Below are 144,179 nucleotides of genomic sequence, written 5' to 3'. Positions count from 1 at the left end.
ACCGATCGTCCGTGTCGTAAAAACGGGACAGTGCATCCGCCTTTACGTTCTGGGAGCCCGGTCTATACGATAACGTAAACCGGAATCGGGTGAAGAACATGGCCCACCTTGCCTGACGTGGGTTCAGTCTCCTAGCTGCCCGAATATACTCCAGATTCTGTGGTCGGTCCAGATGAGAAAGGGGTGCTTAGCCCCCTCAAGCCAGTGTCTCCACAGAGCACTCAGAGCACTGACCATCGCTAACAACTCCCGGTCCCCCACATCATAGTTATGCTCCGCTGGGCTGAGCTTCTTCGAGAAGAAAGCGCAGGGGTGGAGTTTTGGTGGCGTACCCGAGTGCTGTGATAGCACGGCACCTACCCCAGCCTCGGACGCGTCCACCTCCACTATGAATGCTAGAGAGGGGTCCGGATGTGCCAACACGGGCGCATCCGTGAACAGCGCCTTCAACCTGTTGAAAGCTCCGTCCGCTTTTGCTGACCACTGCAACCGCACCGAGTAGATCAGAATGTCATCGATATAAACAACCACTCCCTGCCCGTGCAGGTCCCTGAGAATGTCGTCTACAAAGGATTGGAAAACGGCTGGAGCATTCTTTAACCCATACGGCATGACGCAGTACTCATAATGGCCCGATGTGGTACTAAATGCGGTTTTCCACTCGTCTCCCTTCCGAATACACACCAGACTATACGCGCTCCTGAGATCCAGTTTTGTGAAGAACTGCGCTCCGTGAAATGATTCCACTGCCGTAGCAATGAGAGGTAGTGGGTAACTAAACCCCACTGTGATGGCATTTAGACCTCTATAATCAATACACGGACGCAAGCCTCCCTCCTTTTTCTTCACAAAAAAGAAACTCGAGGAGACGGGTGAGATGGAGGACCGAATGTACCCCTGTCCCAGAGACTCAGTGACATATGTCTCCATAGCCAACGTCTCCTCTTGGGACAATGGGTACACGTGACTCTTGGGAAGCGCAGCGTTTACCTGGAGATCTATCGCACAATCCCTTCCCGGTCGATGAGGTGGTAATTTAGTCGCTTTCTCTTTACTGAAAGCGATTGCCAAATCGGCATACTCGGGGGGAATGCACACCGTGGGACCCTGGTCTGGACTTTCCACCGACGTGGCACCGATGGAAACTCCCAAACACCTTCCAGAACACTCCTCTGACCACCCCTGGAGAACCCCCTGTCTCCACGAAATTTTAGGATTGTGCCGGGCCAGCCAGGGAATCCCTAGCACCACTGGAAACGCAGGCGAATCAATAATATAAAGACTGATACGCTCCTTATTTATTTGTCATGACAAATATTTTATTCCTATTGATGTCTACCTGATGTGTACCGGACAGAGACAATCGAATATTTTCAATGTTTTGGAAAATGAATGCTCACTATTTTTGGCAATTGAATTTCCATTAAAAAGGTCAAATCATTTTAATGTCATTATTTCATAATGCATTTAATGTGCTTTTTTGGGGAAACTGAAGAATATTAGTTATACATTATTCATAATCGAACCGAAACCCAGCAGATCAGACTTTACGATAAATCACGTCAGGAAGTAGTATGCAGAAGACAAAGGAAGTAGTTGAATTTGTATTTGGTTATCTGTATGAAAGTCCCTACTGCCACAGATCGCACAGCTGTGAACGTACTAAGGCAAACTTTCAAAGAGGAAACGGGCACCAATTCAGTTGGTTCCTTCATGAAACAGATGATTTTCGCTGTCAAGATCTGTGCTCGTCCAAGACATTACAACACCAACCAAGTTGATAATACAAATAGTTACTGTAATAAAGCTTGCAGACCAACCGAGAGCAGTGTTCATTTTGGCACTCTTTTTTAGATTTAGTCTGGTCTGTCATTTTGACTAATATATAACAAAGTCACATTTGTCATTTGAATACAAATTGTCTAGTTCTTGTCAAAAGGACAAAAAGTGGGCCATTTTAGTCAACTAAATTCCCTTTAGTCATATCACATTTTTATTTACTTATAAACCTATAGTTAATATAAATCTCTGACTTCCATGTGCACAAACATACATAGCCTTATGTCAGGTCTACTCCTGCTCCCCGACACTCGCCGTCGCCAGTTTACTAATCACTGGCTCTGACAACCGTCATTACGCACACCTGGCACTATCCTTACGTGCACCTGCACCTCATTATGAGACTCCCGGACTCCATCACTTCACTGATGACCTCCCCTATATCTGTCACTCCCTCAGGTTCATTCCCCAGACAGTATTGGTTGTGTTTCATGTCCAGACAATACACTTGTTTTGTATCGTTCGATGTTCATTGCCTTAAAGTCACCAACTGCCCCTGTTTCTCGACTCCCAACGTATCCGTTATACCTTGTCCTAAAACTTTTCTGTATAACATCCTATTGCATGACTTTCTTCCCCACAGCCAAGTTGGCAGAGGAACACATTACTCTGCAGCAGATAAAGATATAAAAAACACCTTGACAGGGCTCCGGAATAACTGTTTCTCCAGTGCCACCAACTTTCAGTGGCAACAGCCCAGGATTTAGTCGCACCATTTGTTTTCTGCAGCTTCACGCAATACTTTAAAAAAAAAATCATTAACTTTATACATTTACAGTGCTTTAGACTACTGAGATGGATGTGCTAGTCAAGAAACCAGTTTCATCTAACATGTCCAAGCAGGAATACATGATTCAAGATATTTTGATGTGCAACCAAATCCAGTGATTGTCGTGGATTGAGAATAGGGTATTGTTATATTTTATGTTTACATTTTTTGTTCAATAGATGAATTTGCCTACATCTTTATGTGCACTAATAACAGGCAAAATGTGGGGCTTATTCACCACGAGGAAGTGAAATCTCAAAACAGCTAGATCGCTAACACTAAAATACCCACTACTAGCAGTCATGTATTAATCTAACAGTAAATGTCCTAAAAAGAGAGCTGCTGTGATGAGCAAGCCACTTGATGTGCTCTCCAGCAGAGAGAAAAGACTTGATTGTATAACATTTCAAAATGTTTCTCTAGCAACTATTTTACAACCAAGATATTTGATATGGCTTTCAGATACGAAGTCTGAAAAGTTATTATTTTTTTAAAACTTTGCAGCCATATCAAATATCTTGGTTGTAAAATAGTTGCTATTGAGTCCAATATTAAGAGTTGACAAATCGAAAGTATACCCACAGAAAGCTGAGAACAGTTGCTTCCAAAGCAATGCATTTCCTGCTATTGGATTTTGAAATGTTATACAATCATAAGCCTTTTCTCTCTGCTGGTTAGCACATCAAGTGGCTTGCTCATCACAGCAGCAGGCCCAGGTGCTGGGCAGACACGTTCATTACAGGAATCATGAGGATAATGCACTTTACTGTTTGACCAAATCATGGTTTTGGGGGAAACTTGAGTGAGGCGACCTTGTAATGAATGATCTCCCACTGAAATGTTGCAAAAACTTTTGTTTTAACAGTATGGTCTGGCGTCAGGCTTCGACACACCATAACTTAATACAGATGTAGCAAACAAGGATCTTTATTAGACACAAATTCATAGGACAGCGTGGAGTACATGAGATAGACTTAGTAGGGAGCCTATGCAACTCAACCTGAACAGGCCTATAAGAACAAACAAACTGTGGTATAAGGAGCAGGCTATGATAAAATGTTATACTAACATGTGACTGCACTGCAAATAAGAGCTTAGCCCAATAAATAGCAGTTCTACAAAACGTGCAAATTCCCTGCAAACAGGAACCAAATACACACGGTCAAAAGACCCACACATGATAAAGTAATATAGATCCCAGCCCACTAAGCTACAAAGTCTGCAGTCACCTTTCTGCTTGCCCCTCACAACCCACGCTGTATTTTAAAAGGCTAAAGACCAAATGGGACAGACATTACATTGAACATTTGAACACTTCACTTCTCCAGCTGATGAGACCCCTCCATGAGGTCTGAGTATGTGCATCCCTATTGAGCCGGCCAGCATGGCAAACTGTAGACAGTGTATCCATGGTGCACTGAATTATCTACAATGGACTAAACGGGATCAACAGCTAGGCTACACTAGGATTCAGGTTAATCACTGAATGCAGAAAACGACAATAGGGTAGAGAAATGCCGTAACCTATGCTCGGGTTTAGCCTGATTAAATACATTGAATAGAAGGGTGCGCTGCAACTCACTAATGCAGGGGATAGGGCTATCCATCCAAGAAACCCCACTATCTTACCTGGTTCCCCAAATTCCCCCTCAATACCTCGCTTCGTCGGCAGCCACAATACACAGCAGCGAATGACAACCTCCCACCATTAGTGAGTGCAAAAAAATTGCGAGGGCTACGAAACCCCATGTCCATCAGAGAACCAGCTCCCCTACAACCCCTTGCGTGCTTTATCGGCTCTGACTTATAACGAGATTTCCAGAGTCTTCCTGCAGAGTTGGCAAGCACACACAGGCGCGAGCAATTAGTTCATGATTCGGTGACGTTGTTACTTGCAAGCTGTAATCACAGTTTCTTCAGATTAATATCGCTAAATACTGTGGTGTAGTGTTCATAATCTCCCTCCCCTCCTTTCTTTCCGTTGCTTTCCTGTTCTTCTTTCTTCTCCCTCCTCTTTCCATTCCTGTCCCCTTTCATTACCCTCTTTTCCTCTCCTTTTCCCCGTCTCCCTTAATCTTTCTCACTCCTTTATCCTCCTAACCTACTCTGTCCTGGATCGCCACCCTCACACTCCTCCATTCCTCTGCTCTCTCTCTACCCTGCTCTCCAGAACATGTCCCTGGAGCAGAACTTTGCGGAAGCCCAGTCCTAGTTCAACATGGGTGTGGCAGGGTACCATGCTCAGATCTCCAGCTTGACGTTGGCCATTGAGGCTTTCATTGAGTGATAGGTAGCTTTTTGGTAGCACAAAAAAAATGAGACCCAAATGGGTATTACACAACAGTAAAAAATATATACTATAATTTTTTTTGGTAATATATATATATATATATATATATAACACAAAGGGAATTACCCATCTTAGAAACACTTTCTAGTGCTCTCAAATCATATATCAACCTTTAAAATTGATGTGGACCCACTCGACTGGCTAATTTATTTATCAAGAAATGTTAACTAATCCATTGTGGAGATGGCCCAGTCAGACCAACTGACGGATGGTTTATCAGTAGCGCCGGGGGACTTTCCGGACCACATGAGCTGACCTGTTTTCACAAGTTGGCCCGTAGGGGGCAGGAGTCCTGGGAAGTGTAGGGTAGACATAGCCCTCACTCACATTCACATTTCCATCCTGCAGGCTGGGCCTCCCCCTTACCTTCTGCCCAGGCTAGATACAAAAGCACGTTTCCACACGTAGAGGGAGCATCAGGGTAGGAGAATGGTTGCCTTGCTGATTCGGAAAACTGTCTAGCCGTACTTTCTCTGAACTATTTAATAGCTATTTTGTCTTTTTTAACAAATATCTCATTGACAAATGTACATTTTGAACTGAAGAAACTGTCTGGCTTATATGATCATGTACTCTTAACTTCAACCTGGTACAGCCAGAGGAGGCTAGGCCTCCCCTTTTGAGTCTGGCTCCTCTCAAGGTTTCTTCCTTTTAAGGATTTTTTCTAGACAGGGTTACTGTTAAGCATTTTGTGTATTAAGTGCAGAAGCAAAAAGCTTTGTAAAATAACATTGATTCATTTCACATATTTTATGGGTGAAGAGGTCTGTGTATGCAGAACCGATGACATTGGTTACACATTTATCTTCAGTAAAAAGTTGTGAATATGGCTAAGCAAATTATCTCCCTTGCTATCTCTTCTGTGCTCTTTCTTTATCCCCACACCCCATTTTCCTTTCATATCTCTCTTTCTCTAGTAGGAGGAGGGGGTTTTCAAGTTAAAGATATCAGGTCAGTCAGTCATTTTGATATGGTATCTTGACTTCAATGTGTCATAACATGTTATGCAATGCTGACACCATTAAACATATACATTATACTTCTGCATGTTATCATGTCAGGCTATTAGTCAATATAAAATAAATGCATAGATATGCATGTATATAATGTGAACTGAATACACATGCAGCTCAAAGACCTACCAGCTCTCACAGTCTCATGTCAGAATTAGCTGTTCATCCATGTTTCTCAAACATCACATTTAGAAGTATTTAAGGTTACGTTTAGGCATTAACTCTTAATCTTTAAGGTTAGGGTTAAGTTCAGGCATTAACTCCAAATTTTTAAGATCAGGCATTAACTCCAAATGGTTAAGGTAAGGTAAGGCTGAAGGCTTAAAACAAAAACAACCAATCCAGCGATAGAAAGTTGTTTTTGAACTTGCAACCTTTGGAATCAGAGGCAGTTGCTTACACCCATCCGCCATCCCTGTCCACAACGCCCTAGCAAAACCGAAACCTACTTGAAGGTAACAGCTTTCACAGGTTCCACGTCATCTCCTGAGGTCCTCAGACATGGATGGACATCGCATACTGACTTGTATCACGGGTGACCTGGCTGTAAAAGACAGCATTCTAGAGCAGTGCTTCCCCATAATTTTCCATGCAGTCTTGTGCTAAATGTACTTATTAAACCCTACTTATTAACGCACTTCTTCCATTTAGAACACATAGAGCCCTCGCTGATTTCGGAACCCACATCCGCAGATGAATCTGAATCTACCTGATTCCACCAGGGTACCTCTGGACCGGTGGATGTTCAGATACTAAAGGGAGTGTTTTAACCAAACTCTCTAGCTTCTCTGTCAATGTATGCCCAATTTTTAGACTTGCATCTTAGATCTGGCCCTCTGTTCATTTATGTTTGCTTATGTGTTAATGCTGTTACATTATAAGGTTTTGCAGATGTTATTATTATTTTCAATACATTTTTTAAAACTCATCCTTTCATATGTGGATGTGTGAGTGAGTGTCAGTGCACTCCTCAATCTACTGTGTTTCGATTTGAAATTTGAGTTGCGTAATTGTTGTTTGTGAGTAGAAAAGGATAGGGGAGGAGCATGTGAGAATGTTAGTGTGTGCTTCTCTCTGTCACCTCTACCCTGTTCCTCAAATATCGTTGCTTTTGCGGTCTGCTCTTGGCATGCAAGGCCCCAGAGAAAGCACACCGCACAATGTTCTAGACAGTACAGCCACTGGTAAACAGGTTGAGAGAGAGAACGTCACAACCAAACCCACCTGCAACTGCTGTGAAACTTTGTCACGCTATGCAGGACTGACTGTTGCCATGACAACCCTGTTGTATGTGGGGTTTCCATTTATATGAGGTTTAGATATTTTTTGTTTGTTGTTGCACTGATTCAAATCATGCATATTTATTTATGAAGTATCAGTTGAGAACCTGTAGCTGTACTGGATGTTTTAGCAAACAATTAGCTAACAATAGTGGTAGCGTATTGTAGGTAAGTATTGGGTTTACAGTACATGATTTTCAGTATATACTTACATTTGTATCAAGTTATAGTAATAAGGACACTTAAGTTTTAGTAGTGTTACCAAAATTACAAACTTCAAAATATGTTTGAGTACTGCAAGGAAGCATTAGGAAAGCTAAACTAGCTATTGAAAAAGTGAGGAATTAAACAAATTGAGCTTTGGCTTGTAAAATCTAGGCAGCTACTGTATGTCCTCCGTAGGCTTAGAGCTGCCAATATAATTCTAAAGACACGTGTAGAGCCTGCAAGCACCACATTGCCCTACATGCTGCTAGGTGCTAACCACTTCTTATTTTAGGCTACTAGCTTTGGCCACGGTTTTTCCTCTTGTTCTTCACTTTCTGTGTGCAACTGCGTGGGTACAAGGTTGAAATAGCATTTTGTGACATTGGTTTCTGAGGTGGGCATTGAGTACATTGCATTCCTTTGATATGAAATCCAAATCCAAAATTAGACCTAATTGGTCAGATAAATAACAACTATAGTGCCTTCAGAAAGTCTACCCCTTGACTTATTCCACATTTTGTGGTGTTACTGGATTACATTTTTAAAAATGTCATTCATCTACACTCAATACCACATAATGAAAAAGTGAAAACATGTTTTTCGAAATGTTTGCAAATGTATAGAAAATAAAATACAGAAATATCTAATTTACATAAGTATTCACACCCCTGAGTCAATACAAGTTAGAATCACCTTTGGCAGCGATTACAGCTGTTAGTCTTTCTGGGTAAGTCTCAAAGTGCTTTCCACACCTGGATTGTACAATATTTGCCCATTCTTTTCAAAATTCTTCAAGCTCTGTCAAATTGGTTGTTGATCATTGCGAGACAAACATTTTCAGGTCTTGCCATAGATTTTCAAGCAGATTTAAGTCAATTATAACTCGGCCACTCAGGAACATTCAATGTCTTCTTGGCAAGTAACTCCGATGTATATTCAGCCTTGTGATTTAGGTTATTGTCCTGCTGAAAGGTGAATCAACCTCCCAGTGTCTGGTGGAAAGCAGACTGAACCAGGTTTTCCTCTAGGATTTTACCTACACTTAGCTCTGTTCCATTTATTTTTTATCCTGAAAATCTCCCCAGTCCTTAACGATTACAAGCATACCAATAACATGATGCAGCCACCACTATGCTTAAAAATATGGAGAGTGGTGCTCATTACTGTGTTGTATTGGAATTGCCACAAACTTAACACTTAGTATTCAGGACAAAATGTTAATTGCTTTGCCACATTCTTTGCATTATTACTTTAGTGCCTTGTTGCAAACAAGATTGATGTTTTGGAATAATTTTTTTCTGTACAGGTTTCCTTCTTTTTACTCTGTCAATTACATTAGTATTGTGGAGTAACTACAATGTTGTTGATCCATCCTCATGTTAAACACTATTATTGCACACACAGTTAGTCCATGCAAGTTATTATGTGACTTGTTAAGATCATTTTTACTGCTGAACTTATTTAGGCTTGCCATAACATAGGGGTTGAATACTTATTGACAAGACATTTCAGCTTTTTCTTTTTTATTAATTTGTAAACATTTATAAAAGCATAATTCCACTTTTACATTATGGGATATTGTTTGTAGGCCAGTGACAAAAATCTAAATTTAATACATTTTAAATTCAGGCTGTTACACAACAAAACGTGAAAAAAGTCAAGGGGTGTGAATACTTTCTGAAGGCACTGTATTAGTTTAAGCTAAATCAACAATATACTGTCAGATTGGTACACTCTCCTGCTATCTCTAACCACAACAGATGTGTGCACGTGTGTGCCAGGTCCTCTGCGAACGTAAACACTTCCTCTTTTGTGCTCTATTATTCTCTGAATGTAAACAGATGCCTAACTATAGCTATGGTTCACTGTTTTAAATATCCGATGAAGTCCACAAAGCATATTGCATGTAACAAATAGATCATTAAAAAAATGTATTTAACCTTTATTTAACTAGGCAAGTCAGTTAAGAACAAATACTTATTTACAAATGACGGCCTACCAAAAGGCAAAAGGCCTCCTGCGGGGACGGGGGCTGGGATTAAAAATATAGGACAAAACATGCAACACCACAACACTACATAAAGAGAGACCTAAGACAACAACATAGCATGACAACAACACAGCATGGTAGCGACACCACGTGACAACAACATGGCAGCAACACAGTACAAACATTATTGGGCACAGACAACGGCACAAAGGCAAGAAGGTAGAGACAACAATACATCATGCGAAGCAACCACAACTGTTAGTAAGTGTCCATGATTGAGTCTTTGAATGAAGAGATTGAGATAAAACTGTCCAGTTCGAGTGTATTGTTTTGCAGCTTGTTCCAGTCGCTAGCTGCAGCTAACTGAAAAGAGGAGCGACCCAGGGATGTGGGTGCTTTGGGGACCTTTAACAGAATGTGACTGGCAGAATGGGTGTTGTATGTGAAGGATGAGGGCTGCACTAGGTATCTTCGATAGGGGGGAGTGAGGCCTAAGAGGGTTTTATAAATAAGCATCAACCAGTGGGTCTTGCGATGGGTATACAGAGATGACCAGTTTACTGAGGAGTATAGAGTGCAGTGATGGTGTCCTATAAGTAGCATTGGTGGCAAATCTGATGGCCGAATGATAAAAAAACATCTAGCCACTCGAGAGCACCCTTACCTTCCGAACTATAAATTACGTCTCCATAATCTAGCATGGGTAGGATGGTCATCTGAATCAGGGTTAGTTTGGCAGCAGGGGTGAAAGAGGAGCGATTACGACAGAGGAAACCAAGTCTAGATTTAACCTTAGCCTGCAGCTTTGATATGTGCTGAGAGAAGGACAGTGTACCGTCTAGCCATACTCCCAAGTACTTGTATGAGGTGACTACCTCAAGCTCTAAACCCTCAGAGGTAGTAATCACACCTGTGGGGTGAGGGGTATTCTTCTTACCAAACCACATGACCTTTGTTTTGGAGGTGTTCAGAACAAGGTTAAGGGCAGAGAAAGCTTGTTGGACACAGCTTTGTTGTAGAGCGTTTAACACAACATCTGGGGAGGGGCCAGCTGAGTATACGTGACCTACGCGTGGTCAAGCAAAATCATGTTTCAGACATTCAGACTACTAAACAACTATTGATTTAGAACAACGGAGAGTTATGACAAGTCGGAAAGAAAACAGGCGCTGCCTCCACTATTCCAGAACCATTTCACCTTCAACATTTCAAGATCATCAAATCACCTACGATTAGTCTAATGCAGTGACAACTAAATTATACCAAAAACAATTTAGTCCAATCAACATAAGCGAAATATGATTTGGCTGTCCATGGTTCTGATTTTGTGTGCGCGTGCGTTTTATGCAAGTAGAAAAAACATGTTGACTCACCTTACTTGTAGAGAAACGCCAATGCCATCCTCCTCTCTTTCATGTTGACAAAATGGTCTATGACTCCTTCATACAGTACGCTTTTAGTTTTTGTTGTCCTAGACTACCTGGCTAAAATGCTTACTCGCTAATCTAACTTCCTTTCATGGGCAACGATGCGCCAGGCCAGCTAGTTAAGTTATTCTGAAAATAATAATGGGCAAATATTTCACAATCCAAGTTACAGGCACACAAACACCATACCCCCGAGACATGCTAACCTCTCACCATACAATTAACAGGGGAGGTTATCAAATGTATGCCTCTGTAACTTTCTCATTCGTCATTATTCATGATTAATTCAGGATTATCAGAAGTGTTTAGAAACATATTCTATTCTTATTTGCAACAAAAGTGACTCAATACATTATTTACTATTTTGATTGGGCACAAAATAATCTGAAACACAACCAAAACAAACATTTAAAAAATTCAACAAGTTTGTAGAGTCACAAGTTTGATGTCAGCATTACATGCTAGGAATATGGGACCAAATACACAACATTTGATTACTTTAATTACACACACGTGAATTTCCTAACTAATATTTTTGGTCACCTGAAATGGGGGGGGGGGACTACTATGTACAAAAAGTGCAGTAATTTCTAAACAGTTCACCCGACATGGATGAACATGCTGACAGTCTGCACTTTAATAACCTGTTTGGGCTCAAGTGGCAGTATTGAGTAGCCAGATAAAAGGTGCCCATTTCAAACAGCCTCGTACTCAATTCTTGCTCGTACAATATGCATATTATTATTACTATTGGATAGACAACACTCTCTAGTTTCTAAAACCGTTTGAATTATATCTGTGAGTCAAACAGAACTCATTTGGCACAAACTTCCTGACCAGGAAGTGGAAAGTCTGAAATCGAGGCTCGTTTCTAAGTCCTGCCTATAAATGGGCATGATATCTATTAGTATACATGCACGTCATACACCTTCCCCTGGATGTCAAGAGGCTGTGAGAGAAGAAATGAGGTGATTATCTTGGTCTGAGATGGAACACATCATCTTGGAATGACGTGTCCCCCATTTTCGGTACTCTGAAGAGCTCGAGGTGGACAGTGGGATTGCCTTCTGTTTAGCTGCCGTTATAGGCGGCTACTATCTCCGGCTTTGATTTTATTTGATACATGTCACCATATCATCGTAAAGTATGTTTTTTCAATATAGTTTCATCAGATTATAGAAAAATATTCGGGAGTTTTGCCGTGTTCCGTTCTCTTCCGTTTGTTGACATGGAGAGATTCGCGCCACTTGGCTAGTGTGCTTGCTAAATGAAGAGGGAAAGTTGCCGTTCTAAATCCAAACAACGATTGTTCTGGACAAAGGACACCTTGTCCAACATTCTGATAGAAGATCAGCAAAAGTAAGAAACATTTTATGATGCTATTTCATATATCTGTCGTAGATGTGAACTAGTCGTCGGCGCCCAAGTGTTTCTGGCTATTGTGCTAAGCTAATATAACGCTACATTTTGTTTTCGCTGTAAAACACTTAATAAATCGGAAATATTGGCTGGAATCACAAGATGCCTGTCTTTCATTTGCTGTACACTATGTATTTTTCAGAAATGTTTTATGATGAGTAATTAGGTATTTGACGTTGGTGTCTGTAAGTTTTATGGCTGCTTTCGGTGCAATTTCTGATTGTAGCTGCAATGTAAACTATGATTTATACCTGAAATATGCACATTTTTCTAACAAAACATATACTATACAATAAATATGTTATCAGACTGTCATCTGATGAAGTTGTTTCTTGGTTAGTGGCTATTTATATCTTTATTTGGTCGAATTTGTGATAGCTACTGATGGAGTAAAAAACTGGTGGAGTAAAAAAAGTGGTGTCTTTTGCTAACGTGGTTAGCTAATAGATTTACATATTGTGTCTTCCCTGTAAAACATTTTAAAAATCGGACATGTTGGCTGGATTCACAAGATGTGTACCTTTCATATGCTGTATTGGACTTGTTAATGTGTGAAAGTTAAATATTTAAAAAATATATATTTTGAATTTCGCGCCCTGCACTTGAGCTGGCTGTTGTCATAAGTGTACCGACGTCGGGCTTGCAGCCAGAAGAAGTTTCAGGGGGACTACTATGTACAAAAGGTGCAGTAATTTCTAAACAGTTCACCCGACATGGATGAACATGCTGACAGTCTGCACTTTAACCTCATAGTCTTTGTATACTTCCAAATACAAAGTTCTGGAGTGCAGAGCCAAAAACAAACAAACAAATTCACTGTCCCAATACTTTTTCTGTGCATTCAGGAAGCAAAACATTTTGTTAGGTTACAGCCTTATTCGAAAATGGATTACATAAAAACATTTACTCGTCAATCTACACACATTGCCGCATAATGAAAAAGTGAAAACAGGTTTTTAGAAATGTTTGCAAATGTATTAAACATAAAAAACTGAAATACCACTTTACCATAAGTATTCAGACCTTTTACTCAGTACTTTGTTGAAGCACCTTTGGCAGCAATTACAGCCTCGAGTCTCCTTGGGTATGATGCTATAAGCTTGGCACATCTGTATTTGGGGAGTTTCTCCCATTCCTCTCTGCAGATCCTCTCAAGCTCTGTCAGGTTGGATGGGGAGCGTTGCTGCACAGCTATTTTCAGGTCTCTCCAGAGATGTTTGATCGGGTTCAGGTCCAGCTCTGGCTGGGCCACTCAAGGACATTCAGAGAGTTGTCCCGAAGCCAATTCTGTGTTGTCTTGGCTGTGTGCTTAGGTTCGTTGTCCTGTTGGAAGGTGAACCTTTGCCCCAGTCTGAGGTCCTGAGCACTCTGGAGCAGGTTTCAATCAAGGATCTCTCTGTACTTTGCTCCATTCAGCTTTGCCTCGATCCTAACTAATCTCCCAGTCCCTGCCACTGAAAAACATCCCCACAGCATGATGCTGCCACCACCATGCTTCACCGTAGGGATGGTGCCAGGTTTCCACCAGACGTGAAGCTTGCCATTCTGCTGCAACTGCCTGCTGCTCTTCACAGACCTCATAGTCACCAGACCTGAGCCCTAGGACCATGCCTCAGGACTACCTGGCCTGATGACTCCTTGCTGTTCCCAGTCCACCTTTCCGTGCTGCTGCTCCAGTTTCAACTGTTCTGCCTCCCGGCTATGGAACCCTGACCTGTTCACCAGACGTGCTACCTGTCCCAGACCTGCTGTTTTCAACTCTCTAGAGACAGCAGAATGAATGATCGGCTATGAAAAGCCAACTGACATTTACTTGTGAGGTGCTGACCTGTTGCACCCTCGACAACCACTGTGATTATTATTATTTGACCCTGCTGGTCATCCTTGAACATTTGAACATCTTGGCCATGTTCTGTTATAATCTACACTCGGCACAGCCAGAAGAGGACTGGCCACCCCTCATAGCCTGCTTCCTCTCTAGGTTTCTTCCTAGGTTCTGGCCTTTCTAGGGAGTTTTTCCAAGCCACTGTGCTTCTACACCTGCATTGCTTGCTGTTTGGGGTTTTAGGCTGGGTTTCTGTACAGCATTTTGTGACATCAGCTGATGTAAGAATGGCTTCATAAATACATTTAATTGATTCAAGTCAAATATATACATTTTGGTTTCATCAGACCAGAGAATCTTGTTTCTCATGGTCTGAGAGTCTCTATGTGCTTTTTGGCAAACTCCAAGCGAGCTGTCGTGTCTTTTACTGAAGAGTGGCTTCAGTCTGGCCACTACCATAAAGGCCTGATTTGGTGGAGGGCTGCAGAGATGGTTGTCTTTCTGGAAGGTTCTCCCATCTCCACAGAGGAACTCTAGAGCTCTGTCAGAGTGACCACCGGGTTCTTGGTCACCTCCCTGACCAAGACCCTTCTCCCTCGATTGCTCAGTTTGGCCGGGCGGCCAGCTCTAGGTAGAGTCTTGGTGGTTCCAAACTTTTTCCATTTAAGAATGATGGAGGCCACTGTTCTTGGGACCCTCAATGCTGCAGACATTTTTTGGTAACCTTCCCCAGATCTGTGCCTCAACACAATCATGTCTCGGAGCTCTACGGACAATTCCTTCGACCTCATGGCTTGTATAGCCAAGTGTGTGCCTTTCCAAATCATGTCTAATCAATTGAATTGACCACAGGTGGACTTCAATCAAGTTGTAGAAACATCTCAAGGATGATCAATGGAAACAGGATGCACCAGAGCTAAATTTCAAGTCTCATAGCAAAGGGTCTGAAGACTTATGTAAATAAGGTATCACTGTTTTCTGTAATGGGTGTGATTTACTGTTTACCCATTTACTGTTCATAGACTACAGCTCAGCATTCAACACCATAGTACCCTCCAAGCTCATCATCAAGCTGGAGGCCCTGGATCTCAACCCCGCCCTGTGCAATTGGGTCCTGGACGGGCCGCTCCCAGGTGGTGAAGGTAGGAAACAACATCTTCGCTGACCCTCAACACTGGGGCCCCACAAGGGTGCGTGCTTAGCCCCCTCCTGTACTCCCTGTTCACCCACGACTGCGTGGCCATGCACGCCTCCAACTCCATCATTTAGTTTGTAGACGACACAACGGTAGTGGGCTTGATTACCAACGATGAGACGGCCTACAGGGAGGAGGTGAGGGCACTTGGAGTGTGGTGTCAGGAAAACAACCTCTCACTCAATGTCAACAAAACAAAGCACATGATCGTGGACTTCAGGAAACCGCAGAGGGAGCATCCCCATATCCACATCGACGGGACAGCAGTGGAGAAGGTGGAAAGTTTTAAGTTCCTCGGCATACACATCACAGACAAACTGAAATGGTCCACTCACACAGACAGTGTGGTGAAGAAGGCGCAATAGCGCCTCAACATCAGGAGGCTGAAGAAATGTGGCTTGTCACACAAAACCCTGACAAACTTTTACAGATGCACAATCGAGAGCATCCTGTCAGGCTGTATCACAGCCTGGTACGGCAACTGCACCGCCCTCAGAGGGTGGTGCGGTCTGCACAACGCATCACCGGGTGCAAACTACCTGCCCTCATGACACCTACACCACCCGATGTCACAGGAAGGCCAAAAAGATCATCAAGGACATCAACCACCCGAGCCATTGCCTGTTCACACCGCTACCATCCAGAAGGCGAGGTCAGTACAGTTGGGACCGAGAGACTGAAAAACAGCTTCTATCTCAAGGCCGTCAGACTGCTAAACAGCGATCACTAACTCAGAGAGGCTGCTGCCTACATTGAGACCCAATCCCTGGCCACTTTAATAAATGGATCACTAGTCACTTTATACAATGCACTCTAAATAATGCACACTTTAATAATGTTTACATATCTTACATTGCTCATATCACATGTATATACTGTATTTTATACCATCTATTGCACCTTGCCTATGCCGCTCGGCCATCGCTCATTCATATACTTGCATGTACATATTCTCATTCACCCATTTAGATTTGTATGTATTACATACAAATGTTGCGGAATTGTTCGATTACTTGTTAGATATTACTGCACTGTCGGAACTAGAAGCACAAGCATTTTTCTACACTCACATTAACATCTGCAAACCATGTGTATTTGACAAATAAAATGTTATTTTATTTGGTTAGGAGATCTTATACATTTTGATCTATGAAATATCTTCATCAGCTAACGTCACTATTTTGTGAATTTTGAAGCATTTATGTAATCAAAACAAGCACATAAAAGCTTCATTATTCAAAAGGTCATGTTAACTGACTGATATTATCGCATACAATATCATTTTTTAAATAATATCTCCCAAGCCTGTGTTAACCTCTGACCTTATTTTTGGCGTTTACCCTAAAACCCCATTCTTTCCCCACTCATTTCACCCATAGTAATGGCTGAACGAACTAGAGGTGACTCATTTCTGGTGAGCTCTATGGAGATCTGAGAGAAACTGAGAGAAACCCATTGCATGTGGAATAATTTTTTTTGTTAACAAATTCTGTAAACAAATTAAAACTAATCCACAGACATCATTTGACTTGCAAATGCAGATTTGACTGGTTCTAATGCGAAAGTGTTGTGTTGAAATGATTGGATACCTACACATCGCAATGCTTGTATTTATAACTTTGGAAAGATGTTTGTCAGTGCTTTTGTTTTTATCTACACATCGTGAAGTTTGTTTGAAAATGAGAGATCATTTACTCACAGATCTTTATCCATATTTACACATTTTGGATTTATCAAAATGTTTTACAAATACAAGTCAAGAGGTGTTTGTGTGTGGATAGTCAATTAAATTTGTTCTTTGTGTTTTTTGTTTACGGATCATGGTAAGCTATACTCTATCTATTTACATGCAGTCAGGCCTTAGACACAAAAATAGGGAAGTAGTAACCCACAATACTATCGTGCTTGACACAATCTGCAATTCTCATACCACACAGACGTCTGTCTCTCTATTTATGTTCCAAAATGTTGTTTATGATTGAGGTTGCTCTAAAGTTCAATGAGGTGAAGCCCTTGTAACGGAATAACCTGATGTTAACGCAATGGCGCGTAAGAGTGGTGGGTTTAAGAAAAACTAATAATGGGAGCAGCAATGGTAGCACCAGCAGATTTATTACAAATTAAACAGATTGAATTAACATAAACAAACATATACATTTTCAAACTTTATGAATTACAATCTGTGTGGGGTTTACAATCTTAATAGTTGCCAGAAATAAATGTCTGTTTTGCTGCATGTGTAGCAGCGTGGGAAAAGCTGCTGTGGAGTTTGTGTAAGAATTAGAATGGGTTCCAAGTTTGAAATGGAATTGGTCCTAATTGAGTTGATTGCTAACTGCCGTGTCTAATTAACAGTTGTGCTGCACCCTTTCAAAAAGCGTGTTCCCTCAGCACCACAGGGCCCGGTTTCCCAAAAGCATCTCAAGGCTAAGGTCCTCATTAGAACCATAGTAGGAACATCAGTAGATCTCTGAGCTGTTACCCAAAACCATTGTTAATAAAGTTGTAGTTGAAAATCAGAAAAGCTAAGTGCATTGTTAGCTGCTTTTTTTGCCCTTCCATGTCCCTTAATACACAGATATATGCTGAGCATAACATCCTGATTCTATCTGTCTCTCTGTGACCACCATTTAACTTCAGGACAAAGTTGACAAGAAACACAAAGTTGACTATCTTTGCAATTGCTAAAACAAGCAAATGATGAAAAAGATGCTTTAAATGAAAACCGAGAACTGTGTTAAAAGATACAGTATATATCATATTGATATTAAATATTAAATAAATTACTTATTTTTCTAATTGTAGGCTACTGTCTAATTTTTGCCTCTAACACATCATGAAATGTACTACAACATGTGCCAAATCTGTGATTTTAGTGCGTTATTATAGGGCAAGCATTCAAATATGCCACCTCAATATTTGCAGTCATATAGTCGATAATCTCTCGAGGAGCTGATCCGTCATCAGTATTGTACAATGATTATAGTGTTAAGGTAAGATTTGAATGGAGAAAGCTGATCTGAGAGCAGCGTTGCCTTCCTTACGATCGACACGTGCGCCAACGACACACATGGTGAACATTCTGTCTACGTGTTGTTTTGGGAAACGCATGTGGCGTCTTCGGACGTGATAGGAACAATGCATTGTTAAAACACTTGCTGAAGTTTAAAATGTTGAAGTTATCTCAAAGTTCTCTTTAATCTGCAGTTTCTGTGCTTTTCTAGTTATTGTCTGTTTGGATGGCGTGTGTGTGTGGTTGGAGTCCAGGTAACATTTGGATTGGCTTATTGTTCTTTTAAACTGTATTGTTCCTGTGTATTTCCCGAAGGGGTTAGCTACTGCGGTCTCTACTGTGTTGTGTGTTCCTTGGTACCAGGCTTGTTGGTTTGCTGTGATCACAGAGCTACTAATTATGATTCGTTTATTATAGTTTGGAGTGTGATGATGATTACGTCTAACTATATTAGAAGTGAAACTCATATTATTGAGTGTATCTGCATGTAACCTGCACTTGTTTACTACCGGGGATATGTGCAATAAAACTGTTGAGAACATTCTACTCCTGACTGTAATATCCATTACATGGGTTGGTCCCATCCCCTTGCCTTAAACTGTATTTTAATTGAGTCAAATAAAGATTAGTCTATTTTTTATAATCCTGTGTCGTGTATTTCCATAACAGTACTCAGTTCAGGTCTCTATTTACCCTGCCCTATACCAGATCCTGTGGGTGATCCACATGCTCCTCTGCCACATGTGTATCTGACTCTAAGCTTACATCATCCTGTGGTCAACTCGAAACAGCTTTCTGTAAAGAAATGTCACGTTTTCCCTCCACATCGTCTTTGAACACGATCAAGACTCAAAATATCTGCGACTGTATTGGGAGCTAATGGTTTATCAGTGGTGTGTATTCATGGAGGGCAAGGAAAGCCAGGCTTCCTCAACCTTAAAAAAAAATATATATTTTGTCTCTGTGTTTCATTATTTTCCTTCAATTCTCAAGAGGCTGAATGTATCTCACTGGAGAAAGCATATGAGCAAGCGAAACACCGACCCTCTGTCTCTGTATGGGTAGCCAACGTAGGCCTCTCTGATGCTGTCTGGTCAAAAAGAGTATGACATTGTTGCTACCCGAAGCATTGAATGCAAGGGAAGCCAGCGAGCATTTGGACTCCCTTGATTAAAAATAAATAAATAAAATGAATAGCCAATCAGCGTTGAGCTAAACTGAGTTAGCTCAACCGTGAATGGTTCTTGCACCAAAAATAAAATAAAAAACTGTCAAGGGAAGCAAGTTTGGATTTAGCTTCAAACCAATCACATCGAGAGGACAACGTCAAATGACAGAAAATACTTGAATTGTTGCATCTCGTAGTATTGTTGTCCTCCGGTGACTAACTAGCTAGCTAAGATTCCTAAATTAGCCATGGATGGAGATAGGGATTTGGACTTGTGGGTTTTACTTAATTCTCAGTACTGGCCAATGATAATAACGGCGATTCTGATCCAACCATAAATTCATACTTTGTGCCCCTGGCCTGAGAGGATGGAAGTTCAGTACATAGCTAGATGTAGTCGACTAAAGTTAAGCTATGTTAAGATGTTGGGGATCACGGCTAGAAAGCAATTTTCAAGTCTTGCCATAGATTTTCAAACAGATTTAAGTCAAAACTGTAACTTGGCCACTCAGGAACAACTCCAGTGTAGATTTGGCCTCGTGTTGTAGGTTATTGTCCTGCTAAAAGGTGAATTCCTCTCTCAGCCTCTGGTGTAAAGCAGACTGAAGCAGGTTTTCCTCTAGGATTTTGCCTGCACTTAGCTCCATCCTGTTTCTTTTTACCCTGAATAATTCTCCAGTATTTGCCGATGCCAAGCATACCCATACCATGATGCAGCCTCCACCATGCTTGAAAATAAGGAGGCAGTTAATCAGTTTCCACAAACATAAGGCTTTGCATTTAGGCCAAAAAGTGTATTCCTTTGCTGTGTTCTTTTTTCAGTATTACTTTAGTGCCTTGTTGCATACAATATATGGATATATGCACATTTGTGGCCTGCTGGAGGTCATTTTGCAGGGCTCTGGCAGTGCTCCTCCTTGCACAAAGGCGGAGGTAGCGGTCCTGCTGCTGGGTTGTTGCCCTCCTACGGCCTCCCCCACGTCTCCTGATGTACTGGCCTGTCTCCTGGTAGCGCCTCCATGCTCTGGACACTACGCTGACAGACACAGCAAACCTTCTTGCCACAGCTTGCATTGATGTGCCATCCTGGATGAGCTGCACTACCTGAGCCACTTGTGTGGGTTGTAGACTCCGTCTCATGCTACGACTAGAGTGAAAGCACCGCCAGCATTCAAAAGTGACCAAAACATCAGCCAGGAAGCAAGGAACTGAGAAGTGGTCTGTGGTCACCACCTGCAGAACCACTCCTTTATTGGGGGTGTCTTGCTAATTGCCTATAATTTCCACCTTTTGTCTATTCCATTTGCACAACAGCATGTGAAATTTATTGTCAATCAGTGTTGCTTCCTAAGTGGACAGTTTGATTTCACAGAAGTGTGATTGACTTGGAGTTACATTGTGTTGTTTAAGTGTTCCCTTTATTTTTTTGAGCAGTGTATATTGTATATATATATATTGTATTGTATTGATCTGTAGCTGTTTTAAAATCACCAATGGCCTCATGGTAACGTCCCTGAGCAATTGCATTCATGTCCTGCAGCTCAGTTCAGAAGGACGACTGTATCTTTAATGTGTCTGAGTGGTGTAATGTATAATCCACAGCATAATTATTAACTTCATCATGCTTAAAGAGATATTCACTGTCTGATTTGTTATTGTTACCCATCTACCAATCACTGCCCTTCTTTATGAGGTTTTCGAAAAGCACCCTGGTCTTTGTAGTTTAGTTGTCACGGTTTTCTAAAGTAGAACCCAGAAGCAGACCAGGACAAGGAGAGTAGGACGAAGGTGAGTATTTATTTACAAGTTTAACCGTAGAGGTAGAAAGATCCAGGTGGCTGAGCGGGCAGCGGAGGTGAGTTGATGGGAGTGAATAGGCAGATCCAAGGGAGTAACGGAAGCCACCGACGACCAGGCAGGGATGGGGTGAGTGCTCCGGGTGAATGATGTTCATGGCTAACGATCCGGCAGGGAATGGATGTCAGGTCAGAGCTTATGAAGTGGAGGGATGATGATCAGGACCAGGTGTGCAGATAGCTGATGGGATACAGGTGCGGGTAATCAGAGATCTCCCAACTAGCTACGTCGTCCGGCAACCAGACAGGGTGCGTTCCAGGACACCGGAAAAACACTCCAGGACAGAACACAGGCAAAAACAGACTCAGGAAGCGGGATTCGTGACATTAGTGTGTGCTTGAAATTCAATACTTGACTGAGGGACCCTACAGATGTTGTATGTATGTGGGACAGAGTCCATGTAACATATTATGTGATTTGTTAAGCCACATTTTACTCCTGAGCTAATTTAGGCTTGCCTGAACAAACTGGCTGAGTACTTATGCAACCACTATATTATAGTTATGAATTTTTTATCAATCAAAACATCTAAAATTAAATGAATTCCACTGACATTACCGAGTATTTTGTGTAGATTATTGACAAAAAATGACAAATCCATTTTAATCCTACTTTGTAACACAATAAAATGGGAAGAAATCCAGTGGGTCTAAATGCTATTTCCATCTCTGTATCGACCACAGTCTTCTTGTCCCTCAGCCCAGAGATGAGTCCCATTGCCAGGCCTTCCACAGCTGTACCATGCGTCCCTCAGCCCAGAGATGAGTCCCATTGCCAGGCCTTCCACAGCTGTACCATGCGTCCCTCAGCCCAGAGATGAGTCCCATTGCCAGGCCTTCCACAGCTCTACCATGCGTCCCTCAGCCCAGAGATGAGTCCCATTGCCAGGCCTTCCACAGCTGTACCATGCGCCCCCAAAAATTATACTGACAGACTCACTACTCCCAGGCCCATAATGCTTTGGGTGAGGGTGTGGAAGTGGAGACACAAAGTGGTGGTTTAATATATGTTCCAAGAAACCATCCTTTCAGCTCTTTTAGAGCCACAACAAAGTTATTAAACAGTTGGTCAAAGAGACAACGTGTTCAGTGACTCGAGACTGATGGCATTTGAACAGACTACTTGGTCTCATGTGCCCATACAATGCTGCTTTAACCAAATGTGCTGCCGCTCGACTCATGATAACAATTGCATTATAATTTTGTTTCATTCAAGTGTGAAAAATATGAGGAAACTCCTCTGGTGACTGACTACCCATTTAGCCCTTAGGCACACTAAACTCAGCAAAAAAAGAAACGTCCCTTTTTGAGGGCCCTGTCTTTCAAAGATAATTTGTCAAATCCAAATAACTTCACAGATCTTCATTGTAAAGGGTTTAAACACTGTTTCCCATGCATGTTCAATGAACCGTAAACAATTAATGAACATGCACCTGTGGAACGGTCATTAAGACACTAACAGCTTACAGAAGGTAGACAATTAAGGTCACAGTTATGAAAACATAGGACACTAAAAAGGCCTTTCTACTGACTCTGAAAAACACCAAAAGAAAGATGCCCAGGGTCCCCGCTCATCTGCGTGAACGTGCCTTAGGCATGCTGCAAGGAGGCATGACGACTGCAGATGTGGCCAGGGCAATAAATGGCAATGTCCGTACTTTGAGACGCCTAAGGCAGCGCTACAGGGACACAGGACGGACAGCTGATTATCCTCGCAGTGGCAGTCCACGTGTAACAACACCTCCACAGAATCGGTACATTTGAACATCACACCTGCGGGACAGGTACAAGATGGCAACAACAATTGCCCGAGTTACACCAGGAACACACAATCCTTTCATCAGTGCTCAGACTGTCTGCAATAGGCTGAGAGAGGCTGGACTGAGGGCTTGTAGGCCTGTTGTAAGGCAGGTCCTCACCAGACACCACTGGCAACAACATCGCCTATGGGCACAAACCCATTGTCGCTGGACCAGACAGAACAAAAAGTGTTCTTCACTGACGAGTCACGGTTTTGTCTCACCAGGGGTGATGGTCAGATTCGCGTTGATCGTCAAAGGAATGAAGACATTCTCCTCCCTCGTGGTACCCTTCCTGCAGGCTCATCTTGACATGACCCTCCAGCATGACAATGCCACCAGCCGTACTGCTCGTTCTGTGTGTGATTTCCTGCAAGACAGGGATGTCAGTGTTCTGCCATGGCCAGCGAAGAGCCCGGATCTCAATCCCATTGAGCACGTCTGAGACCTGTTGGATCGGAGGGTGAGGGCTAGGGCCATTTCCCCCCCAGAAATGTCCGGGAACTTGCAGGTGCCTTGGTGGAAGAGTGGGGTAACATCTCACAACAAGAACTGGCGAATCTGGTGCAGTCCATGAGGAGGAGATGCACTGCAGTACTTAGTATCTGGTGGGGCCACCAGCTGTATTGACTGTTACTTTAGATTTTGACCCCCCCCCCCCCCCCCCCCCCCCTTTGTTCAGGGACACATTATTAAATTCCTGTTCGTCACATGTCTGTGGAACTTGTTCAGTGTATGTCTCAGTTGTTGAATCTTGTTATGTTCATACAAATATTTACACATGTTAAGATTGCTGAAAATAAACTCAGTTGACAGTGAGAGGACGTTCAGTAGGTCTAAGGTCAGCTACAAAAAGGTCTGTCAAAGCTATTTAATTGGTGTCAGATTAAGGAAAAACCACTCACACTGTTAGACCTTGAAGAATCCTCACTAAGCCTACATCCTCACTGCTTCACACATTCCCTCGTCTCCTGGGGTGTTTTCAGGGAGGTGAAACGTTCAGGGGTGAGTTTCCCGGAAGATTTATAGCGTTAAACTATTCGTTTTACAAGTCCATTGTAGGCGATGGTTGTAAAATGATCTTAGTGTTATGAAGCTTTCGGGAAAACTTGCACAGAAACGTAATGAATAGAGGCAACACGATTCCCTATTCTACATGACAGATATTCCCATATCTGTTCTACACATATCTGTGTTACATTTATTGACGCTGCACCCCTCTGAACAGGCCCCAGTGCTCATACCACCAAGTATTGACGTATATCAACACAATGTCAGTCGGTTCAAACACATTTTCCATATCTGTCCAGTCGTCATAACTCATGAAGCGGCCATGGTCTACACACACCCATAACACCGGTTCAGTCATAGATAAAGAGGATTCCATAGAGACATCTCCCATACCAAATGTTTCATGAAGATACACCTGAATTCTCTTGATGTACAACAGAAAATAAAAAATATTAACCTGCATTTTCAAGATTCAAGTTTAACGTTATTGTGTATATATTTTTCTCTATTAGAAATATCACTATCTTCTGAAAGGAAGAACTTCCAACTAGTGTAATAATTATAATTTCACCCATAAATCTTTGAAGTACAGTTTTTACATACACTGAGTGTAAAAAACATTAAGGACATCTGCTCTTTCCATTTCCTGGAATGACCAGGTGAATCAAATCAAATCAAATGTTATTTGTCACATGCGCCGAATGCAACAGGTATTACCTAACTGTGAAATGCTTACTTACAGGCCCTTAACCAACAATGCAGTTAATTAAATAAATAGAGTCAAGAAATATATTTACTAAATCAACTAAAGTAAAAAATAAAATAAGTAACACAATAAAATAATAATAACAAGGCTATATACAGAGGGGTACTGGCATCGAGTCAACGTGCGAGTGTACAGGTTAGTCGAGGTAATTTGTACATGTAGGTAGGGGTAAAGTGAATACGCATAGATAATAAACAGCGAGTAACAGCAGTGTAAAAACAGGGGGGGGGGGGGGGGCAATGTAAATAGTCTGGGTGGCCATTTGATTAATTGTTAAGCACTTGTATGGCTTGGGGTAGAAGCTGTTAAGGAGCCTTTTGGACCTAGACTTGGCACTCCGGTACCACTTGTCGTGCGTACTGGGCCGCACTACCCTCTGGAACGCCTTATGGTCAGATGCCGAGGCAGTGATACAACCGGTCAGGATGCTCTCGATGGTGCAGCTGTATAACTTTTTGCGGATCTGTGGACCCATGCCAAGGGGGCTCCAGTGTTGAGGATCAGTGTGACAGATGTGTTGTTGCCTACCCTTACCACCTGGGGAAGTCCCATCAGGAAGTCTAGGATCCAGTTGCAATCCAGGTAAAAGCGATGATCCCTTATTGATGTCACTTGTTAAATCCACTTCAATCCGTGTAGATGAAGGGGAGGAGACAGGTTAAAGAAGGATTTTTAAACCTTGAGATATTGATTGTGTATGTGTGCCATTCAGATGGTGAATGGGCATGACAAAATATTTAAGTGCCTTTGAATAGGGTATTGTAGTAGGTGACAGCCGCACCGGTTTGTGTGTCAAGAACTGCAGCGCTGCAGGGTCATTCCACGCTCAACAGTTTCCCGTGTGAATCAAGAATGGTCCACCACCCAAAGGACATCCAGCCAACTTGACACAACTGTGAGAAGCATTGGAGTCAACATGTGCCAGCATCCATGTGGAATGCTTTCGACACCTTTTAGTCCATGCCCCAATGAATTGAGGCTCGGGGGTGGGATCCAACTCAATATTAGGAAGGTGTTCTACGTGCTTCTACACCTGCATTGCTTGCTGTTTGGGGTTTTAGGCTGGGTTTCTGTACAGCACTCTGAGATATCAGCTGATGTAAGAAGGGCTATATAAATACATTTGATTTGATTTGATTTGTATACTCAGTGTAAATAATGCAGACCCTTTTTTTAATTTGAAACAATGTTAAAATAAATGTTCAATAGATACAAAGGTTCTAATTCTATTTATATTTTTGACAACCTTACTTACTCAGTCTCATCTTACAAACTATTAATTGCAAACAATTTTCCTTTTTTGTTGTTGTCTGAAAAACAACCGATGATTGCAGCGTCCAGCCCAAAGGCTGTCTTCAAAACGTCTTGTTTTTCTCCCATCATAATTATATTTAAAAAATTAGAGAAAACAACAAAAACAAGAAAGAAAATCAGTGCAAAATACTCAAGCTGTGATATTCTGATTTAAATTAAAAAAATAACAAATAATTCTAGTTAAAGGAAGTAAACTGCTCTGATCTCCCTTTGCATTGAACGTGAGATTAAACTACACCAGGGTTAGAGTCAGGAACGAGAGACTAGGTAGAAGACATAGCACCTGTCCCAAAACAACACCTATCCCCTAACCCCTAGGCAAGATCTCAGAGGACTGGATTAGTGGAACAAATGTGGCTACTACCATACTGATTAAACCAATCAATATCTTTCAGATCTACATGAAGTGCGGTGGGGTTAGGGGTTGTTTTTGAACAAGGCCAAGCTATTAGAGACACACGCCCAGTCTGAAAACAAGCTCTAGTTCTTACAGGGTTGTTTTTGGACCTGCCTAGAGAGGTTTGAGAGAGGGAAGAAGAGGGGTGTAAACAGCCAGCCTCTGAACAGCAACAGTTTAAATACTCCCGGACAATTTTAAGCTTTCACATGATCCTTTTACACCCTTTTCAGACTGTGGGCCTCTCCATCTACTGTCACTGGCCCACTGTAGCTATATATCGTTCTATCTAAAGATGAACAGAACAAAAAGAGTGCTGGTTGTGTTGATGATGACGATGAAGGTGTAAGAGAGAGTGAAGAACAGCGCTGTGGGGAAGTGTGGCTAGGTCATCCTGTCCCATCCTGACTGTCTGGCTGTGTGTGGTCTACTGGAGCTTAGTTTAGCAGCACTAGCACCATGGCTATACTACAGTCCCACTAGGAGAGTTACTGTCATGTAGTAATACGTTGTTTATCTGTTAAAATAAACACATTTAATTGTTAGTAAATGTATTGCATTTGGGTAAATTGATGAATCATTGAACATCGTTGCCATTCGATGAAAATCCCGAAGCTGCATTTGTGCAAAGTTATCCAAACAATATCATTACATGTCGAGTGAGACAAGCGTGAGCCTCATTTAATTTAGCTTGATTCTTACAGATTTATGGGGTGATCACATCTGAGCTAAAGCAAAGTAGTAGTTGCTGAAATGATCACACTCTAGGATAAATAAAGCATGGAAAATGTAGAAGACATTAAATAATACATTTTCTTTCATTCACACCAACTAACATACAGTTGAAGTCGGAAGTTTACATACACTTAGGTTGGTGTCGTTAAAACTCATTTTTCAACCACTCCACTCTTGTTAACAAACTATAGTTTTGGCAAGTCGGTTAGGACATCTACTTTGTGCATGACACAGGTAATTTTTCCAACAATTGTTTACAGACATTATTTCACTTATAATTCACTGTATCACAATTCCAGTCGGCCAGAAGTTTACATACACTAAGTTGAGTGTGCCTTTAAACAGCTTGGAAAATTCCAGAAAATGATGTCATGGCTCTAGAAGCTTCTGATAGGCTAATTGACATAATTTGAGTCAATTAGAGATGTACCTGTGGATGTATTTCAAGGCCGACCTTCAATCTCAGTGCCTCTTTGCTTGACATCATGGGAAAATCAAAAGAAATACGCCAAGACCTCAGAAAAATAATTGTAGACCTCCACAAGTCTGGTTCATCCTTGGGAGCATTTTCCAAACTTCTGAAAGTACCACGTTCATCTGTACAAACAATAGAACGCAAGTATAAACACCATGGGACCACGCAGCCATCATACCGCTCAGGAAGGAGACGCGTTCTGTCTCCTAGAGATGAACGTACTTTGGTGCGAAAAGTGCAAATCAATCCCAGACCAACAGCAAAGGACCTTGTGAAGATGCTGGAGGAAACAGATACAAAAGTATCTATATCTATATAGCCAACTGACATTTACTCCTGAGGTGCTGACTTGCTACACCCTCGATAACTACTGTGATTATTATTATTTGATCATGCTGGTCATTTATGAACATTTGAACATCTTGGCCATGTTCTGTTATAATCTCCACCCGGCACAGCCAGAAGAGGACTGGCCACCCCTCATAGTCTGGTTCCTCTCTAGGTTTCGTCCTAGGTTTTGGCCTTTCTAGGGAGTTTTTCCTAGCCACCGTGCTTCTACACCTGCATTGCTTGCTGTTTGGAGTTTTAGGCTGGGTTTCTGTACAGCACTTCGAGATATTAGCTGATGTACGAAGGGCTATATAAATAAATTTGATTTGATTTGATGATTCTCAAACACTGACATATCATCCCACACAAACATGTACATAGGGGAACAATCCTAATAGTGTGTGTGTGTATCTGTGTTTGTTTGGGGCGTGAGCAGCAAGAGCCTCATGTTGATGGGAGAGCCCACCTACACTCGGCTGGCAAGGTGCCTAAACAGGAACAAGATATGACATCACACAGGGAGAAAGAGATGGCAGGAGTAGTGGTGCCCTGTATGTCCCTGGTTTCTCTGGTTACTGTAAAAGCATGTCGTGATAACTGCTGGTGTTAAAAAAGGGCTTAGTAATTTGATTGTATAAGTAGAAGTGATGTCCTCTTAACCATCAGGTAGGAAGTAGCAGTGGCTGGGATGTCCTCTGTCCTCTTCACCCTAAAAACCTCCACTCCCACCGTCTGCTGTCTGCACCCCAGCTCCTTCTGACTACAGATAGACCGCACATAAACCACACAGCACAGACTTAAACCACTGACATACACATGCAGCCACACACAGACACACTCACATTTGTGGAGGTTGAGATGTGTGTGTGTCCTGGTCAAAGGATCTAGAAGGTTGTTTCCAGGACGTTCTTCCTAAAAGGGACAGGTTAGAACCCTCACACACTAACCCCTTCAGAGAGGACAGAGGGTAAGACACAGTCTGCCTCAGTCTGGCTTCTCACCCCCCACACACGCACAGTCCCATTCACTTTATCTTCAGCCTTCGCCATAAGTTCTACATAACACTAAAGAAATAGCATGCTAGATGTTTTAAACAGTCATGTTTGTGTCAGCTTATGGCATCTGGCTTTACAGTGTCGGTGCAAAAGATGTTGCCTAGCTAAGCTATTGGTTAGCAATATGCCTCGTCAGTTTGCTGGTGTAAACACTGATTTGTGTCACTACAGTGGTTATAGGCTTTATTATCATTATAAGCAGTCCCTTATGATGAAGAGTTCAAGCAAAGTTTTAAAATATATCTTATTACAGTGTAGGGCACACACACACACACTTCTGTCTAATTTCCATGAAGTTATACTGCTTATCCCGCCCACGTCTGTGTTTCTCAATATGTCTTCTCTCAAATGATGTGCAGATGCACTTGATATGACAGCTGAAATATCACTAGTTGTTAATTAACACAGTACAGCGGCCTAAAAGGCGAGTCAAGGCAAGCATGAAAGTGTCGACTCTCCATATTCTGGCGGGGGCATCCAGGGATGGGATGTTATTACTAGACTAGACATTTTGAAATTACTATTCATACACTTTTAGAACTTAAAATAACCTGAACTCTTAGAACCTCCTCTATCTACAACCTAAATGGGTTATTCGGCTGTCCCCATAGGAGAATCCTTTGAAGAACCATTTTGGGTTCCATGTAGAATGGCACTGGAGGGGATAGCTGCTGTTTTACTGGCTCTTAACCAATTGTGCTATTTTGTGTGTTTTTTCACATTGTTTGTAACTTATTTTGTACATAATGTTGATGCTAATGTCTCTTATGACCAAAAATAACTTCTGGATATCAGAACAGCGATTAATCACCTCAAGCTGGATGAAGACAAGGCCCAAATCCCCATCATTCGCTTGAAGAAAAGAAAGAGATACAGAGGGCGCAGATCAGGTTGCCTTGTGAGAATTAGTCGGCGAGTGGGTAACCCGCCTCTACCATCCGTTCTACTGGCCAACGCGCAATCGCTGGAGAATAAACTGGATGAGCTCCGTTCGAGACTATCCTACCAACGGGACATTAAAAACTGTAATATCTTATGCTTCACCGAGTCGTGGCCGAACGACAACACGGATAATATACAGTTGGCTGGGTTTTCCGTGCATCGCAGGACAGAACAGCTATGTCTGGTAAGACGAGGGGTGGGGGTGTGTGTCTATTTGTCAATAACAGCTGGTGCTCAATGTCTAATATTAAGGTAGTCTTGAGGTATTTCTTGCCTGAGTAACTCATGATAAGCTGTAGACCACACTATCTACCAAGAGAGTTCCAACTATATTTTTCGTAGCCGTCTATTTACCACCACAAATTGACGCTGACACTAAGACCGCACTCAACAAGCTGTATAAGGTCATAAGCAAACAAGAAAATGCTCATCCAGAAGCAGCGCTCCTAGTGGCCTGGGACTTTAATGAAGGCAAACTAAAATCCGTTTGACCTAATTTCTACCATCATGTCATAGGCTTTATGTCACATGTGCAACCAGAGGGGAAAAAAACTCTAGACCAAACTCTACTCCACACAGAGATGCGTATCACCAAGCTCTTCCTCGCCCCCCATTTGGCAAATCTGACCATAAGGTCTACCTGGTCTACCTGTTGTATTCGGCGCATGTGACAAATACATTTAATGTAGAACCCGTTCCACAGAGGGTTCATACTTATGTAGAACCAAAAATAGTTCTGTGTGTACAGCTGAATAACCCTTTTGGAACCCTTTTTTCTAAGAGTGTAGATCCTATCTACATTACAAAATTTGAAACGTTTTCAAAACGTAATGCCAACACATGTCATAACGGTTTTGGACCATGCATACAACGCAAACGTTGCTAGGTTTTGGCCTTTCTAGGGAGTTTTTCCTAGCCACCGTGCTTCTACACCTGCATTGCTTGCTGTTTTAGGCTGGGTTTCTGTACAGCACTTTGAGATATCAGCTGATGTAAGAAGGGCTACATAAATACATTTGATTTGATCTTATCTTGTCTTCAATTCATCTGATTGCTTACGACTCAATCTTCATATGATAGCATGCCTGACACTGTGTCACTCTTGAACTGAGGGTGTTATGCAGAGTAAAAAAAGGTACAGTAACACTTTGAGCTGTTTTTAACTTGTCGGCATTTGTTTTGAGTGTATCACCTTACTTATCTGCCCCAGTGTCAACCCGGCGCCTCTACTTACCAAGCCAACGTTTGACAAGCAGAGACAGACTAAAATCTACATGAATATAATATACAATAACATACCGTATATAATTAGGATTTAAGCGATAGAACAATGGGTTTCTACCCCCACCCATGTTGCAGCCTTATGTTACAGTGTTGCTTTTCATCCTTCCCTCTAATCAGGGACTTGATTCAGCCCGCGACACCAGGGTAGTGGACTCGCTAGCCAAGGTGAGTGGACCATCTCCTCAATCAATTACAGTAATATTAGGAAATGGTAACCACAACATTATGCCATGGTGCCTGAAGTAACAAACCTAAGTAAATGTGTGCAGTATAGGCCTTCACTCCTAAGAGGAGGGAAGAGGATAATAATGTGTGTGGTGAGTGTGCGTATATGTGTGTGTGCCCTCAGCAAAAATCCTAATGCATAATGCATATGCTTAATCTACAGTCAAGAAGTCTAAAACGCATTGCAATAGCATTTTTGATTGTCACATGGGAGATTTCAAAGCGAAATCTCTGAACCAAAATCGAAATATAAGTACACCACTGAGCAATTTACTGTAAATCAGTATGTGAACAAAGGTGTCTTGATAGCTTTCATAGGGCAGAAGAGAATTCTGCTGAGAATAGAAAAAGTCATTTCCTATGACTCATCCATTGTATACAGGAGGGGTACATTCACAATTTCATAAATGACTAATATCCCTGAGAAGTTTAAATCAGTCTTTATGCATGCTGCAAGTTTGCACTGGCAAGAGGGGCAAAACACCCAAATTAATACTATAGAATATCACTCTGCTTTGCATACTGATTTCACGCACGTCACTTGTGGTTCAACTGAATTCTTCAAAAGCCTCTGCAGAACAGACTGTTGCCAGACAGTTCCCTAAAGCAATTAGCGAACAACAAGCATTTTAAATTCAAGCGCCTGAATGACATCTCACTCGCAATAGCAGAGAACGACAGTAAGTAAAATTGTCTGAAAAGCTGGTCTCATGCAGTGTTCTAAAATGTATCAATAACACCATGTATTACTATAAAGTAAGCACTTTATGGTTTGTAATATTTCTGTCTCACTTTGTTTCTTTACATCATGCTCAGAAATAGATTAGCCACAGACAGGAGTGTGTTTGATATTTAGATACTTCACTGTCCTTCACTTATTTCTGAATGATGTGCAATCAAAATGATCAAAATGCTAAGCGAGGACTTTTCTAAATGTCATGACACATTGTTTTGTGTTATTTCCGTCAGATTGACTGCAAGTGATAAGAAATGATAAAACAAGGAGGATGTGTTCTTGCCTAACAATGTGCAATGATATGCAAGTCTAGAGAAAATATAGAATTTGTGAAGCATTGACTATCTACAAGCAGGAGACTGTGAGAAACGGAGCATACATTTCTATATAGGCCTGCCAATATTACACAATGACATAGGTTGAATAGCTGTGTATTATTTCCCTGACTATGTTACTTTCCTCTTCCTTCTCCTTTCAGATGCCAATTATAGGTGACTTGGTGACTTCACCAATGGAGGTAAACAACTTATACATTTTTTACTACAATTTTTTAAACAATTTGTGTAAAAGATTGTGTGTGTGTTATATTTGTATGAAATAGCAATTTTTCACATCAAATTTGTATTATTTTAACTCTTAACTGTTTCAAGTGATAAATTACATACATATATATAATTTTTTTGTCGCTCTTATGAAATAAAATATTGGAGACCCCTGGTCTATATACTGTGTTTTCAGCTCGTATCATTTACTCGCACAATTGGTCCACATGTCCAACAAGCTACAGTATGCTGTCCTGTCTCATTCACAGGTGTATGACTATGACTCCAGCTTCACCCCAACGGCTGGTGAGGACAATCCGGAAGACTTTATGTGTGACAAATCTCCCGTCAGGGCATTCCGAGGCCAGTACGAACCGCCTCTCTACTGGACCATCATCATCCTGGGCGGCCTGGGCAACCTGACCGTGGTTTGGATCTACCTGCACTTCCGCCAGCGTCTCAAGACCATGACCGATGTCTACCTGTTGAACCTAGCTGTGGCCGACCTCTTCTTCCTGGGCACTCTGCCCCTCTGGGCCGTGGAGGCCACCCAGGGATGGAGCTTCGGCTCGGGCATCTGCAAGGTCACCTTGGCCCTCTACAAGATCAACTTCTTCAGCAGCATGCTGCTGCTCACCTGCATCAGCGTTGATCGCTACGTGGTCATCGTCCAGACCACCATGGCCCAGAACTCCAAGAGACAGCGCCTGAGCTGCAGCAAGTTGGTGTGCGCCTGCGTCTGGCTACTGGCCATGGCGTTGGCCCTGCCTGAGTTCATGTTCGCCAACGTCAAGGAGCTGGAGGGCCGGGGCTACTGCACCATGGTCTACTGGAGCAACCAGGACAACTGCACCAAGATCCTGGTCCTGGCGCTTCAGATCTGCATGGGCTTCTGCCTGCCCCTGCTGGTCATGGTGTTCTGCTATGCCGGCATCATCCGCACCCTTCTCAAAACCCGCAGCTTCCAGAAACACAAGGCGTTGCGCGTGATCCTGGTGGTGGTGGCTGTGTTTGTCCTCTCCCAGTTGCCGTACAACAGCGTGCTGGTGATGGAGGCCACCCAGGCGGCCAACAGCACTGAGACAGACTGCAGTGCGGCAAAGCGGTTCGACGTGGTCGGCCAGGTGCTGAAGAGCCTGTCTTACACGCACGCCTGCCTCAATCCCTTCCTGTATGTGTTTGTGGGGGTACGTTTCCGCAGAGATATCCTCAAGCTTCTCCGCATCTACCACTGCTGGCCGGCCAAGGGGAAACTCAGCAAGATCCAGGGAGGCCCCGGGCGCTCCTCAGTCATGTCCGACACGGACACCACACAAGCACTCTCGCTTTGAACGCACGGTCATAGAACAACCTTTCACTTGCGACCAGAAGTCCCTCATAATAATTGAGGTCTGTACAAACGTGTTTGCGTACATGCGCTCTATTCCATGATGCAGAGGTTGTAGTGTTTTTTTCCCCCGGTTGCCCACTCTTGCATTAGACTTTGACTTCTTTGGTTATCGGACCATTGCTGAGGCTGTGACATGGGGAAGGAAGAGGTCCCTTTCTGAGAGCTGGGGGAATGTCGACAAAGACCTCTTGGCTCTTGGGTACATTGCTAGAAGCATTGGTTATGATGAGACTTTTCTTTGGCTGGTCCAAAGACCTTCTCATTTTTCCTAGTGACTTCTCAATTTTGCTGGATGGACATTCACAGTCTGGTTGGGGGTTTATGTTTGACGATGCCAGGGATTGGAAAAGAGCTATCCATGACAACATTGGTCCGGTACTGGTCTATTGTATTTGCAGTGGTCTATAATGTTCTGCCAATTCAGCCATGTTGTTTTCGTGTCTTGTTTTGCATTTGTTTAGAAAGCAGAGAGATGGGAAAGAGAAGACACCTCTTTTCTTTGCAATTTGTGACAGCATGGGCAGCGCCATTGTGGACTATCTCTATTTTAAAGTTTATTAGCAGTTTGTAAACAAACGTAAAAGATGCATACCATCACCTACTGTGCTGGATTGTGTAGTCTGAAAACGTGCAAAGCGCTGCCGCTTTTTGGCAAGTGTACCCTCTACCAGTCTCTATGTTATGGATATTATTTGTATCAATTTCTTTGTCAGGAGCATATCAATGAACTGATCAATTCTTTGAAATAATTTCTAAGTAGGAAAGACCATATTTGTGATGAGTATGTTAAGCATTCACAGTGAGAGTGAAATTGTCATAAACAAAAAGTTGTATAAAATGCCTATGATTGAGACTGCCCTGTTCGCAATGACAATTCTCAACATAATCATTGTAAATGTTTATTTATGTCTTTAAAAAAAAAAGGTCACTGTTGTTGTGCCTCAAATGTGCATGAAGAAATAAACATATATTGTCACTCCCAAATGCACAAATACATGGACTCGTGCACAGACACACTTCCCACCAACAGATTGTTTTTGTTGCTGTCATTGACTCCATCTAGTGGCCAAATAGGGAAGCAGCAACCTGGTTTTCCAACAGACTTGTCTAATAGATGAATGCGCAATCTTTTCCCTCCCCACGATTTATTTCCTATGAGATGAAGAAAAACACATGTCGCTCAAAATGAGTCAACAAGTCATAGCTTGATTGAGCCAAATGTCTTTTGGCTAATTGATCAAATTATCAAAATGATTTCATACCCAAAACTGTGCTTGGTTTTCCATCTGAAGGAGTGACCTATCAACAATCAATCCCATTCTCTCAGCCTGCTGTACTTTTGTACACAAGGGGGCACTCCAAAGCTTCCAAGTACTAAGACGGACAAAGGATTAGAAGGTCAAGATTTCCATAGATACAATACCTCCAAATATGTCACCGCTTGAATTAAGTCATAAAGGAGGAGGATTCGGAGACTATAGTACAATATCTGCGCGTAAATCAGAAACATGCAGGTAAAATTCTCCAGACTATACAATCGCTTCTTAAAGTCCAAATCTGAATCTACACTATACATAAAGGACAAATGGGAACGGGAGGGTAATATGGTCATTTCTGTGGAGTGGGGGACCTTGTGCCAATCACAATGGAAATCAACAAGCTCATTGACTTTGAGGGAATTTGGAAGGAAACTCCTCTGCAGAAAAGACATCGGTGTTACAGAACAGAGTGTTGGAGCAACAATTACCACATATTTTGGGAATGCCTTAATCTTGTAACAACAACACCCTGTTCAAATATTAATAGTTACTGTAAAAGGGGGGACATTTTTTTAAATCGTCGGGATTTACCGAATTATTAAGACCTTTGATCTTTTTGACTCACTGAATGTTTTAACTTTTGTGTTTCAACTTTTACCGTGCTCTTTAACTTTATACTTTTCATTGTCGACCTCTTACATATTCGCACTTAATTATGGCGGCAACTATGTACATTCTACGAATGGACTTGTCGGTGTGGCGTGGCCTTGAGGGTTGAGTTGCATGACTAGACTTCTAGTCATCTTGCCCGAGAGAGATTTACATGGTTATCAAAACATCAAGCCAGGGTAAGCGCCTACACGAAACACAGCCCTTATTTTAAGTGTTTCTAAAATTAATGGAGGAAAAATGATTGGAACCATTTCCCTGTTTGAAAGCTACGTTTTATGGGTATTATGACACCTCCACTGTGGGGCTCTATTGGAATCTATTTCTTAATGCCATTTAGAACGTATTGGCATGTATTTACAATTACTTCAAATACATATTGTTGGAAGTATTTGAAAGATAGTATTTTCAAATAAATATTTTAAAAATTGGATGTATTTGAAAATAGTTGTGAATGTACTTAGTAGTTTCATTTGAAATAACAAACGACTTAACATGTAAAGGCCTCATTTCACTTTTTAATAAAAAAATATAGCTTATACTTTACATTGGTGTCTCATGAAAGAGAACAAGAAGCCATTTTCTTTTTAAAAAACTACATGGTTTCAAAAAGCTTGTCAGACATTGAGCAGTGATGTAGTCTGATCAAATAAAATTGTATTTGTCACATAATTCGTAAGCAACAGGCACGGCAAGTGGTACCGGAGCGCCAAGTCTAGGTCCAAGAGGCTTCTAAACAGCTTCTACCCCCAAGCCATGAGGCTGCTGAACATCTAATCAAATGAATACCCAGACTACTTGCATTGCTCCCCATATGTATATATTGCCTCAATTACCTTGACTAACCAGTGCCACCGCACAATGACTCTGTACCGGTACCCCCTGTATTTTGCCTCGCTATTGTTATTTTACTGCTAATCTTTAATTATTTGTTACTTTCTTTTTTGGGGGGTATTTTTCTTAAAACTGCATTGTTGGTTAAGGGCTTGCAAGTAAGCATTTCACTGTAAGGTCTACCTACACCTGTTGTATTCGGCACATGTGACAAATAAAATTTGATTTATGTGGACTAACAGTGAAATGCTTACAGGTCCTTCCCAACAATGCAGAGAGAAAAAAAATAGAGAAATAATAGAAAAGTCAAACGAGTAATAATAAAAGTAATAGATACACAATGAGAAAGATAACTCGGCTATATACAAGGGGTACCAGTACCGAGTCGTTGTGCAGGGGTATGAGGTAATTGAGGTAGATATGTACATACTGTATAATTAGGAATAAATTCACAACTAGTAAATAGTAGCAGCAGCATACGTGATGAGTAAAAAAAGTTTGTGCAAAACGGGTCAATGCAGATAGTTAACCAAATAGCTACCCGGACTATGTAAAGCTGCAAAATATAACTTTTTGGCAGACTGACCAAATTCACATAGAAATGCGAGTTATAGATCTGTCATTCTCATTGAAAGCAAGCCTAGCTTGGCATCTGAAAGAAATTAGTGGGATCGGCACAAAAGCCCTCACTGGATAACCAACGTATCCTAACATGGATTTATTAGGTAAAGACTGCTTCAAAACTCAAAAGCACAGATAATGTCTTCTATTTCACAACGCTCGCCACCAGTTCTGTGTCGGACCAAACAGTGGGTGTCACAGACACAGGGAATTTAAATATGGATCAGCCAAAAGTCAGGTATCCACTTTCTCCAAAAATGTCACTCCCACTTGGCCCGGGGCAAGGGTCGGAGGTCTTCACAACACCTGCCACCACAGGTAATTCATCCTCTCTCCTCAGGTTCAATTTTTGACCTATCAGTGACAGTAGAATACAGGTTATACTTGGCGCCATTCATCCTCAACACACACCTTCCCACTGCACTCAACTCTTCTTCCTCTCTGTCCATAACCACATCTATCCGTTCACCATGCTCTTGCCGTGTCTTATTCCTTACAATTTATTTTTTTAATGTTTTGCCATGTACAACTGTGTTATTCAATGCATTTCTATGGGCTCTAGCATTAAAAGGCACATTTTTTTCTTCCATTATACCTACAGGGGTCTGAAATTTTTTAAATCAAATGGCAAAATTATCAATTTTATGAACATCTTAAAACAATTCCATGTTAGCTTAGTAGATATTGCGATCTAAGGGCTTACACCTAAGCAGACAGGCTAAGTCAGGATTTTTGTGACAGTATGTCATTATGGCTACATGATTATGTAGGCTTTGACAGTGTCCAAGTCAGCTATTACCAAAGATATTTTACTGATCATCAGATAGGCACGGACTATACCAAATATTTTTCACATACATGTTTATTATATTAAAACACACGTGAAAGTGAATACAAGTTATGTTCTCAACAGCAGACAAAATATACATAGATGTTTTATCATATATTGGAAAAAGTGGTGTCCAATTATTTGGGTTGGATTACACGAATACAGTTAAGTACACGGACAAAAGTGTTACGCATGTTTTAATACATTTCTGTTTTAAAATGTTTCTGAGAAATATCCACAGGGCCCATTGTTGAACATCTCTCTGGCCTTGAGTCTTACATGGCCACCAAAGCAGAAAAAGGAGACTGATGAAACCAAGACAGGGAAAATAAGTTCTGACTTACCCTGAAAAATAAACACAAAATTGCAATGTTAACACCGTGATATGAATCTGGCCATATTTATCAATAACAAGAAAAAGTATTACCTTATTGTTGATGGTCACTTTGGCATAGATTTAGCCAAATTGTAACACATGTTCAATCTAAATGACCTAATACGATTGCCATCTATTTGGCTTTGCTCAGAATCCATAAGCAAAGCATTGAGTTCATGAACAAATCTCAAACGTCTATAATGGGTCCAAAATATCACCCAATGTGTCCAATACTGGCTCATTATGGTAACTACAGTAGTTTCTGCTAACATGTTTGAAAAAGAACAGCAAATCAGATCATGACATCATGATTATTAAAGGTTGACTTATCAAAATTACATCACACACAGCAGGGCTTCTTTCTGCTCACAGAAAACATTGGCTCTTCCCAATCTGCACCCTCCCTTGAGCCTAGCCCAGATTGGGAAAAGCCTCAATTAGCAATCTCAGAAGAGATTTGCCCCGCTTTGTATGATTGTCATATTGATGAGTCCACCTTTACAAATACAGTAACTATCTCCAGAACAGAAACCTTTGTCCAGATGAGGTTCCTTGTGAGTTTCTTCTCTAAAGTGGCAGCACCTAGAATATATAGAGAACACATGAAAAAGTATCTTGGTTCAACTTTAACACAGTTACAAGACACCTGAAGCCTTGCTTGTAGCAATCTGGAACTAGTTTAGAGCAATATGATTAACCAAACATCCACAGTCAGGTATATGAGCAGCTTGGAATGATACTTTTAACCAGATAGAGTATATGTCATGTGTAGAAAAGGAAGGAGGCCTTAAAAGTATTGTGCGAGAAAACGTATAGAAACACACTTTTAATGTATGTTATTATGAGTGTCTATTATAAATGCCTTTCATAAAATAGTAAGTGAAAGTGATTCCCCATCTTGTCTTTTCTATCACCCCAGTGTTGTTTGCTTTTTGTATCTACCCATGCCATCAAAAATGACCTTGATAAGTGGCTTTGTGGAGGTTTTGTCTCTCTGAAAGTGGAGCCCAGGCTGGAGAAGGTGCTGGACTCTGTCTCGCTCTCAGCCACCACAGGAAACATCATTGTTGGGAAAAACATCACAAACATCAGTTAGTGTCAGTAAAAAAAAAGCACACAAAAATATATATTTTTTTGTGTTGTCTTTTGCTTATTTGGTTTGAAACAAAATTTAGCATACAAGTGCCAAATCCTAATTTGAGATCTGTGTTGGGATTCCAGCTTAAAGCTGCACAAAAATCTGATGAAATCGAAAGTATTCTAGTTATGGTTTGTGGATTAGTTTTAAAAATACAGAATTTCAGTTAATTGTTAAACACTTAAACGGGCCTGAACATTGGCATGTGTATGTAGGGAAGACATTTGTGGAAAAGGCATAAATTCTCCATCAGCTACACATGTGGGCTCTTTTATTTCTGTTTTGCTCCTATAAGAACATTAAAATATATAACACAAAATAAAGTAGAGGCAATTACCGCTCACAACAAGCAGACTCAAAGCTCAGAGAAGAAATATCCCTGTATCAAAAGACAACATGGTCATACAAAACATGAAAACCAATGATAGAGGGAAACAAAACACTTAAATACCCTTCTTATTTAGAGGAACATGCCTAAAATAATTGCAACACACAATTTTCAATACGTAGCAAGACTGCTATCCTCACATGCAGTTTCTAACATTATATCAAGGGAACACATGAAAAACAAAAGGCATTCGTTACAGGAGAGCAAGAAATTCTGAGCTGTTCCATTAAGATAAGTACACTGAAGGTGCTCTTGTCCATCATAGCTTGTTGGATACAGCCCCCCCATACCCGACCCAACTTCCTCTCTACAATTTGGGTGCGTGACTTGATTAAGTTTACTTTTATCCAGTTTGTCTTTGACATATTTTTAAACAACAACATGTAAACCATGTCTATGGGGGCATCTGGCTAAAACAATGTGTACAACATTAAAATATATTTAAAAAAATTAATAAAGAGGTAATAACCAGGTGAAGTTGATGGGCGTTTTGTTTTTTGGAGGAGGGGGTTAGCTTACCTTCAATGTACTGAAAGTGGTATACAATCTGCTTTAAACATGAGGGGCCATCCCTGCAGGTGGGCTCAAGTAGGACGCAAGGACCCCCAACCGTTTGGGTTTTCGGCACTGACAGACCTACAGGCAGCGGCAGAACGGGCATGCGGACCAGGGCCTGCACAGACACCAGGGTGGGGGAGCGCTCTGGGTTTTCAATACCTGGGGGAGACGTGGATATAAATAGCATTTACGCTAGCCCTGCACCACAATACAACACACAGCATGACAGGTAATAACAGCACAGAATAATAGTAAGTCAAAGGAGCTGCCAAGTCTGCAAGACTTCAATCTATAGACTGTACAAACATCCCATTCAAAAGGTTTAGGGCATTGGGTTACGAACAATTGGGTTGCGACCAATCAAACAAAGCCCAAGTTAAATAACTGTGATCATTATCTGGACCCCCTCCCTGCTCGTCACAGCCTTGGCAACTCATGAATGACAGTAAACTCCCAACAACCAGAATTACATTTTTTACAGCTACAATATCATCCACCTTCAGTCACCTGCAAGGGGCCAATCAAAAACTGAAAATCCAAGTGGATGAAACTCAAACTCTTTTTGAGTGGCTTACTGTCCATGAGATAGTTATGCGTCATTATAAGCTTTTTATCTGACTTGCAGTTAGGCGGAGATGGAAAATGTCGTAAAGCAGGCATTCTGCTTGGAGCCCTACTATGGTTTAGGGATGTGACAAATGGAAAATATTTCTTAACGTTTAAACTGCCATAAAAAAAAAAAATGTCCCCCGTTAAAACGATAACATTTAACAAAATTCCATGTCAAATCATATTGCATGGTATGACCGCTAGGGGGCAATTAAGTATTACCGTAGGCGGCATCTGGAATCTGCTTCTGCAGGTGAAATTACGATCCGACCGCTCTCTCTACACACATGCATGCTGAGCACCCAAGCTCCCATTAGGCCTTAAAGGTCTAATGCAGCCATTTTTATCTCAATATCAAATAATTTCTGGGTAACAATTACCGTGATTGTTTTCAATTAAAATGGTCAAAAAGAAACAAAAATAGCTTCTTAGCCAAGAGCAATTTCACAAGCAAGAATTTTGCTAGGGCTGTCTGGGAGTGGTCTTAATGGGGAAGGGAAAACTGAAAACTAGCCGTTATTGAAAGCGAGGTTTGGAACTCTTTCTCATTGGTCTTAACTATTTTCCCGCCCAGTGATGTCACCAGGCAGGCCAAAACTTCATCCCACCAAAACAGGCTGAAATTTCAGGCTGTCTTCTCAAACAGCTCTTACACTAAAAGGGCATTATCATCATTTTCACAATTTCATAGTATTAATGCCTATAAAAACGTATCAAACTGATGGGATACACAAACGAAACTGTAGACAAGCTACATTCCTTGCCGAATCACGACAGCTTTATCACAAATTCAAAATGAACTGGTTGATTAACGTAGGGAAATGTGTTCCAGCCACGCGCTGCAAATTTGGAATAACTGCAGTGCTATTTTAGGATTTTTTGTGAACTGCTATAGTGTGCCATTTAGAATAGGTTACAACCCCTCCTAAATCTAGGCAGGTTCCACAATAAAATAGGAAACAAAAACATTTTGATGAAGGCAAATTGTGTATTCAATAGTCTAGGGGCCTACTTTATTTCATGATTAACAAAAGCCTGCCCACCAAGTTTAAGCGCACAAATCAAACACAGGGCAAAAGAAATCGCGCTAAATACAGGTATTTACTGGTTAAAAAAGGGAATCATTTTTGCTTTCTAATGCTGTTAGCTATATGTCTCAACTCCCATTACAAAAGGAATTAACACCCTGTTGAAATGGGAGTAAACTGTAAAATTTATGAGAAAGACGCACCCGTTTCAGTAGCGTGAGTCGAGGCTCAAATGGCGTTTGCAGTTCTTCATTTAACAAATTACCTCACGACTCAAATAGTCCATTGAAAACAGATGCATACCAACTGTAATCTGCACTTTTTTTCAAACTGTTAACGACGACGTGCGGATGCATATCCCCTCTTACTAACGCTACAGCATTGTTGTGTTAGGTAGGCCTATTCCCTTCATGATGATCAGGACCTGTTAGTGGTCGTTTTGTGATAACTGCACTGGGATTTACATTTTGTAGAAGAAAAAAAACAACAGTTTCAGTTTTTTCCTTAACGTTAAGGATTCAATTTCGATTAAACATTTAAAACGTTCACACCCCTACTATGGTTATATAATACAAGCCATTAGATCAATGTAAAACGGGAGAGCATGTGTGTGTTGTTCAAACAGGGGAAGAAAGATAATACTACTTCCTCTCCATCAGCAGAGTCTGCCAGCTCAAATAAATCAATTTCTTGGGCTGGGGTGGGGTCCAACCATAGTCAAACTAGGGACTCAGTAATAGCTTCTGCATGTGTCAATCAATCAATGCATGACTGAGTGGTACAGTAAGAGATGCTCAGAAGATCTTCTCCTGGATGTAGGGGTGCTGCAGGGCCTGGTTGATGCTGATCCTCTTGGCCGGGTCCAGCATAAGGGTCAGGTCCAGCAGGTCCTTGAGCTGGGCAACCTTCTTGCGCTGGTCCTCAGGGAGACGCTGGCAGCCCACCATGTCAGCCAGCAGCTCCTTGGTGGGGTTGATGGTGCTCATCACTGTCACCTTCTCCTGTGGATAGGTGGGACAGAAGAAGGACAGAGGTGGTACAGGGGGATGGAGAGAGGAGTCAGGATGAGAAGCGGAACAGATATGAGTGTGCGGGTTGGGTGGGGCGAAAGGGATCAGTGTCGAGAAAGAACCAGGGAGGAAAACAAACCATGTCATAAGACAGCGAGAGAAAAGAAAGGAGTGGGGAAAAATAAAAAATTGGCATAGAGATGTAGAGGGGGTGATTGGAATAGCAGGAAAAGGAGAATGAACAATGGGCTTAGCTAACTTTGCACAAAATGGAAATATACTGAACAAAAATATAAAGGCATCATTGGAGTGTTGGTCCCATGTTTCATGAGATGAAATAAAAGATACCAGAAATGTTCCATACACACAAATGTTGTACACCATTATTATTATTATTTTTTTTAAATATCCCTGTTACTGAGCATTTCTCCTTTGCCAAGATAATCCATTCACCTGACAGTTGTGGCATATCAAGAAGCTGATTAAACAGTATGATCATTACACAGGTGCACCTTATGCTAGGGACAGACAAAAGGCCACTAAAATGTGCCATTTTGTCACACAACACAATGCCATAGATGTCTCAAGTTGAGGGAGCGTGCAATTGGCAAGCTGTCTGCAAGAATGTCCACCAGAGCTGTTGCCAGAAAATGGAATGTTAATTTCTCCACCATAAGCCGCTTCCAACGTTGTTTTAGATAATTTGGCAGTATATCCAACTGGCCTCACAACCGCAGACCACGGGCCTACCCAGGGCTGCGCCCTTTCCCAGTCATTAGGGCCTAATCAATTTATTTCAATTGACTGATATCCTTATATAAACTGTAACTCCGTAAATTCTTTGAAATCATTGCATGTTGCGTTTATATTTTTGTTCAGTGTAAGATCAGTTGACTGATACTGATACCAGAGGGGTTTTCATGCAAACATTCCCACTCAGACAATATGAGACAACAACCTACCCTTTCAGTGACTTTGTCTACTTCTGTGTACAGGAAGTTGAGGTTCTGGTCAAAGTGCTGGTCCTTGAACACGCCTTTCCTGATCATCTGTGAAGGGGTAGAAGATATCATTTCAAATTGATCCATCCAGGAAGTAACCAGAAACTCAGATTTTAAGTTTCCTCATTGATATTTCAGAATTCTTATTTCACTTCTGAATAAATAGTTTTTCTTTCTGTACATTTCCAGTAGTAGGGGGAAGGGTGTGTTTCTGGATGGACCCTACAGTACAGTTGGTCTCACCTTGTTGGGCATCTTGCCCTTGATGTCCATGGCGAGCTTAATCATGTGGTTGTTGGTTTTCCCTGGGAAAAGTATCTTGCCCGTGTACAGCTCATACAGAGTGCAGCCAACGGACCACATGTCGATCGCATAGTCGTAAGGCTTCCCGATGACTGCAAGGAAAGATGTAGGATTTAGGGGACTTTGACAAACCATGGCAAATGAGTTTGTTTGATCAGTGATGTGCTCATAAGGGCACACCTTTTCAAAAATATTCAAAATAAATCGGTTTTCTTCCGTTTGGTGCCTACTAAACACGACAGTTGTACATTTTCCATACAAGTTAAGACCTACAGAGGTGGTCACCAACTGGTTTTGGAGAGCTACTGGATGCACTAATTCAACTAATCAAGGACTTGATGAGAGGTGATTAGTTGAATGTAGTTTGTGCTGGGATGGAGCAAAAGCGTGCACACTAAGTATAGTAGCACTTCAGGTCAAGGGTTGGTGATAAAAAGTTGAGTGAGAGGATTCATTCTAAACCAATCCAGAGAAGAGAAGAAAATACAAAAGAACAGAGGAGAAGAACACAAAAGTGAATAAGAAAAGCGAAGACTCACTAATCTCCGGCGCCCTGTAGAACCGGCTGACCAAGTAGGGCGTGATGTCATTCTCTGCCACGTGCGACGCTGAACCAAAGTCACAGAGCTTGAGGATGGTTTTCGACTCGTTGACCTGTTGAAAACAAACCAATCAAAAAAATATGCCACTCGACCTATGTAAAACTCCAGCCAACATGTTTCAAAAGGTCAATGGTGATGGCAAATCTCCCAGCATTCCCCTTCCACCAAATGCATTTATTGTAGAGTTCAAGCACAATGACAAACCACATGCAAAAGAACTGAGATGCAGAAGTGAATAACCCTATTTCACTATTACGTCACTGTGGAAAAGGAGTGCTGCGTGCCACAGTCAACAGGTCAGTAAATACTAGTCAGCATCTAGTTATTTACTAAACTAAACTCTTAGGCAAGTGATACAATTTTAAACGTACTGTATCTAATTTATAGTCAGAGCATTGACATTGTACAACGGTCATCTCTAGTTAACAGTGTTAACCCCCCCCAAAAGATCACATTGTTCACACAATTAGACTAAACTGAGGTGCACTGGGCCACAGCTGGTCACATGACCGGGCAAAACAGGTCAGGGCAGAGTGCCTTGCTCATATCAGTTATCAGCGCAACTGGGTCATAATGCCAACAAGACAGCATAATGGATCATTCAGAAACATACAACAATATAGCAGATGAGCAAAATGGGTTCAGAAAGAAACAAAGTTGCCTGGAATACACCACCCGATTTACCACAATCAGATTCAAATAAAAAAATGAACAAGTCCACTTACTGTTCTTTAATAGATTTCTCTCAAGCCCTTGACCACATTGACATATGTATGCTATGGGACAAGCTGGAGTCAAATTGGTCTAAATGGTAACATCCTGAAATGCCTTATGATGTATGATAATGTGAACTGTCTAACTGGCTGCCTAACTGACTGGTTACCTGTTGACATTGGAGTGAAACAGGGTTGCATTTTATCACCTATTCTGTTGTCAATGTACATTAATGATCTCACTCTGGCCATCAAAGCTCTAGGAAAAGGTCATAACAATGAATGAGTGTCTACTCTTTTATATACAGATGACATCGTATTGATCTCTGAAACTGAAGATGAGTTAAGATTTTTTTATATATATATTGCTTTTAACTGGTGTGAACAATGGAAAATCAATGTAGACAAAACTAAGGTAGTGCACCTTATTTTCTCCTGTGGTCCTGCCACAGATGTCAGTGAGTATACGTATCTGGGGTTGATTATTAATTCAGTTTTGGATTAAGTACATAGCTAACCATGCAAATTGTGCCCTTGGTGCCGTCATTGTAAAGTGTAAATTGTTTTATTTAACTAGGCAAGTCAGTTAAGAACAAATTCTTATTTACAATGACGGCCTACCCTTGTGCGCCGCCCTATGGTACTCCCAATCATGGCCAGATGTGATACAGCCTGGATTCGAACCAGGAACTGTAGTGACACCTCTTGCACTGAGATGCAGCGCCTTAGACCGCTGGGCCATGGTAAAGGCATGGGTGGCCTACCTTTTAAATGTTTCAGTAAACTGTTTGAATAACTGGTGCTACCTATTATTACCTATGCTGCAGCAGTATGTGGACAGATACATTATACTTGTGTTAATGCTGTTTTTAACCGTGCCTGCAGATGTTACCTTTGTGCTGCTATTCAAGGTGATATGGGCTGGAAAACTCTATGGCATCACTAGTGGCTATGCACTTAAAAACACTTGCAGAGATGTTGCAGTATGCCAAATGAACGTCTATGTTAAAGTGTATTTGTATGGGCTTGTGATGTTGCAAAGAAAAAATGTCAAAGCCAGAGTGTATTCTAGAAATGCCCAAAATGCTTTTGAATCAGCGCTTTTAGGAACACAATGAACTAAAGTGGTACCAACTGATAAACAAACCTGAAAGTAACAAACTGTGCACCTACTGCCTATGTACGTACAGTTTTATCGAAGTAATATCAAAGCTCTTTTGCTAAATTTAGATGTGGAGTGGCCCCTCTCGCCATTGAGACTGGTCGATACACAAACATTCCCTTCGATAAACGTGTATGTACTTCTTGGAACAAGGGTTCTATTGAAACAGAAGCTCATGTCTTGCTTTACTGTGGGTTATAAAACAACATTCGGGATGATGTTTTTAGTCAGCTGTCCAGACAAAATTATAATTAACAGTCTAGATTAAAATAATTTGGGTGACATTTTATCATCAAGTAATAATTTAAATGCCTGCGCCAAAGCCTGCCACATTATCCCACAATGGAGACTTTCTTCATAAGTGCTTAATTGTCCTTTTATCTTCTGTACTCAGTTTTTTGTTTATGCATACATGTGTATAGATGACGTAATGAATTATAGATGACGCCTGTACCATGTTTGATAATGATTGTTAGTCTCAAAACTACATTTGAGTGGTTCACAATGTGATTAAAAACAAACAAATCTGAATTATTGTATCATTGTGGAGTGACACTTAAATACAACTTTCAAAACTAAAACCTGCTTTAAACATGTATTTTTGACTGAGTTTAGTGAAATAGTGTTATTGACTCTCTCTGGGTGCTTTGGTTGGTTAGAGGAGACGCACCAGGATGTTGTCAGGTTTGATATCGGCGTGCAGGATGTTGCAGCGTTTCAGCAGCTTCAGGGCCAGAAAGAGCTGCTGGCTGTAAGAGCGCACCGCCTTGATGTGGAGGCCCACGTCTTTGCCATACTTCTTCAGTACCTCGCGCAGGTTCATACTGAGGAGTAGAGAGAGATGACACTTACAATCTAGAGGTGCATTGTGCAGTGCTACGGCGTAGTGGTAACACTCCCTGGCATATCACATATCCAACTCCCCACTGAAGACCAGGGTTCAATCCCTGTGACCACCCTTCCCATTGTTTTTACCACTTGCCTGTCACCCCACTTCATTTCCTGTTTGCATAAAGTTTTAAAGTAACTGTACAGTGCCCTCTGCTTAATGTGAGTCTGGAAGGAGAGTTTACAGTCTAACCAGACACATAGGTATTTGTAGTTGTCCACATATTCTAAGCCTATGTAGATATTCCATTTAAAATCCAGCTACAATAGTCATTTACAACATTAACAATGTCTACACTGTACTTCTGATCAATTGAATGTTATTTTAATGACCAAAAAAGGTGCTTTTCTTTCAAAAACAAGGACTTTGCTAGGTGACCCCAAACTTTTGAACGGTAGTGTGTGTGTGTGTGTATACAGTTGAAGTCGGAAGTATACATACACCTTAGCCAAATACATTTAAACTCAGTTTTTCACAATTCCTGACATTTAATCCTAGGAAAAATTCCCTGTCTAGGTCAGTTAGGATCACCACTTCATTTTAAGAATGTGAAATGTCAGAATAATAGTAGAGAGAATGATTTTTCAGCTTTTATTTCTTTCATCACATTCCCAGTGGGTTAGAAGTTTACATACACTCAATTAGTATTTGGTAGCATTGCCTTTAAATTGTTTAACTTGGGTCAAACGTTTCTGGTAGCCTTCCACAAGCTTCCCACAATAAGTTGGGTGAATTTGGCCCATTCCTCCTGACAGAGCTGGTGTAACTGAGTCAGGTTTGTAGGCCTCCTTGCTCGCACACGCTTTTTCAGTTCTGCCCACAAATGTTCTATAGGATTGGGGTCAAGGCTTTGTGATGGCCACTCCAATACCTTGACTTTGTTGTCCTTAAGCCATTTTGCCACAACTTTGGAAGTATGCTTGGGGTCATTGTCCATTTGGAAGACCCATTTGCGACCAAGCTTTAACTTCCTGACTGATGTCTTGAGATGTTGCTTCAATATATCCACAATTTTCCTCCCTCATGATGACATCTATTTTGTGAAGTGCACCAGTCCCTCCTGCAGCAAAGCACCCCCTACTACATGATGTTGCCACCCCCGTGCTTCACGGTTGGGATGGTGTTCTTCAGCTTGCAAGCATCCTCCTTTTTCCTCCAAAACGTAACGATGGCCATTATGGCCAAACAGTTCCATTTTTGTTTCATCAGGACATTTCTCCAAAAAGTACAATCTTTGTCCCCATGTGCAGTTGCAAACCATAGTCTGGCTTTTTTAATGGCGGTTTTGGAGCAGTGGCTTCTTCCTTGCTGAGCGGCCTTTCAGGTTATGTTGATATAGGACTCTTTTTACTGTGGATATAGATACTTTTGTACCTGTTTCCTCCAGCATCTTCACAAGGTCCTTTGCTGTTGTTCTGGGATTGATTTGCACTTTTCACACCAAAGTACATCTCTAGGAGACAGAACGCATCTCCTTCCTGAGCGGTATGACGGCTGCGTGGTCTCATGGTGGATACTATTGCATACTATTGTTTGTACAGATGAACGTGGTACCTTCAGGCGTTTGGAAATTGCTCCCAAGGATGAACCAGCAGACTTTCTCAGACGTCAATAAGACCATCTCTTTACTCTAGACTATATGTTCACTTTCTCCAAGATTATTTTTAGGGCAGGGTGCAAAGGCTTCCCAAAATCAGCAGCTGGGGCTTTTATAACCAAAATGTTAAATTGAAACCAAATTACTTTACAAAGAAAGGGAGAACAGACCTATGCGGAGGGGCCCCCACTGCCTATTAGGACTGCCCCTGACCCCCCAAAATTATTGGTAGACCGAGAGTCTGTTCTTTCGACCAATTGATTGGCTGAAATGTTTAAACGTGTAATTTTCCATATACAGCGCATTCAGAAAGTATTCAGACCCCTTGACTTATTCAGCATTTTGTTACGTTACAGCCTTATTCTAAAATGGATTAAATGAAGAAATCCTCAGCAATCTACACACAATACCCCATAATGACAAAGCAAAAATAGGTTTAGAAATTGTAGCTAATTTATTACATATAAAAAATTAAATAACATTTACATAAGTACTCAGACCCTTTACTAAGTACTTTGTTGAAGCACTTTTGGCAGCGATTACAGCATCAAGTCTTCTTGGATATGACGCTACAAGCTTGGCACACCTGTATTTTTACGAGTTTCTCCCATTCTTCTCTGCAGATCCTCTCAAGCTCTGTCAGGTTGGATTGGGAGCGTCGCTGCACAGCTATTTTCAGGTCTCTCCGGAGATGTTCGATCAGTTCAAGTCTGGGCTCTGGCTGGGCCACTCAAGGACATTCAGAGACTTGTCCCGAAGCCACTTCAGCATTGTTTTGGCTGTGTGCTTAGGGTCATTGTCCTGTTGGAAGGTGAACCTTTGCCCCAGTCTGAGGTCCTGAATGCTCTGGAGCAGGTTTTCGTCAAGGATCTAAGTTCATCTCTCCCTCAATCCTGACTAGTCTCTGCTGTCACCACCATGCTTCACCGTAGAGATGGTGCCAGGTTTCCTCCAGATGTGACATTTGGCATTCAGGGCAAAGAGTTCAATCTTGGTTTCATCAGACCAGATAATCTTGTTTCTCATGGTCTGAGTCCTTTAGGTGGCTTTTGGCAAACTCCAAGTGGGCTTTCATGTGCCTTTTACTGAGGAGTGTCTTCCGTCTGGCCACTCTAACAAAGGCCTGATTGGTGGAGTGCTGCAGAGATGGTTGTCCTTCTGGAAGATTTTCCCATCTCCACAGAGGAACTCTGGAGCTCTGTCAGAGTGACCATCGGGTTCTTGGTCAAATCAGTCACATACACATGGTTAGCAGATGTTATTGCGAGTGTAGCGATACAGTGCAGTAATATCTAACAATTCCACAATAACTACCTCATACACAAACGTCTAAGTAAAGCGATGGAAAAAGAGAATACATATAAATATATGGATGAGCGATGACTGAGCGGAGTGCATACATTTTATTACATTTTACATACTGAGACAAGGATATCCCTACCGGCCAAACCCTCCCTAACCCGGACGACGCTATGCCAATTGTGCGTCGCCCCACGGACCTCCCGGTTGCGGCCGGCTGCGACAGAGCCTGGGCGCGAACCCAGAGACTCTGGTGGCGCAGCTAGCACTGCGATGCAGTGCCCTAGACCACTGCGCCACCCGGGAGACCTTCTTCACTGCTGTCCCGTCGATGTGGATACGGGGATGCTCCCTCTGCTGTTTCCCGAAGTCTACGATCATCTCCTTTGTTTTGTTGACGTTGTGTGAGAGGTTGTTTTCCGGACACCACACTGAGTACCCTCACCTCCTCCCTATAGGCTGTCTTGGCTTTGTTGGTGATCAAGTCTACTACTGTTGTGTCGTCTGCAAACTTGATGATTAAGTTGGCGGCATGCATGGCCACGCAGTCATGGGTGAACAGGAGGGGGCTGAGCACGCACCCTTTGGGACCCCAGCAAAGTGGAGATGTTGTTTCCTACCTTCACCACCTGGGGGTGGTCCAGCACCCAGGAAGTCCAGGACCCAATTGTACAGGGCAGGGTTGAGACCCAGGGCCTCAAGCTTAAGGATGAGCTTGGAGGGTACAATGGTGTTGAATGCTGAGCTGTAGTCAATGAACAGCATTCTTCCATTGTTATTCCTCTTGTCCAGATGGGATAGGGCAGTGTATAGTGTGATGGTGATTGCATCGGCTGTGGACCTATTGGGACGGTATGCAAATTGAAGTGGGTCTAGGGTGGCAGGTATGGTTGAGGTGATATAATCCTTGACTAGTCTCTCAAAGCACTTCATGATGACAGAAGTGAGTGCTACGGGCGATAGTCATTTAGTTCAGTTACCTTTGCCTTCTTGGGTACAAGAACAATGGTGGCCATCTTGAAGCATGTGGGGACAGCAGACTGAGATAGTGAGACTGAATATGTCCATAAACACACCAGCCAGCTGGTCTGCGCTTGCTCTGAGGACTGGGCCGGCAGCCTGTTGAGGGTTAACAAGTTTAAATGTCATACTCACATCAGCCACGGAAAAGGAGAGCGCCCAGTCCTTGGTAGCGGGTTGCGTCGGTGGCACTGTATTATCCTCAAAGCGGGCAAAGAAGGTGTTTAGTTTGTCTGGAAGCAAGACGTCGGTGTCCGTGATTGTCTGTAGATCCTGCCACATACATCTCGTGTTTGAGCCGTTGAATTGCCCCTTTGTCCCTATACCGATATTTCGCTTGTTTGATTGCCTTGCAAAGGAAATAACTACACTGTTTGTATTCTGCCATATTCCCAGTCATCTTTCGATGGTTAAATGCGGTGGTTCGCGTTTTCAGTTTTGCGCAAATGCCGCCATCTATCCTGGTTAGGGTAGGTTTTAATAGTCACAGTGGGTACAACATCTTCAATACACTTCCTCACCGCATCAGCGTATAAATCAATATTATTTTGAGGCTACCCGGAACATATCCCAGTCCGTGTGATCAAAACAATCTTGAAGTGTGGATTCCGATTGGTCAGACCAGCGTTGAATAGTTCTTGTCACGGGTACATCCTGTTTGAGTTTCTGCCTATAGGACGGGAGGAGCAAAATGGAGTTGTGGTCAGATTTGTCGAAGGGAGGGCAGAGGAGGCCCTTGTATGCATTGTGGAAGTTAGAGTAGCAGTGATCTAGTGTATTGCCCGCACGAGTGCTACAATCAATATGCTGATAGAATATAGGTAGCCTTGTTCTCAAAATTGCTTTGTTAAAATCCCCAGCTACAATAAATGCAGCCTCAGGATATATGGTTTCCAGTTTGCATAAAGTACAGTGAAGTTCCTTGAGAGCCGTCGTGGTATCGGCTTGGGGGATATACACGGCGGTGACAATAACCAATGAGAATTCTCTTGGGAGATAATATGGTCGGCATTTGATTGTGAGGAATTCTAGGTCAGGTGAACAAAAGGACTTGAGTTCCTGTATGTTGTTACGATTACACCATGAGTCGTTAATCATGAAGCATACGCCCCGCCCTTTTTCCCAGAGAGATGTTTATTTCTGTCGGTGCGACGCATAAAGAATCCCAGTGGCTGTACCGACTCTGACAACATATCCCGAGAGAGCCATGTTTCCATGAAAAAAGAGTATGTTACAATCCCTGATGTCCCTCTGGAAAGCAACCCTTGCCTTAATTTCATCTACCTTGTTATCTAAAGACTAACATTGGCGAGTAATAAACTCGGAAGCGGTGGGTGGTGTGCACGCCTCCGAAGTCTGACCAGAAGGCCGCTCCGTCTATCTCTGTGGCGACGTTTTGGGTCAGCCTCTGGAATCAGATCAAATGCCCTGGATGGTGGTGCAAACAAAGGATCCGCTTCGGCAAAGTCGTATTCCTGGTCGTAATGTTGCTAAGTTGACGTCGCTCTGATATCCAATAGTTCTCCCCGGCTGTAAGAAATAATACATAAAAATACAAAATTCTGCATTGTTTCCTAAGGACTAGAGGCGAGGCGACCCCCTCTGTCAGTGCCATCTTGGTCACCTCCCTGACTAAGGCCCTTCTCCCCCGATTGCTCAGTTTGGCCGGGTGGCCAGCTCTAAGAAGTGTCGTGGTGGTGCCAAATCATGTCCAATGAATTGAATTTACCACAGGGGGACTCCAATCAACTTGTAGAAACATTTCAAGGATGATCAATGGAAACACGATGCACCTGAGCTCAATTTCAAGTCTCAGAGCAAAGGGTCTGAATAATTATGTAAATAAGGTATTTATGAAATTTCCATAAACTGTTTTCCCTTTGTCATTATGGAGTAGTGTGTAGATCAGGTGTGGGCAATTCCAGTCCTCGGGGACCTGACTGGTGTCACACTTTTCCCCCATCCCTAGCAAACACACCTGATTTAAACTAATTGCATTTTTAACTGAAGATCATGATTAGTAGATTATTGGAATCAGGTGTGTTAGCTGGGGCAAAAGTGTGACACCACTCTGGCCCCCGAGGACTGGAGTTGCCCAGGCCTGGTGTAGATTGATGATTTAAAAAAAATCATCCATTTTAGAATAAGGCTGTAACAAAACGTGGAAAAAGTGAAGGGGTCTGAATCCTTCCCGAATGCACTGAATAGAGACATCCTATGTATTTTAATCAAATCAACTATATGCACTAAGCTTGTCTGATGCGTGGAGTGCAGTGTTTGATGAAATAATTAAAACACACAAATGACTTGAGGGAGTCCAACCACAATTGATTTGATTGTGCCAGGCTTAGAATTGCTGAAGTGTCTTCATTTTTAATTTTTTTTACAGCGAGTGACTAGCACCCATTGTCTCTCTCCGCAGTGACCACCACAGAACATCAACAGTGTTTATCGCGCTGTCTGTGTTGCTGAAGTTGAAACATAATTACAGACATTTCTGACTGAAAAATTCTGTTACCGAAATCCTTAATTTGTTTAGGGAAAACATTCCCTATTCCCTCAACCCTTCCTTTCTTTACGTGACATGTATAAATGCAAAATGGATGCAGAGGACGTGACAAACTAGACACAGGGAATGTTTACTGGTTGCTCAGGAGATAATGGGGAAGTCAGATGTGTGGAATAAATTTGACTAGTTGTGGGAAATCATGAAGATCAAGAAAAAGGTAAGGAGCAAATGCTGCATGCATATTATGTGTGCAAAACAGGTGTAGTTAGATTACAATATAATTTCTCTGACCATTTGGAACAATGTAAACAGGAAAGAAATTATTAGCGTACCAGAGTTTGTTGTAAAGCCTTTATTACAGCAAAGATTATTTTGTGAATGCAATTTCCGAAATGGAACTGTTTATATCTTTTTTACGCAAATTATTCAGGGTTTGCTTTATTTTAAAACTAAATGCTTGATTGCATTTCAAATCATGAATGACTCATCTGCTGTGTGATGACATGAATGTATTAATGACTGACTGATACAGTAGTCTATATAAGTATTGAAATATAGGCCTAAGTAAGCTACGGTTTTAAGACTAAATAGGATGCGCTCTTAAAATGTCCGCATACTTCCAAGCCGAAAGAGTTTGGAAGAGTTTGTGCACATATAACGACAACAATTTGTGAAGTAGACTATAGAGATGGCAAGGTCTTTGCCTGGAGAAAACCAACGCGCAAGAATTCAGAATCACATCCGCAAAGGAGGAAGAGTAGATCTTTTTTCAACTTTACGAGCAGTGACAATGAGGATCACCCCAGACACTCAGAGGCCAGCTCCTCCCAAGATTTTTTAGAAGAAGAGGAGTCACGCAGAAGAGGAGTCACGCAGGATCCTAAACAAGACAAGGAGAGGACGCGGAAGAGGCCAACACGGAGGGGGAGGAAGAAATCAAGACTATCCAACCACACGGAGCAGGACCAGAACAAGGCTGTGATCAACATTTCTGGAGAACCCCTTTCTGATGATTGTGTACGGGTCTTGTCTAAAGGACTGTCCTTTGCCCCCACATACTCAACTAATGAATTCAATACAAAGATTGAACTATTTAGTTTCTACATCTGAAGGCCTGGTACAAGCAAAACATCCAGTATCTCAGGTCAGGCAGTTTCTGTGCCCTCAAACACATTTTAAGCACAAGTCCACCTTTTGTCCCATCGTCCAGAATGCCACACTAAATACATTTGCCAAGAAGGTGAATTTTGATGTGGAGAATCTGTTTAAGGGTAAAATTGACTCCATCCAAACACGACGTAATCTTTCTAAGACAGAGAGGGATGCAGTTCAATCAGTCAAAAAATGAACAGATTGTGGTTAAAAAAGCAGACAAAGGTGGCGCTACAGTAGTGTGGAGTAAAGACAAATATGTGACAGAAGCCTACCGTCAATTAGACAATGAATTCTACCAATCGCTTACCTTCAACCCTACAGAGGACCTAAAAACTGAATTGAAAGGGATCCTGACAGAAGCGAAGGAGAACGGCTACATTTCAGACTGAGTCTGCGTATGGCTTCTTTTTATCTTCTTCCAAAAGTCCACAAGAATCTTTAAAATCCCCCAGGCAGACCAGTCATTAGTGGTAATGAAAGTCTGACAGAACCCATCTCTAAGTACATTGATTACTTTATTAAGCCTTTTCTGACGTCACTCCCAGCCTATCTTCAAGATACCACAGATGTGTTGAACAAAATTAAGGAATTTAACAATATAGGTACAGCTTCCTTTTTAGTCACCGTGGATGTATATAGTCTCTATACACTACCATTGAACATGAACAAGGATTGGCAGATATGCACCATTTCTTGAGTACCCAGCCTGAAACTGAGATGCCTCCTACAGAATTAATTGTCTCACTGACTGAATGGACTCTTAAATCATAACATCTTTATCTTTCAGGACCGTATTTTTAAACAGCTCAAAGGATGAGCCATAGGAGCTTGCTACAGCCCTTCCTATGCTGGTTTGTACTTGGGTAAATGGGAAAATGACTTCATTTTGGATCCTTCTAATAATCATTTCTTTGACCGGATTATATGGTGGGGACGCTATATTGATGATGTTTGCCTGTTTTGGTCCGGCTCAGAAGATGAACTTATTTCCTTCCACCAATACCTTAAAAGCATTAACCCTAACATCAAACGAACTATAACTACAAACCATTTTTTGGACCTCGACATCAGTAAAAATGACAAAGGTTGTTTGCACACATCAATCTTTAGGAAGCCTACAGATGGGAATACCATTCTGAGGGCAGACAGCTTTCACCCCAAAAGGCTAAAAGAAAACATTCCATATGGCCAATTCCAAAGAGTCCGCAGAATTTGCAATCAGGAAACAGACTACAGTGTCAAATCTGCTAAATTGGAGAATCGCTTCTTGAATCGGGGCTACAGCGTTCAAGTCCTCAAAGATGCAGGTATAAGGGCTGGATTACTTGACAGAGAGAACTTGTTGCGAAGGGGAGTGCCTCGTGATACATCGGAGAGTGTGTATTTTGTTACAAAATACAGCACTGAAGCAGAGAACATTAAAAGAATCATTAAAAATAATTGGGGAAGGCCACTAAGTACCCTGGTTTAAATGAAGATATGGATTTCTTTGCTGTCATCTAGTGGACATTTTGCTCAATTGCCCTCAGCTAAGTTTAGACTTGTTGTTCATGTTTGCTGTGTTCTAGTGTACTATGGAATATATTGCTTTCTTATTCTTGACACTTCTAACCAGTCATATTTAAGGTTAGAACTACCTTTCTAGGTGTTCTGATACTTCTAGCTTGGAGTTGAATTTTTTGATAACATAACTACAGTATTTCACTTTTTAATATGTATAGTATTGTTTAGTAGATGTGTCCAATCAATTTTGTAACCACTCCCTCTTCAAATTAAGGCTAATTGGAAAAGCTGTTCAAAAGAGGATATTGTATTATTTCTTTGTACTCCCTGACGAAGGCCATGCAGCCGAAACACGTCGGATTTTTAAAACTTTGTTTCTATTCAACAAATAGATAGATAGATAAAGGCATTTTAATTAATTATATGAAGAGTGCCTTGGTCATCCTATCTTTTTGTGGTGTTTTGTTCGTTTTTTTCCGGTTGTTCGGACACACAACATTTTTTCTCAGGCAAGCCGAAGTCGGTAGCCGAAGTCGGTAGCCGAAGTCGGTAGCCGAAGTCGGTAGCCGAAGTCGATAGCCGAAGTCGATAGCCGAAGTCTACGCCCCTTTGTCTGTGATTGGTCAACAGTAGGGATTCTTCAGTAAAGTCTGTTGTCATTCAACAAGAGAAGATTCATTTTCATGCATATTTTTTCATTTAGAAATACTGCACCAAACATCTTAGTTATATGTAAAATTGTGCAACTAAGATCTCCTCTGCAAAAACATCAATTTATGACAATAATCTGTCTCAAAATGGACAAACAGTAATATTTCCACTTTTTTTAGGCGAGCACACGCGTTCAGTTCGCCAAGCTGACTTCGACTAGCCGCCAGCCGAACTGAAGTATGCTGACGCCTTTAGGCCTACAGCTCGATGGTGGTTATACAAGGCCGCTATACTATGCCTACTAATGCTAATGACATTACAATAATAGTAATAATAACAATAAGGATCAAGAAAAACAAAGGCTATATTATTTTTCGGACAATATGGAACAGTGTGAATAAATTATAAATAATACTAAAGAGGCTGTTCAAACAACAACAAAAAAGTGTAAAGCAAAGATTAAAAACAGACGAATTTGTGAAATTGTTTATCCGACATGTGGTTGCGTGAGGCTTGGTGCTAACGGAATCAGTAGGCTATTAAACACTTATTTCTGTAGATACAGTATATATAGATGATTTATAAAGCCAGGCACATTTAACAATTAGGCTATCGATTACAGACCCAATTAAGTTGGGGATTTCTCTTTCCTCACTTTTCTTAGACAATTAAGGCAGGGGCTGTTTTCTCATCTCCCAACTCCGCTGCTACCTCTACCGCATTGTTCTCAACACCAATATGCTGGTTAACTTCGCTATTATGCACATAGCAACATGGTCTAGGAAGGGGCGTCAATTCAACAGCGCACTGATGCGTTTCAGAACCGCGGACAGAGACCGCTATCCGACGGGGAGAAAAGCGCAATTGTTATAAAACAATATAATTTGTATTGGAGTTGCACCATTGTTCTTACATAACCATATACAATTTGAGTAGCAAATGTCCTAGAGTGGACTGTGCCATCCCCACGGCCCCTACAATGGATTAATCCACTCAGACAGGCGCGAATCAGATAGAGCCTTGTACACCATGCTAAAGAAATCTCGGTCGACCAACAGCCAATCGACCAAACAATCGACCAGTCAGCTAAATGGGGTAAGCCCTACTGCCTATACAGTGAAAGGGGAAACACTGTACTCAATCTAGGGGAGCCAGTGGCCTTGTTGGTGTACCTGAGAGGCTCGAAGACCAGACAGAGGTGCTGCTTGTGGTAGAAGTGTCGGTAGAGCCGCAGACAGTGGAACTTGTCGTCCGGATCAGCATTGTTGAGCTTCTTAAGGAACTGCAGCTCCTTCAGCCCAGTCTTCTGCCTGTTAGGACAGAGAGATCACTGGGATGAGTCTCAAGTTATGGACACACGGGCATCCCAGTAGGACAGGTCCACCTGGAGAGCTACTGGGTGTACTGGGGAGTATTCATTAGTCTGTTGCAAAACATTTAGCAACGGAAACCGTTTCCCTGAAACCGTTTACCATTTACTCTAGGAACCAAACAGAAGCAAACGGAACCAAATGGGGAGAGACATACTATAATTTGTCCAATAGAAACGTTTTCGTTGGAAAACATTTCCCATTTGGAGTAAACGGTTTCCGTTGCGAAACATTTTGCAACATATTAAATGTTTTGCAATGGAATCAGACTAATGAATACACAGTCTTTTGATCCAGCCCTGCTCTGACACACCCGATTCAGCTAAGGAAGTAGAGGTTAGTGGAATCCGGTGTGTTAGAGCCTGGATAGAACAAAAGCCTACACACCCATCCCTCCAGGAGGAAGGTGGCTACCCATGTCAAAATATGAAATACAAGCCTCTTCCATGTAACAAAGGCATAATGATGAGGGAAAGTTCACATTATGAGTTTGATGAGTTGTGTTCAGTGGCGCACACCGAGCAAAACTTTTTGCAACAGGCAAGTTCAGGTAATATCTCCCCTGTTTCCCTCCATTTAGCTGCTGAACAGGGCCCAGGACTAACTATTGGTAGACTGACACTCACATGAGCTCGTTGTTCCGAATGATCTTGATGGCCACCTCACGGCTGGCGCGGGCCACGTCTCGGGCGCGGATGACGTTGCTGAACACCCCCTGGCCCGTGTAGCCGTACACGCTGTACCGCTTGTCCAGTATCTCCCCGATATTGAGTCCTGTCAAATATCAAAAGACAGAATATATTAGCTGGTTATGAATAGGGAACTTTCTCTTCTAACAATTTTGATGGATAATGTAGATAAAAATGCAAAATTGTGCACAAACGTATCGACATACAACAGAATAGATCTAACCAAAACACTTCACTGCGTGATTAATGAACTAACAATCTAACAAACAAATGAAGGAACTTTATGCCACATGGACTTACGGTAGTATCCCTCTGCGTCTGTCCAGTTGTCTCGGAGATTGGGGTTCTCCTTAAAGTCCTTCCCGATGCCTGCTGCTCGAAGCCTTGCACTCTGCAGTGAGCACAAATCACTTAGTAAAAAAAATATGGTTTTTCAACAACAACAAAAAAAAAATATATATATCCTTTCAAGTAATAAGTTATTATTAAGTGTGCTTGATTGAGCTTGCCTGGCGCAATGGAACCAATTGAATAGTCTCAAAAGCGTAAATAACGTCCATCTGGCGCCACAAGCAGGCTCAATCAAACACTCATAGAATAATAATAATATTCTATACTGAACAAAAATATAAAACGCAACATGCAACGATTTCAACATTTTTATTGAGTTACAGTTCATAAAAGGAAATCAGTCAATTGAAATGAATTAGTGGAAATCTATGGATTTCACATGACTAGGCAGGGAGTGCAGCCATGGGTGGGCCTTGGAGTTCAATAGGCCCACCCACTTGTCAGCCAGGCCCACCCACTGGAGAGCCAGGTCCAGCCAATCAGAATGAGTTTTTCCCCACAAAAGGGCTTTATTACAGACACAAATAGTCCTCAGCACCACCCCCACCCCGCCTCAGACGATCCCGCAGGTGAAATAACCGGATGTGAAGGTCCTGGGCTGGCGTGGTTACACGCGGTCTGTGGTTGTGAGGCCGGTTGGACGTACTGCCAAATTCTCTAAAACGGCGTTGGAGGCAGCTTATATTAGAGAAATTAACATTCAATTCTCTGGCAACAGCTCGTGGACATTCCTGTAGTCAGCATGCCAATTGCATGTTCACTCAAAACTTGAGACATCTGTGACAAAATTGCACATTTTAGAGTGGCCTTTTATTGTCCCCAGCACAAGGTGCACCTCTGTAATGATCATGCCATTTAATCAGTGTCTTGATATGCCTCACCTGTCAGGTGGATGGATTATCTTGGCAAATGAGAAATGCTCACTAACAGGGATGTAAATTAATTTGTGCACAGAAATTGAGAGCAAGAAACATTTTGTGCGTATGGAAAATGTCAGGGATTTTTATTTCAGCTCATGAAACATGGGATCAACACTTGCATTTCTGTTTTTGTTCAGTGTAATACTAGTTGAACCCAGGTCTGACTGTCAGGCTGCAATACAAAACCTATTCAACCACAGTTGAGGTGGTATTCTGACTTGAGATCAATGTGCAAGTTCCCCACTGACCTCAGTTAATGATTTACGTGAAAGCCAGACTGAATCGAACTAGCAGTTCTCACAGAAATGTCACCAGAGAAAACGCGGTGGCCCAGTTTACAGTTACCACTGACAGAAGCTTGTTTGGACAGTAATACAAAGGGGACCCGGGCACCACACTGCAACTATCTGCCGAAATCCTATTCCACAGACAAGTTAATTTAAAAAGTTGAAGGCTCGTACACATCATGGTGGTCAGAATCTGAATGGAATCATAGCAACTGGAGGAGTACTCACATCGTAGGCGGCGAACATGTCATCTGATTCGGTGAACATATCAGGGGCGGATGTTTTTTTTGGGTTGGTTCCTTCTAAGAAAGAAAGGGAGTACAGTTATAAGCACTGTTAAACTGTAAAAGCATTTTGTGAATACTGCTGATGTCAAAAGGCCATACATTTGATTTATAAATAAGAATTCATAGTGTATATTAGGATATGACATAATGAACTTTGGAACTACATTTGTAACTAGACCACCATCAATTGTAATAATGACAATTACAACAATACTGAATGAACAATGAACACTTATTTTAACTTAATATAAAACATCAATAAAATCAATTTAGTCTCAAATAAATAATGAAACATGTTCAATTTGGTTTAAATAATACAAAAACAAAGTGTTGGAGAAGAAAGTAAAAGTGCAATATGTGCCATGTAAAAAAGCTAACGTTTAAGTTCCTTGCTCAGAATATGAGAACATATGTAAGCTGGTGGTTCCTTTTAACATGAGTCTTCAATATTCCCAGGTAAGAAGTTTTAGGTTGTAGTTATTACAGGACTATTTCTCTCTATACCATTTGTATTTCATATACCTTTGAATATTGGATGTTCTAATAGGTACTTTAGTATTGCCAGCCTAATCTCAGGAGTTGATAGGCTTGAAGTTAAACAGCGCAATGCTTGAAGAATTGCGAAGAGCTGCTGGCAAACACAGTAAAGTGCTGTTTGAGTGATTGCTTACGAGCCTGCTGCTGCCTACCGCCACTCAGTCAGACTGCTCTATCAAATCATAGACTTAATTATAATATAATAACACACAGACATACGAGCCTTAGGTCATTAATATGGTCAAATCCGGAAACTATAATTTTGAAAACAAAACGTTTATTCTTTCAGTGAAATACGGAACCGTTCCGTATTTTATCTAACGGGTGGCATCCATAAGTCTAAATATTGCTGTTACATTGCACAACCTTCAATGTTATGTCATAATTATGTAAAATCCTGGCAAATTAGTTCGCAACGAGCCAGGCGGCCCAAACTGTTGCATATACCGTGACTGCGTGCAACGAAGGCAAGAGAAGTGACACAATTTCCCTAGTTTAATATTGCCTGCTAACATGAATTTATTTTAACTAAATATGCAGGTTTAAAAAAATATACTTCTGTGTATTGATTTTAAGAAAGGCATTGATGTTTATAGTTAGGTACACATTGGTGCAACGACAGTGCTTTTTTCACAAATGCGCTTGTTAAATCACCCGTTTGGCAAATGAGGCTGTGATTCAATGATAAATTAACAGTTACCACATCGATTATATGCAACGCAGGACAAGCTAGATAAACTAGTAATATCATCAACCATGTGTAGTGATTATGTTAAGATTGATTGTTTTTTATAAGATACGTTTAATGCTAGCTTAGCACCTTACCGTGGCTCCTTGCTGCACTCGCATAACAGGTAGTCAGCCTGCCACGCAGTCTCCTCGTGGAGTGCAATGTAATTACCGATTGTTATGAAAACTTGAAAATCGTCCCTTAATTAATCGGACATTCCGATTAAATCGGTCGACCTCTAGTTTCTATCCCCACTACTGATTCATGTACCAGCATGAGCTTCTATCAGCATGACACAAAAACACCCACACGCACCTGGGTCAAATGCATATGTCAAATACTTTCAATACATACTTCATGGTGTTTGTACTGAGCAAACTAAATCAAATGTGGCTCAAGTATCTGAAAGTATTTCATATGTCTTAGTTTGTCACAGGTTTGGTGAACACATACACACCAGTGTACCGTCTTTCTCCTGTTCGATGAGGTTGTGCTTGGCCTTGATGTTCTCTTCGAAGGTGTCCACGTTTTCCCGCTCATACTCTTTGACGTCGGCCGCCACGCGCTCCAAAATGTCGTCTGGCGACGGTGAGCGGCTGCGCGGGCTGCTCTGGGGGCTGCCGGGCTCCGATGGTGCCGACATGTTACTACCCTCGTTCCCTCCCTTGTACTTCTGTTCACGGGAACACAGATAGACACACAATGTAAGCATGAATACCAAGCACAGGCACGCCAACATGTACACACATGATGAACTAACAATCAAACACCTGTGTGTGCCATGTGGGCATGCAGTGGATGACAATAACCAATAATACAGGGTAAATGGCATATCATGACATTAAATGGCTGTTTAAGGTTTAAAGTAATGTCAGTGCATCGAGGATGATATTATTGAGGTCTTATCATCCACCTGGACAATGGCCAGGCGCTGTAGCCTCCTCTGTTCAATGAGAGCCTCCTCGTCCTCCTCATCCACATCGTAATCTTCCAGCCTGGACAGGAAACACCACGTCAACTCTCGACGAACACATACAATGTGATCATCCTCCCCACACTCATGAACAAAAGCTTATACTACAAAAAGCCTGCCCTAAAACAAAAATGGTGTGGTTTAACGAGACTGAAATTGATTAATGTTGAATCATGTGTATGAACCATACAGTCAACACTTAAGACAAAATCTGAGGTAAGCAATACCCTATTAAAGTGATCTGTCATTTTCCTGTTTTTGAACATTTGTAGGCTTTTTGAAGGGTTTAAGGCAAAACTTATAAAAGGCATCTGGCAGAAGTAAATGTATCCACAAACACAAATATAATTGTATACATACACACCTTAAATGACTACGTTTCCACAAATGTTATGATATAATCGTTAAGCCCATTCAAAGGATTAGGGGACATGATGCAGAGGTATGACTTTCATGGAGTATAAGCAACTAAAATTCCTTAGTGCACTGCCTACACTTCATCTTCAGAGTCCTCCTTGTCGGCCCTCATTCCCTCCGAGAGGCTGCCCTTGAACTTGTCCTCTCTGTCCCGGCTCCATCTCCTCTCCTGGGATCTGGAACGCCACCGCAGCCTCCGTCCCAACCGATCCAACGACCTATGGAGAAGAACGAAGAAAAAGCCTGAGCATCTTACAGGTGCAATATGGAAGACATCCTGCTGTTCAATGGTCATTTATATTAATGATATAGCTATTACCATTGAATCTTGAAGAATAACAAAAACACCTTATAATCGAAATCTCATAACCCAAAACTTGTGAGTTGCAATTCTCTCCATTATAAAAATCTTTATTGTATTTAAATATTAATATAAAGAATGAAGTTTCAGTCTAAGCAGACCTTCATTGCACAGAGAATAGGACTAGTGACCTACAGTGCCTTCAGAAAGTATTCAGACCCCTTGACATTTCCATATTGTTACGTTACAGCCTTATTCTAAAATAGATTCAATTACATTTTTTCCTCATCGATCTACACACAATACCCCATAATGACAAAGCAAAAACAGGTTTTTAGAAATGTTTGCTAATTTATAAAAAATTGACATATCACACTTACACACATTGGTTGCTCCACTAAAAGTTTTGCGATTATGCTGCGGTACTTAGATGTAATTTGTGGTTTAGTACGGTACCCTGCGTCACCACTTCATTGCTCCAGACCAGCGCAAGGGGGAGTTAGAGCACTGATTATGCTTTTGGGTCCTACTGTGACTAAGTGACAATGAATGGGTGACATAAACCTAAATAGAAACTGATAATTGTGTAACTTTAGTATTACTTACTAAAACTGTTTTTACACTAAGGTTTTTATTATTTTATAAGGATTATTTTGCTCTTACTGTAGTAGTGTAGCCCACTCCCGACCAGTCACATTGTATAGCGCCTGAGTGGCGCAACGGTCTAAGACACTGCTACAGATACTGGTTCAATACCCGTGCTAACCTCGACTGGGAGACCCATAAGATGACTGTAGGTTTTTTAGTTTCTCTCCCTCTAAAAACAGAAATAAATCATTCTAAATAACAAACTGGCTTTATTTACAAATTGGTAACAATGGCTCACCCCATGTTCAAGAATGGCCTTTTTCTGGCTCATTTTACATTATTTGAAAACGAAATCTCCAAATTATTATATATATATTTTTAAACAAAACGATTATTATTATTAATTTTGAATTATATAAAAGCCCCTTGGATATTCTCACAGATATATTATTAACCCTGTTATTAGCAGAACAATATATTGATCATATGTCATGTCTCCCGAGTGGCGCACAATGGGATTGCCTTGCAGTTCTCCAGCTGTAACCACTGAAAGCGTGCGAGGTTCAAGGCACGAGGGTAGGGGGCACGGGATGGGCCGCAGATCCGCACACAGAAGACGGACCTAGCCCATGGGGAAGGGAGAGGTGGGTGGACCCCACCCTGGGTAGTACAGAACAACACTTTAAGGGGCATTGCACTAATAATGGCACTGACTAGGGAAACGTTCCCGCTGTTCTTAGTACCAGTCTGCACGTTCAAACTAAAAACTATGCAACTAATAATAGCATCTTTTCTTTAATAAAATAAAAATACTATTTCAAAATGCCGATGTTTATTTAGTTATGGATCCATAACAAATCAATATGGGAATAAATATCACTGAATTACAGAAATATCCTCCAATCCTCTATATGTGATTATTGGCGGAGAGTCACGTCACATTTTCAGAAATACTGTAGGCGACATGAGTCTCACTAGTGTTGAGTAATGTTCTGTTAAAAGTGGTTTAGGTCTATTTATTTAAAGAGCATATTGAAGTTAGAAGCAATAGGATTTGAAGCAATAGCCTACAACTATTTTAGCACCGTTTCACGCTGCTCTGAGACAAGCATGGGGACTGGTCTTGATAAACCAATGAGATTTTTATTTTCACTGAAGCTCCATTTGGGAAGGCAAGTCCGTTAAGAACAAATTCTTATTTACAAAGGACAGCCTACTCCTTCCTCCCCGTCAGAAAATTGAACCAGTCTCCCGCACGACACGGGGATTCTTTAGCAAAATAACCAAGTACTGTAGCCTACTCACGACCGTCACGTTGTATAGTGACATATTTGCCGTTCCATCCTAACGGAAATCCAGAGAAATTTGAGTTTCTTGGAATAGAAACACCATAATATTAAGCAAATTAATTAAGCAACATTTCTTAAAATCAGTCCCATATACTGTGTTCTTACAAAAAAAGGTTTGACATTTTCTAGTACAGCCACTATTGAAGGCTATCAATTGCTTCTTAATGGTTAACCAGACGCCCTCTGGTGGTCAAACTACCACTAATGGTACCAGTGGTTGGCACTTAAATAACGTGCCATAGAATTCTGCAGCATCACGCAAGCTGTGCTGCAACTTTTAAAGGACGAACCACTGTGGAAAGAAAAAGTATGTGAACCCCTAGGCTAATTACTTCTCCAAAAGCTAATCGGAGTCAGGAGTCAGCTAACTTGCAGTCTAATCAATGAGACGAGATTTAAGATGTTGGTGAGAGCTGCCTTGCCCAATAAAAAAACTCACAAAATGTGAGTTTGCTATTCACAAGAAGCAATTTCTGATGTGAACTACGGCTTGAACAAAAGAGATCTCAGAAGACCTAAGATCAAGAATTGTTGACTTGCATAAAGCTGGAAAGGGTTACAAAAGTATCTCTAAAAGCCTTGATGTTCATCAGTCCATGGTAAGACAAATTGGTCTATAAATGGATTAAGTTCAGCACTGTTGTTACTCTCCCAAGGAGTGGCCATCCTGGAAAGGTGACTGCAAGAGCACAGCGCAGAATGCTAAATGAGGTGAAGAAGAATCCTAGTGTCAGCTAAACACTTACGGAAATCTCTGGAACATGCTAACATCTCTGTTGACGAGTCTACGATACGTAAAACACTAAACAAGAACGGTGTTCATGGAAGAAGCCACTGCTGTCCAAAAAAACCATTGCTGCACGTCTGAAGTTTGCAAAAGTTCACCTGGATAGTGCTACTAGCAAAATATGTGGACAGACTAAACTAAAGTTGAGTTGTTTGGAAGGAAGGAACATACAACACTATATGTGGAGAAAAAAAGGCACAGCACACCAACATCAAAACCTCATCCCACCTGTAAAGTATGGTGGAGGGAGCATTGTGGTTTGGGGCTGCTTTGCTGCCTCATAGCAAGCTGTCCAGGCTCTCAGACAGAAAAATGAATTTCCAAGTTTCTCAAGACATTTTGCAGGAGAATATAAGGCTATCTGTCCGCCAATTGAAGCTCAATAGAAGTTTGGTGATGCAACAGGACAAACACCCAAAACACAGAAGTCAATCAACAACAGAATGGCTTCAACAGAAGAAAATACGCCTTCTGGAGTGTCCTAGTCCTGACCTCAACCCAATTGGGGTGCTGTGGCATGACCTCAAGAGAGCAGTTCACACCAGACATCCCAAGAATATTGCTGAACTGAAACAGTTTTGTAAAGTGAAATGGTCCAAAATTCCTCCTGACCGTTGTGCAGGTCTGATCTGCAACTACAGAAGACGTTTGGTTGAGGATATTGCTGCCAAAGGAGGGTCAACCAGTTACACATACCTTTTCCAACCTGCACTGTGAATGTTTACACGCTGAGTTCAATAAAGACATGAAAACATATAATTGTTTGGGTTTAATTAGTTTAAGCAGACCAATTTATGCAGAAATCCAGGTATTTCCAAAGGGTTCACATACTTTTCTTGCCACTAAGTATTCAGATGCTTTACTCAGTACTTTGTTGAAGCACCTTTGGCAGTGATTACAGCCTCAAGTCTTGGGTATGAAGCTTCGCACACCTGTATTTGGGGAGTTTCTCCCATTCTTCTCTGCAGATCCTCTCAAGCTCTGTCAGGTTGGATGGGGAGCGTTGCTGTACAGGTATTTTCAGGTCTCTCCAGAGATGTTAGATCGGGTTCAAGTCCGGGCTCTGGCTGGGCCACTCAAGGACATTCAGAGACTTGTCCCGAAGCCACTCCTGCGTTGTCTTGCCTGTGTGCTTATGGTCGTTGTTCTGTTTGAAGGTGAACCTTTGCCCCAGTCGGAGGTTTTCATCAAGGAGCTCTCTGTACTTTGCTCTGTTGATCTTTCCCTTGATCCTGACTAGTCTCCCAGTCCATGCAACAGAAAACATCCCCACAGCATGATGCTGCCACCACCATGCTTCACCGTAGGGATGGTGCCAGGTTTCTTCGAAATGTGACACTTGTCATTCAGGCCAAAGAGTTCAACCGTGGTTTCATCAAACCAGAGAATCTTGTTTCTCATGGTCTGAGAGTCCATTAGGTGCCTTTTGGAAAACTCCAAGTTGGCTGTCATTTGCCGTTAATTGATGAGTGGCTTCTGCCTAGCCACGCTACCATTCGGGCTGATTGGTATAGTGCTGCACAGATGGTTGTCCTTCTGGAAGGTTCTCCAATGCCCACAAAGGAACTTTGGAGCTCTGTCACAGTGACCATCGGGTTCTTGGTAACCTCCCGGACCAAGGCCCTTCTCCCCCGATTGCTATGTTTGGCCAGGCGGTCAGCTTTAGGAAGAGTCTTGGACAATTCTTTCGACCTCATGGCTTTGGTTTTGCTCTGACATGAAGTCAACTGTGGGATCTTATATAGACAGAAGTGTGCCTTTCCAAATCATGTCCAATCAATTGAATTTACCACAGATGGACTCTAATCAAGTTGAAGAAACATCAAGGGTGATCAATGGAAACAGGATGAACCTGATCTCATTTTTAAACTCTCATAGCAGAGGGTCTGAATACTTGTGTAAATAAGGCATTTGTTGTTTATTTTTAATACATTTGCAAACATTTCTAAGAAGCAGTTTTTGCTTTGTCATTATGGGGTATTGTGTGTAGATTGCTGAGTATTTTTCTAGATTTAATCCATTTTAGAATAAGGCTGTGACGTAACAAAATGTGGAAATATTCAAGGGGTCTGAATACTTTCCAAAGGCGCTGTATCTGCAGTTTTAGACTCAAATACATAACACAGTTAGTGGTTATACAGATAATGAGACAAGCACCAATATGGATACTAAAAAACACTTTTGAACCTGTCCTCCACCCACCTCCTCCTGAATGGTGACCTGCTGCATCTCCTGGGAGAGCGCGATCTCCGCCTGAAAGGTGAGCGGCTGAACCTTCGCCGGGCGCCTAGGGCCGGGCTGGCGTCCATACGGACCCCTGCCTCTTCCTGGCTCCACATCCTGAAGATCACGTGACAAAAGGATAAGGTGTTACACATTCAATATTCTCCATGCATTACCTAAAGTGAGTCTGGTTTTATTTGGACAGGATTCAATGTGGGGATGATGTACACTGGACTATGTTTGTTTGGGAATATCGTGGCATGATGACATGTGAAGTGCCATCTCCCATATAGCAATTAAGTACTTGTCTTTCTTGCACTAAGATCTGCACTTGTTTTTTTCTTATTGGCACTGTTTCTGCTGATAGCTGTCAAGGGTCTACCTGTAATAACGGTGATATTGCAAGTATCCTCCCGATACATTACTAGGGGTGTATTCACTGAAAACCAAATGGAAGCAACCGGACAAAATGGGGAGGTCTCACCTGAACTTGCCTGATAAGCGCTACTTTTCGTTTCAAAATGTTTTCTGTTGCAAAAAAATTAGTTACAGGGTACACTAATTAATACACCCCAGGGCTTCCCATTCCAATGTTCATGGTCTATCCCGGGAGGAGAGTGAGCTGATGGTTTTGTCACAATATGTTTACCGGTAAATTCATTTGTGGATTCTGTTCCCGGTTGTGAGAGGACACATCTCCTCTTCAAAAACAATAGCACCTGTTTATCTGTATTGAACACAAATGGATGTGTGTGTTTATGACGGATGTGTGTATGTTTATGACACACCTGTGTTTGTTTTTGAATTGACATTTGGCCCCCAAAAAATCTCACCTGCCAGGTGGAAGTCTCACTCGGTCCATCACTCTCCTTCGACTCTCCGGGGAGCGTGGGTGGCCCCCTCTGGGTGGTGACGGTGACATGGCCCTTCGCTCAGCTGCCTGGGGGCCTGAGGATGAGTCCAGGGAGTTCTGACATTGTGATGGGGACGTGCTGCGCTGCAGCTGGAGGGCGGGGCCTGGCAGCCTCCCTCGCAGGCCTGGAGAGCGGTTCTCCTTCCCAGAGGAAGCATCCTTGGCGGGGGACTTGGTTGCCTTCTTGTCCTTGTCCCATTCCCTTTCTGGCCACCTAGCCTTGCAGTGCTCGGGTGACTTGTGGTTGCTGCCGCTGGGCTCCTGGTTTTGGGTTCCTCTGCTCTGAGCCGGTGGGGAAGGCTGCTTGCTAGTGCCAGGAGGAGACCTAAAGCACTCTGAACTCCTGGAATGTCTTCTGCTGTCTCTATCCCTGGACGTGCTCCGTCCTCTCATCCGATCCTTGGTCTTCCCGTCTGTCCTGCTCTTCCTGGCATTTTTATTGGGATTGATCTGCTTAGCTTTTCCGGCATCCGTCGACTCTCGTCGTCCTCTACAGGTGTCCTTAGCGGTCTGTGAGCCTGAGCCGGACCCGGGACCTGTTGCCCCTATACACCAGTGCTGCCCATTGCGCTCCCTCTCCACCTGAATCTCCCCATCCTCCTCCTCTTCAGAGTGGTAGCCCTGGAGTATGAGCCCCATGTCCGACTGTACCCCCCTGCCCCCCTCAGTCAGTTCACCGTCTAGCTCGGCTTGTATCAGGGCCCTCTGTTTCTCCAGCTCCTCCAGAAGTGCCATCTCATCATCTTCCAGTCTTGGCTGCTTGGCAAAGTAGTACAGGGAAGCGTCGTCATCCCCACAGTTTGAGAAGACATCGGTCGAGGGGTTGTCTTTACGCTTGTGCCTCTTGTGCTTGTGCCGGTGCCCGTGGCGCCGCTCCTTGTCCTCTGGGGAGACGTGCTTCTGTCGCTTGTGTTTGCTGCGGTGCTTGTGTTTCTTCTTCTTGGTCTTGGCCGAGCTCACGGCGACGCGGAGCTTCAACGAACCGGCTTCGACCTTCCCGGCACTTCCTTCTTCCTCCTCTTCACCTGACAGGTCCTCATTTTCCTCTTCATTGCCACTCCTCTCTGAGCTCTCTGCATCCTCTCCCCTGCGAACAAAAAAGATATAGGAAAGGGTAATGATTAGTCAACTGGGAAGGTCTATTGTAATTGGTTCATTTGACAACTATTGCTGGTTTATTCCACAACTACTAACGTTAGTGGTGCAACTTGAGTGTTTCTCAGACCTTTCCTTGGGGACCCCCAGTAGTTTCACAATTGTGTTCTAGTCTTGAACAAGCACACCGGGTTCAATTAGTCTAACCGGTATTTCTCCCAGTTTCATAACTGACATTGACTTGTAAGATAGCTACATAACGTTAGCTACCTACCTAAATAACGTTAAACATCTAGCTATATAACTAAGTTAGCTAGTTTCAATTACAAATGGCACATTTCTTCTAACGTTAGCTCCTGTAGTTAGCCGCGTTTGTTAGCTACAGTACCGAAACAGGCTCTCTGTTATATACGGTATTATTTTTTAAATTTTTTTGTTACGACCAGACGCAGGACACCGTATCGCGACAACTACACATCGTGCCTAAAACACAATTTAAAAAATGTCTTACGCTTGTTTTCTTTCGCCGTCACCGGTTAAGAAACCCATGGCAGCCATTTTCATTGTTTACTTTGGACATGCGCAATGGATAGGAAGACAAGGCAAGGCATTGTCTGTAAAGTAATGACCATTTTGCGTTTTGTCTGTATCCCCTATATAAGAGATTTCGAAATAATGAATCTTCTTTGGGCCTATATTTTGATGTTACACACTATTATATAATTATAAGACAATATGTAATTTACTGCACTGAAACGAACTATTCCATTAACAGTCAGTGGTCCCTAAAAAGTCAGCAGGTTGACTCATTGGCATGTTGGGATCCAGTTCGTTTCCGACGTGTTTACATTTCATACAGCATGAACTCATCGCTGATATAAATGTGACATTGTTGTCGTATATGTCTTGCTATGTACTGTAGATCTAGGTAACGTTAGCTAGCTAGCTACCTGGAATTGGGCTCTGTGGTGACGAGTGAGTTTAATTCAGCGCGATTCCATGTTTATCAAACGTAATGAACGCTAACTAGCTATCGTTGTAAATAGAAACGTTGCATATTTCAGAAAATTCAGTGTGTGTTCTTCAATATCTACCTACGTGCATGTGTTAGTATTTATTGTAGATTTCAGTTTCGCATGCATGCATTTTCCACAGCTAGCCAGCTTGACTTGTAGTGCTATGACTAAGTTCTTCCTATTATGCATGGTCAACAAGTGTAAGGTTAGACACTAAGCAAGACTTTCTCTTTATTATGTCTCTTGAATACAGCATATCTTGCTTAATCGGAGTATGGCTAGGACAAGTGTAGTTCAAACGAAGCTAATGTTGCATCCCCAACATTTTAGTTATGCTAATCTCATGCAATCCCTCTGTCTCCCCATGTTAGCTCAACCCAGATGATGAGTCCAGTCAATTATGATTTCCAGGACATCAGGCCAGTCACACTACACCTTCCAGAAGAGACGGTCACCTCCTTGTACTGTGTCACTGCTAAGGGGCTGGAGGCCCAAGTGGCCTCCTTAGTCGAAGCCTTCCTGGTTGAAGTGTACCGCTGCAGAGTGTGCCAGTTCACCAGTGGCCTAAAAGGCAGTATCCAAACACACGTACTGGAGAGGCACGATTTAGGAGCCTCCTCCTGCCCTGGTCTTCCCTGTCTTGAGAAGGACAATGGCCTTGAGGTAGGGGTGGGAGTTGACAGAGAAGATGATGATGATGATGAACTGGACCAAAATGGCTCCCCAGGCTACAACCTGGAGGATGACCTCCATTCTGTCTCAAAGGATGCTGACCAGATGGATCATATGGGCTTGGAGCGCATGTCCTTCCTGCTGCCCATGTACGGCATGCTGCCCAATATCAGTCCCCGGTCATGTGACATGGCCCTGAGTTCCAACTCGGACGGGAGCCTCCACGTTGCACAGACCTGTGAGGTAAGAGAGAAGTTTAACTAGGGGGGAAAATGTGTGTTTCAAATGCAGTGAAAATTCCAGTTGAGTGGATTTATCACTATAGGATAGAAAGGTGGACTAGTAATTTCCAATTCTATGTCGGCAATATATACTCAGATTTTATAGCTGAGAATCAGTTTTGTTTATCCTGCTCTGGTCCTATACAGGTGAGCACTTTGTTTGAGGAGGATGAGAGACATGGTGAGGAGGACGAAGAGGAGAGCGTGTTCCGATTGGACGCTGCCGACTCCGTCAACCTGTCGTGTCCAATGGGCTCGGTGGTGATAAACGAGGCCAAGGATGATGAGATGGCCCAGTCAGCTCACCTCATGACCCTGGGCCTCTGTCGCATCTCCACAGCCAACAAGGGCCTCTCAGACCGAGCGGGTACCCAGCTTCCCTCAACTCCCATCGGGCAAGAGGGTTTGGAGTCAGACACCTCCTTGGATGACAAGATGGATGACAAAATGCCCCAGTCCCAGGGAAAGCAGTCCCCTCCTCATGGCCCCAAGCAGCGGAGGTCACTGTTCTGTGTCCTCTGCCGTGCCACCCTGACCTCTAGACACTTGCTTGAGGTCCACCTTAAATGTCACAACGGGGACAGGGGCTTCAAGTGCCTTCAGTGTGGCTGGACGTCGGCCGTGTGGGGGGAGATGGAGCGCCACTGGAGGGCCCACGGGAAGAGGATGCGGCGGGGAAAAAAAGAGAAAGATAGGGGCACCAGGCCCCATGGCTGCCAGGTTTGTCTCCGGAAGTTCCGGAGTGTTAAGTCCCGGGATGCACATAAGCGGCGGCACCACAGTCAACGGCGGAGTCCTCAAGAATGCTTCACGTGCCAGCACTGTGACTACAGTGGTGAGGACCTGTTTCAGTGTTTATTCCAATTTTACCCTACTATTCCACCTAACATTGAAATTGTTTCGGGATAGAGTTGCAAAGGGAGGGTTTATTACTGGAATCTTTACCAGTAAACTACTTGAATTTTGGTTTGTCAAGTTTTTTTATTTTATCAGGTGACATCTGGTTGCCTTTTTGGGTACATATTATCACAGGTGTCTGTAATTATCTCTGGGGTCGTTCCACCTCAGAAAACACGAGAGGATTTTGACACCCAACATCTAAGATTGTTCTGAAATTGTTTCTGTAGTTAGAAACAAATAAGATAAGCATTCCTGCAATATTGTTTTGTTAAAATATAATTTAATCTCTGAAAAATTTAATCTAATTGATTGCACCCAAATTGGCAATTTTAATTTATAGGATTCAGATAACATTCGATAAATATAGTACGTAACATCTGATTTGGACAAAACTTCATCCTAACAATGAGTAAGACTTAAAAATAAATAATATTTAAGCCGGCCAGTATACAGTATCAGTTCTCTATGTTTGACAAGTAGTATGAAGCTGCGGCTTGGAGTATTGTTGGTGATGGTTTTTGCCCATTCAGAGAGAGTATTAATTGAAGTCGCTTGCAAGTGTCAAAGTACCAGGTTTTGCCCACCAGATGCTCCTGTTCCTGCTATTGCCACACCCTTTCATCCATTTTGCTGGTCTCTTGTGTTTATTAAATGTATCACAACATTTTCTTTCCAACTTTGGGTAGAAAACCAATAGCTTTTGTGCATGATGAAAATAAATTGTGATCATCCTCACAATTCAAGCCAGTCCTCAATGAAAGCAATTCAGTTTGTCCTTCTCTTCGGCCTAATCTATGTCCAGGAAACTGCCCCTGTGTGTGGTTTATTCCCTGTAAAAAAGGCCTGGTTTAGTTGTTAGACCATTCCTGTTGAACAAGCAAACTGTTAGGCTACAGCAGTTATGTTATGTTCTCTAAGGGTTTTCAATGGTAAAAGTCCCAAACACACACTACACTGTATAGTGTTTTGTAATGGTATTGGGTTGTGTTTAGTCAATAACCCATTTCTCCATCACATTTTTAGGCTTCATATGATAATTGCACCATAGGCATAGCCCTCTCAGAGAGCTGCCACATCTTGGACTATTCAAGGAGAGTTGGGTTGCTAAGAGAAGGACAAACTGAATTGCTTTCATGGGGGACTGGCTTAACTTGTGAGGATAACCACACAAAAAGCTATTGGTTTTCTACCCAAAGCTGCAGAGAAAATGTTGTGATACATTTGATAACACAAGAGACCAGCAAAATGGATAAAAGCAGGAACAGCCAGGTAGCTGGTACTTTCACTTAATTTTGGGGGGAAATGCAAGCGTCTTCAATTGCTAATTTCTCTGATCAGGGGGAAAAAACAAAAACATCACATAATACACTGAATACATTACATAGTATGAATAAACAATGCTCTGAGTCGCAGCTTCATACAACTTGTCAAACATAGAGAACTGATACTGTATACTGGCCATTGGTTTGGGTTGACTGGCTACCCACACTCCTTGCTCCGGCTAAAAGCCACGCTCACGTACATTAGTTTCTTCTCCGCAATGAGTCTGGATCGGAGTAGCCCTCCAAACCATAGCCTGACGACTCAAGCTAATTGTTCCCGCAAGAAAGGGTGGGGACCGACGATACCACGATCAGAACTAGAACTGCAAGCTTCAAGAAGGACATTCAATCTAAAAAAAAAAAACACTATTTTACCCTGTGTGTGTGTACAGTACTGTATTTATTCTTGGGATATTGTTTTTCGAAAGGAAAATATCAGGAGTGCATCTTTAATTCCCCAAATTACCAGCAGCCTTCCAACCCTATTCAGGGATGAACACATTTACATTAATTTTACCCAGCTGTCCCATCTCTGTCTGTCTTTCAGATAAGTCGTGGGACAAGCTGCACAAACACATTCTCTCAGAGCACAAAGCCTTTGGGGACAGACTGACAAACCCGGATGGACTGAGCACCCATGTTGTGTAAGTAGTTTACCTGTTCCCTTCCTGCGCCATAGTCTCAGAGCAACAAACCGACCTACTCATTGTGTGCACCCAAAATATTTAATTTCATATATTTAATATTTAATTTCATGAATACCTTATTTACATAAGTATTCAGACCCTTGTGACTCAAATTGAGCTCAGGTGCATCCTGTTTCCATTGATCATCCTTGATGTTTCTACCACTTGATTGGAGTCCACCTGTGGTAAATTAAATTGATTGGACATGATTTGGAAAGGCACACACCTGTTTGTATAAGGTCCCCACAGTTGACAGTGCATGTCAGAGCAAAAACCAAGCCATGACGTCGAAGGAATTTTCCATAGAGCTCCGAGAAAGGATTGTGTCGAGGCACAGATCTGGGGAAGGGTACAAAAAAATGTCTGCAGCATTGAAGTTCCCCAAGAAGTTTAGAACCACCAAGACTTCCTAGAGATGGCTGCCCGGCCAAACTGAGCAATCGGGGGAGAAGGGCCTTGGTCAGGGAGGTGACCAAGAACCCGTGGGGTCACTAATAACAGAGCTCCAGAGTTCCTCTGTGGAGATGGGAGAACCTTCCAGAAGGACAACCATCTCTGCAGCACTCCACCAATCAGGCCTTTATGGTAGAGTGGCCAGCCACTCCTCAGTAAAAGGCATGCCAAAAGGCCCCTAAAGGACTCTCAGACCATGAGAAACAAGATTCTCTGGTCTGACGAAACCTGAATGCCTTGAGTGGCCCAGCCAGAGCCCGGACTTGAACACGATCGAACATCTCTAAAGATACCTGAAAATAGCTCTGCAGTGATGCTCCCCATCCAACCTGACAGAGCTTGAGAAGGATGACCTGCAGAGAAGAATGGGAGAAACCCCAAAAAATACAAGTGTGCCAAGCTTGTACCGTCATTCCCAAGAAGACTCGAGGCTGTAATTGCTGCCAAAGGTCATTCAACAAAGTACTGAATAAAGCGTCTGAATACTTACAGTACTAGTCAAAAGTTTGGACACACCTACTCAGTCAAGGGTTTTTATTTATTTGGACTGTTTTCTACATTGTAGAATAGTAGTGAAGACATCAAATCATATAGTAACCAAGTTTTTTTTTTAAACAAATCTAAATATATTTTAGATTCTTCATAGTAGCTGATGACAGCTTTGCACACTCTTGGCATTCTCTCAACCAGATTCACCTGGAATGCTTTTCCAACAGTCTTTAAGGAGTTCCCACATATGCTCAGCACTTGTTGGCTAGTTTTCCTTCACTCTGCGTTCCAACTCATCCCAAACCATCTCAATTGGGTTGAGGTTGGGTGATTGTAGAGGCCAAGTCATCAGATGCAGCACTCCATCACTCTCCTTCTTGGTCAAATAGCCCTTACACAGTCTGGAGGTGTTGGGTCATTGTCCTGTTGAAAAACAAATGATAGTCCCGCTAAGCGCTAACCAGATGGGATGGCGTATTGCTGCAGAATCACTGACAGTGTCACCAGCAAAGCACCATCATACCTCCTCCTCCATGCTTCACGGTGGGAACCACACATGCGGAGATCTGTTTACCTCGCTCTGCGTCTCACAAAGACACGGTGGTTGGAAACAGAAATCTCAAATGGACTCATCAAACCAAAGGACAGATTTCCACCGGTCTAATGTCCATTGCTCGTGTTTCTTGGGCCAAGCAAGTCTCTTCTACTTCTTATTTTTTTACCTTTATTTAGCTAGGCAAGTCAGTTAAGAACAAATTCTTATTTACAATGACAGCCTACCTCGGCCAAACCGTAACCCGGACGACGCTGGGCCAATTGTGCGCCGCCCTATGGGACTCCCAATAACGTCCATTTGTGATACAGCCTGGAATCGAACCAGGGTCTGTAGTGATGCCTCTAGCACTGAGGATGCAGTGCCTTAGACCGCTGCACCACTCGGGAGTCCCTTTAGTAGTGGTTTCTTTGCAGCAATTGGACCATGAAGGCCTGCTTGACAATGTCTCCTCTGAACAGTTGATGTTGAGATGTGTCTGTTACTTGAACTCTGTGAAGCAATTATTTGGGCTGCAATAACTCTAATGCTGGTAACTCTAATGAACTTATCCTCTGCAACAGAGGTAACTCTGGGTCTTCCTTTCCTGTGGCGGTCCTCATGAGAGCCAGTTTCATCATAGCGCTTGATGGTTTTTGCAACTGAAAATTGACTGACCTTTATCTCTTAAAGTAGTGATGGACTGTTGTTTCTCTTTGCTTATTTGAGCTTTTCTTCCCATAATATGGACTTAGTCTTTTACCAAATAGGGCTATCTTCTGTATACCACCCCTACCTTGACAGAACTACTGATTGTCTCAAACGCATGAAGGAAAAAAATTCCACATTCACTTTTAACAAGTCACACCTGTTAATTGAAATGCATTCCAGGTGACTACCTCATGAAGCTGGTTGAATGCTAAGAGTGTGCCAAGCTGTCATCAACGCAAAAGGTGGCTACTTTGAAGAATCTCAAATATATATATTTTTTTTATTTAACACTTTTATGCTTACTACATGATTCCATATGTCTTATTTCATAGTTCTGATGTCTTCACTATTATTCTACAATGTAGAAAATTGTAAAAAATTAAGAAAAACCCTGGAATCAGGTGTGTCCAAACTTTTTTGCTTCGTCATTAGGGGGTATTGTGTGTAGATTGATTTAGGAAAAAACTATTGAATCCATTTTAGAATAAGGCTGTAAAGTAACAATGTGGGAAAAGTGAAAGGGTCTGAATACTTCCTGAATGCCCTGTGAGCTTCTTTTTTTTTATAACAAACACTTTATAGCCTCAAATAGTTAAAACTATAAGTTTGATCTCATGGATGGTCAGCCCTTGCATTAATGGCTATCTTTATGAATTTGAGACTGGTTATATTTCCACAACCCATCCATCCCTCAGCTGTTTACCAAAACAACAATGGCGTCGTGACCGATTTGTTGTTGTTTAAGTGCAGATTGTCCATTTAACGGTGCCCTCTCCAACTCACAGGTGTGCTTTGAGGAAGTTCACCCACGAAAGCAATTACCCACAAGACCTGCAAGGAGTGGAGCCAGAAAAGTGGAATAAGTGGAGGCTGAAGCAGAGGGGAAGAAAGGACGGAGAGGAGGGCAGAGAGGAGCAAGGGCAGAAAGCGGAGGAATCGGTGAGGAGGAAAGGGAGGAAAGAGTTCTGCTGTGCCCTCTGCAACAGGTACAGTCACTCAGAAGTGTCAGTAACACATTTTACCACAAGGGGTCAGAGTACAGTTTGTTGTGGAAGATATGAGTATTGCAGAGGCTTTGTTTGTTTATTAACTTTTCTGTGTGTTTTCAGTACCATATACACTTTCAAAATAAATTTGCCACTAAAACTAGGCCGTAAAACCATAGAGATCCTATTAAATGAAACCCCTCAAAGTTCCAGAATGGTCTGAAAATGGCAGCCATTGTTGTCAGGGAGAAATCCAAACCAGTCTAATATGAATGAATGGCAGTAGAGGCATAGGTGATGCATTTCCTGCTTTTACTTGTGCAGGAAAATAAAAGTAAGGCTTGTGATTAGGGCTGGGCAATATGGCCAAAATATCATATGGTATTTTTCAATTTTTTTACGGTATGACTATTTGACGGTATTCTATGTTTTTGATTAATAAAAGTTCTACGTTTGCTTTATGAGTAGTACGTGACCCTAGGGTGGCAACACATATATTCTAAATTATTTCAATGGGTCTTTCTCCATTCTGATTGTTTTATACTGTTCAATTCAACTTCAACCTAAAATAATTTCCTGGATTTCCATACATTTCTGCATTTCCTGCACTCATGAGATAATTTCCACACTGCCACGATATGGGCAAAAAAATAGGCCTTATTTTTAACCAAATATTGCAATTGTGATTTAGATCAAAACACTTAGATGAACTTTTGGAATCATGGCAATATAATGTTTTATAAGTCTATAGTTAGAATATAAAATAATAGTGGGCACTTTGAATACAGTGTTGTTTGACATGACAACAAATGAAAATGCCATGGACGAGTTATTGTGACAGGGTAGGAACCAAAGTGATGTTCAGTGTTTCTTAGGGGACCCTATAATCTTTGGCTACATTAAATCTTTATTCATGTAGCCAACATATTCATGCTTCGCCTATTCCTCTTTGATTTAGAAGATACTGTTACACAAACAACATGCTGATTTAGGCATCCACCAGGACTGGTAGAGCGCTCCTTGTGACGGGGTGGGACTAGGTCTGTGTGGAGTGAGTGAGTGACTGACTGAGTGAGTGCGAGAGAGATGACGACGACTCAAGTAGCGGAGTAAACTACACATGGATGTTACACACGGCGTATCACATTTAACAAACCAAACATTCAAATACCGTTATAGAAGGTTAAGTAAAAACCCAAACCGGTCCTTGCATCAATACGGGTATATAGTAAAATACGGCCCTACATGTGATATCAGAAATTGTCTAAGAATTGTCAATCGAAAATGTTGTCATAATTAAAAATACTGTTTATACAGGTTTTGTACAAATGGAATGTTGGCATATTGGCAGTTATTTAGAAACATTTATGGAATTGTTCCTCTAAAACTGGATGGCTAGCTAGCTAACTAACATTCATAGTGTAAAACTATGAATTTTAAGATTCTTAGCACAGCACTGGCAAACCATGGTTGAACAACTCCCTTGCCAAAATGGCTGACCTTTCATACCATCATAGATGCGGTAAAGAGGTCAATGGAACGGAGACCATGGCGGATAGAAGGATGCCAGATTGTTAAAATCAGATTTGTTGAACGTGCAACAAAGTGGATATTCGTCAAATCTTTCCATTGTTTGGATCGAGTTTCATTGACCTTACCGCATCAGTAGCTAGGTTTCCATCCAATTGGCGACAGATTTTAATGCGAATATTCTAAAATCTGCATTAATAAAAAAATAAAAAAATAATTCACCAGTGGTGTCTCCACCAAACGGACTTTGTGTGGATAAAAATCAGTGCGTGTGTCACGCCTTGACCATAGTAAGCTGTTTTTTCTGTGTTGGTTGGGGCGTGATAGTGACTTGGGTGGGTCATCTAGGTGTTTTTGTATTTCTATGGTGGCCTGATATGGTTCCCAATCAGAGGCAGCTGTTTAAAGTTGTCTCTGATTGGGGATCATATTTAGGTAGCCATTTCCTCATTTGTGTTTGTGGGATCTTGACTATGTGTAGTTGCCTGTCAGCACTATTTTGTATAGCTTCACGTTTCGTTTGTTCATTTTGTTGGTTTGTTCGGTGTTCATTCATTAAAAGAGAATGTACGCATACCACGCTGCGCCTTGGTCTCATTCTAACGACGGACGTGACAGCGTGATGGCGTAGTGCACAAAGTAATTTTTTCAGTAATGTTCCAAATAAAAATCTAAAATGTGTTTCCATCACATTTTCCACTCCACTCACTCTGAGTTGTCACAAAAACCTTTGGGTTAAATAGCAAATGTGCCTGCTCTAGCCAATAACTGATACAGTGCAGGTAGGCTAGTCTAAATTATGAGATTATTACGATAATATTTTAATTTGCCAAGCATCGATCAGCATGTCACCAGAATAAAACCCTCAATATTTTGAGCATCAAGCACATCAGTTCATCATAACTTATTACATCTGTAGCCTAGTAAACAGCATGCTTTCCCGACGAGTTGTAGTGGGAGGACATGTCATCGCGTGACACCAAGTTTACTTTGATATGATGGTTATTATATCAATATTTGCGCATAAAAGCATTTCTACTGACATTTCTTGCATAATTAATTTTACCAACACAAAAAGTTTCCACCATGTCAAACGAACAAATGACCTGGTCGGTCATTTACAAAATTGTACTGAAACTTCCTGTTTCAATCACAGCTGTCATGATTTCTTTTTATATATGGTATGACTTTATGCACATAAAAGCTGTGGATGGAAAGGTGGTTTTATAAGAAGGTTCATGTTCATTCTAGTGTGCTAATTCTATGTGTAAAACTTTCATAGAATCATTCCCACTTTATGGTGGTATAGTTGCAGCAAATATCAAGTAAATGCTACAGTGTGTGTTTGAGAGATACATAGAGCAAGCCCACTTTAAACAAACGACAACCTTTAAGGCCTAATGTCTACACAATTTCTGAAGCATTGATGTAGTGCTTATAAAGACTTCATAACGTGTAGTTTATTTAAAGTATGACCAGGTTGTAAATGCATCTCAATGAGCCCTGTTTCCTGCCATGACAGGAAGTTCTCCACCAAGCTGACCATGCGTCGCCACATGGGCATCCACCAGGGGGACAAGCCCTTTGAGTGTCCCCATTGCCACTACAGCACCCGGCTCAAGGCCTCACTGGTACAGCACCTCCGTGTTCATACAGGTAACGTTTTTAGACCATATTCAATCATCCTAGCTGGTACTGTAGTCAGCACAAGGACACACACACACACACACACACTAGTGTTATTCATTACATTGTTGTACCTCAATGTTCTACCTGTGTAGTAAGGCACATATTACTGTGTGTGTGACTTGTACATGTGGGAAATGTGTACGTTTTGGTGTGTTACATTTGTATTGTAAAGAGACAAGTCCAGAACAGCTGGACATGCAAAATCCAGTGTCGGGAACACTGTTGGAGGAGTAACTGGACCCTCAATTATTTGCCCATCGTGCGTTGGTTCTTACTAAGGGGCGGGGGGATGTTGCTGTGGCCCAAATTTATGAGAGAACTTTTCCCACACCTTCTCTCCCAGCAATGACTTTGAGAGCTGTGTGGCCATGGTAACAGTAGTGAGGTTGCATAATATGCCATCAGGTTGAAGACCGGAATGTTCATCCCATATAGGTTAATTTTCCATTCCACTGACATGATATATACATAACAAACACAATGTTTAGGGGAATTCAGTGTTTCTCCCAGATAAACATAGGGCCCCCCGAGAAACATGCAGGAAAGCCGACACCAATATTTACAATATAATGCAGCCATTTTTTTAGGAATTGGGGTACACTGGGTAACAGAGTAATAATTTGCAGTTTGATTCTGAACAAAACATTTTTTGGGGTCAATAGTTGGAAAGCTACTGAACCCCATAATAGTAACTGTTATTGTGCTGAAGATGATGAAAATGAGGTTGAAAAGTGGTGGAATTGCCCTTTAAGTAGCTACCTACTCTGGCCCAATAAAACAGTTATCTACAGCAGCTTTGGGTTTAAAAATGTCTTTCTACTATACACGGGGTGCAGAGTTCCCAACCTGTCCTTGAGGGCCACAGTCACATAGATTGTTGTACTTGCCTTAAAGGCCCCCTGTAGTGACTAGTGAAAAGCCAGCTTTTCAAACTGAAAAACAATGTTCTGAGCCCACCAATAATGTTGTACAGAGTTTTTAGTTTGACAATAATATGTGATAAAAGGTTCTGATTGAAGCCTTATCGTCTTGGTGACATCTGAGCTGTCAACTATCTACCTGTAGGTGAGAAGCCCTTCAAATGCCTTCAGTGTCCCTACGCCTCCATCGACAGCAGCTCCCTGCGCCGACACTCCCGCACGCACACACAGGAGAGGCCCTACTGCTGCCAGTACTGTCCCTACAGCAGGTACACACACACCCACCCACTAATGTATGTTTAGAGTTCATGTTAATCGTTTGCTAAGTCTATCTCTACTCCTCAATGGCAGCCTTTGTGTGCCTCGCCAGTCTCCCACACTGTAAGTTAGCTCTCTCTCCCTCCCTGTCTCACTATCTCCCTCTTTCTCTTTCAATCTTTCTATAGCATCCAGAAAAAGAGCTTAGATCTCCACGCACGACGCCACCACACAGGCGAGTCTTTCCCCTGCCACCTCTGTCCGTACGCTACACCGGACCGCCAGCTGCTGCTGCGCCATGTGCGCAAGCACCACTCTTCTGAACCATCCCACGTATTGGGACCAAGGACACCCAAACGTCCCAAATCCTCTATCTCTGCAGGAAGGGTCCAGTAATCCTGACAAATAACTTTCTCTGGGTCATGTTCAGTAGGCACCAAACGAAAGAAAACTGACTGATTGAGAGGGACTACCTGGACTTCCTTTTCCATTGCGTGGCCTAATGGACCATGATCCTGGTCTTGAATGGAAATGTGTCTTTAATCATATTAAACAAGCACATTTATTTTACTACACCTCACAATAGTTGATATTTCTTTAGAAATGAAATGGTAATTACATAGTAATAACCTAAGAATTTTCTGAAGTTGAATCGGTACCGCTTGCCGTGCAGGAACAGAGAGAAAAGGGTGGCTGGAGAAGGGGTCCTTATGGTGTAGCTGACCCTGCTCATTCCTGATAAATTTAGGATTTTAGACAAATCTGACGGAGTTGACCAAATCCCCGGACACATTTTTTAGGAATCACAGTTTTGAGAGAGATATTATTTAAAGTCAGAGAGGACTATTGCAAGAAACTACATACAATACTTTTTCATTTAATATTCATTATTGCCAGTTTTTTTAATTTGAAACACTTTTTTGGAGAGTTTGAAATTGGGATCCTTTGCTCCAGACAAGGGCATTTCCGGGCATAGCCAACATGTAAATGTAATTTTTAAGCTCAAATCCACCCCATTTTCGAATGTTGCTATGAGCACAACCAAATAACAGAAGTGATGGATTCGACTTCCGCTTTACTTCTCTACTGCAGCGCGCCGGTGCCAAACTTGCCAGAGTAAATATTTGTGTCATTCTCAAATTTTGGCCACGACTGTACACCCGCCCACTCAGGTCAGAGTTATTGTCATCCAAAGAGAGAAGACGCAGGTTTTCAGGGGACTTTTTATTGTCGACAATAACACGAATGTCTGAATGCATCGAAATAACCACAACAATAACATTTCAAGTCATTCAAGTTGCCACAGATAAAGAACTACCTTCAATTGAAGCACCTTTGTGTGTGTGTGGTGACAATTAAGAAAGTAATGGGCATCAACATTATGTTCTAACCGGACAACACTGTAGTGAGCAGAACCTAAGCAATTAGCATAAGTTAATAGCGTGTGAGTGCATTCACAGCCGACCCCTCAGATGAGTGTAGCACACGGGGTTGTGTGAAACTTACTAAAAACAGCTAGCTCTTCAGTGGCTGAGACAGAAGATGTTCTGACTTTATACACTGCACTCGTTGAGAGAGGTAGTTAGAAAACCAGGCCAAAGACCCCTCAGACACCAATACTCCTTAGCCGGCCCACAAGAATGGAATGGTCTACCGTATCAAAAGCTTTGGCCAAGTCAATAAAAATAGCAGCACAACATTGCTTAGAATCAAGGTAAATGGTGACATAATTTAGGATCTTTAAGGTTGCAGTGACACATCCATAACCTGAGCGTAAACCAAATTGCGTACCAGAGAGAATACTATAGAGAGCAAGAAAGCCAATCAGTTGATTATTGGCACATTTTTCCAACACTTTTGATAAACAGGGCAAAATAGAAATGAACCTATAACAGTTAAGATCAGCTTGATATCCTTTAAATAAAGGATGCACCGTGTCTGCCTTCCAAGCAATAGGAACCTCCCCAGAGAGGAGAGACCAGTTAAAAAGGTCAGAGATAGGCTTGGCGATGATGGGGTCTGCAACCTTAAATAAGAAAGGACTCAAACCATCTGACCCAGATGTTTTTTGGGGGTCAAGTTTAAGGAGCTCATTTAGCACCTCAGACTGCCTGCAGGGAGAAACTTTGTAGCGGGGCAGAGTAAAAGAGGGAGGAGCATCGGGGCTAGTCACATTAGAAGGGGTGGGAGATGAGGAAATGTTGGACGGGCAAGGAGGCATGGCTGAGTCAAATAGGAATCCTGACTTAATGAATTGGTGATTAAAGAGCTCAGCCATGTGCTCCTTGTAAGTACCAAAAACATCAACATTAAGAGACATGGGCAGCTGTGAGGAGGAGGGTTAATTCTCCAGGTCTTTAACCATTTTCCAGAACTTCTAGGGGTTAGACCCACAGAGAGAGAACTGCTCTTTTAAAATGACTTACTTTGGCCTTCCCGATAGCCTGAGTGCACTTATTTCTCATTTGCCTGAACGAGAGCCAATCAGCCTGAGGTATACGTGTGTGTCACATATACTCCCTCTCTGGCGCTCTAGGTCACCAGGCTGCTCATTATTACGCACACCTATCACCATCGTTACGCACACCGGTCACCATCGTTACGCACACCAGCACCTCATCAGACTCACATGGACTTCATCACCTTCCTGATTACCTTCCCTATATCTGTCACTCACTTTGGTTCCTTCCCCAGGCGTTATTGTTTCATGTCTGTACGCTGCCTTAATGCTTAAAACTAGCAAATCAAATTGTTTGGGGACAAACTTGGTGGAGACAACTGAGCATTGAAGGTGTTCCTCGGTAAAGATTGCCACTCCACCACCTTTAAAAGATCTGTCTTGCCGAAAAAGGTCATAACCAGAAAGGTTAACATCAGTGTTCAAAACACTCTTTCTTAACCACATCTCAGTAATGACCAACACATCTGGATTGGAGCTGTGAACCCACACTTTCAATTGATACATTTTAGGTAATACGCTTCTAGTGTTAACATGCAGAAAATAAATTGTAGACTTCCACAAGTCTGGTTCATCCTTGGGAGCAATTTCAAAACGCCTGAAGCTACCACGTTCATCTGTACAAACAATAGTACGCAAGTATAAACACCATGGGACCACGCAGCCATCATACCGCTCAGGAAGGAGACGCGCTCTGTCTCCTAGAGATGAACATACTTTGGTGCGAAAAGTGCAAATCAATCTCAGAACAAGAGCAAAGGACCTTGTGAAGATGCTGGAGGAAACAGGTACAAAAGTATCTATTGCCACAGTAAAACGAGTCCTATATCAACATAACCTGAAAGGCCGCTCAGCAAGGAAGAAGCCACTGCTCCAAAACCGCCATAAAAAAAGCCAGACTACGGTTTGGAACTACACATGGGGACAAAGATTGTACTTGGAGAAATGTCCTCTGGTCTGATGAAACAAAAATGGAAATGTTTGGCCATAATGACCATGGTTATGTTTGGAGGAAAAAGGGGAACGCTTGCAAGTCGAAGAACACATCCCAACCGTGAAGCACGGGGTGGCAGCAACACGTTGTGGAGGTGCTTTGCTGCAGGAGGGACTGGTTCACTTCACAAAATAGATGGCGTCATGAGGGAGGAAAATGATGTGGATATATTGAAGCAATATCTTAAGACATCAGTCAGGAAGATGAAGCTTGGTCGCAAATGGGTCTTCCAAATGGACAATGACCCCAAGCATACTTCCAAAGTTGTGGCAAAATGGCTTAAGGACAACAAAGTCAAGGTATTGGATTGGCCGTCAAAGCCCTGACCTCAATCCTACAGAAAATATGTGGGCAGAACTCAAAAAGCGTGTGGGAGCAAGGAAGCCTACAAACCTTACTCAGTTACACCAGCTCTGTCAGGAGGAATGGGCCAAAATTCACCCAACTTATTGTGGGAAGCTTGTGGAAGGCACCCTTAAACGTTTGACCCAAGTTAAACAATTTAAAGGCAATGCTACCAAATACTAATTGAGTGTATGTAAACTTCTGACCCACCGGGAATGTGATGAAAGAAACAAAAGCTGAAATAAATAATTCTCTACTATTATTCTGACATTTCACATTCTTAAAATAAAGTGGTGATCCTAACTGACCTAAGACAGGGAATTCTTACGAGGATTAAATGTCAGGAATTGTGAAAAACAGAGTTTTTAAATGTATTTGGCTAAGGTGCATGTAAACTTCCGACTGTAAATGCTCTTGGTTAATCCGTATACATGGATGAACACTTCACGGCAGACTGGAACCATTTAACTCTGTTTTGTTTGTAGCTACATCTTGTTTGGCTAGCTTTGTGTCAAGTCACTCCGGTTCACACTGACCTGACCGTGGCACGTGCAGAACGTAGCCCATCACTTTTTCCTACTGATCTGTCGATATATGAACTGTAACTCAGTAAAATCTTTGAAATTGTTGGATTATGCATTTATATATTTTTTCCCAAGTGTACATTTCCTATAGCTTTTGTAGCCTATAGCTTTTCCTGGAATTTCATGAGAAGAGGAATGGCTTATTATGGAGAGACTTGTATAGCCTATAGCCTGTTGTAAAGGCGAACAGCTGGAAGAGAGAGGTTAGTGATTTGTAGCCGAAGTAAGAAGCTAAATATTAGCTAGCTATTAGGCCATTCATTAGCTAAATATTAGGGCTATAGGCTGAATATTTATCTGTCAAAGTGCAAGAAAAATAAATTAACAGATTATGGAATGGCAGATCTGTAGTGCGTTCCTCCAGGCTGCGCTCTGTGGTCCCTGGGCGCTCAAAGCTCCACTATTGATTAGGCCTACGTTTTTAGACCAGGCTAATTTGAATAACCGCTCACATGTTTTGTTTCATGCCGAAATTACTGCATCGGCCAACAGCCTGGGCCTGCTTATGCAACCAATTGGATCAGTTTAGTTCTATTCTCCACAGTTTAGAAAGTCCAGAAAGGTACATTAGCAGGACACTCATATGGTGTAGGCCTATTTTGTCAGGATGTAGCCTGGTGTTAAGGTAGGACTACTATGGGAAAATATGGGCTTCTCCTTTCCAACTCCCCGCCCATTAATGCTGTAGCCTTACATTCAGCAAGCAAGAGCAAGCGTGCATCTCTCCTCCAATAGGCTATTAGCCAGTGGCGATTTTTGAATGTAAATCTTGGTAGGGCAAACAACCATTTTTGGGGAGGATGCATAGCAGCAAAGCCACAACACAATACAACATTAAACAATACATTAACTGCACTATAACAGTGACAAACGGTGCCCACAAAATGTTAGGGCCTACATAAAGCTGTCCCAACAGCAGAGTCCCAACACCTTATCACTGCTACACCTGGCTATCAGCGGAGCCTTGTCTGGCAGCGAAACAGTTAATTCAGCCTGATTTAAAGGCAGTAATATGGCTGATATGGCTGACTTGCTTAATCAAATGTGGTGTCTACTGACAATTGAGATGTACAAACTATGGCATAAGGGAACGATAAGCGGATAAGAGGCAATCCGTTTTTTCGATTAAGACATTAATGATCGAGCTAGGACGGATGTAGTCAATATAACTATTTGTTCAGCACTTTTGAAATGCACAGCAACAGAATTCAGAACATGGTCCATTCTTAGTGTTCTCCCTGTACACCAAGTGAGAACCGTAGGATAAATAAAGGGGGCATATAAGCAGACAATGAAAGCTCTTGCAATATTCAATGATTACATTTATCTAAAACAGGTTATAGGCTACATGTTTACCAGCAAGTCAGAACAGTAGGTGAAATTAAGAGGTGAAAATTATTAGGGTGAGGAACATGGGCTACAAACAGCTTACTACACAGAATACACTTCAAATGTTACTTTCTTAGCTCTCCCTGGCATATTACATCATTTATGCAGCACCATACAATAACTTTTTGGACTCACCTTGTTGTGCTGTGCTCACTTGAACAGGAAGGTGGCGCGACGGTCCTTCGTGGGCAAATTTTGTCTTCAAACTTTGTCATCAAAGTCTGTCATTCTCTGGATTTATGGTGCTTTCAAGACAACTGGGAACTCGGAAGAAAACAAGGTTAAATCATGATAACGTCAGGGATCTTCAGGTCGTAGCAATAGAAAAAGGCCAGAGTTCCCGATTTACACTTCCGAGTTGGATGACAGCTGAAAACATATTTTGCCAGTTGGAGCTCGTTTTTTCACGAGTTCCCAGTTGTCTTTAACTCACTGAAGTCCGATTTACCAGTTCCGAGTTAACAGTTGTTTTGAAAGCGGCAGAAATCATGCAGGAATTGACAGCATGGCCAATGTTGAATGTTTATAATTTTAAGCTTGGAAAAGAGACCCTTAAACCCAGAATTGGGACCACACACCAACTCCACTGAATAGCATGCCAGCGACTGCTTTGTAATGCTTGCAGTTAGCCACTGATTCCTTTCAAACCACTCATTGTTGAATTTGCGATTTTTCCAACTTGTTGTGTAATGTTTATGTCCAATGGCTGATGAGCACCGATACACTTTTTCTTTAATTTCCCTTCATTATTTCTCCTCATATGACAAGGATTAAAAAGGATTTGCCAGTAGATTCATGACTGCTAGCTAAGATTTTGAAAGTATGATGATGACACGATCAGTCCAATCGTCATTTTATTGGTGGCTAATGACCTTGAGCCATCTTGGAGGGGCACTTCTAATGTAACTCTACACTGTAAATAACTTAACTGTTAATAGCTTAACTGTTTTTCTGTATTTATGAATGATAGAATACTGTTAAATTACAGGGATAAACTTTGTCGTGTAGAATAATAGGAAATGTCAGTAAATGCGAAATTACATTAAACTTCCTGTATTTTTAGACATGCATTCTTTTTCACAACAATCTGTAGAAATACAGTAATATACATTATAAAGAAAACACTACATGTACCATTGTTTTATGGATATTTACTTTAGTTTTACATTCTAAATGCAGATAATTATAGTAAAAAAAATACAAAATATTTCTGATGTTTATAAACTGTATAAAACTATGCAAGAGCATGTAAAAAGAATGATGTCGTTTGTGATTGTACTGATATTGATCACTACATTACAAACCTTAACTGCATTCTACCTTGACTCTAAGGTAGAAGACCCTGCTATATTGTCATTATTTTTTTTACATTAATATCACCACTTCAGCAATTTCGTCCTCATCAGAGTATGATTCATTATGATCATTCATTATGATCCAACATTCTCTTCCACATCAGACACTTCCTCCTCTATTTCAAAGTCATCGCAGCAGCTTGGCACATGCATTGATAGGAGAGCGGATAGCAATCACCGAGGTAAAGACAGTTTCAAGTTGGATATTCACGCTTTCAACCTCAAAAGCTTTCAAACCACTTGAGCCACAGGCTCCAAATGAGTGTCATGATGTTGGAAAAATTGCGCACAACATTGCACAGGTCTTATTGTCACGATTTGGACATTCATTCGCTTTCCAAAGCTAAGAAATATGTGGAAACGTGAGCAGCATTTTGTATTCCTAGTTGAAATAGCGTAAACAAAGTACAAACTTTTTTTTACATTTGAATTTCAATAGCTCCTTGGTCATGTGACCTAATGACTCCAAACAAGGTTAATTATGTCCACTGAATACCCTTCTATATTGCACACCCTTTAGTTTGTCCATTTTCATCTCACACGTTTTTACATGAATTTTTCTAAATTTAAAATGTCAATAGCTCCTTGGTCATGTGATAGTGACTTCAAACAAAGGTCAGAGTGTCCACTCAGTGGGCCTACACATTGCACACCCTTTAGTTTGTCCATTTTCATCTCACATGACTTTACATGAATTTTTTTTAATTTAGAATTTCAATATCTCCTTGGTCATGTGCCTTCAAACAAGGTTCAGAATGTCCACTGACTACCCTTCTATATTTCACACGCTTTAGTTTGTCCATTTTCACCTCACATGATTTTACATTAATTTTTCTAAATGTAAAATGTCAATATCTCCTTGGTCATGTGACCTACTGACCTCAAACAAGGTTCAGAATGTCCACTGACTATGCCTTCATATCGCACACTCTGATGTTTGTCTACTTTCATCTCATGCTATTAGACTTAAATCTGTAAGCTTTCAGGCTATCTTCACCCAAAAATAAAATAGTTTGAGTTAATTGTCACATAATAGCTAACCATTCATTACTGAAAATATAACTATCAAACCTGCATTACAAAGACCCCGCAGCTGAAGTTGTCCTGCTGCATGGTGGGAGTTATTTCCCCTCCTTTCCACTTTATGTCCACCCTGTCATCTTTTCCATGGCAAGATTTTCTCATTTTGAAGTACTCTTTTTTTTATGTAAACATAATGGAATTCTGATTAGTTATAGGCAAATGAATGCACAGGCCAAATTTGTATGCTTTTTTCCTTATCACTATAATTTAGTAGTAATTTAGTGGTAATTTCCTTTATGCCCCATTCTACACACAGCCTAAATTAGAGGCACTGAACCATTTACAGGACAATAATAAGTAGCATATAGGATCCAACCCTATCACAGAGTGAATAAATGTAGAGCATTTGTAGACTTTAAGGAAAAAATATTAAGTGACAATTTCATCAGTACGTGCTTAAAGAAAGTCATATCACAAAGATCACAGATGACAGTGCCCACCAAATCTATGAGAATGGAGAATGAATTGTAAGCACCAAAGTGTGTTTGTCAAAATAATATCAGAAAATGTCAGTTGAACATAATATTTCTATTTGCAATAGCAATTTATGATATGCGGTTGAGGAATATTCTATGTAACAACACTACATGTAGGACGGACAAAAGACATTCCCACATATAGTATTTTTTTTCAAATGTATTTTTTATTTAACCTTTATTTAACCAGGTAAGCCAGTTGACAACACGATCTCATTTACAACTGCGACCTGGCCAAGATAAAGCAAAGCAGTGTGACAAACACAGAGTTACACATGGAATAAACAAATGTACAGTCAATAACACAATAGAAAAGTCTATATACAGTGTGTGCAAATGAAGTAAGATTAGGGAGGTACGGCAATAAATAGGCCGTAGTGGGGAAATAATAACAATTTCGCAAATTAACACTGGAGTGATAGATGTGCAGAAGATAAACGTGCAAGTAGAGATACTGGGGTGCAAAGGAGCGAAAATAAATAAATATATAAATCGAAATAAATAACAATATAGGGATGAGGTAGTTGGATGGGCTATTTACAGATGGGCTATGTAAAGGTGCAATGATCTGTAAGCTGATGCTTAAAGATAGTGAGGGAGATATAAGTCTCCAGCTTCAGTGATTTTTGCAATTCGTTCCAGTCATTGGCAGCAGAGAACTGGAAGGAAAGGCGGCCAAATTTGGAATTGGCTTTGGGGGTGACCAGTGCAATATACCTGCTGGAGCGCGTGCTACGGGTGGGTGCTGCTATGGTAACCAGTGAGCTGAGATAAGGCGGGGCTTTACCTAGCAAGGACTTATAGATGACCTGGAGCCAGTGGGTTTGGCGACGAGTATGAAGCGAGGGCCAGCCAACGAGAGCATACAGGTCGCAGTGGTGAGTAGTATATGGGGCTTTGGTGACGATACGGATGGCACTGTGATAGCAAATTGGATGCAGTCTGAGTAGAGTGTTGGAGGTTATTTTGTAAATGACATCACCGAAGTCAAGGATCGGTAGGATAGTCAGTTTTACGAGGGTATGTTTGGCAGCATAAGTGAAGGATGCTTTGTTGCGAAATAGGAAGCCGATTCTAGATTTGGATTGGAGATGCTTAATGTGAGTCTGGAAGGAGAGGTTACAGTCTAACCAGACACCTAGGTATTTGTAGTTGTCCACATATTCTAAGTCAGAACCGTCCAGAATAGTGATGCTAGGCTGGAAGACAGGTGCGAGCAGCGATCAGTTGAAGTGCATGCATTTAGTTTTACTTTCATTTAAGAGCAGTTGAATGGGGCATGCTTATTTATGATGGTCAGGAAAGCACTTTTAAAGAATAACCAGGCATCCTCTACTGATGGAATGAGGTCAATATCTCTCCAGCTGAAGTGTTTTAGGGAGCGTTTGACTGTGATGAGGGGTGGTCGTTTGACCGAGGACCCATTACGGACGCAGGCAATGAGGCAGTGATCGCTGAGATCCTGGTTGAAGACAGCAGAGGTGTATTTAGAGGGCAGGTTGGTCAGGACGATATCTATGAGGGTGCCCGAGTTTACAGATTTGGGGTTGTACCTGGTAGGTTCCATGATAATTTGGGTGAGATTGAGGGCATCTAGTTTAGATTGTAGGACGGCCAGGGTGTTAAGCATATCCCAGTTTAGGACCTAAACTTATGTCACCTAACTGAAGATAAATGGGGTTCAATGAATTCATATATGGTGTCCAGGCCGCAGCTGGGGGCTGAGGGGGGTCTGTAACAAGCGGCAACAATGAGAGACTTATTTCTGGAAAGGTGGATTTTTAAAAGTAGAAGCTCGAACTGTTTTGGCACAGACCTGGATAGCATGACAGAACTCTGCAGGCTGTCTCTGCAGTAGATTGCAATTCCACCCCCTTTGGCATTTCTGTCTTGGTGGAAAATGTATACACATACATAGAGGCATTTTTCAGCTATGATTTTACCACTCAGAATCCAGAATGGATATGGCAATGGGGCCAGCACAGGACTTAATACACCCTTACAACAATACTTTTTGATCTTCTTGACTTCTTATCTGGTAAACTGCTACTGTGTGTCAAGAAAAGAGCCCCAATTAGGGGTTAGTGTACTCCAGTAAAAAAGGGCTGGTTTAGATTAAAAACTACTGCCCTGTGTCCCCGTTCATAGGGGCATGAGAGACTAGTCAGTGGTAGAATTGAGTTGGCACTTTATTGGCCCAAACACCCACAGACCCAGAAGGTTGAGGTAACTCATGAACAGTAATTTGTATTTTTTTGCATTGATGCATTGTGTATTCTAACTGTCCAAGAATAGGATCCAAAGTGTTAGGAAATATTTGTTCCCATAAATCCAAAGGAGGATGTCTCTCCTCATACCTCTGGCACTTTAGTCAGACTGCCAGACTGTGCACCACAGAGCCAATCGGGAGAGAATACATACAGGTCAAGGGTGCCAATTGAAAGTCAAGGGGTGTGTCTGTGCCTTTTGGATTACTCTCTCTTTACAGAGAACCCCTGTGGTTCAAGTCAAGAGCTACCCTTCCCCTTTCAGTCTGCTTTGCGCATGTCTGAAAGTGACAGAGCCAGCAGCCAAGAGTTTTTCACAGTATGTCATAAACAATTATTACACTTATGAACGTATGTAAACTGCTAATATGTATTAGATCCAGTACAATGGAATAACTAAGACCTGAATTTGAATGCAGCGTGTTCCGATTCCTCCTTCTCTTTCTGTCAAGCATGGTCAACCAAAAACACTAGGCCTGATGGTTCATGCAGATAATGGGGAAGCAATATAGAAATGTATTGATCCCTTAAATGATTTTACTATTAAATGACCCATATCACACAACCCTCATACCTCGTCACAAAAATGTACCTAAATCAATTTTGGAAAAAGGATTTTACTCACAAAAGACGTAGGAATTTATTTTTACAGTTAGAAATAGTAGGCCATGCATCAAATAACTATTTCCATCAGAAAAACGAACCCTCAAATGCACTTTGTAAGTTGTCTGCAGGTGGCTTGTTGTGAATGCACTCAAATATCAAGTCATTATCAGGTTATGTAAACTGCGTTCTAATACTAAACGGAGAAGGATTTGTCTTAATGTACAGTATATGAAAGTGATGCTATGAAAAGGATTCTTTCACCTTATCAAGCTCACTGTGACTGACAAATCACTGCCTATTACTGTGATTAAAAAGAGCATATGAAACAGTGTTTTTCATGAGGCCTACCTGTGCTCCTTCCTTTAAGCACCTCTGAACACCTCTCCTGTCCTTGATCCATACCACATACAGCCATTTGCCGATCTTTTCAGTGTCCATGTGAAAGATAGTTAGAGAAGCTGGAACATTTGTTAACTTCAAACGTTTTTTTTTTAACACCCATGTAAAATGAAGGCCTGCAAGCTTACACTTAAATTTAGAAAAATTCATGTAAAATCATGTGAGATGAAAATTGACAAACTAAAGGGTGTGCAATATAGAAGGGTAGTCAGTGTACATTCTGAAGCTTGTTTGAAGTCACTAGGTCACATGACCAAGGAGCTATTGAAATTCTAAATTTAGAAAAATTCATGTAAAATCATGTGAGATGAAAATGGACAAACTAAAGGGTATGCAATATAGAAGGGTAGTCAGTGGACATTCTGAACCTTGTTTGAGTCCAGTAGGTCATATGACCAATGAGCTATTGAAATTCAAAAATGTAAATAATTTAAAATAGTGTGAGATGTAAATTGACAAAGAAAATGTGCGCAATGTGTGTCTATGCCATCGGGTTAGCTAGAACCAGTTATGAAAGTTTTTGGAGTAATGGTTAAATAGCTATTGATATTTGAACAATTTGATTTGTCACTATGTTGACGGTCCCTAACTGCTGTTGGTGGAGGTAAGGAAAGCTATAGGCGAATATCCAACCTGAAACTGTCTTTACCTCGGTATAGCAATCATACCAAGGTGAGCATTACCACCAAACGTTTGCTTAATTGTTTAACATAAAGTTAATAGTGACACGTCACGATGTAACGTACAGCGCTCATTTGTAACTCATTTTGTGCCGTACAGCCTCTTTCCACCAGGGGTAGCCCTTCTCTCGCAGATTAAAATCATGCTTAACCATATACACTTGTAAGAAAACTTCATGATTTGTCTAAATTAATATAATTATTGCTAATATTAAACTAATATTTCATGACTAGGGTGCCAATTGCATTTTTTTGCGAGTCATTACTGTGAGCCATCATGACACTCAAAACCCGGAACAGCTGCAGTTCACTTGTGAGGCTAACGTTAGCGCAGCCCTAAACCCCTCTTCAAATTCGACACAAACCTTCAAACAGGTATGTGATGAGACATTACATAAACTCTTTACTTTTTCTTTACATTTTAAAGTTGATTAGTTGGACAAATCGTGTGGGAAAAAACTTTTCACCCAACATATTTCCCCCTTTCAAGATCACTTCGTAGCCTTCGCTCCCCACCCGCCATTTTAGAAAGACCCGACGGAGCTCATTGCCTTGTGGATTTATGCAGAGATGGGCATCATGAAAGTCTCGTCATTACTTTTGTTGGAAATTGTGCTTTACATTGGTATTGATATTACAGTTGATCTGGAAGTATTACGTTTTTTGGGCGCAAAAATAAGGTCAATTGTACGGACCAAGGCGATGTACAAAAGTGAGTGAGTTTACGTTAGTTTCCTGTAAACCAATCCCACCTGATGACATGTTTCTCTCTCTCCTCCTTTAACAATTACTTGAATTGGAATTGTGGAAATTCCTTGCAATCTTCAAACTGTTGTAAAATTCATAGCTAGCTTAGCAAACGAAATAAAAGTCCCCTTTTGAAGTCCATTTTCATCAAGCAATTTTTATCCGAGGTGAAAAGGACCGTACTGAAAGGAATGATCCAACACCTAGAAGTGTGCCTGGTATCCCCCAAACACCCTGCAGCGAGGATCGTTCCTTTGCTATATGTAAGTACATAAGAAAATGCTAAACGGGCTATACATTTACTTTAAAGTGCAGATACACACAACTTAAATGGACCCTATGTATGACGATATGATTGACAGGAAAGTATTTAAGGTGGGTGTCAACTCAGGTAATAAGTCTAATTCAAATAGTTCAAATCCTAACTTTTGGAAAGCTTTTCGCGCTATACTACCGATTTCAATCTACACAGACATTAGAATGGTCTCATATAGGCTCAGTTTCTCAGACTCTGATTAAGCCTAGTGTAGCCCTCCTATTCATGGTGTTAAATGTAGTTTTATGGCTTTTATCAAATGTTTTGTCACAATAATCATATTATTTAACAAGCAGACAATTGGTAGCAAGATGTATATGTTACAATGGGAGTTAAATTTGGATTGGAAACTCTGTGATGATAATGTATGTGGTGTCAGGGAGTAAAATGTGGAGTTAAGAGAACCCCAAATGTGTTTCTTGTGCACTTTCACAGGTGTTAGACAACACTGAAAGCACAAGCTCACCACCAGCTAGTTCAAATTCAAGCACATGCTCCAGCCCCAGTAGACGGACAGCAGTGGACAATATCTGGCACTTCAGTTTTGTAATTCCTTGGAATCGAATGCCATCTGAGGTTATAAGAAAGCTGGAGTGCAAGGAGTGCCCAACTGGAAGGGAGAGTAACTTGAAGTTATTCACCTGATTGTAGGTAAAATCCTTACTGTTTGTCCAATGCCAGGAAAGAAGCATTTGAGTGAAGTAGCCAGAAGATGGTGCTGACTTATCCTAAGGCATTCCAAGATGTTATTGAAGGTGAAATTGTTGGTAGTGGACACGACTCCCTCACATAGCAGCTGCAGAGCTGAGTTGATAACTTGAAGCGAGGGAACACCCCCTTTTCCATAAGAAGACAGTCAAGTGAGTCAGGATCCACCATCCTAGAGGGTATGCCTGGATTCTTACGGCTGTATCAACTGGCGACCAGGACGGCTACCAGCCAATGAAACTACAGACAAATACACAAGAACTAAAGATGTACAAAAACAGAAGCAAAGACAACAAGAGTATTGAAAATAAAATGGCAGCAACCTTCTACTCCCAGAGAAAATACATAATTTGTGGTATGGAGACCTCTGACATTGCCAAAGACCCCTGGCATCACGACTCATTTTAAAGAACTTACTGGTGTTGATCTCAATGAAGAGCATGAGAAAGCCATGGCGAGCAAATGTGAGAGTTGTGTCCTACTTCAAATCTCTCCCTCGTGAGTGGGGGAGCAAGATTGCCAAGACACTGTCAAAGAGAAGCCAGAAGCCAACCTACCTGGGTCTGTTTTGCTGCTACTTCTTCAATGAAAAAGAGAATAAGATGTTCCTCAACGTTGATGAAACTTGCCTTCCATCGGAAATTGACTGCAAAGCTGCTAAGCACACCATGCATCGTTGTTTGTGGTAAGACATCACTTTACCTACTATAGTAACCTGGTATATTTATGTTTACCAATAGATAGCAGTATTGACTCAAGACGGGGGTTTGCTTCCCGCTATCCGTAGCTATTTCCTATGTCTGCCTATTTAACTATGATTAAGAAAACTTCAGGTAGTTTAAGCCAGGTGCATAAGAGAATGTAATTCTAAGTTACAATTAAATACTAAACCGTACTTAAGTCGTAATACTAAATACTAGAAGCCTTTAAGGATACCACATATTTGGCGATGAGGATAACTATGGAGAACTGCGTTGGATTTTTTTTGGCACGAAGTTAACGGAATTTTTGGCGTGCGACGCGGGAGGTGAGACTCAAGTGAGCGGTGGAAGATTCTGAAGGATGGATTCCCTGGATACGGGTAGGACAAATTATTGACTGTGTGAGGGGAGAAAGAATCAGAAAAGATGGCTTTGGCAACAATAGGCTCGCTACCACCATTTGATCCTAAAAATCAGGAATGGGAGGAGTACTGTGAAATAATGGAACATTTCTTTGCTGCTAATGAAACATAAATATACCAGGTTACTACACCTACCATGCGAAATCAGCAGTTTTCCTAATGTTACGTCCGTCGTTAAATGAAGACCAAGGTGCAGCGTGGTAGGCGTACGTTTTCTTTAATTTTTTAAATGTTCCACCAAAAACAATAAACAACTCAACGAACGTAAAGCTAGGAATGCAACACAAAAAGACAAGATCCCACAACTGAAGGTGGGAAAAAGGGCTGCCTAAGTATGATCCCCAATCAGAGACAATGATAGACAGCTGCCTCTGATTGGGAACCATACAAAGAAATATAAACATAGATTTCCCACCCTAGTCACACCCTGACCTACCAAATAGAGAATTAAAAGGATCTCAAAGGTCAGGGCGTGACATCTAAAGTGTATTATTTTGGAACCACATAAGTTTTACTTTAGTACACTGAATAGTATTAAAAGTAATCATATGTAAGTGTGTTAAAAATATACATGTTTTTTATCACACAGGATTGGACACAACTTCCGGTGAAACTGGAGGGTGCGCAATTCAAATAAATAATCATAAAAATTATGGATATTAAACATTTAGGTACATACAAGTGTCTTATATCGGTTAATCTAACTGCACTCTGATTTACAGTAGACTTTACAGCGAAAGCATGCCATGCGATTGTTTGACGGGGCCCCACATCAAAATACTTTTCCACCGGCACAGGTTTCATAAATTCCCAAATAGCGATTAAATATTCACTTACTTTTTGAAAATCTTCCTATGATTTGTCATCCAAAGGGTCCCAGCTATAACATGTAGTGTCGTTTTGTTAGATAAAATCCTTCTTTTATATCCCAAAAATTCTGTTTAGTTGGCGACATCGATTTGAGTAATCCACTCGTTCAACATGCCAAGATAGGAATAGTCAAAATACGTTTCTATTTAATCCTCAGATACCCTAAAATATAATCAAACTATAATATTTAATACGGAAAGTAGTATGTTCAATAGGAAAGCGATATTAGCAGGTGTGCGTCCTCTTCATCGCACGCACATACACGAATTTCCAAGTCTGTGTCCCTGTAGTAAAACTCATTCTTACTCGTTTTGGAAGAAACACGCCTGAAACCTTGAACAAAGACTACTGACACCCAGTGGAAGCCATAGGAATTGCATACTGGGAGCTAGATTTAATTATTTCCCTATACGTTCCATTGTAATAGCATGGGCTGTCAAAAATATTATATTCCGGTTGGTTTTTCTTTGGATTTTCTCCTACTATATCCATTGTGTTATAGTCTCCTACATTATTTTAACATTTCTACAAACTACAAAGTGTCTTCTTTCCAATGGTACCAATTATATGCATATCCTGGCTTCAGGGCCTGAGCAACAGGCAATTTACTTTGGGCACGTCAGTCAGGCGGAAATTTAGAAAAAAGGATCCTAGCCTGAAGAAATTTTAAGCTTAATACTGCAATGAATATATCCAGTCAATTTACACAGCGAAAGAAAAAACAGTTTAGTAGATAATGATATCATAGGTAGCCTACACTGTGCACTCCCTCCCAGTCGCCGGTTAAGCAGCTCGAAAAGCGACCATATTTGAGGGACAAGAAATGTATCCTACCTAAGCTACAACACAATGTAATGAAGGATGTACAAAACTATTGTCTAGGCTGTAAACTGTAGTGAATACCAAACATTTGATTAACCGCTCAATAGCCTGGCGTTTTGAATGCATATATATATTTTTTTTAAATTTGAATCAGGTTTTTTTTCTTCTCGGAAGTCATTCCGTTCTAAGGAAGATGAGTATTGGTTATGATGTAATTTATTTGTGTGTCCAGGGAAAGGTCACCAAATGTACATGTAAGGGGTGAATCAAGTATTTTCCTTGATTCCTCGCATCCTCTCACCTTCTCAAAATGTCAGACAGAAGCGAGGTGAGCAATGGAGCAGAATATTTCCAATGCTCTCTTCACTTCCCTCTAATGTTTTGAGGAGAGGAAGGGGACACAAGGAATCTGGGAGAAGAATTGTGAGAACCACCCACCCAGAGTGATTATTTTCTTCTCTTAACTTCTACAATATTCATGGCTGGACTAGAAAAACGACATCAACAACATGGTGCCATACTACCAGAGTCCAGTAACAATTTCTGGTCTGAATTAATTTAGCAATTTAGTCCAATTTAGTTGAAAACAGGTGTCCGATTTATTTCTTTGCTAATTTTACAGTAAATCTTAACAGGCACACTCCAATGTCAGGAAGGAATGCACATTATTCAGGGAGTCTTTGTTGCCATAATTGAAGCAACAAGTAGTTTAATTGACATAACTTTGGATTTGTGCACCAAAACTTAGATCAAATGCATGAACTGCTATCATACTGTCCGAGGACTGTCCTGTTCTGCTATGGTCAACCTACAGTACCATAGAGAGATGTCATGTCTACTCTATGGTGACAGATGCTGGACTTGTTGTGTGCTGCCACATAAGGATTGTTCAAGTGTATTGCGCTTGAGACTTCACTACTGAACACCCTAATGAAGGTCTGAGACTGGAACATTGGTTCTGACCACTAAAAGTAAAGTGTGCAAACATAACGGGAGTTCCATTGTTTGAGTTTTAATTGTTTCAGAATTATTTTAATCCTTCAAACACCTGGGTCTTGTTCAATAGGCACGGAACAGAATGCCTTTCGAATGCCTTTCGAAACAAAGGAGGTGCCATGGGAAATTCTACAACACAGATGTTTGTTTTCTGTTGCAAAGCACTTCGCTGCAGTGTACCTTATTGAACATGACACAGCACATTATCAGTTGTCTGACTAGCCAAACTTATTGTGCCTTTGTGTTTGCTTTTACAGATATCATGATGTGCAATGGATTTTGTTTGGCAAACACAGAGACCATCTTCTATGACTACAGTGCACCACAGGATAGAGACCTGTCAGTGTCCACATGCACAGTCTGCAGGATTTGGGTGAGTCGTCAACCATCGCTCCCTTTTATCATTCACTCTCTAGTTGTCTTATTTTATACTGTTTAAATCACACTAATTGATGCTACCTTGCGCTATGATATCACTTATAGTCTTGGCTCTGGTTGTGAAATGTAGGATGGAACCAGTCTACTCTTTTTAAAGGGATAGTTCACCTAAAATAACGTTTTTTTTATTTATTTTTTTACTATCCCTTTAATGAATGGCAGATGGAAACAACTCTTGTTAAAATGAGATATTTTCAGTCTGTTCTTCCCTATTTTCTGTTTCTTTGTCTCACACAGAACAAGTCACCAAACATCAACATGCCTGCAACTTTCTCACGCTAGATTTTCCAATGCCTTGTCTTCAGAGTATTTCCTCTTTTCAATATTTTTTCATGTATGATACCCAATCTGGGCTTAAGGAGACCCTGGACCTCGTTGAGACAGCATCAACCAAATGTACTGTTGTGCCGAAGACCAAGAAACGTTTCCCCCTAACCTGACCTACTATGAGACTGATATTCTGGAATGAATGGCAGTGGCTGCCATATTGTTTGAGTCTGTATGGCTCTCACTTATGTCTACCTATAATGTCACTGGTCCGGTCCAAATGTTGTAGGTTAGACTGCCGCTGCTAGATTCAAATAGTTTCATGTTTGTGACACGATAGTAAGGGAGTAAAAATACTATCACTATGCTCTGAGACCATTTGAGATTAGAGTCTTCACGCTCTCGTTCTTCAAACTGATTAACCAATACTGCATTGTTACTCTAATAAACACATTTTTAAAAAGGAACAAGTCTTTATTTTAAGTGTGAATATTCAGTCTACAATATTTTTCCTATTTTTTTCAGTTTTCCCATTTTGTAGTTATTGCACTGGTGTTCCAGAAGTTATATGTTGCTTTGCAGTGAGAGTTATTGTCATTCCTATTGAGGTAAAATCACCAGATGTGTTTTCCAACATGCAGGGAATAGGTTCACTCGACTTATTCTAGGGTTTCACATCCTGGAAATTTGGTATGTTAAAGTTTTATTGATAAATACCAGTTGGAAATGGATGAGATGGGGAAATGAGAGGGATATAGCACAGAAAGTGAGTGGCAGGGCCAGGGATCAAACTATGTGGAGCAATGTGTGGTCTGGGGTTGGCAGCACTACCACTAGACTCCGCCACATTTCCATGGATCTCTACCCCTATCGCATATCTTGCTGGTGCCCACATTGGCATTTGATTAAACCTGATGTCAGAATATGGGGGGAGAAAAGATTACATGAGAGAATAAGTATGTGTAAAGTGCATGTATCTCAGGTCCACATTGGAATTGGTGCCCAACTCCAGAATGTAAGGTGAACAACATTGCAATCAACTGACCAATAAAGATAAAGCACATACCAGAAATGACCTACTTGTTTCTTGTAGTTCTTTTGGTGCATCTCAATAGTCTTAAATTAGTTACACTCCTCGTTTCCTCTCCTTCATCTGCATCAGTGGAGGCTGCTGAGGGGAGGATCGCTCATAATAATGGCAGGAACGGAGACCATGTGCTTTATGTATTTGATACCATTCCACTGATTCCGCTCCAGCCATTACCACGAGCCTGTCCACCCCAATGAAGGTGCCACCAACCTCCTGTGGTCTGCATTGATATGTAACAAACGGCGAAGGTGAAATTAATATAGTGGATGGACGCCTATACTAGAGTTAGTCCAATCCAGTTATTTTACATCTGTAAAGCAAGAAAAGGGAGACAAGGAGAGGAAGCCATTTTAGACTATTGAGACACAGCCTGTGTATCTTGATCTTGCCATCCATTGGTTTCATAATACTTTTGCACTTGAATCAATTAATATACTTTGCTGAAGTAACACCATCTAATCCCTTTATTAGTGTAACAGTGTAGTATTTGTTATAAAAAAGAGTTGCCAAATGTCTATCATCAGTGATAGAACGGGTAAACAAGGAACTTGTATTAATTTTTTAACCTGATCTGTTGTCTTTTAACATAAATGCAAATGTTGTATAATCCACTGAAAAGAAAGAGTATAATGTAATTGCTTTTAATTTTACTTCTGTATGTTCATTGCGAGGAACGAAGTGGTCAAGACTCATCTAGCAAGCTCTAGTCACAGTGACCTCTGTAGTTATTGGGACAGTAAAAACAACTCATTTGGCTCTATACTCTAAATGTTTGGATTTGAAAGCAAACAATGACTGAGGTTAAAGTGCAGACTGTCGGTATTTTCATGAACTGTTTAGAAGTTACAGCACTTTTTGTACATAGTCCCCCCATTTCTATAACGACTCACGATATGACCCAGATGCAGACACAGGTGGATGGTTTGGTTCTCAAAATATATATTATAACAAAGGGGCAAACCGAGGGTAGGCAGAGGTTTATAATCCAAGGCAGCGTCAAAAAGGGAGAGAACGGCAGGCAGAAAGGTCGGAACCAGGAATACTAGAAAACAAGAACTGGAGAAATGGGAAACACTCTGGTAAGATCTGACAAAACAAGATGAACTGGCAACCGAGACAGAAATCGCAGCTATAAATACACAGGGGATAATGGAGAAACAGGAGACAAAGGGCTGTGAGAGGTTTAATCTTAAACACATGGAAAGTGAGATGTATACGGAGGGTGCGGGGCAAAAGATGAACAGCAGTGGTGCTAAGGATTTTAGAGATGGGGAAAGGGTCGATTAAAGTGGGGGGAAAGTTTACGGGACTCCATCCTGAAGGGCAGATCCTGAGTGGAGAGCCATACCCTCTGCCCGAAACGATAGCGGGGAGCCAGGGTAAGGCGGCGGTCCGCCTGCCGCCAATACCTGGAGCGGGCTCTCTTCCAGGTACGCCGAAAGCGGTTGACGAACATCTGGGCCGAGGGTATGCTGACTTCTTCCTCTTGATCAGGGAAGAGCGAAGGCTGGTAACCCAAGGAACATTCGAAGGGCGAGAAACCAGTGGCCGAGCAGGGAAGGGTGTTGCGGGCGTACTCGACCCACACGAGTTGGCTCTAGGTGGTGGGGTTGGCAGAGACAAGGTACCGGAGAGTAGTCTCCAGGTCCTGATTGGCTCACTCCGACTGGCTGTTGGACTGTTGATGAAACCCGGAGGACAGGCTGGCCGATGACTAATCAGTGTGCAGAATGCCTTCCAGAACCTGGATGAGAACTGAGGACCACGATCGGAGACCATGTCGACCGGAAGTCCATGGATCCGGAATGGGTGCTCTACCATAAGCTGGGCCGTCTCCTTGGCTGAGGGCAACGAGGGAAGCGGAATGAAATGTGCGGCTTTGGAAAACCTATCCACAACCGTAAGGATGGTGGTGTTGCCATCCGACGGGGTAGACCAATGACACATTCCAGGGATATATGGGACCAGGGACGGTGAGGACCAGGGAGTGGTTGAAGGAGGCCAGCCGGAGCTTGCCGCCAAGTCTTGTTCTGTGCGCACACAGTGCAGGTGGCGATGGATGTGGAGACGTCAGGATCCTTGTCGGATGAAAGTCAGGGTCCGACTGGAGATGGGATGACAGGTAAGTTTAGCGGAATGAGCCCATTCCAGGACCGAGCCGAATCAGGAACGAACATCCAGTTTGCCATCCCCCCTGGGTCCGGCTGGGAACACTGCACCTTGCGTACCAGGCTCTCGATACCCCAGACAAGTGTAGCTGCAAGACTGGAGGTAGGGGGGATGGTCTCTGAGTCAGAGGGTGTAGCCATAGAACTAAACAGGCGAGAGAGGGCATCAGAGGCTGAACATTCTTGGACCCAGGTTGGTAGGAGATGGTAAAATTGAACTGAGTGAAAGGCAGAGCCCAACGATCCTGCATTGAGTTGAGGTGTTAGGCAATGCGAAGATAATCTAGATTCTTATGGTCGGTCACTCTAAGAATGGGTTTTCCGTCCCTTCAAGCCAGTGCCTCCACTCCTCCAGGGCCATCTTGACCGTGAGAAGTTCCCGATTACCAACGTCATAGTTCCTCTCAGCGGGATTAAGGCGATGGGACAGGAAAGCGTAGGGATGCAACTTTTGTGACAGAACGGCCCCCACTCCAACATCCAAGGCGTCAACCTCCACCAAGAACTGACGGGACAGGTCTGGATGGATTAGAATGGGGGCAATGGTGAAACGATGCTTGAGATCCAAAAATGCCTGGTCAGCAGCTGGGGACCACGTGAGCGGAACCTTGGGAGAGGTGAGTGCAAAGAGGGGCGAAGCCAGGGTGCTGTAGCCATGAATGAAGCGGCAGTAGAAATTTGCAGTAAACGTTGCAGCTGCACTCTGGATGTGGGTTGGGGCCAATCCACCACCGCTCTCACCTTGTCAGGATCGATCTGAACGTTCCCTGCAGTGATGACGTATCCCAAAAAAGAGATAGTGGAGCGATATATAATTCACATTTCTCCGCTTTTACAAACAGCTGATTTGACGTGGAGGACATGCTCTTGAGCCGAATGGGAAAAGACAAGGATGTCGTCGAGGTAGACAAACATAAACCGGTTTAACATGTCATGGAGCTCATCATTGACCAGGGCCTGGAACACTGCAGGAGCGTTGGTCAGTCCGAACGGCATAACAAGGTACTCGTGGTGTCCACTAGCCGTGTTGAAGGCTGTCTTACACTCGTCTCATTCCCGTATCCGAACTAGCTGGTAGGTGTTCCGAAGGTCCAACTTCGAAAAGATGATCGCCCCCAGGAGAGGCTCGAATGCAGAGGAGAAGAGTGGTAGAAGGTAATGATTTTTTACTGTGATGTCATTGAGGCCCCGGTAGTCGATACACGGGTGCAGGGTTTTGCACTTTTTTTTGTCCTTTCGTCCTGCCGCCTCCCCTGCTGGCGCAGGGTTCTTCTTTGTGGAAAAAAGGACAAAACCCTGCGCCAGCAGGGGAGGCAGAAGGACAAATGCTCCCTGTAGCCAGAGAGTCCTCAATGTACTCCATGCCCTTGGTCTCTGGGCCAGACAGGGAATAAAGCCACCCCCCCAATCATAGGAATGATGCGGCGGAAGGGATGTGGCGCGAGCCTTGTTGAAAATCTTGTTTTCAGAAGCCCACTGGAGGACGTCCCAGGGCAGGCTATGTGCGTGGCAGAATGGGCTCCAACCAAGGACAGAACCAGTAGCCCAGTCGATCAGCGGGTTGTGCCTCTGGAGCCATGAAAATCCCAAAACCACAGGAACATGAGATTAAATTAGTAGAAATTGTATGTACTCACTGTGATTGCCCGACACTCGCAGGTTAATGGGAACCGTACTGTGAGTGACCCTGCCAAGAGAGCGTCCGTCCAATGCTCTGGCGTCCTTGGGAATAGAGAAGGGTTGTGTGGGTTGTGTGGAGATACCAGGGTAGCGTCCATGAAGCTCTCGTCAGCCCCAGAGTCAATGAGCAGGAATTTGAAAACTCACAGTATGCCCACCAGCGTACTTGTACCTACCGATGAACCTGGTCTTTTACTGGACAGGTGGATATACACTACTGTTCAAAAGTTTGGTGACACTTAGATATGTCCTTGTTTTTGAAAAGCACATTTTATGTCCATTAAAATAACATCAAATTGATCAAATCAAATTGTATTAGTCACAAAGCCCCGAATACAACAGGTGTAGGTAGACCTTACAGTGAAATGCTTACTTACGAGCCCCTAACCAACAATACAGTTTAAAAAAAAATACGAAAAGAATAAGAGATAAAAATAACAAGTAATTAAAGAGCAGCAGTAAAATAACAATAGCGAGACTATACACATGGGGCTACCGATACAGAGTCAATGTGCGGGGGCACCGGTTAGTTGAGGTAGTATGTACATGTAGGTAGAGTTATTAAAGTGACTATGCATAGATGACAACAGAGACTAGCAGTGGTGATAGGGGGGGGGGGGGGGGAAATGCAAATAGTTTGGGTAGCCATTTGACTAGATGTTCAGGAGTCTTATGGCTTGTCGGTAGAAGCTGTTTAGAAGCCCCTTGGACATGGTATTGGCACTCCGGTACTGTTTTCCTTGCGGTAGCAGAGAGAACAGTCTATGACTAGGGTTGCTGGAGTCTTTGACAATTTTTATGGCCTTCCTCTGACACCGCCTGGTATAGAGGTCTTGGATGGCAGGAAGCTTGGCCCCAGTGATGTACTGGGCCGTTCGCACTACCCTCTGTAGTGCCTTGCGGTCAGAGGCCGAGCAGTTACCATACCAGCTGTAGAAACTTTTGAGGATCTGAGGACACATGCTAAATCTTTTCAGTCTCCTGAGGGGGAATAGGTTTTGTCGTGCCCTCTTCACGACTTCACGACCAGCAGGTATATCTCTCTGGTCACCCCCAAAACCAATTCTTCCTTTGGCCGCCTCTCCTTCCAGTTCTCTGCTGCCAATGACTGGAACGAACTACAAAAATCTCTGAAACTGGAAACACTTATCTCCCTCACTAGCTTTAAGCACCAGCTGTCAGAGCAGCTCATAGATTACTGCACCTGTACATAGCCCATCTATAATTTAGCCCAAACAACTACCTCTTTACCTACTGTATTTATTTATTTATTTTGCTCCTTTGCACCCCATTATTTCTATCTCTACTTTGCACATTCTTCCACTGCAATCCAACCATTCCAGTGTTTTTACTTGCTATATTGTATTTACTTCGCCACCATGGCCTTTTTATATATTTTTATTTATTTATATATATATTTTGTTTGCCTTCAACTGCCTTATCTCACCTCACTTGCTCACATTGTATATAGACTTATTTTTCACTGTATTATTGACTGTATGTTTGTTTTACTCCATGTGTAACTATGTGTTGTTGTATGTGTCGAACACTGTTGTGTTCTCAACTTGCCTACCTGGTTAAATAAAGGTGAAATAAGAATAAATAAAATAAAAAACGACTGTCTTGGTGTGCTTGGACCATGTTAGTTTGTTGGTGATGTGGACTCCAAGGAACTTGAAGCTCTCAACCTGCTCCAATTCAGCCCTGTCGATGAGAATGGGGTACTCGGTCCTCTTTCCTGTTGTCCACAATCATCTCCTTTGTCTTGATCACGTTGAGGGAGAGGTTGTTGTCCTGGCACCACACGGCCAGGTCTCTGACCTCCTTCCTATAGGCTGTCTCGTCATTGTCGGTGATCAGGCCTATTGCTTTTGTGTCATCGGCAAATGTAATGATGGTGTTGGAGTCGTGCCTGGCCGTGCAGTCATGAGTGAACAGCGAGTACAGGAGGGGACTGAGTATGCACCCGTGAGGGGCCCCAGGTGTTGAGGATCAGTGTGGTGGATGTGTTGTTACCTACCTTTACCACCTGGGGGTGGCCCGTCAGGAAGTCCAGAATCCAGTTGCAGAGGGAGGTGTTTAGTCCCAGGGTCCTTAGCTTATTGATGAGCTTTGAGGGCACTATGTTGTTGAACGCTAAGCTGCAGTCAATGAGTAGCATTCTCACATAGGTATTCCTTTTGTCCAGGTGGGAAAGAGTAGTGTGGAGTGCAATAGAGATTGCATCATCTGTGGATCTGTGGGGGTTGTATGCAAATGGTAGTGGGTCTAGAAATACAGTGTATACATTGTTAATCTTGTAAATGACTATTGGAGCTGGAAATGGCAGATTTTTTATGCAATATCTACATAGGCGTACAGAGGCCCATTATCAGAAACCATCACTCCTGTGTTCCAATCACACGTTGTGTTAGCTAATCCAAGTTTATCATTTTAAAAAGCTAATTGATCATTAGAAAACGTTAGCACAGCTGAAAACTCTTCTTCTAATTTAAAGAAGCAATAAAACTGTCCTTTATGCTATTTGAGTATCTGGAGCATCAGCATTTGTGGGTTCGATTACAGGCTCAAAATGGCCAGAAACAAAGTACTTTCTTCTGAAACTCGTCAGCCTTCATATCTCAGAACAAGAATAGACTATTCCATGTGAGAAATTGCCAAGAAACTGAAGATCTCGTACAATGCTGTGTACTGCTGGCTCTAACTAGAATAGAAAGAGTAGTGGGAGGCCCCGGTGCACAACTGAGCAAGAGGACAAGTACATTAGAGTGTCTAGTTTGAGAAACAGACGTCTCACAAGTCCTCAACTGGCAGCTTCATTAAGTAGTACCCGCAAAACACCAGTCTCAATGTCAACAGTGAAGAGGTGACTTCGGGGTTCTGGCACAAATATCACCCCCCCCCCCCCCCCCCCCAAAAAAAATGCTAACCTCCCCTGTTATTGTAATGGTGAGAAGTTAGCATGCCTTGGGGGTATGATATTTATGCGTCTGTAACTTTCTCACTTATCATAATTCGCGGTTCATTCAGGATTATCTGTAATTATGGTAGCATTTGCATTAAATTACTTTGTCATTTTGTAATGTAGGTGAACTATCCCTTTGGTATGTCAATATCGATTTTTTTTATCTTTCATTGATGAGTCGCCACCACCAACATAACACAACAGAGACAACCAGTGCCAACCAGAGTATGAAAATAGAGCAGTCAGAGGTATGATCAATAACAGCCTAGAAATGCATTGATCAGTATGTACAATATAGATCTGATGTGGGTTTGGGGACCGTATGTAGTTGGCGGAGGGAGGCAGCGAAACAGTTAATTCATCCTCATTTACAAAAAGTTTAAAAAACATAGCTGATATGGCTGACTTGCTTAAACAAATGTGGTTTCTACTGACAATTGAGATGTACAAAATATGGCATACGGGAACGATAAGCGTATGAGGCACACCGTAATTTCCATTAAGACATTAATGAGCGAAATAAGATGGTCGTAGTCAATATAACTATTTGTTCATTAATTTTGAAATGTATAGCGACAGTATTCTCCCTGTACACCAAGTCAGAACCGTAGGATAAATAAAGGGGGCATGTAAGAAGACAATGAACGCTCTTACAGTATTCGATGATGACATTTCTCTAAAACAGGCTATAGGTTACATGTGCACCACCAAGTCAGAACCGTAGGCTCTGTTATGAGGGGTAAATAGACCAAATTATTAGGGTGAGGCACATGGGCTACTGAGAGCTTATAACACAACATACACTTAGAATTACTTTCTTAGCTACAGTATATATATCTCCCTGGTATATTACATAATCTATGCAGCAGCATACAATACATTTTTGGACTCACCTTGTTGGCGCAGCGGTACTTCTTGTGGGTAAATTTTGTCAGCAAACTTTGTCATCAAAGTCTGGCATTCTCTGGATGTATGGTGCTTTCAAGACATCAAAAAAACAAGGTTGTGTCACGGCTGTTGAAAGATGAGGACCAAGGTGCAGCGTAGTGAGCATACATTTTCTCTTTATTTTAGAAATGACGCCGACAAAACAACAAACAATATAAAACAAACCGTGAAGCTCAAAGGCTATGTGCCCTAAACAAAGTCAATTTCCCACAAAGACAGGTGGGAAAAAAGGCTACCTAAGTATGGTTCCCAATCAGAGACAACGATAGACAGCTGTCCCTGATTGAGAACCATACCCGGCCAAAACATAGAAATAGAAAATCATAGAAACACAAAACATAGAATGCCCACCCCAACTCACGCCCTGACCAAACCAAAATAGAGACATAAAAAGGATCTCTAAGGTCAGGGCGTGACAGGTTGAGTCATGACGTCAGTGATCTTCAGGTCGGAGCTCTAGAAAGAGACCCGAGTTCCTGACTTGGAATTCCGAGTTGGATTACCGTTCAAAACGTATTTTCCTAGTCAGAGCTCGTTTTGTTCCAAGTTCCCAGTTGTCTTGAACTCACTGAAGTCTGAGATTTCCCAGATCCGAGTATCCAGTTGTTTTGAACACGGCAGAAGTCATGCTGGATTGACAGCATGGCCAATGTATTCAACATTTTCTGACCCATGGTGCAAGCATTTGAGTGTTTATCCTTTTAAGCTTGGAAAAGAGACCCTTAAACCCAGACTTGGACCACACATCCTCTCCACTGAATAGCAGGCTAGTGATTGCTTTGGAACGCTTGCAGTTAGCCACTTCCTTCCAAACCACTCTGGTTGTGTAATGTTTATGTCCAATGGCCGATGAGCACCGACACATTTTATCTATAATTTCTCTTCATATGACAAGGATAGAAAAGGATTTGCAAGTAGATTGTCAACTTGATTCATGATGATGACTGCTTGTCTAGCTTTCTAGCTAAGATTTTGAAAGTATGATGTTGATATGATCAGGCCAATCAAAGCTACGGTAGATATAATGTGATTTGACGTCATTTTATCTGTGGCAATTGACCTTGAGCCTTCTTGGATGGGCACTTCTAATGTAACTCTATGGCTTGACTTTCCGAGCTCTCCCCATAGATTTTGCGTGTAGTGTCCCCATGAGTGACAGAACACTGAGCCAATCACTGCGCAACTAGAGAACTACCAACTCCTACACTCCGTATTTTCTGCTGGCTGCCCCACCACAGAAAGCACTGAGCTAGGCTGAAACATCTGCATTTTGGAGCTGCCTTACTCAAGAAAGCAAAAAAGAGACCATGTTTGTATGCAGCTTTATTAACTCAATTATTTATTTTTTACATTGTTTGCAAACTGATATGTGACACATTAATGCCAAAATAACATGCAAAACAGGCAACGACAAAAACAAAAACGCTAAAAGCCTACGTTTCCTATTTTTCCCTGTAATTGTATTGTAAAAATTGTCATAATCTCTTTATTAGATTGCTATACAATGTTTTTCTATATGGATATTTCTTTAACATTTCTGTGATTGTTTGCAATTTCTTTCTCAATGCATTTATAGGCCTATTTTTATTTCGATGATAGTTTGCTGATAGATATTTCAAAATAAATTACTAGACTTACATTTTGAATAAAGAGTGAACAACATTATTTGTATTCTTTCAATATTCTGTTTGAATCAAGGTAGGATGAAGTTTTTGATGAACCACTTAACACATCTCCATATACAAATGAAGGGTGGCAAGATTGTGTAACACTTAGCTTATTGCTGCCACTTATGTCATATTATTAAAAGTCCTAGCTACAATGGAAATAATTTAAAGCCACTCTGTAAGCTTTAACATTTGCTGACCCACCAATACAAATGTTAACAAGTGTAGCGAAAAATTACATTGCAGCCTGTGCAATGTCAAATCCAATACACGGTCTTTCAAATAGGCATCCGAGAGAGATCACCCATTCCAGCCTGGTCTCATAGACTAGACGTAACATAGTAAATGTACATCTGAGACACTCAAATTTGTATGATATGTTAAGGGTGGTATGGTTACATAAGACAGATGGTTACGTGATGTGAATGTTTAGCAAACCAAAAGTTGCAAGGTTGAATCACATCACAGACAATTTTTGCTAATTAGCAACTTTTCAATTACTTACTACTTTTGCGACTACTAGCATGTTAGCTAACCCTTCGCCTAACCCTAACCTTAACCCTTTTAGCCAACACTTCCCCTAACCTAACTCCTAAACCTAACCTTAACCCCTAACACCTAGCCTAGCTAACATTAGCTAGCTGCCACCTAGCTAGAATTTGTAACATATCATATAGTACATTTACAAAATTCACAACATATTCTACGTTATGCAAATTCGTAACATATAATATGAATTAATTTGTAACAGATCATACGATATGGGTGATAGACATCCACAAATGAATACCATTAATATCGTAGTAAAATGAAGAGTATCGGATTTATGTACAGAACAATACGAAATGCTATGAGACCAGGTTGACCACCAAGAACATTCCATTTTAAAGGGGGCTTTTACTTTGACAGACTGTTCCAGGACTTGTGGCCTTGTTGCTCAACAATCTAAGCGCGGCAGACAAACGGCAGCGGAGAAAGCGAACCGGATCAGTGCTTCACTAGTGAAATCGCTGATTGATAATTTCTTGGATAAATCATTGCGTGAAAATTATGGAAAATAAAAAGTTCGTCGTCTTGTGTACAGGTAGGCTACTAATTAATGTCAATACAAACTTGCGATGTTGATTAGGCGACCGTGTATTTTGTAGGTTACTCGAATTTCTCATGATGGTCCAGTTAATTGTTTAATGTTCTTAACGAGCAATAATAGCCTGTTTTAATTGGTTCCAGTTGGATTGTGTCAGTTGTGTCCTTATTGTAATATTTACTTCTGTATGCCTCTAGTTTCTTTGACGTTTTTGTTGAGTATAGCTACGGTTTCAGCCTTCGTTGAAGAGCTCGATGACACGTAAGTTATTTCTATGAATTAGAAAGCTAGTTATTGCTTTGATAATAATGCGGAAATGGCAGACTATACGTTTTGGTCTGTGAATTCCATATAAAAAAAATCCACCAAATAACGAAATATGAAAGTAGATTGCTGTTACCCACACCACTTGACAAGGCACCCAGGTCATCCTCTGTCCATGGTCCTTAAAAATGTAAAGGCTACGTACCAGTACCTAGAAAGGATTGTGAAAAGTTTATCATAAAATGCATTTTCATTGTATAGATTTACCAATGGTTGTTGATTTCTCTTACTAATTTTCAGGTTTAAAGACACAAGAATGTCTGATGAGATATGGCTGATACAAGTAAGTATGGATGCAATTTTATATACAAGAAAACCCCTAAAAATGTGTGAAAAGCATTGTATACTTTAGGGCAACTTCAAGAGAATGCAAGAGGGGACATTAAAATACGCACGCATGACATTGCAATTGAAATACGCGCGCACACATAGCTTTGATGCGTTGTTTTATCATGTATGTTGTGTGTGTCATCTTTTTTTTGTTGAAAAAGGTTTTATTTGAGAGCAGAAATATAAATGCATTTTAAATTATGGTGATTGTGCTCCACTTGTTTGGTGTCAGTTCTACGCTCCCTGGTGTACCTATTGCAAGCAGCTGGACCCAGTGTGGTATGAAATCGGGGCTGAGCTGAAAAGTATGGGGTCTCCAGTCAACGTGGGCAAGGTCGACGCCACAGCCCACACCAGTGAGTCGAATTATCTGATTTGCACATTAAGTTAAGACAGAACAAAAAGACAAGACATATGGCAGAACAACAGTACATAACAGTTTAAAAAAAGAAACACTATTACAGCAATATAAGGTGACTAACAGAATACAAAACTGACTGCCTGGTGGAATAAGTATTGTACTGATGAGAAAGATACTGGAAAAGAGGAAGAGGATAAAACAGGAAAACTGTGTTGAAAAAGAGAGGAATATCAAACACCTAATCAGCCATTAGTATTTCATTTTCTTCGATTAATGCCATATCAGAGCCTGCTTTAAGAAAATACAAATATTTTGGTACGGTCTCTCTGTTCGAATCCCACTCTGACACAATGTATTGGTAAGGAGACAGGACACCATTGACATAGCTCAGGAACATCTTTTTAAAGATAAAATTGGATATCTTATACAGGGCATTATGGGTACTGTAGTTCCTCATACTACAACAAGTACTCCTGCTTTTACTGTTTAGATCATAAGGACTGGGATAGAAAGTGTGAATTGATCCAAATAGTTTCTTAGTTGCTGAAAAGTTACTGGAGCAAAATGCATCCCAAAACAAAACCAAACCAAGGAAGGTTTTAAATCACTCTCAGGCAGCACTGACATCTGCTGGTTGGTCAATATACAAAAGTGACAGAATATCTGCTTATTAAAAAAAATCTTGTAATACTATAATAATCTGTATAATACATTTTGTATGTATTTTGTAGTTATTCTGAAGGCGTAGCCTACCGAAACTATGCTGAAATACAGACTTGTCAACTGCTATTGACCGAATATTCTCTTAATAACCACTATCCTATATCATTGTCACTTATCACCACTTGATCCATACAATACACCATTATATAAATGGTCTCTGAAATCATTTTCTTCTTATGTTCATCATAGATTAAGGGTTTACCAAATTGTGCAATAAGGCAACCAGTCACAGTGCCCCGTCATATTTAGGCCCACAGGGCCAGGACTAGGTCAGTCTGTTCGCACTAATAGGCTTAGTGAAGCTTTAAAAGCCCTTCCAACTGTATGCGTGTTTGTGTGTATGTAAGTGTGTTTTGTGCAACAGATGGTAAGCCATCCAAACCAGATGGGCTAACAGTGTAGTGAGCATTTTTAGTGCTGTTCGGCTTTATTAAACCTTTAAATCCCCTATTATCTGCTCCTGTATGAGGGAGTGGAGTAGGTTAACTGGTTAGCTATTCTCTCTCTCATTGTGAAGATTTTTTGAAGTAGCAGGATTACATCTTGAAGAATGATCTCTCTGTCCACCATGTTGGCCTAAACCTGTCAGCCATTACATTAGATTTATCTTACCTGTACATGCACTGAACTATATCAAAACGTTTGAGATATTTAGTCATATAAAGCCATAACTTTACCACAACAATGGCTTCATGAAGATGAATAGGTCATTCATATTTACATACACTCCTTTGAATATTTATTTGAAGTCTTTCCATGTCATTTCAGCAAGCCATGACACCCACCATCTAAGATTGTTATGAAATCGTTTCTGTAGTTAGAAACAGATAAGATTAGCATTCCTGCAACATTTTATAGAAATGTAATTGACTGTACCCAAATTGGCCTTTACATTTTTAGGATTCACATAATATTATATAAATATAGTACCCAACATCCGATTTGGACCACACTTCTTCCTACCATTGAGTAAGACATGAGGAATCCAATAAAATAATCAAAAGCCACCCACAGACCCCCCCCAAGCCCCATGCCAATCCCACCCCAAACAACCAGTATACAGTATCAGTAGTATGGAGCTACGTCAGATTCAGAGGGAATATATGACATAGGATGAAGGAATATTGCTTATTCATCCAATGTAATGTATTTCCCGTGAATATGGAGATTTTCTTCCCCCCCTGTTCTGAGAATTTAGCCATTGAAGTCAATTGCATTATTTACCACACAAATTGACACAATAAATTATTTTACGAAACATCTCCCTCTGCAACTGGATCCTTTACTTCCTGTCGGGCCGCCCCAGGTGCTAAGAGTAGGCAACATCACATCTGCCATGCTGATCCTCAACACTGGGGCCCCTCAGGGGTGCGTGCTTAGTTCCCTCCTGTACTCCCTGTTCACACACAACTGCGTGGCCAAGCACGAGTCCAACACCATCTTTATTTTTTCTGACGACACAACAGTGGTAGGCCTGATCACAGACAACGATGAGACCGCCTATAGGAAGGAGTTCAGACCTGGCAGTGTGGTGCCAGGACAACAACCTCTCCCTCAATGTGAGCAAGACAAAAGGACCTGATCGTAGACTACAGGAAAAGGAGGGCTGAACAGGTCCCCATTAACAACGACGGGGCTGTAGTGGAGCGGGTCGATAGTTTCCACATCACCAACAAACTATCATGGTCCAAACACACCAAGACGTGAAGAGGGTTTTTATTTATTTTTACTAAAGTGTTAAACAAATCAAAATATATTTTATATTCTTCAATATATACTCTTGGCATTCTCTCAACCAGCTTCATGAGGAATGCTTTTCCAACAGTCTTGAAGGAGTTCCCACATATGCTGAGCACTTGTTGACTGCGTTTTCTTCACTCTGCGGTCCAACTCATCCCAAACCATCTCAATTGGGTTGAGGTCAGGTGATTGTGGAGGCCAGGTCATCTGATGCAGCACCATCACTCTCCTTCATGGCCAAATAGCTCTTACACAGCATGGAGGTGTGTTTTGGGTCATTGTCTTGTTGAAAAATGAATGATAATTCCACTAAGCGCAAAGCAGATGGGATGGCGTATCGCTGCAGAATGTTGTGGTAGCCATGCTGATTAAGTGTGCCTTGAATTCCAAATAAATCACAGACAGTGTCACCTGCAAAGCACCCCCACACCATCACACCTCCTTCTCCATGCTTCACGGTGGGAACCACACATGCAGAGATCACCCGTTCACATATTCTGCGTCTCACAAAGACATGGCGGTTGGATCCAAAAATCTCAAATTTGGAATCATCAGACCAAAGGACAGATTTCCCCCGATCTAATGTCCATTGCTCGTGTTTCTTGGCCCAAGCACTCTCTTCTTATTATTGTTGTCCTTTCGTAGTGGTTTCTTTGCCATGAAGGCCTGATTCACGCAGTCTCTTAACAGTTGATGACGAGATGTGTCTGTTACTTGAACTCTATGAAGCATATATTTGGGCTGCAATTTCTGAGGCTGGTAACTCTAATGAACTTGTCCTCTGCAGCAGAGGTAACTCTGGGTCTTCCTTTCCTCTGGCGGTCCTCATGAGAGCCAGTTTCATCATAGCGCTTGATGGTTTTTGCGACTGCACTTGAAATGTTCCGTATTGACTGACCTTCATGTCTTAAAGTAATGATGGACTGTCGTTTCTCTTTGCTTATTTGAGCTGTTCTTGCCATAATATGGACTTGGTCTTTTACCAAATAGGGCTATCTTCTGTAGACCACCCCTACCTTGTCACAACACAACTGATTGGCTCAAACGCATTAAGAAGGAAAGAAATTCCACAAATTAACTTTTAAGACGGCACACCAGTTAATTGAAATGCATTCCAGGTGACTACCTCATGAAGCTGCTTGAGAGAATGCCAAGAGTGTGTAAGGCTGTCATCAAGGCAAAGGTTGGCTACTTTGAAGAATCTCAAATATAAATATGTTTTGATTTGTTTAATGCTTTTTTGGTTACTACATGATTCCATATGTGTTTTCTCATAGTTTTGATGTCTTTATATATTATTCTACAATGTAGAAAATAGTAAAAATAAAGAAAAACCCTTGAATGAGTACGTGTGTCCAAACTTTTGACTGGTACTGTACATGTACAAATTACCTCGACTAACCTGTACCCCCGCACATTGACTCGGTACCGATAGCCTCGTTATTGTTACTTTTTATGTTAAAAAATGAATTTAGTTTATTTAGTATATATTTTTTAAACTCTATTTCTTGAACTGCATTGTTGATTAAGGGCTTGTAAGTAAGCATTTCACGGTAAGGTGTACTACCCCTGTTGTATTCGGTGCATGTGACAAATAGCATTTGATTTGATTTTCCCATACATTTTTATTGGGCACAACATAATCCGAAACCCAACCAAAACAAACTGCAAATGCATCCAACAAGTTTGTAGTGTCACAAGCTTTATGTATTCATTGCGTGCTAGGAATATGGGACAAAATTGAATGAAATGAATACTTCAAAAGACTATAATATATACATTTCCATCCCTAACTATAACATTTTCCGACAAGATAGAACTGCCAAAGGGGGCGGAGTTGCAATCTACTGCAGAGATAGCCTGCAGATTTCTGTCTTACTATCCAGGTCTGTGCCCAAACAATTTGAGCTTCTACTAAAAAAATCTACCATTCCAGAAACAAGTCTCTCACCGTTGCCGCTTGCTATAGACCACCTTCTGCCCCCAGCTGTGCCCTGGACACCATGTGTAAATTCATTGCCCCCCCATCTATCTTCTGAGCTCGTGCTACTAGGTGACCTAAACTGGGACATGCTTAACACCCCGGCCATCCTACAATCTAAGCTTTATGCCCTCAATCTCACACAAATTATCAATGAACCTACCAGGTACAACCCCAAACCTGTAAACATGGGCACCCTCATAGATATCATCCTAACCAACTTGCCCTCCAAATACACCTCTGCTGTCTTCAACCAGGATCTCAGCAATCACTGCCTCATTGCCTGCGTCCGTAATGGGTCTGCGGTCAAATCACCACCCCTCATCACTGTCAAACGCTCCCTAAAACACTTCAGCGAGCAGGCCTTTCTAATCGACCTGACCCGGGTATCCTGGAAGCATAATGACCTCATTCCGTCAGTAGAGGATGCCTGGCTATTCTTTAAAAGTGCTTTCCTCACCATCTTAAATAAGCATGCCCCATTCAAAAGATTTAGAACCAGGAACAGATATAGCCCTTGGTTCGTTCCAGACCTGACTGCCCTTAACCAGCACAAAAACATCCTGTGGCGTACTGCATTAGCATCGAATAGCCCCCGCGATATGCAACTTTTCAGGGAAGTTAGGAACCAATATACACATGCAGTTAGAAAAAGCTAGCCTTTGCTTTCCTAACAGAAATTTGCATCCTGTAGCACAAACTCCAAAAAGTTCTGGGACACTGTAAAGTCCATGGAGAATAAGAGCACCTCCTCCCAGCTGCCCACTACACTGAGGCTAGGAAACACTGTCACCACCGATAAATCCACGATAATTGAGCATTTCAATAAGCATTTTTCTACGGCTGGCCATGCTTTCCACCTGGCTACCCCTACCCCGGTCAACAGTCCTGCACCCCCCCACAGCATCTTGCCCAAGCATCCCCCATTTCTCCTTCACCCAAATCCAGATAGCTGATGTTCTGAAAGAGCTGCAAAATCTGGACCCCTACAAATCAGCCGGGCTAGACAATCTGGACCCTCTCTTCCTAAAATTATCAGCCGAAATTGTTATGCAATCTGGTTTCCGAGCTGGTCATGGGTGCACCTCAGCCACGCTCAAGGTGCTCTTCAACCGATTGCTGCCCGCACCTGCCCACCCGTCCAGCATCACTACTCTGGACAGTTCTGACTTAGAATATGTGGACAATTACAATTACCTAGGTGTCTGGTTGGACTGTAAACTCTCCTTCCAGACTCACATTAAGCATCTCCAATCCAAAATTAAATCTAGAATCAGCTTCCCATTTCGCAGCAAAGCCTCCTTCACTCATGCTGCCAAACATACCCTCGTAAAACTGCCGATCCTGCCGATCCTTGACTTCGGCTAAGTAATTTACAAAATAGCCTCCAACACAATACTCAGCAAATTGAATGCAGTCTATCACAGTGCCATCCATTTTGCCACCAAAGCCCCATATACTACCCACCACTGCAACCTGTATGCTCTCGTTGGCTGGCCCTTGCTTCATATTTGTCGCCAAACCCACTGGCTCTAGGTCATCTATAAGTCTTTGCTAGGTAAAGCTCCACCTTATCTCAGCTCACTGGTCACCATAGCAGCACCCACCCGTGGCACGCACTCCAGCAGGTATATTTCACTGGTCACCCCCAAAGCCAATTCGGCCGCCTTTCCTTCCAGTTCTCTGCTGCCAATGACTGGAACAAATTGCAAAATCACTGAAGCTGGAGACTCATATCTCACTCACTTACTTTATGCACCAGCTGTCAGAGCAGCTCACAGATCACTGCACATAGCCCAGCTGTAAACAGCCCATCCAACTACCTCATCTCCATACTGTTATTTATTATTATTTTTTGCTCCTTTGCACCCCAGAATCTCTACTTGCACATTCATCTTCTGCATATCTATCACTCCAGTGTTTAATTGCTATATTGTAATTATTTTGCCACTATGGCCTATTTATTGCCTTACCTCATTTGCACATACTGTATATAGACTTTTTTTTATTGTGTTATTTACTGTATGTTTGTTTATTCCATGTGTAACTCTGTGTTGTTGTTTGTGTCACACTGCTTTGCTTTATCTTGGCCAGGTCGCAGTTGTAAATGAGAACTTGTTCTCAACTAGCCTACCTGGTTAAATAAAGGTGAAATAAATAAATAAATAAAATAAGTGAATTTGTCCAAATACTTATAACACATTCAAATGGGGGGGGGACTAGATACATCAAGTCTTTTAATTTCTAAACAGTAAAACAGATATAGTTCTTTCAGAAAGTATTCACATGTTTTCCACATTTTCTTGTGTTAGAGCCTGAATTTAAAATGAATTCAATTTAGATTTTTTTTCAGTCACTGGCCTACACACAATACACCATAATGTAAATGTTTTTGCCATTTTACAAATCAATAAAAAATGAAAATCTGAAATATCTTGAGTCAATAAGTATTCAACCCCTTTGTTATGACACGCTTAAATACGTTCAGGAGTTAAACTTTGCTTAACAAGTCACATAATAAGTTGCATGGACTAACTCTGTGTGCAATAATAGTGTTTAACATGATTTTCTAATACCTCATCTCTGTACCCCATACTTACATCTGTAAAGTCCCTTAGTCGAGCAGTGAATTTCAAACACAGATTCAACCACAAATACCAAGGAGGTTTTCCAATGCCTCGCAAAGATTGGCACCTATTGGTTGATTGTAAAAAATACATTGAATATCCCTTTGAGCATGGTGAAGTTATTAACGACACTTTGGATGGTGTAGCAATACACCCAATCACTACAAAGATACAGACGTCCTTCCTAACTCATTTGCCGGAGAGGAAGGAAACCGCTCAGGGATTTCATCATGAGGCCAATAGTGACTTTAAAACAGTTACAGAGTTTATTGTCTGTGATAGGAGAAAACTGAGGACGGATCAACAACATTGTAGTTACTCCACAATACTAACAAAGAAGAAGAAGGAAGCCTGTACAGAATAAAAGCCCTAAAGTAATACTGCAAAAAATGTGGCAAAGCGATTACATTTTTGTCCTGAATATAATGTGTTCTGTTTAGGGCAAATCCAATGCAACACATTACTGAGTACCGCTCTCCATATTTTCAAACATAGTGGTGGCTGCATCATGTTATGGGTATGCTTGTAATCGTTAAGGACTGTTTTTCCAGGATAGAAATGAAACGGAATGGAGCTAAGCACAGGCAAAATGGCCAAGTAATCAAGTTACAGCTGTGACTTAAATTTACTTTAAAATCTATGGCAAAACCTGAAAATGGTTGTCTAGCAATTATCAACAACCAGTTTGACAGAGCTTGAAGAATTTTGAAAAGAATAAATGGGCAAATGTTGCACAATCCAGGTGTGGAAAGCTCTAAGAGACTTACATCTGTAATCGCTGCCAAAGGTGCTTCTACAAAGTATTGACTACGTATGTAAATTAGATATTTCTTTATTTTATTCCAATAAATTTGCAAAAATTTGCAAAAAAAACAAACATGTGTTCGCTTTGTCATTATTGGGTATTGTGTGTAGATGGGTGAGAAAAAAAATCTGTTTTATCCATTTTGAATTCAGGCTGTAACACAACAAAATGTGGAATAAGTCAAAGGGTATGAATACTTTCTGAAGGCACTGTATGTATGAAAATACCCTCAAATAAAAGGTGACATTCTGTACTGTCGCATCATATAAAACATTTCATCTCAAATCCAAAATCCTGGAGTATAGAGACAAATAAAACATTTTAGCTTCACTGTCCAAATTAATACAGAGGGGAGTGTATGTGATATTACAATAGAGGATATCAACAAGATTGCATTCACTCCTTCAGCAGTGCTGGAATTGACAGCAGAAATATTTATTGATATTATTTACTTACTTATTTACATTTGTGTTTCAGATTTTGCAAAAGAGTTTCGAGTTGGAGGCTATCCCGCTATAAAGTTGTGAGTTGTGAACGCTTTAGCTGTATTTTCATTGTTGGTACATGGAACTGAGATGTGCCCTACTGAACACATAACCCAGCTCTTGTTATTCTAACTTACCATTCTCTGTTGGATAGGTTGAAGGATGACTTGAAATACAACTACAGAGGTCCTAGAACCAAGGATGGCATAATGGAGTTTGCAGACCGAGTATCTGGGTAAGACTGAGGATGGCAGTTTAGTTGTTGCTCATTGCCTGTAAAAAGCTGGTATTTTACTTCTAAAGGCCCACTTTGTGATATTTGGTAACATTTCTCCAGCCCCATCCCTCAACTTTATGGCAAAACAAGTGGCGGGCTGCTTTATTGTTTTTCAAATTAAGGAGTGGGGCTTTAACAGAGTATGCATGAACAGTAAAGGGCCAGCTTTACTAAGCATGTCCAAATTTTGCCCCTATTATTTTGAGGGTGAAATAAATATTAGAATAACAAATGTAGCTTCACCATGAAATTGTCTTTGTTTACACTTTCACTAGCCCAAAGGCCGTCAGATGGCGATATTGAGATGTTTAATCTTACCAGCCAAACGCATTGTATGCAGCCAGCAAAACATTAGTATCCCTCGTGGACCGGTTTGTACCTCAAATATTCTCCATTCAGGCTGCATAGGCTTCAATATCCTCCTTAACTTTATTAATTGACGAGAAGGCGGGGGAAAAAACTGGTAAAGTATACATACTTTCCTTATGAAAAACAATTTTCCACCACCATGCTAGCTTGCTTATGAGGGAGGAGGTTTCGGTTAGAATCGTCCCAGTGAACAAGCACCAAACCAGCGGTAAGTTGTTGGTTGCAAAGCACTGTACGTCAAAAGTGATTTTTATACTCCCAAGTGATGATTTAAATGTACAATTTATATCAATTTGTTTGCAAATGTTATTAGAACACCACACATAAGATTGAGCGTTTTATGGTGCATATTTGTTATGCATTTTGTTGTAGAGAATTCCAGCTAATACTAGCTAGCAACTTACTGTGTCTGGTGGGGGGGGTTCGTATATATTTTGTACAGTGCAGAGTTGGATGGTGAGCCGTGCATTGCATGACGTGCAATTTTGTGCTGTTCCTATCAGGTACATTGTTAAAGATATTATATTGTAATTGTATTATTTTGGTAACTACATGTCCCAGTGAACAAGCACCAAACCAGCGTGCGTGAGTGCAGAGTTGGATGGTGAGCCGTGCATTGCATGACGTGCAATTTTGTGCTAATACTATCAGAATTAGTCTCCATGACTGGTGCTACAAGTTGGAGTTCGTGTCGATGATTGATTGTACACAACGCAAGAAGAGTACTGTTACAGTGGTGCCGTGACCGTTCATCCTTCGCTGGATTTCAAATCTCAGAACTTCGCGGTGGTTGCCGTTGAAGAATCAGATAAGACGTTGCTGGTGCAGTTTATGGCGATATTGCCTTTCGCCACAAGAGGGCGCTACTGCAACGTTTTATTAACGAAATTGATGATTTCTCTGGCTGAGACTTCACAGATAAACGATATAACTTTTGTGTTACTTGTTTATTTGCAATTCTAAAGTATATCTGATATAAGTAGGGTGAGTTTTGTACTAGATATAGGTTAGATTTTGACGTGAGGTTAACAAAATATATATTTTTTTGCTATTTACATTTTTATTGGTGTGTTGATTTCCCATTGTTAAGATGGAAGGTGTTGGGAGAGGTAGGAGTTTCCTGTCATTTAATCTGTCACCATCTGTTGGTAGGGGTTCAGCCAAAATTCCAGTTGCTTCTATACCTATGCCTAAACTGGAGGGTTTTGGGAGTTTTGATGATAGTTTACCCATGGAAACGCCCAAGGATGTGTATGACAGAGTTTTGCCAAATACAGGGAGTGGGGAGGTCTCCATGGATTTCATAGCAGACATAGTACAGCAGCTTGGTCATTCCATTGGGGAGAACATTGCCTCCTGTTTGGAGTCAAAGGCAATTGTTGGACATGTTGGGGACAATGTTATGGGGAATGCATGCAGCTCTAGGGGTTTGGATGTGTCAGGCCTGAACCTGGTATTGAAGTCTGATATCAGGGAACCGGTGTACTTTCGGGGGGATGGCTCTAAAAAGTGCACCGTGCATGAGTGGGAGGATATGGTCATGGTTTACATGCGTAAGAGGGGCGTATCTGTGATGGACCAAGTAGTTGAGGTTATGGGTAGGCAGAGGCCACAACAGTCTGACCGTCATTTCCAAAAAGGGAATAGGAGCAAAGTAAAGTCTAATGGGTCATGTAACGTGTGCGGGGATGCTGGACATGATACTTACTTTCACTGCAGGGCCAATCACCTCTGCTTTCTTTGTCATGTAGCTGGCCACGCACGCTCTCAGTGCCCCAAGGCCGGAGCTCTGAGCACAGCTGGTGGAGTCCCTACAGTAACCACTGCTCAGCTCCTGGAAAACTAGGAGGCCTGCATGTAGAAGGGGAGAGTGTTGGGCCTTTTGTCGAGTCCTCATCGGTGAGAGCTGTTGATTTGGAGTCTGTATATAAAAGTGTTTGTGACGAAATGGAGACTGAGAAGAGTATCCTAATGCGGAACACACAGACACTTTCCCCATATGATGATTTATTCTATGCCAAGGTGTTAATAGGAGGAGAAGTAGAAGTGAGAGCTATGCTTGACAGTGGGTCCATGGCTTGTACCTTGAGCTCTAGGGTCTTACCTGAACAGGAGTGATGAAGGAGTGTTGAAAAGTCCATCATTGAGTCCTACAGAGGTAGTCTTGGTTGGTTGTGGTGGGTTGAAGACGAGGCCTTTGGGAGTATGTGAGCTGGAGATGGAGGTGTACGGATGTTGAGCTGCCGTGCCTACACTGGTGGTTGAAGGCCAGAGTGATGACCTCATCTTGGGCAGCAATCTCCTAAAGCACTTGATTCGCCACCTGAAGACGGATGGAGATCTCTGGAAGAGGGTTTATACTCCTGTTTGTGACGAGGGTGAGGAGAGCAAGCTAATCGATATGATGGCTAATGTGGAGAGATGGAGAGACAGTGAAGTACCTAACAAAGTTGGAACTGTGAGATTAAAAGGGGCTGTGACTCTAGAGCCTATGCAGGAGCACTTAGTCTGGGACAGACTATGAACCACTCAGAATCTATCAGCGGGCAGTGCTGTTCTCATTGAGCCCAGAAGTTCAAGGTCAACACCAAGGTCAATACTGGTAGGGAGGACAGTAGCTCTATTGCTGGGGGATGGGTGGCTCCCTGTTAGAGTGATAAACCCTTCTCAGAAGACAGTGACATTGAGACGAAACGCCACTCTAGCCGATGTCTTTCCTTGCATGGCTCTAGAGGACTTTGACTGTTCGTGTGTGAATGATGATTCATCAGCAGCTTTACAGCAGCAAGTGCAGAGAACGGCTGATATACTCACTGACTGCCAAGATGACTTGACACTGACTGATGACGGTTCCAGCCAACTTCGCGATACTGACGGACCTGACAGTTGAAGCAGTCCTGAGGTCTTACGTGACTTAGGTTTGACTGATATTGATGTCGACTCCTGTCAAGTGTCTCCTGCTGGTAAGAAGAAACTCATCCAGCTCATAGCTGAGTACCAGTCCATTTTTTTCCAGGCACAAGTTGGATTGTGGAAAAGCTTCCGGATTTCTTCACCTCATTCAACTGAGTGATGAGAAACCCTTTGGGATGCCGTACCGACGCCTTTCACCAAATCATTATGAGAAGCTCAAACAAGCATTGAATGAGATGGAAGAACGTGAATTTATAAGGAAGTCTAGTAGTGCGTTCGCCTCTCCCCTTGTCCTTGTATGGAAGAAGTCTGGAGACCTGAGACTCCGTACTGATTTTCGTTTGCTCAATGCTCGCACCATCAAAGACGCCCACCCACTCCCTCACCAGGCTGACGCGCTGGCTGCTTTAGGTGGAAATGCCTTTTTCTCGACAATGGACCTTACCTCTGGCTACTACAATGTGGAAGTGCATGAGGATGACCGGAGATTCACAGCTTTTACGTTGCCATTTGGATTGTACGAATACAATCGTATGCCACAGGGGTTATGTAATAGTCCTGCAACCTTTATGAGGATGATTCTAAACATCTTTGGGGATCAGAACTTTCTTAGCCTACTATGTTACCTTGACGATGTCTTGGTCTATGCGCCCACTGAAGATCTGGCTATACAGCGCCTGAAAATGTTTTTTGAGCGTCTCAAGGCTCACAACCTGAAGTTGGCGCCAAAAAAGTGTAACTTTCTGCAGAGGTCTGTGAAGTTTCTGGGGCATATCATCAGTGCGGATGGTGTAGCTACAGACCCTGAGAAGGTGAGGGCCATTACAGGAGTAACAGAAGCTGATCTGATGGAAGATGGCACTGACATTCCATCTCAGAAGAAATTGAGGTCATTCCTTGGGATGGTGGTGTATTATCAACAGTTCATTGAAGCCTCTCTTTAGATTGACTACTGGACACAAGGCTCCACGCTGGAAAAAGAAGCGACGCTCACCTGTCAGGAAGTTGACGGCTGCCGACTGGACAACAGAATGCAGACAGGCCTTATTCCAGCTAAAGCAAGCATTACTGGACCAGGTTTTGTTGGCCCACCCCAACTTCGACAAACCCTTTCTACTCTCGGTGGATGCGTCCAGCAACGGCTTAGGTGCTGTGCTGTCCCAGGAACAGGGAGCTACAGCGAGACCTATAGCCTTCGCGAGCAAGTCCCTTAGTTATGCGCAGTCGAGGTATCCTGCGCACAGGCTCGAGTTATTTGCCATGAAATGGGCTATGTGTGACAAGTTCCACCACTGGTTACTGGGACAGCAGTTCACGGTATGGACGGATAATATTCCCTTGACATACATTCTGACCAAAGCAAAGCTTGATGCTTGTGAACAGAGATGGGTCGCCAAGCTGGCACCGTACGAGTTTGACATCAAGTACATCCCTGGAAAAATAAATGTTGTTGCAGATGCTTTGAGCAGACAGCCCTTCGTACGACCCAGTGCACTCCATCGCCTGACAAGGCTCCCGTACGAGACCTTACTAGCTGAAGCTAACGCTGTGTGCACAGACAGAGTCCAAGATGTGTTTTGCTGGTCCAGCCACCCCTTTGACAAAGCCTCTGACTCCAACGAAGTGGTCATTAGCTGTCAGGCTACTGTTGACTCCCCATCTGGTGCTTTATCAAGACATGAAGTTGCAGCTGTTCTGCATTCACACAGGTGCTGGGTGGGTGAAGTGGGCTCACATGCACTGCTCTGGCCACAGCTTCCACAGGCTGTTATGCCATCAGAGCAGACCGATGTCGATGTTCTGCCACACGACCTACTGATGAGTAAGCAGCGTGATGACAACGTGATCAGCAGAGTGATCTTCTTTGTGGAGAGGGGGAGAAGACCATCCCGGATGTGCCCATGAGAGTGTTGAGGTTTTGTGTCTTCTCAGAAGTTGGGACAAGTTGACCATGAAGATGGGTGTACTGTATCGTGTTTCGAAGAATGTGGTTACAAAGAGGAAAATGTATCTGTATGTGGTTCCAGCCTCCATGAAAGCAATGGTGTTGAAGGGTGTCCATGATGAAGCTGTCCACCAGGGCCAACAGAGAACAGTCTACCTGACAAGACAGAGGTTCTTCTGGCATGGTCTGGAGAGGGAGGTAAAAGCTTATGTGAAGTGCTGCAGGAGATGCGTCGTGAGCAAGACTCCTGATCCGGAAGCAAGAGCTCCTCTTGAGAGCATAATAACAACCGAGCCTCTTGAACTAGTGTGCAGAGACTTTTGGTCTGCAGAAGATTCTTCAAACAAGTCCCTGGATGTGCTCGTTGTTACTGACCACTTTACCAAATTGGCTCATGCCTTCTTGTGTCCGAACCAGTCTGCTAAGTCAGTAGCTCATCAGTTGTGGAACAACTATTTCTGTATACACTCAGACCAGGGAGCCAACTTTGAGAGCGCTTTAATAGCCAAACTGTTGAGTGTTGCAGGTGTTCAGAAGTCTCACACCACGCCGTACCATCCGATGGGGAACGGGTCCTGCGAAAGGATGAATAGGACGTTGGGAAACATGATCCGGGCCCTGCCGACTAGAGCAAAGCACAGATGGCCTCAGGCGCTGAAGTCCCTCACGTTTGCGTACAATTGTACAATCCACGAGACCACAGGCTTTGCCCCTTTCCTGCTAATGTTTGGGAGGACACCAAGACTGCCTGTTGACATAGTCTTTGGCTCTGTCATAGAGAACCCAGAAGTTGTCGACTATGACCAGTTTGTTCAGTCTTTGAGGACAGATCTGAAAGAAGCCATGAATACAGCACAGGCATCTGCAGCGAAGCAGTTGAAGAGGCATGCTGACCTTTGACAGAAGAGTCAGAAGAGCACCAGTGGAGATTCGGGATCGAGTGTTGCTGGCTAACAAGGGGGAGCGAGGAAAGCGGAAGTTCGCTGACTGTTGGGAGGATACTGTCTACCTTGTCACTGGATTGAATGCTGACAGTCACACTTCTAAGATTCAGAACAGCTCCACTGGACAGGAGAAGACGGTACATCGCAACCTGATAATGCAAGTCAACTTTCTTCCTCTTCCCCATGCTGCAGTTGATGAGGGAACAGACATGTCTGGATTAACAGAGTCTGAGGACATGAATGACAGCATTGTGGTCTCAGCTGCCATGGACACTGCAGTGGATGATGGTGCTGAGTACAGAACAAGAGTGTGGGTGTCGGAGTTGCCTTCTGAAGGAAGAGGTGACACAAGCCTGGAGGGTGATGTGCGATCCTTGAATGCTCAGGATATTCCACCTTTGGATTCTGTGGATGATATACTGCAGCTGGAAGGTCTGCCTCGATCAGAGAGTCTTCAAGAATCTGACCGAGACCGTAACAGTGTAGTGAGTGAGCTAATTGACCAGTCTGCTTACGATATCCGTACTGACCTACCAAACGTGGACCATTCCTTACCTGATCAGTTACGCACTGACTGTGTTGACAGACCCACTATTGCAACAGTACACAACACTGTTACCCCTTATGCAGTTGAAGGTAGTCGGGGACGTATTAGGTCAAGGGCAGGAAGACTATTTAAACCAGTGTCTAGACTGATTGAGATTATGAATCAGCAGAAAGTTAGCTCTTGAAGGTTAATATGTGAATAGAGGGTCAATGGTATTGACATCTTTTATTTGTTTTTACATCATTGTGACCATGATTAGAGGATGCAGGATGGTAATGTGACAGATATGATCAACTCTCTTATGGTGGTTTATTTTATTACTTGGATGTTTTAAAGTCACTGAGTGTACTTAACATGTAACAGGCATGTTTACCTATGAGGGCTAAGGGGATTGATCAACCGCTTTTCACTGTAATTCTCAAGGAGAATAGTCTAATGACTGGAATATTTAGTGACTCTTAAAGCAGGGTCTGCATCCTTGATATACACAGCTTTACCTTTTAGTTTTCTCTATTAGGTAGTATAAAAATATATCTATAATTTTTTTCTCTCTCTGGATTATTCTGTACATATGTTGAGTGTCTTTGTTCCTGATATGTTTGCACAGTGCAGTTTTGTATTTTTATTATTTTTCTTTGCAAGTGGAATTCAGTAGAGGAGAGTGTAACAGGGTTATATTGGTGATTCCCCTTGCCACTTTATTGTTAAGCCAATGGGTTTTACTTTTGTCTTGCCTTCACCTACTCAACATGGCATCTTATTGGCTGGTTTGCCTAGCTTGCTTACGGGGGAGGATGATTCAGTTAGAATCGTCCCAGTGAACCAGCACCAAACCAGCGGTAAGTTGTTGGTTGCAAAGCACTGTACGTCAAAAGTGATTTTTATACTCCCAAGTGATGATTTAAATGTACAATTTATATCAATTTGTTTGGAAATGTTATTAGAACACCACACATAAGATTTAGTGTTTTTTGGTGCATATTTGTTATGCATTTTGTAGAGAATTCCAGCTAATACTAGCTAGCAACTTACTGTGTCTGGTGGGGGGGGTTCGTATATTTTGTACAGTGCATGAGTGCAGAGTTGGATGGTGAGCCGTGCATTGCATGACGTGCAATTTTGTGCTGTTCCTATCAGAATAAATCTCCATGACTGGTGCTACAAGTTGGAGTTTGTGTCGATGATTGATTGTACACAACGCAAGAAAAGTACTGTTACATTAGCAGCATTGCATTAGTGGAAACCAAGAATGTTCTAAGGGCAGATCTGGTTGTAGCTAGATATGTTCGAGTCGCGTCGGAGACCATTTTTGCATTTTAGGTAATCCTTACCATTTTCCTAATCTGAACCTAATTCTCCTAATCTACCACGTTAATTCTCCTAACCTGCTGTGTAAATTCTCCTAACCTGCTACGAAAAGTCACTTCTGGTAGTCAAAACCGTCATACCCCCCCCTGAGAACAGTGTTGGTTTCCACTAATGTGATACAGCGCTGCGTTAGGTTAAGGGTGAAAAAACAGACTGCTGCAACCTGATTGGTTGAATGCGATACACAACATCCAGGATTAGCATTTAGCCACTTATTCAAAGTATCACATGCCCTTATGCAAGTATTATTAGACGGTGGGCTGTTAGTGTACAAGCAAACTCTGCATGGTGAATACAACAGAACCAATTAACTTGATGGGTGGCTTTAAAGAACAAACTGAAAGCCACGGCCCAAATAAGCCATGCCTCCTCATAGGCTGCCTCCGCTACACTGCCTTCACCGCTATGCAATGCGCATGTGCATGAGGTGTTGAAAGCAATTTAGAAACTTTCATTCAATTAAAAAAAATATTGATCTTTCAAATTCATTGTTTGATTTCAGACAAATTTAATAGAATAGGTTCATTTAACCAGAGCGTTTACCAATCAGTAAAAGCACTTCAGATGAACAACAGCGCCGACCCACTTTTTACAGTGGGGTCTTACCCTTGATCCTTTGTAAATCTGGCAAAAAGTGTGTAAACAACAGGATTTCGGGTATAAATTGACAGATTATGAGCTTTAAAATAAGATTTTCATTGGACAGTTACTTTAAGATGCACTCTCTCCATCTGTCTCTCACTCCCTCCATCAGTCCCTTATACGCTGCTCTCTCCATCTCTCTCCCCAATCCCTCCTTTGTTTTAGACCTGTGGTGAGAGCACTGCCAAGTCAGCAGTTATTTCAGAATGTTATGAGTAGACATGACGTTCTCTTTGTCTACGTTGGTGGACCGTCCGACTTGAAGGTAGGAGTACACCCGCGCATTAAACACACACACACACAGGCACACGCACGAACGCACGCATGCACACGCACCTGGGACACAATAAACAAATGATTATTGCGGTATCTGTGCCATAGCCTGTGTCTGAGGTTTCCTCCTTTTCTCTTTTGTCCCCCAAGGAGAAGTATATATCTGTGGCCAAGGAACTGATCGTGCATACTTACTTCTTCTCTGCTGCAAGGAATATTTTACCCAAGGTACGTTTTAGAAATTGGGTTTAGACTACCGTTCAAAAGTGTGGGGTCACATAGAAATGTCCTTGTTTTTGAAAGAAAAGCACATTTTTTTGTCCATTAAAATAACATCAAATTGATGAGAAATACAGTGTAGACATTGTTAATGTTGTAAATTACTATTGTAGCTGGAAACTGCATATTTTTATGGAATACCTACATAGGCGTACAGAGGCCCATTATCAGCAATCATCACTCCTGTGTTCCAATGGCACGTTGTGTTAGCCTTTTAAAATTATGAACTTGGATTAGTTAATTGATCATTAGAAAATAATTTTGCAATTATGTTAGCACAGCTGAAAACTGTTGTGCTTATTAAAGAAGCAATAAAACTGGCCTTCTTTAAACTAGTTGAGTATCTGGAGCATCAGCATTTGTGGTTTCGATTACAGGCTCAAAATGGCCAGAAACAAAGACCTTTCTTCTGAAACTCGTCAGTCTATTCTTGTTCTGAGAAATGAAGGCTATTCCATGCAAGAAATTGCCAAGAAGCTATAGATCTCGGACAAGAAGCCAAGAAGCTGTAGATCTCGTAAGCTGTAGATCCCTTCACAGAACAGCGCAAACTGGCTATAACCAGAATAGAAACAACTGAGCAAGAGGACAAGTACATTTGAGTGTCTAGTTTGATAAACAGACTCCTCACAAGTCCTCAACTGGCAGCTTCATTAAATAGTACCCGCAAAACACCCGTCTCAACGTCGACAGTGAAAAGGCGACTCTGGGATGCTTGTCCTCTTGCTCAGTTGTGCACCGGGGCCTCCCACTCCTCTTTCTATTCTGGTTATAGCCCGTTTGTGTGAAGGGAGTAGTACACAGCATTGTACGAGATCTTCAGTTTCTTGGCAATTTCTCACATGGAATAGCCTTCATTTCTCAGAACAAGAATAGACTGACGAGTTTCAGAAGAAAGGTCTTTGTTTCTGGACATTTTGAGCCTGTAATTGAACCCACAAGTGCTGATGCTCCAGATACTCAACTAGTCTAAAGAAGGCCAGTTTTATTGCTTCTTTAATCAGAACAACAGTTTTCAGCTGTGCTAACATAATTGCAAAAGGTTTTTCTAATGATCAATTAGCCTTTTAAAACAATAAACTTGGATTAGCTAACACAACGTGCCATTGGAACACAGGAGTGATGGTTGCTGATAATGGGCCTATGTACACCTATGTAGGTATTCCATAAAAATATGCAGTTTCCAGCTACAATAGTAATTTACAACATTAACAATGTCTACACTGTATTTCTGATCAATTTAATGTTATTTTAATGGACAAAGCATGAGCTTTTCTTTCAAAAACAAGGAATTTCTAAGTGACCCCAAACTTTTGAACGGTAGTGTATATCTATAAAAAAAATACTAGGGTATTGTGATGTTTTATTGGCAGGTTTAGGATGAGATAAATCAGGAGGTTACAGTACAGAAAGTGAGCGGTGGTATGGGGGATTGAACCGCTGCCTCCAGGGGCCTTGACATTGAGCTCCAATCATATTTTGTGACTGAGGTATTCTCTCTCTTTTCTGGTCATTCTCAGGCAGTTATTCTCCAGGAATACCCGGCTGTGGCAGTGTTCAAGGATGGCACTTACTTCCTTTATGATGGTAAGAGACCAGTGTTGCATTCATAGCCGCGGGAAGTAGGCAGCACCCCCTGTGGTAAAATGGCAAAACGGCAGCACCCCCTGCAGAAGAATTTGTGTTGTTGCAAGAAAAATAGATTAAACTATTTTTCCATTGCATTATTGATATAAACAATGCACGACCGCAAGGTTGAATGTTTGTGGTTAATTCCTTCCTGTAATGAAGCAGTTAGCATTTACAAGATCAAACACAATCAAAATCTAAATGTCTCAGAAAATACTTTCGGGTTTCTTCAATCCTGGTATGAGCCAATCAAAAAAAAACTGCCAACACAGTAGCCCCAACTGATGCCTGCTATTGCCACACAATGGAGACCGAAGTGGTGGTACCCGAAGCAGGAGAACTCGGGTGGAGATGCGAGTTCTTTGAAGTGGTGGATCTGCGCAATCAGAAGTGGAGAGAAGATTGAGTAGGAAGGACTAGGGATATACAGTGCATTCAGAAGGTATTCAGACCCCTTGACTTTTTCCACAATTTGTTACATTACAGCCTTCTTCTAAAATGTATTGAAATTATTTTTTCTCTCATCAATCTACACACAATACCTTATCATGACAATGCAAAAACAAGTTTAGAATTTTTTGCTAATTAATTCCAAATAAAACACTTAAATATCACATTTACAGATGAATTTATGTAGAAATCCAGGTATTTCCAAAGGGTTCACATACTTTTTCTTGCTACTTTAAGTATTCAACCCATTTGCTCAGTACTATGTTGAAGCAGCATTGGCAGTGATTACAGCCTCGAGTCTCCTTGGGTATGATGCTACAAGCATGGCACGCCTGTATTTGGGGAGTTTCTCCCGTTTCTCTCTGCAGATCCTCTCAAGCTCTGTCAGGTTGGATGGGGAGGGTTGCTGCACAGCTATTTTCAGGTCTCTCCAGAGATGTTCAATCGGGTTCAAGTCTATGCTCTGGCTGGGCCACTCAAGGACATTCAGAGACTTGTCCCGAAGCCACTCCTGCGTTGTCTTGGCTGTGTGCTTAGGGTCGTTGTCCTGTTGGAAGGTGAACCTTCGCCCCAGGCTAAGATCCTGAGCACTCTGGAGCAGGTTTTCATCAAGGATCTCCCTGTACTTTGCTCCGTTCATCTTTCCATCGATTGTGATTAGTCTACCAGTCCCTGCCGCTGAAAAACATTCCCACAGCATGATGCTGCTGCCACCACTATGCTTCACCGTAGGGATGGTGCCAGGTTTCCTCCAGACGTGACGCTTGGAATTCAGGCCAAAGTTCAATCTTGGTGTCATCAGACCAGACAATCTTGTTTCTCATGGTCTGAGATTCGTTTAGGTGCCTTTTGGAAAACTCCAAGCGGGCTATCATGTGCATTTTACTGAGGAGTGGCTTCCATCTGGCCACTCTACCATAAAGGCCTGATCGGTGGAGTGCTACAGAGATGGTTGTCCTTCTTGAAGGTTCTCCCATCTCGACAGAGTAACTCTAGAGCTCTGTCAGAGTGACCATTGGGTTCTTGGTCACCATCTTGACCAAGGAAGAGGAAGGGTCTTGGTGGTTCCAAACTTCTTCCATTTAGGAATGATGGAGGCCAATGTGTTCTTGGGGACCTTCAATGCTGCAGACATTTTTGGTACCCTTCCTCAGATCTGTGCCTCAACACAATCCTGTCTCGGAGCTCTATGGACAATACCTTCGACCTCATAGCTTGGTTTTTGCTCTGACATGCACTGTCAACTGTGGAACCTTATATAGACAGGTGTGTGCCTTTCCAAATCGTGTCCATAAAAAAAGGGATATGAATACTTACCGAATGCACTGTATATACAGTAGCAGAACAATATACTACTAACACCTATAATAATTACTACAGTTCTACAAAGGGAATACTTGCATATGGTGGGTGCAGTGAGGTGTTCGGAGTCACTTTGATACAAGGTGAGATTGTTGTTATGGGATCTTTCACATCTCCTCTTGAGTCATCAACTTCTTTGTATCCAACATACTGTCCATCGTGTGAGGGATAAATTGCTCGAATGGCCCCAACAACAAACGCAGGCAAAGGTATTCGGTGTCCTCTGCTTAGCTTCTCCCCACGTAGAACAAACTCCAAAAATAATCTATCGGCCACCATGTGGTATTGTCTGTAAGAGAATGATAAAAAGCCTATTAGACTTTCATGGGCAATCGTTGTGTACTGTCTGTATTCCTACTGTAGAAGCACAATGCAGAATATTACACATCTCACAAACACACAGTACCAGTCAAAAGTTTGGACACTCCTACTCATTTAAAAATAAATACTTTTTTAACCTTTATTTAACTTGGTAAGTCAGTTAAGAACACATTCTTAAATACAATGACGGCCTAAGAACAGTGTGTTAACTGCCTTGTTCAGGGGCAGAATGACAGATTTTTTAATTGTCAGCTCGGGGATTCGATCAAGCAACCTTTCGGTTACTGGCCCAACGCTCTAACCACTAGGCTTTCTTTATTTTTTACCATTTTCCACATTGTAGAATAATATTGAAGACATCAAAACTATGAAATAACACATATGGAATCATGTAGTAACCAAAAATGTGTTTAACAAGTCAAAACACATTTATATTTGAGATTCTTCAAAGTAGCCAACCTTTGCCTTGATGAAAGCTTTGCACACTCTCGGCATTCTCTCAACCAGCTTCATGAGGTAGTTGCCTGGAATAACATTTCAATTAACTGGTGTGCCTTGTTAAAAGTTAATTTGTGGAATTTCTTTCCCTCTTAATGTGTTTTAGCCAATCAGTTGTGTTGTGACAAGTTAGGGGTGGTATACAGAAGATAGCCCTATTTGTTAAAAGACCAAATCCATATTATGGCAAGAACAGCTCAAATAAGCAAAGAGAAACAACAGTCCATCATTACTTTAAGACATGAAGGTCAGTCAATACGGAACATTTCAAGTGCAGTCGCAAAAACCATCAAGCGCTATGATGAAACTGGCTCTCATGAGGACCGCAACAGGAAAGGAAGACCCAGAGTTACCTCTGCTGCAGAGGATAAGTACATTAGAGTTACCAGCCTCAGAAATTGCAGCCCAAATAAATGCTTCACAGAGTTCAAGTAACACACATCTCAACATCAACTGTTCAGAGGAGACTGCATGAATCGGGCCTTCATGGTCCAATTTCTGCAAAGAAACCACTACTAAAGGACACCAATAAGAAGAAGAGACTTTCTTAGGCCAAGAAACATGAGCAATGGACATTAGACCGGTGGAAATCTGTACTTTGGTCTGATGAGTCCAAATTTGAGATTTTTGGTTCCAACCGCTGTGTCTTTGTGAGACTCAGAGTAGGTGAACGGATGATCTCTGCATGTCTAGTTCTCACCGTGAAGCATGGAGAAGGTGGTGTGAGGGTGCTTTGCAGGTGACACTGTCAGTGATTTATTTAGAATTCAAGACACACTTAACCAGCATGGCTTCCACAGCATTCTGCAGCAATATGCCATCCCATCTGGTTTGGGCTTAGTGGACCTATAATTTGTTTTTCAACAGGACAATGACCCAAAACATCTCCATGCTGTGTAAGGGCTATTTAACCAATAAGGAGAGTGATGGAGTGCTGCATCAGATGACCTGGCCTCCACAATTACCTGACCTCAACCTATTTGAGATGGTTTGGGATGAGTTGGACCGCAGAGTGAAGGAAAAGCAGCCAACAAGTGCTCAGCATATGTGGGAACTCCTTCAGGACTGTTGGAAAAGCATTCCAGGTGAAGCTGGTTGAGAGAATGCCAAGAGTGTGCAAAACTGTCGTCAAGGCAAAGGGTGGCTATTTGTTTAACAGTTTTTTGGTTACTATATGATTCCATATGTGTTATTTCATATTCTACAATGTAGAAAATAGTAAAAATAAAGAAAAACCCTTGTGTTAGCTAGATAGCTAGCTAACACACACAGGTATAGTTAATATGCATCATAAAGCCAAAGTCATTCCTTTTCTCTTTGTCATCAACAAAAATATTTATCCAGTTTTGCTCCTAATGAGAGGTTATCTAGCTAGCTATATCATTAGGCTACAGTACATGTTGGGTATAGCAAACAAAGCTGGCTAGCTTGGCTTGTAGTAGTACCAGCAAGCCCGTCATGGCCGAATTGATTGCAAAATTATACTGTACTGAACAACACTGCATTGGGTAAAAAGAGAGCAAAAATTGCTAGCTAGCTACTGAGAGCAAAACACCATACTCATTTGTCAGTTGCCCTCCTGGTCCAGATGATCTAGGCTGCCGCCACTAGTTGATCCTGGAGGTTCATAAAAACGTCTCCAGCACCCCTCTATCCACATGTGCGTCGAAACTTCGATTGTCCATGATCAAATTCGTTGCGGCTTAGACATTCCTCTTCTGTCGGCATCCGCATAGGCACCACCAGTCAGAGTCTGACCGTGTCACCGTATCGCTACTTGCTGGTCTCGCAATTCTTGTTCTCACTGTCTCAACTCATCTTCAGTGTATTCTGGCTCAAATAGGGCTGTATGTCCCTATGTAAAAGAACATCAAAAACGTTTTCAGCGACCAGCTCTTGGAAAGAGGAATTATGAGAAGCAGCCATTGTAATTAGCGATCTCGGATAGAGTGCAGAGTAACATAGCTACCATGAACCCGTAGAAACTAGTACAGCCCCTGTTTTGAAAAGCCTGCCTTTGAGGGTGGGAACAAAATTGGACAAGGAAGTAGGGCTCCTGTCAGGAAGTAGTCTTTACAAAGCCGGGGGAAATGATTCGACCTAGATAACCTGCAATGTCACGGCAAATAGGAACATTGTTGAGAAAAGTCCAATCATTCTATTGAACAAGGACAACCATATCTACTCGCTGCTAGCATGATCGTGCAATTGGCGAAACGCAAAGGCCACAATAATTGCTACAAAACATGACTCGATTCATTTTTATATCAGACAGCAGGCTCAATCAACCAATGACGTCATTGGTTGTCTATTCCGGTGAGAAAATGAAAAAATACCACTATGGTGCATGATTATGTCTGAAACACATTTCATCGCAGTTGTTGTGTTCTGTTTGTTGTGCAATTATTTCCAAGGATTGTGTGCTTTGTTGGGAGGTTCTGGTGATAAATGAGTCCACTTTGCTGGATTTAGTTGGGTGGCACCGGCCGGATTCTGCATGGAGAGCTCTCAGCTCTGTTTTGTAAGCAGTGCGCTCATTATTTATGGGGTTTGGAGTCTCTGCTGTACCATAGTCAGTACAGTGTACCACCATTTGCACAAGGGTCCCAAAGCTGAGTGAGTTAAAAGTATTGGGTGTAAGGGCTATTTAGACCCTCAGCCACTTCGACCGAGCCAGCAAGGCTGCAGGCTTCAGAGCAAGTTTCAATCCTGACACGCAATGCGATATGTTTGGAGTTTATGCGATTTCATACAAAAGAATGGAGAGGCATGCCTAATTATATACCAATAGCATTTGTTTGTCTTATTTTGAGACTTGACACATGTTACAGATGAAATACCTCCCAAATAAAATGTTTAACTGTTACTGAGGTTTATATCTTGTAAAATGACGGGGATTTGTTTGTTTGTAATTCCATGGTCGTTTTTATTTTTAAAAGTGGAATATGAATTGCATCATTCAAGTCAGAAGTGTGTCCCGAAGTTGACGGGTTTATTGATCCCATCGCCACTCTGGAAGTCACCCACGAGTTTCGTCAGCAACACGTGGCAACGGTGGGCCCTCCGATTGAGTTAGTAGGGGCTAGGGGTTGGTTTAGGATTCACAGTTTCTCTCGCTCTCTCTCTTTATCCCTATTCTCTTGTGGTTGATATCAAATGATCTGGAGCAGTGCTCGCAATAGTCTCCCATTTCTATTTTCTATTAATGGGAGCAATATCAAATAAGGAACATGGCACTATCTCTGCCTCGGCGCGCAGGCCTGCTCCAGCCCATGTCAAACACGTAGGCTTAGTAGCCCACTAGCAATCAACACAGGGTGCGGCCCGCCGGTGCTGGATTTACGTGAGCGCTTTTCTACGTGATGGCGTGCATAGCTCTCAATGGTCCTGAAACCGTTTTATTTTTGTGCTCAGTTTTATTAGGCCCAATCTTGTGTTTACTAAGGGTATTTTCACACTTTGTCTCTTTAAGCTAATTTTTGTAAACTCAGTGCGGTTCGCTTCATTTTTTTGTTCAGTCTGAACTCTCCAAAGGAACTGCAACCACTCAAATGAGCCCCCGAAGCGAACCATCTCAAGAGGTGGTCGCTTGAATTCTGTGTTCCGGTGTGCTGTTTTTGGATATTGTTTAGCGATTGTCAAGGATACACAGAAATTCCAAGATATGTGTGGAGATTTGTACTGACACGATGTTCAGATTGTTTGTTTTGAATAGGCTAAGAGCGCTTCATCAGCAGTGTATTCGATTGTGGGGTTTGAATGGTGTGAGAAGACAACATATTTTGTGAGGGCATTGCTATCCGGTATCCCTGGGACGTCCCAACCCTGACGTTACCCTATTGACGTTGACATTTAAAATGGTTAAGGGTTAAGGTTAGGTAAGGGTTATGGTTAAGGTTAGGATTTAGGGTAGGGATGTCCCAAAGATTCCGGGTTGCTATAATCACAAAATCAATTCTAGGTCTTAAAGGAGCAAGTACCCTGCATTGGGTGTAGAATTTTCAATTACAGCATTATTTAATCTGCATTATTCTTATGCTATTTACTCTGTCACCAATAATATTTACATGTTAATATCTTCTGATTATAATTATTATGTCATATTTTAACTAAACGCAATCTATTAGCTTCCAAAATGTAAGTCGGTATATCTAGCTGTCCGATAACATGATCTGATGGAATGGCTTATCTGGCACTTTGTAAAAACCCAGAGTGCATTGAGTGAATGTTGGAAAAAGATCTTGGCTCCTTTCTAAACATAGCATTGTGAATGCAAAGAGGACTCGGAACCACAAAAGAGGTGACGTGAACTGGTAAAAGAGTTGCCTCCTCATTCAAAGGCGAGGGCAGTGTGAACACAAAGAGTTACGCATCTTGCTTTTTTTATTCCCCTAAAGTTCACATTAAAGAGGACTGAGAGCGGTTATTTTAAAGAGGCCTACATGTGAAAACAACCTAATTTATTGACAACACTTGTTTTCTCTCCCTGACACACCTGTTATTATGCAGTACAAAGAAATGTGAGCGCAGTTTACAGCCATGAATTAAATTCACTTAGGCTGCAGTGGTACTGTTACTGAATCTTATGCTATGCTTAGCTACTCATCACATTAGGAATTGTATTTTATTGTTAGTCTGCATAGATCTCCCTAAAACATTTTTTTTTTCTCGATCAGCACAAAAAATGTCGATCAAAACAACTTCCCACGGCTATGGTTGAATTCCAATTATTTTCCCTTCACCTAGAAGTGTCCACTCATTCACTTCCCTTCGCACAGTTAAAAGCATTGGATTGGTGCAACCATGTCCGGAGGGAGTTTCCACCATATCCCTTTCCTCTGTCCATTCCTTATAAATCCATGAAGGGAAGTGTGTGATTGCACACTTCGGGAGAAGGGTAGAGAATCGCACCGCAGCCTTAGAACATAGTCAGCTACAATATATTTTGGAATTGATTATTTGCTAAAAGTTGTTCATTATACTGTAGCCTACTTAGGCTGTTGTTGATCAATCGGGAAAGTCTAGAAGTGCATTTTTTGGGTTGTTAAATCACTCTCAGCAGCCTCTGGTTAACATTAGTATTCTCAGACTAGAAACTTGTATATTATATATTCTTTCTCTTGTCTCTTAGAACAACATGATGGGGACCTCGCATCCTGGATCAATAGGGAACGATTCCTTAATTACCTCCAGATTGACAGCTACACTTTGTATGAAATGGGAGATACAAGTATGTTACACTCTCTCATGCACACACAGATACACGCACGCAGGCCCACACACGCACGCAGGCCCACACACACACACACACACACACACGCACACACACACACACACACACACACACACACACACACACACACACACACACACACACACACACACACACACACACACACACACACACACACACACAGCAAACATGGTAGAGGATGTGCTTTACCAGTAAATAACTTTGAATTAGAAGTATTCAATAGAATAGATGTCTTTGTGTGTCTACTTGTCTACCACAAGGGGGGCAAGCAACAGTGTCCAATATTCAGTGAGTGTATGAACTAGTGCATTACATTGCTGTTAATTCTTAGTGTGGCTTTAATGAATCAGGTAGGAATGAAATCCTATGTGAATGATGGTTATGAAGTGAAGTTAAATGTGTGTTTTCTGTGTTTTAGAATTGTTTTGGTGTTTTATTTGTGTTCCTCACCATAGGGTATGTTTGGGTGTTTTATGTGTGTTCCTCACCATAGGACATGTTTGGTGTTTTATGTGTGTTCCTCACCATAGGCAAGCTGGTGGCTCTGGCTATAGTGGATGAGAGAAACCCTACTGAGGAGAGCATCCGGTATGAGTATCTCTTTTATCCCAATATAATGTAAGGGGTAGTTCACCTGAATTACACATTTACCTCATATGTGCTACAATTCAAGTTACACGTGTAGATCTCAAGTTTCCATTAGGCCAAGATCACCTTTTACAAATCAACTTTTGTTCATGTGATAAATATTGCCCTCAAAACATATTAACAGCCTGTTGTTATTAATCAAATATTCCTCCCTACCCAGTTACAAGACCATGGTGGAAAGAGTGGCCACTGAATACAAGGACCTCTATAACAAGTGAG

General features: G+C 41.9%; 4 protein-coding genes across 7 annotated transcripts in view; 3 read left to right on the top strand and 1 right to left on the bottom strand.

Annotated features, from left to right (window-relative positions):
• Positions 1–32,283: 32,283 nt before the first annotated feature.
• On the top strand, positions 32,284–35,291 carry ccr9a (chemokine (C-C motif) receptor 9a). Its single transcript, XM_039003315.1, has 3 exons — positions 32,284–32,364; positions 32,899–32,937; positions 33,232–35,291. The coding sequence occupies exons 2-3, from the start codon at positions 32,899–32,901 to the stop codon at positions 34,291–34,293; spliced, it is 1,101 nt and encodes a 366-aa protein (XP_038859243.1). The 5' UTR covers positions 32,284–32,364; the 3' UTR covers positions 34,294–35,291.
• Positions 35,292–42,080: 6,789 nt separating this feature from the next.
• Positions 42,081–72,457, bottom strand: LOC120055700 (serine/threonine-protein kinase PRP4 homolog). 2 transcript variants are annotated; one of them, XM_039003603.1, is made up of 15 exons: positions 72,404–72,457; positions 70,718–71,884; positions 69,864–70,001; positions 64,714–64,854; positions 64,160–64,241; positions 63,712–63,919; positions 61,921–61,994; positions 60,435–60,525; positions 60,072–60,219; positions 59,248–59,385; positions 48,123–48,276; positions 45,515–45,629; positions 44,916–45,067; positions 44,634–44,720; positions 42,081–43,662 (listed from the first exon to the last, which is right to left on the bottom strand). In XM_039003603.1, exons 1-15 carry the CDS (start codon positions 72,454–72,456, stop codon positions 43,456–43,458), a joined length of 2,955 nt encoding a protein of 984 aa, XP_038859531.1. In that variant the 5' UTR covers position 72,457; the 3' UTR covers positions 42,081–43,455. The 2 variants fall into 2 exon arrangements, with proteins under 2 accessions (XP_038859531.1, XP_038859532.1); XM_039003604.1 differs by lacking the exons at positions 42,081–43,662; positions 48,123–48,276 and having other exon boundaries at positions 44,635–44,720.
• Positions 72,458–72,720: 263 nt separating this feature from the next.
• On the top strand, positions 72,721–85,636 carry si:dkey-154p10.3 (zinc finger protein 70). Of its 3 annotated transcripts, none has more exons than XM_039003314.1 (8): positions 72,721–72,867; positions 73,280–73,823; positions 74,009–74,696; positions 76,631–76,727; positions 79,740–79,940; positions 82,993–83,126; positions 84,225–84,348; positions 84,526–85,636. In XM_039003314.1, the coding sequence occupies exons 2-8, from the start codon at positions 73,290–73,292 to the stop codon at positions 84,731–84,733; spliced, it is 1,986 nt and encodes a 661-aa protein (XP_038859242.1). In that variant the 5' UTR covers positions 72,721–72,867; positions 73,280–73,289; the 3' UTR covers positions 84,734–85,636. The 3 variants fall into 3 exon arrangements, with proteins under 3 accessions (XP_038859242.1, XP_038859241.1, XP_038859240.1); XM_039003313.1 differs by having other exon boundaries at positions 72,721–72,904; XM_039003312.1 differs by having other exon boundaries at positions 72,722–72,820.
• Positions 85,637–114,741: 29,105 nt separating this feature from the next.
• The window catches only part of LOC120055699 (protein disulfide-isomerase TMX3-like), a 38,372-nt gene continuing 8,934 nt past the window's right edge, over positions 114,742–144,179 (top strand). Inside the window, exons 1-12 of the mRNA XM_039003602.1 lie at positions 114,742–114,862; positions 115,063–115,126; positions 115,430–115,472; positions 115,752–115,875; positions 124,234–124,279; positions 124,396–124,476; positions 133,412–133,511; positions 133,670–133,747; positions 135,319–135,385; positions 143,190–143,288; positions 143,843–143,900; positions 144,121–144,174. Of these exons, the coding sequence (XP_038859530.1) occupies positions 114,829–114,862; positions 115,063–115,126; positions 115,430–115,472; positions 115,752–115,875; positions 124,234–124,279; positions 124,396–124,476; positions 133,412–133,511; positions 133,670–133,747; positions 135,319–135,385; positions 143,190–143,288; positions 143,843–143,900; positions 144,121–144,174 (848 nt within the window). The 5' untranslated portion in view covers positions 114,742–114,828. The remainder of the gene's footprint in view (positions 114,863–115,062; positions 115,127–115,429; positions 115,473–115,751; positions 115,876–124,233; positions 124,280–124,395; positions 124,477–133,411; positions 133,512–133,669; positions 133,748–135,318; positions 135,386–143,189; positions 143,289–143,842; positions 143,901–144,120; positions 144,175–144,179) is intronic.

The sequence above is a fragment of the Salvelinus namaycush genome, chromosome 11, assembly GCF_016432855.1.
Source record: "Salvelinus namaycush isolate Seneca chromosome 11, SaNama_1.0, whole genome shotgun sequence".
NCBI lineage: Eukaryota > Metazoa > Chordata > Actinopteri > Salmoniformes > Salmonidae > Salvelinus > Salvelinus namaycush.
This window is presented reverse-complemented; position numbering and strand designations above follow the sequence as displayed.

Excerpts from the sequence above, each read along its gene's own strand:
- ccr9a (XM_039003315.1), top strand. The coding sequence starts at position 32,899 with ATGCCAATTATAGGTGACTTGGTGACTTCACCAATGGAG. Across the intron at positions 32,938-33,231 it reads TGGTGACTTCACCAATGGAG|GTGTATGACTATGACTCCAG; the intron begins GTAAACAACTTA and ends TCTCATTCACAG.
- LOC120055700 (XM_039003603.1), bottom strand. The coding sequence starts at position 72,456 with ATGAAAATGGCTGCCATGGGTTTCTTAACCGGTGACGGCGAAAGAAAA. Across the intron at positions 63,920-64,159 it reads AGCGCCTGGCCATTGTCCAG|AAGTACAAGGGAGGGAACGA; the intron begins GTGGATGATAAG and ends TCCCGTGAACAG. Across the intron at positions 61,995-63,711 it reads CATCGAACAGGAGAAAGACG|AAGGAACCAACCCAAAAAAA; the intron begins GTACACTGGTGT and ends TTTCTTTCTTAG.
- si:dkey-154p10.3 (XM_039003312.1), top strand. Across the intron at positions 74,697-76,630 it reads CCAGCACTGTGACTACAGTG|ATAAGTCGTGGGACAAGCTG; the intron begins GTGAGGACCTGT and ends TCTGTCTTTCAG. Across the intron at positions 79,941-82,992 it reads TGCTGTGCCCTCTGCAACAG|GAAGTTCTCCACCAAGCTGA; the intron begins GTACAGTCACTC and ends CTGCCATGACAG.